This window comes from Elaeis guineensis, chromosome 1 (assembly GCF_000442705.2).
Source record: "Elaeis guineensis isolate ETL-2024a chromosome 1, EG11, whole genome shotgun sequence".
In the NCBI taxonomy this organism is placed as follows: domain Eukaryota; kingdom Viridiplantae; phylum Streptophyta; class Magnoliopsida; order Arecales; family Arecaceae; genus Elaeis; species Elaeis guineensis.
The window spans coordinates 115585781-115719420 of NC_025993.2; the positions used below are offsets into that span (position 1 = coordinate 115585781).

The following is a 133640-nucleotide window of genomic DNA, read 5'->3' on the forward strand; positions in this document are numbered from 1 at the left end:
TAAAGTCTCTTAAGATGATGGTGCAACGATTGAAATTGTCAAGCTTGTTGAATCTTACCGAGAGGTTGGTCCTGTAGATGGTAGCAAGAGAGAGAGAGAGAGAGTCATGTAGATGGTAGCATGAGAGAGAGAGAGGGAGCGTCTGCTTTCGTAGAAATTATTAGATGGACCAAGTCTAGTGGATTTGTCCAAATCCCGCGGCACATGTATGATGAATAATAAGGTGAATTCTCATCCATGTTTTGACCGTTTTAACGTGGGGGGTGTGATAGCCCAGTCAGCCCCAAAAAAAAAAAAAAAAAAAAAAAAAAAAAAATGAAGAAGACTTCTGCAGGGAGCCTTCTTCTCCCGACTGGCTCCTAATCGGAGTCGGAAACTTCATCGGAGAGGAGTCAAACTCCTCTCCTCCCGTTCTATTTAAAGGGGAGACCTTTCTCCCTTCTTCCTACCAAAGAATTCAGACAAAACGGCGGCAATCGTCGGAAAATCCACCGCGGAAGACCGTCCCTGTGCCATCCAATTTCTCGTCGGAAAAGTCTCACCGGCGTCGGAGGTAAGCCTCCTCCCCTTCTTCTCTTCTCCCCTTTCCTTCCCGTGCCGATGTGCACGTTCGTCGGCAACCGGAGTCGCCGAATTTTGTTGCGGAAGAACCTCTGTTTTTGCCCGTTTTTTTTGATTTCCGACGCCGGTGGTCACCGCCGACCATCGATTTTGGCCCTCCTCTCGTCGTCGGGTCGCCCCCTTCTGCCGACGGCCACCCCACGCCGGCTGTGCCGCCGGTCGGAACTCCAACGAAGGGACCTCACGGTCCCCTGTTTCGGCCCAAAGGAACCCACGGGAAAAGAAAAAAAAGGAGGAAAAGAAAAAAGAAAAGGAAAAAAAAAGAAAAAAAAAAGAGAGAAAGAAAAGAAGAAAGAAAAAAAATTAATTAATTAATAAATAATGATATAAATAATAAAATATGAGAAAGAGAGTTTCTCTCTCTTCAGCTTGAACTAGTATTTTCTCTCTCTAGAATTGGACTTTCTCTCTCTATTTTCTCTCTCTAAAATCCTCCCTCTAGATTATTTCTTCCTAAGATTTTTAGAATTTTGAAAAGAATGATGATGAATTTAAATGATCCTCGTGATGGATTTTTGATCTGTGATCGTCAGACGGTACACCGACATCCACTTTGATCAGATCAAGTATTTTTAGATTTTAATTTTTATAATTTTATTGAATTGTCCACATTATAATTTCAGCATGATTTGATCCGATCGATCAGGATTTGTTGAATCATATTGTCTGAAGAATCCAAGATGAGTTTTCTCTCTCTAGAATTTTCTCTCTCTAAAATTTTCTCTCTCTAAAATATTCTCTCTCTTGATTGATTCTCTCTCTAAAAAGGTTAGTGAATAAAGAAATTTTTTTTAATAGTCCTGATCTGATTCTAATGAAGAACCCTGATCCATGGTTGTCAGATAGCGTACTAGCACCCACCTTGATCAGACCACGAATCTTTAGATTTGATCATCCATGATTTTGATCTAGCCATGACTTGATTTGATCATGTTGATTTCACCAATCGAGATATTGGACCAATCATAATGTTGAATTGTGTCATCTGATCAATTCAAATTGTACCTCATGAATTCTCTCTCCTCTAATTTTCTCTCTCCACTTGATTTTATGAAATCGATGAAGAAATCTCGGTCCTATCATTTCGAATCTGATTTGATCTGATAGTCAAACTTTGGATCGTTTAGGTCCTAATTAGATTTTGATTAGATGAAATTAGATGATCGGACCCAATCTAAACCATTGAAATATGGTATTCGTATTCTTTCTAATTATTGAAATTGATTCTGTATAGGATTGTGGATGTTTGATCATGAGATATCGCGATATGATCTACGAACAGAATTTTTGAAAGAAAATTTATAGAATTATATGAATTTATTGGAATACGTTCGAGGTAAGTAATGTTTCACTTTTTCTAGATTTATCGGTAAATTATAATGTATTTTTCTGACATGATTTGTGAAACGATGCATGAATTGGATGAATGGTATTTTGTTATGAAAATATCTTATTTGAAATGTTATGATGAAGCATGATTTGAATATATTGATTTCATGATGCATTATATTGATTGATTTCGATACTACATGATTATATGTTTTATTATCGAAATTAGAATATAAAACATGATTTATGAAGAATTATGATATAAGAAACAATATGAATTGACAACCTGACTATGTAAAGGACCCTGCCAATGGGGGCATATACGTTGGCAATTGATTGTCCTGAGGGTTTATGTCGCCAGCGAGACCAGCGACATGTCGTCAGAGAAACCAGTGACAAACCGCCAGCGAGACAGTGGTTCCAAAGGATATGGCTGTCAGATGATTCGCAGCCTACCGCAAACAGATACGCGGTATTATGACCCTGCCACAAGAAAATATGGTCATAGCTCATGGTTGACGAAAAGAATTGAAGAATGAAAGAAATTGAAATTTGGAAAGAAACTTGAATTTTCAAAAAAGAAATGAATTTGGTATGAATTATGTTGCATAATTGAAATTGATTTCGAATTAATGAACTCTATATGCTTATTTTCTATAAATGATTATTTACTTAAATGCCTGATGAAATCTGTTGAAAAGTGATCATTGCTTATTGGGCTGTCTAGCTCATTACCTTTTATTTTACTATTTTTACAGATGTTGAGGAATTAAGATGATACAAGATATAAATGGAAGAGTGATCAGAAGTAGAATCTCTATACTTTTATTTTCGATTGAAAGTCTTATTGAATTTGATGTAAGGACTATGAATCATTGTTGAATTTATTAAGACATTAAAAAAAAAAAATTTAGATTGTTATGTTTTGGATTTAAATTATTATCTAATTATTCTGCTGTTGTTTTAGGATAGCATGATAAGATACCTTGCATGCTTATGGGAAGAGTTTTCTATGAGTATGCGGTGGTTGCCATGACCCTCGATTCACAATCTCGGGTCGGGGGCGTGACAATTATAGTGGTATCAGAGCATAAGTGGATGAATTATGAAACATAGAATCAGATATAGAATGGGTATACGTGGATGGACACTAAAGACATTATAGTGTAGATTTTTGATGATTGTAGTGGGAGAAATATTTAAAAATTTTGGTTAAACATTGAGATTATGTATGAAAGGATCACAAGAGATTATGACATATAGAATCTGAAATATGATGGATGATCTATTGATCATGATATGATTAGTTAGATTTTGATCGAAATAATCACAAAAGGATTGACATAAAATTTTATTGTGCATTATAATTATTAATTTGATCATTGGTTATTCAAGTAAATCGTAAGTTCAAATTCGATGTGAGAATAATACTATGATATTACTTCTAGTTGAGAAGTTGACTATTATTGGCAAGATAAAGATTTGATGATAAAATATTGTTCCAGGATGGACTAAGAAAATTTTTTTTATGATGCTTGATTGGAATATTTATCGAAAGTGAACTGGATATATGGATTATATATAAAGTGGCATATTAGGATGAATACATATTTGAAGATATTGCAAAGAAGCCTATTTTTTATTGATGAAATTGATTTTGAGATTGTAGGATATTCATCGTATTGGAAGCTTTAATCATCATCCTTAGATCTAGATAATAGATCTTATTATGTCTCTTGGAGACTACATGATGTGTATAAAATTTCAATTTAAAAGATTTCGTATTTAAGTTGATCAAGAGATTTTCTGATATTATTGTTGAGGTTGTTAATAAAAAATTGATATCTTTAGATTAAGATAAAAAGATCTGATTTATATTTATTTCAGATTAAGAGACCCATGTGAATTTGCAATTTAGAAATTTTGGATTTAGAAATTGATATGGAGTTCTTTTACTTTTGTTAACGAGGTCCTTAATTGAATCTATTATTAAATGAAGATTTGATTTTTTTTTAGGCTTGTATGATTGATGTAAAAAGATATTTGATAGATATTGAAGATCCTGATGATAGAAATTTTAGAAAAAAATAAATAATGATTTAAAATTCTTATATATTTTGATTATGTCCAAATTTGGTGGAGCATCGAAGGATTTTTTTCATTAATTTGACTTATAAAGATTTTTGGTTTGAAAATTTATCGAATTGAATTGATATGAGGATTAAGATTTGATTCATATTGATTATAGTAAATCTATATGATGGTTTAAATATGATATTGGACTCAAGGGTTAATCAAAATTATTGTATACCAGTAGAAGTATGAATGAGAATCAGAAGTTAATCTTTGACTTCAATTGAAATTTAAAATTTTAGATCTTTTCTATTGATAAGATAAAGAAATAATTTGATCAAATTTTTTTGGTGAAGCTAAGAAATTTTGATTGTTAGATCAGAGTGCGCAGCGGAAGCATGGTTATCTGGATTACTTTGAGTAAGTCAAGTAATGTTGACCCTTTGAATTAAAGAATTATGAGAGATGATATGGTTTGATACAAGAAATTTATTGATATTAGAAAGAATAATATTTTAAAATTTTGAATTATCTTAGATACCCTAATGTGATTTTTTTAAAAGTAGTGCTTCCACCTACTATGCTACAAAAATATTTAACATCCTAATTCTAGGATGAGTGGACCCTTAATTTTTGATTTTAGATTTAGAATATTTAGAGATAAATTTTTTCTATCCTAGAATTAAATTTTATAATTCTCTATTTATTAGGAAAAATTTGAGATCGTTTATCGAATGATGATTTCGATCTTAGATTATTATACTCAAATATTTATCTCCAGGGTATAATAAAATTTGAAGTTTAGACTCTTTTGATCATTATTATTTCTCTGACTAAATGAAAAAGATTGAGGTAATCTATTGATATGGACGATTGTTCTACAAAAGATGGATTGGAGTTATTTAATTTGATAATGAATCGATTAATTAAGAGTTGTTAATGTTTAGATAAAGAAAATTGATATACTTACTTAGAATAGAGATATTGATTTTGATTATAAGAAAAATATAGTTTTGATTTAGATCAATTTTTGAGTTATTGATTTTTATTATGGAATGACTTAATGATAAAAAATTTGCTTCAAGAATTAGAATATTTAAGAGTTTGAGAGTTTGAGTAAGAAAATTTCGATGACTAGAAATAGTGATATTGATTCAATCAACAATGGTGATATTGATCTTTATGAAATGACTCAATGATGAAGTGTATCAAGAATTAAAATATCAAAAGTTCGAGAATGAGATTGAAATGATAAATCTTCAACCTTTGAAAGTATGAATAAGAAAAAATATTTTTGAATTTTGATTGAGTAGGATGTCATCAAATAATTCATAAAAGTATGTTTTCGTATCTTATGATGGGTTGAAATTAAGAGTGATTAATATTTAAATAAATAAATAAATAAATAAATGAATGATGATGAATGAAGTTCTTATGCAAGAATAGAGACATTGACCTTTTTCTATTCACAAGAGATAGATTTGATTTTAATTTGAGTCGTGAGATATTGAACATAATTTTTATAAGAAATGAGATCATAAATTCGAAATCTTGAAACATTGAAAATCTTTGAGATGTTGATTTTGATAAATAAGAAAATGAATGGTTCCGTTTCTGATAGATATTGATGTACCGACTTTTTTCTTATGAAATGATTTAAGAATGAATTTATATCAAGAATTAGAATATTGAAATATTTATGGATGAGATTCAAGTAAGAATATATGAAGACTCAAGCAAGAAAAATTTCGAGGACGAAATTTCTTTTAGAGGGGAAGAATGTGATAGCCCAGCCAGCCCAAAAAAAAAAAATGAAGAAGACTCCCGCAGGGAGTCTTCTTCTCTCGACCGGCTCCTAATCGGAGTCGGAAACTTCATTGGAGAGGAGTCAAACTCCTCTCCTCCGGTTCTATTTAAAGGGGAGACCCTTCTCCCTTCTCCCTTCTTCCTACCAAAGAATCCCGGGGCAAAACGGCGGCAATCGTCGAAAAATCCACCGCGGAAGACCGTCCCTGTGCCATCCAATTTCTCGTCGGAAAAGCCTCGCCGGCGTCGGAGGTAAGCCTCATCCCCTTCTTCTCTTCTCCCCTTTCCTTCCCGTGCCGATGTGCACGTTCGTCGGCGACCGGAGTCACCAGATTTTGTTGCGAAAGAACCTCTGTTTTTGCCCATTTTTCTTTGATTTCCGACGCCGGTGGTCCCCACCGACCACCGATTTTGGCCCTCCTCTCGTCGTCGGGTCGCCCCCCTCCTGCCGACGGCCACCCTACGCCGGCTGCGCCGCCGGTCAGAACTCCAACGAAGGGACCTCACGGTCCCCTGTTTCGGCCCAAAGGAACCCACGGGAAAAGAAAAAAGGAAGAAGAAGAAGGAAAAGAAAAAAGAAAAGGAAAAGAAAAAGAAAAAAAAAGAGAGAAAGAAAAAAATAAAATAAATAAATTAATAAATAATGATATAAATAATAAAATATGAGAAAGAGAGTTTCTCTCTCTTTCCTCTCTCTCTTCAACTTGAACTAGTATTTTCTCTCTCTAGAATTGGACTTTCTCTCTCTACTTTCTCTCTCTAAAATTCTCTCTCTATATTATTTTTCTCTCCTAAGATTTTTAGAATTTTGAAAAGAATGATGATGAATTTAAATGATCCTCATGATGGATTTTTGATCTGTGATCGTCGGACGGTACACCGACATCCACTTTGATCAGATCAGGTATTTTTAGATTTTAATTTTTATAATTTTATTGAATTGTCTACATTATAATTTCAGCATGATTTGATCTGATCGATCAGGATTTGTTGAATCATATTGTCAGAAGAATCCAAGATGAGTTTTCTCTCTCTAGAATTTTCTCTCTCTAAAATATTCTCTCTCTTGATTGATTCTCTCTCTAAAAAGTTAGTGAATGAAGAAATTTTTTTTAATAGTCCTGATCTGATTCTAATGAAGAACCCTGATCTATGGTTGTCAGACAGCATACTAGCACCCACCTTGATCAGACTACGAATCTTTAGATTTGATCATCCATGATTTTGATCTAGCCATGACTTGATTTGATCATGTTGATTTTACCAATCGAGATATTGGACCAATCATAATGTTGAATTGTGTCACCTGATCAATTCGAATTGTACCTCATGAATTTTCTCTCCTCTGATTTTCTCTCTCCACTTGATTTTATGAAATCGATGAAGAAACCTCAGTCCTATCACTTCGAATCTGATTTGATCTGATAGTCAAATTTTGGATCGTTTAGGTCCTAATTAGATTTTGATTAGATGAAATTAGATGATCGGACCCAATCTAAACCGTTGAAATATGGTATTCGTATTCTTTCTAATTATTGAAATTGATTCTGTATAGGATTGTGGATGTTTGATCATGGGATATCGCGATATGATCTACGAACAAATTTTTGAAAGAAAATTTATAGAATTATGTAGATTTATTGGAATGCGTTCGAGGTAAGTAATGTTTCACTTTTTTTAGATTTATCGGTAAATTATAATGTATTTTTCTGACATGATTTGTGAAACGATGCATGAATTGGATGAATGGTATTTTGTTATGAAAATATTTATTTGAAATGTTATGATGAAGCATGATTTGAACATATTGATTTCTTGATGCATTATATTGATTGATTTCGATACTACATGATTATATATTTTATTATCGAAATTATAATATGAAATATGATTTATGAAGAATTCTGATATAAGAAACAATATAAATTGACAACCTGACTATGTAAAAGACCCTGCCAATGGGGACATATACGTTGGCAATTGATTGTCCTGAGGGTTTATGTCGCTAGCGAGACCAGCGATATGTCGCCAGAGAGACCAACGACAAACCGTCAGCGAGACCAGCGGTTCCAAAGGACATGGCTGCCAGATGATTCGCAGCCTACTGCAAGCAGATACGCGGTATTATGATTCTGCCACAGGAAAAATGTGGTCATAGCTCATGGTTGACGAAAAGAATTGAAGAATGAAAGATATTGAAATTTGGAAAGAAACTTAAATTTTCGAAAAAAAAATGAATTTGACATGAATTATGTTGAATAATTGAAATTGATTTCGAATTGATGAACTCTATACGCTTATTTTCTATAAATGATTATTTACTTAAATGCCTAATAAAATCTGTTGAAAAGTGATCATTGCTTACTGGGCTGTCTAGCTTATTACCTCTTATTTTATTATTTTTACAGATGTTGCGGAATTAAGATGATACAAGATATAAATGAAAGAGTGATCAGAAGCAGAATCTCTATACTTTTATTTTCGATTGGAAGTCTTATTGAATTTGATGTAAGGACTATAAATCATTGTTGAATTTATTAAGATATTAAAGAAAAAAAATTTAGGTCGTTATGTTTTGAATTTAAATTATTATCTAATTATTTCGCTGTTGTTTTAGGATAGCATGATAAGATGCCTTGCATGCTTATGGGAAGAGTTTTCTATGAGTATGCGGTGGTTGCCATGACCCTCGATTCACAATCTCAGGTCGGGGGCATGACAGGGGGTGCGGGTGCTAGTTATCTAAAAATTTCTCCTATTTTAGGGCTTTTATTTGGTCAGACTAGAGCTCCAGCTGGATTAAATTATGATTGTCATCCACATAAATTTGAGGAGGAAGGAGATGGCATAGATATCTATTCTGGTAAGGGAAATGCTTTTGGTGCTGTATATGTGCACTCAAAGTTTTTTAAGCATGTTTTTAGCAATAATCTTTCAGAGTACACCAAGTCACTAGCCCCTCGCGTCATATGGAAAAAAATAGTACATGAGCACAAAATGGGCTGCCTACGGTATTAGGGTTTTAGTTAATATGCCATCTTGGATTCTGCTTCTAACTTAAAAGATCTTAAAGATTATGGTCTCTTGGGGTGAAGTGTTATTGCAAATATCTAAAGCTGTGTATTTGCAAGAAGAGAAGGTACAATAAGTACATAACAAGTCCAAACAAGATTTAATGTACTGATTGCTACGGTATCATATTGGATGTTATATCTTTTTTGGATGTATTATATCGTATTAATACTGAATCGATATGTAATTTTATATTATATAAATATTTAATGTCTCTCATCGTCTTGTATTGTATCGCATATTAATATTGTAATATGATGGTATTGATATGAAATTTAATATCAAAATAGCGGTTTAGGAATCTAAATTTAGAACAATATTGAAAAATTAGTAGGTTTGTGTGTGCTTAAACAAGTGTCTATTTTTATATTTTAATAAAATCGATAAAACATTGATTAGATTTTTTTTTTCTTTTTAAGAAGTGCAATGAATGCTTTGAGAACATGTCTGAAAATTAATTAATTTGTTTGTTTGTTTGTTTTTTTTTTTTTACTTTTTTTGTTTTTGGTTAAGAAGCAAAAGATGCTCTATTATCAGTAAATAAAGTCAGATGACATATACAGACTCACCCACGGATCAGTAAAGTACTTTTGTACAATTAGCTTGCGAAGGACGCATATAAGCATAAACCCCAAAGTATACCCAAAAACTCTTACCCATACAATTCCAGCAGCTCCCAATTGGCTCTCATCTGTATGTTTAAACCGAAACATTAGTGACGGGTAACTGGGAGACCAAATACTAATGAGCCAGTTTCTGACCTCCTGATGAACCCAGCTTCTGTGAGTTCTGATAAACCAAAAACCCCATCTGCAGCGTCTGTTCAACTAGACAATGTTGGCTCAGTTGACAGTATGACAGGTTTACAGTTTCTCCTGTAAGTCCATTGTTGCATAGAGCTTTAAACATTGATTCTTCTACAAACACCTGGTATAATGACCTATTAGCAATTGTATAGATCACTTTACAGATGATACTGAAAGAGCCCCATCTTATTTTGATTTTGCAGCAGTCTTTAGCATCCACAGCATAATACAAGAGTTTAACAAACACAAGAAAATGAAGCCAACAGCCAGCATGTTGACTGCCAGATTCAACACCAGTAGCGCCATGTATATCTCTCTGACTATAGTTGCATTCATTAAGATGTTTTGAATTATCAGTAGCAGAGTTGTGAGTTGAGAATTTCAAATCCCAATTTCTCACCAGATGGGCCTGCATCCACAACAAACCAGCGTTAGTCATAAATAATTTTATTGTTCTGTTCATCTTTTTTTTCTTCATTTTTTCACTTTTTCTTTCTTTTTTTCTCATTTTTTTTTCCTTTTTCTCCTTTTTTTTTTTTCCTTTTCCTTGATTTTTCCTGTATACTCTTTCTGTATTTCCCTTTGCTTTTTTGCTTTGTTCAACTGTCTGTTATATAATGATCATGAAACCCTGTTAGCCCAGCCATGTTTGTGACTGTACGGATATGTAAGCAATACAAGTGTCAGTGAAGAAGATTATAATTTATTTGAATGTTTGAAAGTGAGCTTTGACAATATTTTCTAGTTGCTTTTGGGAAAACAAATAAAAAAATATAAGATGAAGTATTTAGTGAACTTGTGCTTAGAGACGCTCTCTATGCTTGAACACGCTAGTAATCGTTCTTTAGAGCTTATTCTTTTGCAGATAAAAATTTATCTAGAAACTATATTTTTCTAGATAAGTATTTCCAAGACAACATATAGACAGAAAAATAATTTATTCATATTTTTTATATACTGAAAAATGGTTTGAAAATCTGTTACTATATTCTTTTGTATTACTATTTTTCTGGATAAGTTACTATGGCCAATTTATATTTTTATAATATCTTTTATTATATAAATATTATTATATATTATAATAATTATTAATATATTATAATAATATATATAATATATTAATATATATTAATATATTAAAATATATTATATAATTATTATATTATATTTTATTATTATATATTATATCATTATAATATATTATCATATGTTATAATAGTATATTATATTATCATATTATTATAGATAAAATATTAATATATTATATTTTTTATTTTATATATTATTATAATATATTATATATTAAATTATATAATATTATTATATATAATAATATAGTATAATATATTATAAATATTAATATATAATATAATATATTATTATATTACTATATATTATTATATTATTATAATATATTATACTATATTATTATAGTGTTATATAAATATGTAATATAATATATTTTATTATTATATATTATTTCAGTTTATTATAACATATTATATTATATTGTTACATTATTATATTATAATATAAAATATTAATGTATAATTATTTTATTGTTATACATTAATATAATATAATATAATATATTATATTATTATATATAATAATATATAAATATATTATAAATATTAATATATAATATATTATATTATTAAATATTATTATATTATTATAATATATTATATAAGTATTATATTATATTATATTATGGTTAAGGGTATATTAGAAATAAATTAAATGTGTTACTTTTTTGGTTGATGGAAAAATGATTTAGCCATCTCCTAGGTGGGTAAGATTTTTTTTATTTCATAAGTAAATATATTCATGGAAAGTAACTTATCCATCTTGAAAATCATGAGAATATGGTAAGTTGGTCAATAAAAAGTTGATCAATTTTTTTATAATATTTATCCATAAAAGAACAGGCAAAATATAATGACAAGTAGTGGATATGCTTCAAGTCAAGTTGGATAAGCTCCAAATATATATAATTTAAATCCTATTTTAGTGAAAATGCACTCTTACCGGTCTATCTCTTACTTAAGAAAGAGAAACAAAAGGAATATGCTTGCTATAAGTGAAAGCATGCTTATCAAAAATGATTATAGGAAACAACACTTGTGCAACCCTAATGAATACTAATTAAAATATAACATTATATAAATACTTTTAGCAAACTAGATAAATTTAATTTTAGTTTATGTTTGCACATCTATTTGTCATGCTGCATATAAGCTCAAATTTTCATCTACACAGAGGATAATGATTGGAATTAGAATTAAATTTGAATACTAAAAAAGAATAAAAATTGAGATTTACAGGATTTTGACATTCTCATTGTATGGAATGAAAATAAAAAATCTATGACTTGGATGTGAGTCACTTGTTATCATTTTTTTTGTAAAATTCAACTATCTCTGATAATGCATCTGAAAGATTTTGTAACTATGCATTTGACTTTTTTTTCTTGTTTTTCAAAAGTAGAGAGGCCACTACGAATTTTGAACCTGCTAAGACCGATTTTAACTAGTTGGCACACATAAAACAGATGGAATTATAGAAAATCCTCCATCTTTTTATTTTTCGGTTTATTTTTTTTTGATTTTTTTTTAAAAAAAATTTAAAGCAAGCTTTCTGTTTTCCCGCTGAGCCGTGCCGCGGCACCCGACGGACCTCGTCGGTAGCACAGGATCTCATCAAAGAGATCAACCGTCCATCTCTGACCGTTGAACTGGAACCATCAATCAGATGTAGCGAAAAATAACAGTCCAGATTTCATAGACTCCGATCGATACATGCGCGAGTCCAAGATATTGCAGGCCACGACGGTAAAGCTCTCTCTTGCCCATAAACCCTCCGCCTTCCCCTCCGCCGTACCTCACCTCCAATGGCGAAAAGTAACCCTTCTTCGCCGGCGGCAGCGGCGGCGGATTCGTCCTTTCCCGTCTTCGTCGACTCGAGCCTCGACACCCATCTCGCCATGGTCGTCTTCCCCGACGACAGCGTCGCTGATCTCAGGAGTGAGCCCGTCGATGCCTTTCCCTCCCCTTCTTGGAATCTCTTCTCTCGATTTGGATTCGTTTCTTTCGTGCCTCTTTGCATTCCTCGGTTTGGATTCCATTTCCTTGTCGTTCCAAATGCCCCCCCTCCATTTTTATGGAAATCTTGATAGGGTATATATGTTATTTCTCTTGATCCTATTATGCTTATTTTATTTTCAGATATAGAGTTATTTGAAATTTTTGGGTCATATGAGTATCCAAATATCAATTTCTGGTCTAACATTCCTCATGGTATAAGCAATTGCAAATGTAGTTAACTGTACCATTTAATTGCTATGCAGTAATGCCATATGTTTTTTCCCTTTTCCTTCTTTTTAATGGTTTGTGATCTTTTTTCATTTCTATCTTCAATTTTATCTTCTCATAGTTCATGCAGGAGTTTGTACTTGTTCTCTGTTGTTTGTACTCATATTTAAGTATTTGGTATGCTTGTCTTAGAGATTTGTGATTCAGTACAAATCTCATGCTTTTGTGGAGAGGGAAGATAAGGATCGAGCATGCTCTTTGCTTTCCAAATGTTGGAGAAATCACTATCCAGGCAATAAAGGTATGCTTACAAATTCGAGATATTGTGAATTTTTATCTTTGGGGTCCTTGAATGTGCTTATCTTGTTGTTTTCTTTGTAGTTGTTATATGGAATTGCTTTTTGTTACTAAGTTATGGATATTTTCTAATATTGGCAGGTCAAGCGCAGATCATCCTTCTATAATTTGTCGAATTCTATGCTTGTTAGAAGTGCTTTTAATGGGATCAAAGGGGCTTGGTTTCTTCATATTGATGCTGCGCCTGTATCCATGATGAAAAGTCAAGGAGGAATTGCAGAAAATGTTGTACACGAGAATGTTGAGCAATCACAAAAGCATGTTCAGCTTCATGCAGAGCCTAATGCTAGTGCCTCACCGGGCCACTGCAGTAATAAATTGCAAGGTGTTGTGGATGAAAGGCAATCATCGCTTGAAACTTCTTGGGACAGATTAGTGAATCATGGTAACTCATCATTGCCAAATGCTAGCAATTGTCAAATTGAAAACTTGCATGGTTCTTCACATGATCAGATGGGTACAGGTGATACAAATGTTGACCATCAAAGGGTCAGAGCTTAAGAGAGAAAGGGGTGTGTAGACTTGATCAGGTTCCTAATGTAACAGACATGCACAAAGCGGTTGGATTGCACATACAGTCCAAAACTGACCTTGTTGTTGGTCAAGAGGAGGATGGTGGAGAGAAAGGATCTGAGAATCCTGATGTTGGGTCTAGTGTTGGAGATGCTTCTATTTTTGCTACCAAGAAAGAAAAAACCAGAAAAAGGCATAATGTTCCTGTGAACAATTTAATTTTGGATAGAGATTCAGAACATCTCTCTCTCAAGAAAAAAAAGCACAACAAGAAAAATGATATCTCTTTTATGGAGCTATCTCTTGAGAATCCTGCAATAGGAAATAACTTTGAAAGGCCTGCTTATGAGAACGAGACACCCAAGTTGGAAAATGCTCCTCCACAAACTAATTCTCAGAAGAAACATCTGGCTTTTTCAGAGGTATTATCTGGTAAACTACTCCAGGGTGACTCAGTGCCCAAACTCCAGTAGATGATAAAAGGAAAAAGAAAAAGAGGAAAAAGTCATCCAAGTCTCATGATGAAGTTGAACCAGCTGGTCCATCTAACAATGGTGATACTGGCTTATCACACAGCATGGAAGAACCACATACCAAAATTGGACCATATGATAACTCAGTGGATTTAAGTGGTACCGTTATTCCTGTAGGTGAACAAGCTGTCGAAGGTAATGCCAAGGAAGCAGGCATATACAACTATAAAACTCTGACCAAAGAGCCTGATGCTGCAGTCCATACTGAAGAAGCTACCAAGAATGCAGCTGATGAGAACCAGGAGGTTCTTTTGGATCATAACCATACAGAATGGAGTAAAGAACCTAATGTTCTAGATGGTCTGAAAGTTGCTGCATCACTTACCAATCCCTCTGGAGTTGATGAAGTTCCAGCTAACTCACTTCACAGCAGGAAAATGTCCAAGAATGAATTACCGAAAATCATGTCAAGCAAGTTTGATCCTGCTCATTCTTCAGAACATGTGAATAAAGAGAATATTGGTGAAGCATTCGGAGGCAAGTGTAGGGACCTGCATGAAGAATCAGATGCAGCAACCATTCTTAAAGAATCTAGGGATCCTAACAAGCTTGCAAATGTAGATGTTGAAGTTCCTTCTGGCACTGATATTAGAAGCACACATGGTAGGAGGAAAAAGAAGACAAAGAAAACTGAATTTACCAGTCCGCAACGTGAGAAAAATGGGACTGCTCATCCTTCAGGTGATCAAGTCACCAAAGAGAACTGCAAAGAGATATTAGGTGACACCCATAGAGAACTTGATAAAGAATATGAGGGAGCAACTGTTCTTGGAGAGGCTGTTGCTCTTGAAAATTCTGCTGTAGTGGATTCTGTCATTCTTTCTAATATTGATGAGAAAAGATCATGCAGGAAAAGGAAAAAATCAGCCAAATCCAAACTTCAAAATCATGAGTTTGCACAACAAGAACCTGCCCACTCTCTGGGGAAAGGTCCCGTTAAAGAAAGAGCCACAGAAACATTGGAAATCAACCATAAAGATTTGGGTAAAGAATCTAAGCCTACAACCAGTCATGAAGGGCCTGCAGCTCTTGGAAGTCCTTCAAATGTAGATTTTGTCATTCCTTCAAATAACAATGATAAAATCTCACATCACCGCAAGAAAAAATTAGCCAAATCAGAAGTGTTTTCCAATATGTCCAGCAATCATGACCTATCTTCAAGGGATCAGAGTACTCGAGAGAATTTCGAGAAAGCATTTGGAACTACTCACAAAGATTCAGGCAATGGATCTAATGCTACGATGCTTCCTGACGATGGTTCACAGAATATATCTCATGGGAATATATCTAAACTAGATTCAACTTGGTTGTTCAATGATTCATCTGCAAGCATGAAACCTCCCACCTTTCAGCAAAAAACATAACCCAAGAGAACAGAAAGGAATTGCTGGGAAATACTCATGACAATTCTGGTAAAGAAATTGACCAGAATTTGACCCATAAGATCTCTACAGATTCTATTGGAGTAAATGAACATATGGATCTTCCCGGGTATGGTAGTGGCAAGACTAACTTCCATGATTCTTCTCTCCCTAAAGTCGTCGAGCATGAATCTGTTCTTTCTGCAAAAGAGCTTCCACTGAAGGAGACTGAAACTGAGACATTACACAAGGGTAAAAGTAAAAAGAAAAAAAAATCAAACATGCATGCGCAAGATTCCACTGCTGACATGGTAAATCCTTCAAGTTCAAGTGAGCAGCACATGCACAAGAAGAAATACCAAGATGCTGATCCTGGTAATCATTTTCTGACTGATTCAATGGTACAGCTCGCAGACAAGGAAGTTAAAACTAAAAAAGTGCATAATGAAAAAACTGGAGAGAGGTCAAGTAATTCCAATGTGAATTTTGGTGATACCTCTTCTATTTTGATTCCACCACAAAAGTCTTATGATGACAGTGGGCCTGAAAGGAAGCTTCAGGAGTACAAATCTGACACTTCTTGTCAGGTATCCCCGTCGCGGAATGAGCATAGCAAGCATGTGCATCATCCCAAACAAAAATCTTCTTTATCTGATGGTAAGCTTAAATCTCATAACCATCAGGATGGCATTGCCATTTTGCAGTCCTTAGACGATGTCCCCCAGCCTGAGAATTTAACTACCGTCATCATAGGTAGTGCTGTAGGTGCACCTCCTACTCAGAGCGACAGTGCTGATGCAGTGGCTGATCTGGCGGCATCTAGTGACAGCACAGAAGATATACCACACCAAACTAGACGATACAGAGTTGCAGTTAGGAAGGTTCCAAGCAAAAGATTTGGGAAGGCTCTTACCAATTCTAAACAAGAAAAGCCTTTGTTAGCTACTTCTAGTGCAATCTTTGATGATGCTACAAGTGGAAGTTCTGATGATGAGTTTGGGATTAGCAATAGGGAAAATCCTATGAAAGCAGCCTCAGATAATTCATCTATGTCTGCTGACTCGGATGGGGACCTTGAAGAAACAGTGAGCCCAGGTATTGGTGATTCTTAGTTTCTAATCTTTTTGAATTTATTTGATTTAGAAAAAATATTGTTTTATGCAAGGTCTGCAATCTTGGTACTGGTTACCATACCGGTACATTACCGGTTTAGTATTGTATGGTGTGCACCTTGTGCTGAAATAGCCAACGAACCATTTTTCTCAGTACACCTTGGCATGGGTTGGTACACCTTAGGACTCAATGGTATGAGACATGGGGCGATATGAAGCCTATACTGACCCGAGCACAAGTTTCGTAATGGTTCCGACCCTGTATGGTGTGGTATGGGTATGGCAGTCCATGTATGTCAATATGAACTGAATAGATTATTAGCATATATTTGGATCTGTTCATCAGAAATGATTTGCTGTGGGCTGTAATTTTTTCCTTGTGTTAGGCTGTGTTTTGTTTGAAGCAACCTAAAGGAATTGTCAATGTCACCAAGATCAATAATGTCTGAGCTATTTGATGCAAACTATTGTCCTCTTTTTAAACCTTTTATGACCATTAAGGCCATGGCATTTTGCAGAAAAGTGTCATGGAATTTTCTTTCTCATATCCATTCAGCTTTATTGTAGGACTTCCCCTTTTTCTTTTTTCAAGTTTTACTTAGATTGAAGGTGCATCATGGTCTTACCAAAAAAAAAAAAGGCGCATCACATCTTTGATTTGTATGCATAATCAATTTAACCGAACTTTCCAAAGTTACTCCGACTGGACTACTCTTGTGCTTCTTCTGGTATTATATTTCTCATTCTCTCCTTCCAGATATATTTACTTGCTTGGTTTGTTCCCATTTCATGGTAGAATCATCTATGTTGTACTGTGCATTTAATATTCTATTTAGAAAGGACTCTAGTTTATGTGTGGTCGAATCTTTGCTATCAAAATCATCACTAACAGAGTTCTATTTGCAATTATATGGAGTGGAGATTGTGAATCCACTTCATTATTCAAACTAACCAACAGCAAAGCCTTATCTGATTGTTTTCAATTTTATTTTTTTTTCCCCGTTACAAGTTTTTGTCCAGGCATTTTAGCTGTATTCTTCTTCTTCTTTTTTTTTTTTTTAAAAAGTCATCTCAGGAATCTAAACCCTGTTGTTTTTGGGGTTGTCCCTTTATATGCAAATGCTAAACTATCTCAATTATTCTTTGCTGCAGTATTTATTGTTGGTAGGTTATCATGAGCAGCAGATTCATGATCTGTTGCGTACAAAGATTCAGAACATCATGAATCAGCCTTTACTGCTTTCATTGTTCATTTTATATGCTTCTAGAAGTTTATACATGACAAGTTGAAATTGCATGAGGTGAAGCTTGAAAATGAAGATGGAAGGCCACATAAGACATGATGAATGCTAGAAACCTAGCTATGATCTTCCAAGTTCCAACCTCTATGGCATTACCTCCTCTTTCTTTTCCCTCGCTATAGAGGTCAGCCTGATGGGCTTTATCCTCTAGCACCTCTGCATGTCTATCCAGGCATCTCAGGACAAACTTTGTGGGCTATGATCAAAATAATTATCATGCACTGCTCAAGAACGATGTGTTTATGTGTACACATCAAGCAACTGTGCAGTGCAAGAGATATTCTTGGTTTGTTTCTTGATATCTTAGCTTGAACTTTGTTTCACCACACCTGGCTCAAACTATTTCAGGTTACAATGGAATATCAGAGTTTTGACATCACAGTTGAACATGGATTTGTGCGACATCATGCTCGGACAGGAGACATCTACTTCTAACACAAGAACAGCTGCTTGAATCTTCTGACTGTTGGGTATAAACGAAACTTATAAGTAAATGATGCATTTAGTGTAAATTTCCGGCATAGCTGGGTTGGCATAGTAGGCACAATAAAATGTTGGCAAGAACCCAGTCCATTTAACTGTTAGGCCTACATCTATACATTCAGTTTCAACCTAATCCAATGTATCCCCAAATTCGGTGTTAGCGGAACATGTCTGAATGGCCAGATCCAAACCAATCCTTCACTGTGCAGTCTTAAGCAAACCAAGTCCTCTCTGTAACCTGGTTCATATCTAATTAACAATTGTCTGATTGAATTGGTTGATTCAAGTATGAACCCATGTTAATTGCCCAATCTTATCAATTCAGTTGACTTGGCGATGCTTTCTCCATTTTTATATAGTTCAGGTATGAAATATATTTGTAATAAGTTACTTGTTACATTTTGAAACTTAAATAAGTTTCCACCTTGTTTGAACATTTAAGCTGACATGATTGTCCTTCATCCAAGGACTAAATAAACCAGCTCAAGTCATAAATTTATGTGAGTTCATAAGCAATGATATAATGCTTTAAATCTACCTTTCATTAATTCTTAGTCTAAAAGTTTCTACACATGATTTTGTTAATCATGCTTTTCTTGTTTCATTATTATTATTTTTAATTCAGTTTAGATATATACCCAATCAAAATAAATTTTGAAGGCCCTCAGCTCTGATTTTTTGAGTATCCGAAATATTTTGTTTTGATCTTTTGTTGAACCCGATTCTGATTTCACACCAATGGACCATGCTTTGTGGACTTGGTCAAGTGGGTTGCTATTTCCTTAATCTGTAGACATCCTTGGGTACCCACGCATCGCCCACACCCCCCCCCCCAACCCCACCCCACCCCACCCCACCCCAAACTCAAGACACTCAGAAAATTAATCCCACCATACTATCAACATCTTGCAGTATTGCTTTGGCAGCATGAAATGACTGTCTAACTCAAAATTGTTGTGCAATTCAATGAACAACTTGATTTAACAAGAAATTGTAAGGATCTCTCGGTTTAGGCAAGTGGAACATGTTATCATGGATGTTAATTATTAATATTTATTTTGAGAAATCTATGAAGCATTATCAGATACCTAATCCTTTTTTTTGATGAAAAGTGTGATCTAGATGGCCCATGTCTAGAGTATCCTCTTTAGAAATTCTATCTTCACTTGAAGATCACCTTAACTACCTAGTGGTTGCAACTTTGAATTCTTAAATCTGCCTTTTGGTTCACACAATTTTATGACATAGGTTTTAGATGCTAAAATGTCCGATAAACTTTTGACTTGGCAACTTTCAAAATTCAAATAACAGAATATGGGGAGACATATTAATAGATAGATGTGCATGTAGATAAGTATACATATATGTATATAATGCATAATTTGTTGGAAATTTGTTTTGTAATTTCATAAAATTTATGGAATCTTTGCTAAATGTTATTTTCAACTTGAAAACCTCGAGTATTAAGTGCCCAAATCTGATGCATGACCATGATGACATTTTGGTTTGCTGACTTGAATTATGAAGCATCAAGGAGTGCTATCAATTGTCTTGGTGTTTGCATGCACGGACACATCAAGTACACAAATTTTGAATTGGCTGAGTTAGGTTAATTTTGGGGACTATCGTAAATCATTTATTAGTGAACCGACATTATATCTAGGCATTGACCAAACCTGGTCAGGTACTTGGGCATCAAGTCTTAACAAGTTGACTTGTGCTTCGCTTGGCCTTGTCTTAGGATAACTCTTTGCAACCTAGGCTTGGTCTAATACTTAGATCTCCAGATCGGGGTAAACCTAACCTAGCTTGGTAAATGCCTAGTTTACTCAACTCCCTAGGTAGACAATTGGTTGTGATGATGTTACTGTCCAACAATGGTCAGCATGTTTTTTTTTTTTTCTTTTTTTTTTTATGGGGGGGGGTGCGAAGGCGTTGTCATTGAAGGTGAGGATAAGGGTGATGAGGAATTGTCAGAAAAAAGGCAAAGTTGTGGTAATTATTGAGGGTCTTAGTGGTGGCATTGGTGAGAAGGGGTGGGTAGCATAGGGTTATGGTCAAAAATTCAGGTCCTAGCGGGACGTCCCGTGGAACACCGAGACGGGGTATTATTTCATGTGTCAAGATAGAGCTGTCCTGCTAGCATCTCAACGTCCTGATCCCGTTTTGGGACATCTTCTGTCCCAAGTATCGGAATGGGGCGGGACGGCGGCGCATCTCAGTCTATGAGAAAACCAAAATAGCCCCATCCCATGGGATTTAAAACCTTGATTGTGGTAGTGATGAAGGAAAAGACGGGTTGAGGATGGTAGTTGTAGAGTCTGCCTGGTTGGGGATCTGGAGATGGTGACATTTGATGGCAATGAAGTGAGGAGAGAGGAAGGAGATTGGGGTAAAGGATAGAGGGCTTCCAGAGTTGGGAATGGGGTTTAGGCTATATATATATATATATATGTTATACTTTTATAGATTAACTTTTGGGCATAGCTGTAAAATCTGTACTCAAGCTGACATGACAAGTCAGCAATGTATGCCTAGCTTTGCATAATGATCAAGCTGATCCTGTTGAGCTAGGCAGCACCTATACTTATGCTAATAGTGTGTTAGCCAAATTCTTTAATTTGGCATCTAGTTGTTCGTAACATTTACGGACTAATGCAAAGTTTTAAGTCTCAATTCAATGGTTTGAGGGAAACCGTAATAACAGTGTCAGATGCTTGACTACCAAAGTAACAAATAAGTAGGTTTGAAACTTCCATTATGTTTTCAGGATGAAATGGAACACTTAGCTTTCTATGGCATCTTAAGTTGACTGCATTCTACATTTCTTTGGGACCTTATATATCATACTCTGCAATATAATTGTTGAGAATTTGCCTCTAGTCTTCTTTTAATAACATGGAGTTCATGGTTTGATGGCTGGTCTGATATATCTCTTGAAATTGATTCATAAGATAATAATTGATGAGTATTTGAAAGGGAGATTTAGTCATTGGCAACCCTTTAGTGGGTATTGATGGCCTGATTGACTGGTAGTTTCTTTATTATAATGCACATGTTTGTATCATTACTGAGAGATATGACCTATTGTAGTTGTTCTCTGGAATTTGCCACTACCAGATCATGACATTGGCAGCAACCTGTTAGATGATTTGCTACTAGTCTATTTCTTATCTGCTGGTTGTTCATAATGGAGTGAGATCCTAGTGTCATAGACAAGCTAAAGTTTTGTGCAAAATTTGAGTCATAATAGTGCAGATTCATCTTTTTAGTTGCTTACATTTCTCAATGTTTTTCTAGACATGTTTTGTAATCCTAGACTATACTGATTGGATTGGGTTTAATGTGGTTTCTTATGGAGTATTTGCAACTAGCTATTGTTGTTTGCAATATTTAAAAGTGCTGATATCATGCCGCTTCAGTGTTTGGGAACATATACTCTGCTGTCATAATTTGCAAAGTGTATTCTATAGATTTTGCAACTACTCACATGCTCAAAATAATCACAGTATGAGCTAATTTCCACACTTTTATGTTCCTTGCTACTTTTTATAGGAATTAAACTTGCTGCTTATGAGAAAAAAGATGAGGGAACTGATGGTAGGAGTATCTTTCTGTCACAGTAAGTATGGTTCTAAGATTTGATAATAAAATGTTTTTCTATTCTAGTTTGAATAATATTCATGGCTCCAAGCTTTACTGACTTGTTTTATGCTAGAAAATAGACATGCTACCTTAATCACTTGAATGGTCAATTTACTTTATTTATTCTTGATCTTTAGAAAATTTAAAAAGCTTTGCAAGTTGGAGGACATGCAGGCAGATCTAGCTCCTTGTTGTTAATGATAATGGAATGATCAGAGGAGTGTCTCTTAGTGAAGAGATCTGAAAATATGGATTGTTTAAAGTTAGTTGTAATCAGATGTCAATCATCACAAAAGTCAGTTTATCTCGGAGCTTTTGTAGTTTAGTTACAATAAATGGATCTCCTTATCTTTTCAGTTTTGCATTGGAAAGCTTTCCATCTGCTATGTGGTGGTCATTATGAAGGGAGAAAATTAACACACAAGGAAGTCATAATTAGGATAATTTTAGGATAATTCAAGATTTTTAGTCTGTAACTGCCTCTCCTTTCTGTCACTTTTAAGGTATCTTATGCATTGGGATTTATAGATCACAGAAGTTGGGTATATGTGGAATGTCTTGGCCTTTATCATCAGGCTAATCTATACTTAATTTTATCACTCTTGTTTATTTGATGATAGCTTCACTAAGCTTGAGTTTATCATACCTTGATTGTAATAATAATGACCTTTAGTGGAAAATAATAGCCTCATTTTATTCATCTCACTTTATTTGCAATGTTGTTGCAATATACTGATAACATGGATTAATTAGAAGAAGATATTTCAAACATATGAGTATTAGACAGAAATGTGGAAATTGAATAGGTGAAAAGTCATCCCAAGAAAGGTATTCGTTTAACTTAGATATGTCAAACATAATTAGTAATTAATTGTCAACATGCTTTGCATAATAAATTAGGGGTCTGGCTTTGAAAGGGTAACTTTATCATAGAAACATGATAATGTACTCACAACCTTCATTCAATTAACCTAGATGTTCTATTTGGCTCTTTTGACTCTTTGATACAATTCCAAGCCCCATATGCCACAGTTGGTCAGATCAAGCTTTTGCTCTTCGGTATCTTAAATTTCATTAGTGAGTCTCTTAAGCTTCCTTCTCTAATTGGATATCTTATGAACCATATTACTTCACCTCAACAATCTATCTTGGCTATACCCCTCTTTAAGGTTCGTGCACCCTCTTCTTGACTGACCGATAAAAGATTAGTGACCAGTTAAAAGATATTTACCTCACCTTTTTCTTTTTGTGGTGATCATTAGAAAATCTTAACTTTATCCATCATCTATATCTTGTCAATTTTTTCTTCAAATAATGATTTCAAGGTTGTAGAACTGGAAGTAATCAGTTTAGAAGATTTCTTATCCAATATTTGAATTAAATCTTGAGTGTGGAATTTACCCTTGGTATTGTTTCAGTACATTGATATGCAATGTGTTTCTCCTATATACATCAGCAAGTCCTTTCCTATTCTGGAAAATATTTGTACCTCCCATTTGGGAAGGTCCGACATTGTTTGAGAACCATTAGTATTCAGCTGAAGCACACAAAAAGTTATATGGCATCAAGCATGTATATTTTTTTCATATCATTCCCTGCTGTTTTGTTCTATGAAATGTTCCTGTTGATTTTATAGAAGATGATCCAATTTACTAAATATACAAGCCTCCTTAAAAAGCCTTCGCTTGCCATCAAAAAGTTCCTCATTCAAATCCTTTTAGAAAAGTCCTGTCTTTTTCCTAGACCTGGAAGTGACTTTAAGCGAATCTCACTTTTTTATGAAGACTGTTAGGTGCTTATAAAATGCTGCATAGACACAGAAATTAATGTTAGATTTGGACACGCATAGGAGCAATTTAGCAAAAGGGGTACCAAGAGAAACCATGCAAAACAATCAATTAAGATAAATTGACCTTAAATTTGTAGTATACTAGAACAGAAAATATTGGAAGTTAATACTTATTTAAGTTGTTTCACTGTCGGTATAATTTTTAGGACTTTCCCTAGCATTTTGTCATGAGCTATTTTGCCCACTTTAGAATGCTAGTTTTTATGCTTTGATCCATTCGGTTGTTGAATGATTTTGGTTGCCAAATGGGTTTCATGCTATCCCGTCTAAAATAATCATCAATATTGATATGACAAGCCTTCAACTTGAATGTCTCCCTGGAATATAACCACATTAGTTTCTAAGTGATCCACATTAAGAATAAAGACCAATAATTTGTTGATAGACCAAACGAGCTAGGAACCTGGATGGTCTAGTCTCCCTATTGATCTGAAGTCAAAATCAGCCTGAACTAGTTTGAACCATTGGCCCCACCCAGTTTCAGGCTGTTTCATTTGGTTCCGGAGCTGAATCAAACTGGTTTTTTTAATAAGTTATAACCCTCCCTCTCTTATGACTGCTCTCCTCTCTCGCAACTCCTCTCCTCATGATTGCCTTCTCTAGGATTAGGGTTCCATTGCCACCATTATCACTATTGTTGTCACTGATGATGACCACCATCTCTCTTTTTCTCTTCTCTCTCTTGGCATGCTGCCGCCTCTCTCTAGCCACCCTGCTGCTGCTGTGATAGCTCCACCTATCGCCCTACCCATGGCCCCTATTGACAACCGTCACAACCCCACTGATTGCCTTTGATGTCTTCCACTTCAAAATGGAGCTTGTTAGAGGCCGGATGTTGGAAATCTCATCAATCGAAGGCCAGAGGTCTCAAATTGGGGACCAAAGATCGTGGATCAAAGGCTGGATCTTGCAGATTGAGAGCTCAAAATCGTGGATTGGGGGTTAGAGGGTATGCTTGCTCCTTCTTACTCTCTCTCTCTCTCTTCCCCTCTTCCTTTCTTTTTTGGGTGAAGCTTAGAGGTACTGGCATGGTCCCAAATATTGTGTGTCAGTACGGTACACCATGGTATTGACCCCGTTCTTCAATGATACAGTCACTTATGCTCAGTTTAGAATAGTGGAAAGACACAAATATTTCAAGTTCTACAATATTAATAGTATTATTACATTTTTGTTACATTCAATACTGGAGTATTCTGGTTATGCATGGGTGATGATATATTGATGTGGAAAACCACCTCCCATTTTTCCGCTCTCTCCTTCTCTTACCTTTTCTTTTGGCCCTACCTACGTCCAGCACCCTCCCAGCACCCATGCATGTGCACATGCACCCTTTTGTTGTTTGTATACATGCACTTATTGCCTCTGCTCCCTCCCATGCTTAAGATACATCTAAGAGATGCCCACTACATGCTGACTTCAAATCTTCAAGCTGGACACACGTGAGTAGAAAACACTTTCAGAGACAAGTGCACCAAAAAATAAATATATTGATATTTTGATAAAAATGATTCTGTCATCCAAATGTCCGTTGTCCTAATCCTCCAACAATATGCATGTATAACATTTATTGATGGCGGACAGCAAGGGCTGATTTCTGAAGGTGTCTAGGATTTTTAAGAAGCAACTAGAGCAGAGAGAGTATCTAAGGCTCAAACAAATAAAAAATGCAAATTACCTTGAGCGCAGCTGCCTCAATGCACAACCTGTACCTTCTTCTCTCACATATTTGCTGCTTCATCAATGTATCCTGAAATTAAATTCAGTCTATCAAGGTGTTCATCAAGAATACTTGTTTTGTTCATACCAAACAACCTGCAACTTCATCTCTCGTATGTTTGTTGTTTCGTGCAATGTATCCTGAAATGAGATTCAGTCTATCGAGGTGTTCCTCAAGAATACTTATTTTGTTCATACTAAGTCAATTTTGCTCTGCTCCCTAGATCAAAAATCACCACAAATTTTGCTGGCTCGAGCTAATTTCAGCCACAATTTACAACCCAAATGGAACCCATGTCTGCATGCCCCAGGTCATTCATACCCATTACATACTTGTTTTGACTTTTGAGTGATAGAAAGGACAAACCTTTATTGTGCTTGATAGATCAAGCCTCTAGGTAGTTGTATTGTAAGATTAAATCCAGTCTTCGTAACCTTTGTGAAGACTTTCGTAATTAAGGCTTTTTTTTTTTTTTGTGGTAAAACCTATGGTAGATTTTTCTGGACCATTTATTTAATAGCATCGAGAGAGAGAAATGCTCAAAACTTTTGCATTTGTACAATACTTAGAACAGATTGTTGGTAAAAGTTTAAAAATGATTATCCTTAATTGACTATAACATTACTTTGAGGGAAAATGATATAGGCACGAGTGTCCAAATACTTTTGAGGATTATGTTTTTGATGAGAGAGATTCTGTATCTAGGTGGATCGAAGAGAAAATAACTAATAGAGACTAGTAGTTGGATGAGGTGCTACATCATGTTTCAAGGAAATCAGTTGACAGGTTTGGGAGTGATAGGATGCAAGTATCAGGAAAGATTGGAAGTGCTAAGTTGGTACTTGGTAGTACCAAAACTGAGTGGAGTGCAAAGAGATGCAAGAGATTGGTCAAACATGAGAAGGATTAGGAAGACTATTATTTTATCGATGAAAAGTATGCAAGAGATTCAGACACTAGTTCACGCTGGCAATTTTAATGTGCAATCGGCCTTGTTATGAAGGAGACACCACTCAGATCATCAGACCTGCCATTCAGAAAGGGACATTGATGAGGTTTGTGTGAGATGCCTAGTGTGCATGATGCATCATCTAATGATAATTTTGAGTTTCTATCAGTTATAGGTTTTGTCTATGTGCACCAATTTTCATTCTGTGAACCCAATGATATTGGTTGAGACATGTGGATTCATGACATCGTTAAATCAGAACTATTACATCTATCTGCACTGCAGCACTTGCAGAAAGATGGCCTTATAACACTGCTTATGCCAGAACCATACGTATGCAAGAAAAAGCTTTACTTTTAAGACAGCTAGCAACCTTAAGATAGGAAACTAAAGGTTGGCTGAGCCATCTTAATTATAAAAGCTTCTCATTCGAATTTCTTGCTTATCTAGTTGATATAGTAACTTGTTTGCATTATGCTCTGTGTGTGTGTGTGTGTGTGTGAGAGGGAGAGCGAGAGAAAGAGAGAGAGGAGTATGTGGTAGAAATCAAAATTTTTCATGTGCACTGGAAACTTTAGCATGGTATTGTCTTTTAAAATTTTAGTACTGCCTGCTACTATTTAAAATTACAGTGGGAAGCGGGAACTTTTAGTACACCACCTGGGAAAAGATCATTTATGGCAACCAAGGGTGTAAAACTGAATAAAATGTGGTTCTTGTATTTGGCTAGTTATAAACATTACGAGTCTCATCTAGAGTTTGCAGAGGTGAAGAATAGGTGGCTGTTATTTGCTAGCTTGAATGCATGCATATTCTGTAATTTGATTTCACACATCTGAAGGTAACCATGGATATGCTTCCTAATTTTCTACTTGGAAACTGTGCTAGAGGAATTTCTCATATTCAACCATTTGTTTGCAAACTAGTAATTATTTTTTGTTGTTTACCTCGCTACTTTTATTTGACCAGATCAAATGCATCCAAAAAGAATATGCCCTTAGGCACGATCCTGAGAAGTTCAAGCAGCTACAAAAAGGCAAGGTTTTTGGCATCTCAGTCGCAAGCTGAGGACTCTGAAAGCCAGCCATCGGCATAGTCCCTGAAACTCAACCTGACTGTGCTGAACCTTGAAAATGCTTGCAGTTTTGTGAGTGAAACTACTGTGGTCCACCACCTAGGGCACCTGGTTTCTGCTAAAACACTGGTTGTGCAGAGAAGCAGACACCTTTTTTCTGGGGTTTTTTTCCCCCTTGCCGCTTTTGTATTGATTTTTGATGGTCAGCAAATTATGAGGATTAAAGCATCTGGTATTGGTTGAGGTTTTAAATTGATAGTGATTCAATTTTTTTGGAAATATTTATTGGTGAATGAGAACTCAGTAGTATAGAAGGCCATCTGTTGGAAAATTCCTCCTCTCCTAATACATCCCTGAAGAGGCTGTAGGCCATGGTTTTCGGAACCAGTGGGTAAATGTTGGTATTCTAGCCCCAAACCAACACCCTGAACCCCTTCATTTCATACCAAAAACTGGGTTTACACCCTGTTCAGGAAAGTTCTTTGGAAACCTAGCAGTTTTCTTGTTTGAAGATCTTTACATATATGTGATGAGATGGAGTCAGTCAGAAGCTTCGTGTGTTGCAAGGAGTTTTTGAGGGGCTGTTAGAAAACTGAGGTTGATCTCTTATTTAGCTAAACTAGACCTGTGATTTGAGAAAGGGTTGTTGTCTTAACCATTAACTATGGAAAATCTCTTGATCAAATTTGCTGAAAAAAGGCAACTGTTTTAACCGACAAAGAACTTGCTGAGAAAGAACCTCAACATTAATGTAAAGCTCTTTGAAGGGAAAGCAGAGTGGAAAGCAATATCATCCATTCTAGTAGCTTCCGTTTCAGTTAAAAAAAAGAAAAAAAAAAATCTAAAATTGTTGTTTAATAGAAAAATGAAATAATCAAGTTGGTCCTAGTTGAACCAGGGGAACTATTTTGTCTTGGTTCATCAAGTAATCAGGTGGTACTATTTCATTGGCAAGAAAAGTATATCATTTTGAAAATGAAGTGAGAAAGGAGAACGAACATGTCAAAACCCATAGTGAATCCTAACCCAATTACATCTAACTAATCATGACACATCTGATGCATGTGATCGAGGATAGAGAGATTAGACTGGTCCAATCACAAACCAAAAATTTTTGTGAGAGCCTGTGCAGATAATATTTAGTCTTGTATACTAGAAAGGTCCTGAATGTTTATATATAATCAATAAATATCTTTTGATTAGTTTTTTTGAAGGAGATTATAAGTGTTGGAAATGCATATGAATGGACTCGGCCCATCATTTTGTCCTACATTGATTGTACATTGGGGAGTTTTTGGAAAAATCCATAGCAGGATTGAAATATTGAGAGAGAACTATTTTAAGACTAGGACCTTCTACCTCTTACTTGGAAGCGAGCTAAGCTAATGCTCCAGTCACTAAACTTTGCATTATATATAGATAGTCTTTTAAAAACTTTTATCCAATTTTTGTTTGAAATCAAGGGATCGATCAAAATATGCTTAAAAGCCTGGTCTATGACCAGGACGTCAACGAAACATGCCTGGGCAGAGAGAGAGAGAGAGAGAGGAGAGAGAGAGAAGAGAGAGACAATATTTTAACGAATCTGAGATGATCATCCAAACAAAGATGATAAAAGATTAAGGGCAAATTCTTTGTGCATCACGGATGGTGTAGAAAATCTAACGGGAGCACATCATTTTGTTTCATTGGTCCACACGTAGTCATCATTTTTTAACCTGCATTTAATATCCGCAGATCGATTTTTTTTTTAAAAATTTTGTATGACAAAAATATCTTGTTCTTTGATAAAATTATGATATCCTATATCCATTTTATAATATGTATCAGAAAATCATAATTTTTATCCACAGGATGTCATAATATAACACAGGATGTCATAATATCACGGGGTGTCATAATTTTTTTTCAAAGAATAGGAGCATTTTTGTCATTCAAAATTTTTAAATGAAAAAAATAAAGTTGCAGATATTAAATGCACATTGGAAGGTGGTTAGATAAAAATACTACTTCCATATTATGATATCCTGGATCATATTATGACATCATGAATATAATACGCCACAGGATGTCATAATTTTTTGAAAAGATAAAGATATTTTTATTATATAAAATTTTTAAATCAAAAAATCGATCAGCAGGCATTAAATGTGTGTTGAAAAATAGTGACTACGTACATCAATCGGACAAGATGGTGGTACATAAAGAATTTCTCAAAGATTAAGTGGTGTCAGTCCAACCACTTCTCTATTTATGATGCACAAATCTACTGAGTTCAAGTTAAAACCAAGGCTCTCAAAGTGAAGATCTTGGCCATCTAGGTGGTAGGCTGACTAGGATAAACTGATAACTAGATTTCCTTTAGCTGGAATGGAAGCTTCAGAAATACCCAAGAAAACAAAGATATTTTGAACAAGAAGATATCACCCAGCTAACATAATAAACATGAGAATAATGTTAAATTGGAATCATTTTTTAAATATTGAATAAGTATACATTAAAATGTAAAATAATGACCAATATATTGATATAATATCAACTGATATAGATCAGTTTCCATCAGCCGAAGTAATAAGAGCAGTGATATTAGCTGGACCATATCCATGATTCGCCGTCCCGATATTAGATCCTATACTGATACCATTCTATTACAATATCGATATGCGATTCGATATGATATGAAATAATATATCATGGGGCAATATGGTAAACTGTGATTATACCATTAATGCCTTGTATAAATATAACTGTTATATGAGCTGAGATGAAAACAATGGCTAAAACCCAAACCAATGGCTAATATGCAATTAGCCATATTTGGCATAAAAATGTATGTTTTTCATGGACCAAAACCCCGCACTCAAGGACCAACTTGCCAACTTGCATCTCATAGTTTAACCCAGAAACAATTCGCTGCAACGTCTCAGCAGCCGCTACTAATTAAAGTCCTCTTGAGTTGATAAACCTGGATTATTTAGACATGGATCATACATCTAGATGACTTTACCTATGAGTTTGAATGTATGAGATTATTGATTGACTTGTCAAGTCCACAAAAGAAGTAGGTCAACTTAAAACACTTGGAAGACATGAACAAGTATTGGATGACACATTCGGCTAGATTGGAATGATATAAAGCAGCTGGAGGTCCATCCATTTTCTGTGACATTTGACTTTCCTTCACAATTCTATTGTAGTATCTATTCCGAGATATATCTTTATTGCCGAACACATCGGAGACTGGACTGCTTTGTTCTCTGACTTTGTGGCCCACCTCCCTCCCCCATAAAAAAAAAACATTGGGTGACCACATTTCTAAGAATTCTATGGTAGTATGCCAACTTGTTTGAGTCCAATAATTAGTTTGCGATCACATGCGGGATCAAAACTTGATGAATAGAGTTGAATTGACTCAATTGCATGATCAAACCACAAGTATAATGCAAGCTAAATTTGCTTGTATAGTGTTAGTTCATGTCTATTTTGGTGACTGGTACTGTGGGGGGTCAAAATTTGTGTCAGCCATACCTTTATTGAGACTTCCCATAATATGAACTAACCATCAATACTTTTTAATTCACAGTTTCAAGTTAAGCTTCCATGCACAAATGATGAGGTGTCGTTGGTTGTTTAGATGTTATCTTGCAACTAGTGGAACAAAATGGTGAATTCAAAGCAAAGCTTGCTCTCTAAGTATGTTCTAATGACTCCAAAGGGCTGACATATTCCCACAAAATACACAATATACCCTCCTATTATCCAATAATCAGTTCTTCCTTTTTCTGATTCTTTTCTTTTTCTTTATTCTTCATCTTCTGGATAACTTTTATAATTTTATGTGATACCATAGCACCAAATCTGACCTAACTGGAAACTACTTTTATTTTACCCTCTGTTCTACTTTTTCTCCCTCCATTCTTTTCAGAAACTGTAACATGCCCAGCCACTGATTTTTCAATAGTTTTCCTCACATTCAAGATGCACATGACCCAGGTGCTTGAGCTCTTGGTTGACATTTTATATGGTAAAACTTCTTGCATTACAGCACTCTGAGTGCAGCAGAGAGAGATGCTTGAGATGTTACATTAATGCTGACACATGATCAAGGCAGTGTTGCAAAAATACAAGGGCCATAAAGTCTTACATGCACTAGTCAAGATATCATTGACTAGTTTATGGTAAAAAAATTAATGCATGTGGTAAGGATAACAGTGAATCTTAGCAAAAAAAAGATGCGAAATATCCTTAATCAATCATGCAAATAGACCAATGCATATACAAGATAAAAGCTGTGGTCACTGCCTTGTAAATATTATACACATTATATGAATACAAAAGATAGTATCTATATAAATTGAACTATGATATTTGTAAAAGATAACAGTAATACATAGAATATGGCTGTTGGAGTAACAGGATCCACTTTTATGTCTTTAAGCATCCATGTGATGCATATGCTACATCTTCACCACCAAATGTAATTCATACCTTTACTATTGTACTTTGAAGATTAATTGTATTTTTGTTACAAAAGACTAATTGTATTAGATGGAGTTTCTAGGCCTATAAAATATTCATCCTATCCTTATGCATCTCTGGCATTTGCTTTAAGCGCACTCTCTCTCTCTCTGAAATAGCGTGTTCAGCTTTTCTTGCTTGAAAGAAAGCAATGTGAATACCTTGGAGCTAGAATATTACAAGCAAGGATTTAAATAGTGGTACCGAACCCTGTGTCATTTTACCATCAAAACACTACAGTATCAGCATCCTATTGATATTGACTGTATGTACTGAAACCAACATGTTTCCAAAAAATTGAAAAACCATCAATACCAATCAGTACGGTCGGTACCATACTGCCGATATGCATTGGTATGGACCGATATAGACCGATACGACTGTTCCATAAGGATATAGCTGTTTCAGCATCCTGATACCTGTATGGATGCTGATTTCATGCCAGAATGGCATGGTACTGGTTGTACTGTCTCATTTTGGCAGTTTTTAAAACCATGTACACAGTACTGAGCTCAATGAGATGGTAACTTGTTGGCATGTGCATTATAGACATAATTACACAAAGGAAGAGAGACCCCTCATGGAGAAGAGAGACCACTCGACAGGCTGCTTCAGATCCTAAAAACAAACTTCATATCCAAATCAAATGTGCCTAAAAATAATTAGTAATGGAAGATATAAGATGAACAATCAGCAATATATCACTTATTTTTCAAAAATGAGAAAGTCTTTCGAGCTGGAACATGTTGAACTAATCCTAAAAGCCAACAATACCTCAATTTAATAACTATTGGAGAAAATAGTGGACACATTATACAAGTCCTAATTTCAATTAGGTAAATATAATACTTAGTTGGAAATTTTTTGTTTGAAATAATAGTTAAAAAGATGTAGATAATGTTTAATTACATATATTATGATGCTCATGACCAAATCACATGCTTCACAACAAAAACTCATCACAAAGCATGTAGCATATCTACTGTTTTGTTGTTTTTAATCAAAATCATGTATTCCAGCATCCAGAGGTAGGAATAATATTTAAATAGGTGGTCAAACATTGTTTGCAATCCAATTTATGAGATATACACACCAACTGCACAAGGACAATGAGAGTTATAAATCAGAAAATGATTTTATAAAACAAGGTGGACTTATTATACACCAGTCAGAAAATTTGAGTAAAAACAAGCTAATTATGCCCAAAGCAAACAACAGAGCCGGTCAAAAGTTAGAGACTGAGTGGTTCAATTTAAACTCACTGACAGCATATCATAGTGCATAAGGGAATGTTAATCTCAAACTTATGGATTTGTGCCAATGAAATTCTAATGGACATGTGGCAATGCAGTGATATTTGCTACGATTTAATATTTCACCAAGAAAGCATAATAAAGGACCTTGAAGATGAATTCTGCTCGAAGAGATTAATGCATGAAAACTAGGGCAGCCAAAGTACAAAGGATAGCTGGCAGATAGTCTCATGAATGGACTTCATCAATAATGCCATCTACATATTGACTTTCTTGCATCTGTGCAGTGCATATTTCTGTCTTATCAAAAGGTTTGCTTCTCCTAGGTAGATCTGCAAAATGACAGAAATCAGACAAATTCTTCCTTACTTCATGGTTTTCCTCTTCTCAGCAGGTCTAGGACCTAAAGCATTAAGATCTATGCTTGTACCCAGGGCTTGACATGACTCCATAACAGCATCATAAGATTTTGAAGAAAGATGTAGCCCCTCATTACAAGCCCTCAAGTACATCTCATATGCAAGTCTTGGTTTACCGTCTTGTGCAAGAGCTTCAATTAGCATTTCATAAGTAATCTCATTTGGCATTATTTTTTGAACTTTCATGCGGTGAAACCACTCAAAAGCAGCACTACCCATCTTAGTCTTAGCACATCCTGTGATTATTGCATTGTAGGTGACAACATTCGGTTCAATACCTGATGATACCATTTCACGAAGAACGGAATCCACCATCTCAGGACTTCCCTTGCCAATGAAAACTGAAACCAAAATTGTGTATGCATGCAAATTTGGCTTAACACCCACTTTATGCATATGGTCCCACACCCGCAATGCCTCATCATAAAGCTTCCCTTTCTCAAGTGCACTAAGCAGTGCTCCATAAGAGAGTATAGTTGGTTTCTCCCCCTGCTCCACCATCCTCCTAAATATCTGCACGGCAGCAGAAGTCTCCGACGCTTTAGAGCAAGCAACAAGCACTGCATTCCATTCTCTACTTCCTGGTCTTAAGCCCTTGTCCTGCATCTTGTTAAGCAGCCTAACACCCCATCTCCAGATCCCTCTTCTCCTAGCAGCAGTGAGCAAGATGTTGAAATGAGAAATAATCAGCTCATATGACAGATTATTTGGCTTAGGCCCTTTATCCAACAAATCTTCGTAAATTTCAAGAGCCGCCCACCATTTTTTAGCCTTACCCATCAGCCATATGAGGTGATTACATACTGATAAACTAATTTCACTGTCCGTCTCCCTTATTCTTCTGTACAATTCTTTAGCCATGGTATAATGGCTTTCACGAGTACAAACCCATACAAGCCGCTCACATTCTACCTGAGTTGGTTTTACGTTTGCCATATCCATATCACTTAGAAGCTTCAAGACATTGGCAGTTGGGTTCTCTTCCTTCACAAGCCATTGGCGCATCACGAGATAACAGATGCGAATCAAGAACTTTTCGAGCTTAAAAAACTCGGTGTCCCAGTCTACATCCTTATCTTTCCCAATCTCTCCCTTCTCATATTCCTCTCTCAATTTGACAAAGTATCCAAGTGCACCATATGAATCATCCATTTTCTTATAGGCCAATAAGACAGTCGAGTAGGTGACAGGAGATGGAGATAGACCATTATTCTCAATATCCTCTAAAACCTTGAGGGCCTCGTTAGGCCGCCCTTGTTCAAGATAAACTGACATCAAAGTGTTGTAAGTCACGATATTTGGAACAATGCCTTGTGATTTCATATCTTCCATGACCTCATCAACTCTATCAAACTGTTCAGCCTGCTTTACTGCACTCAAGAGGCTATTATAAATGAAGAGGTTCGGGCCAACCGATCCACCAGTATCCTCCCTCTTTCTCTTCAACCATTCAACAAGAGCAAATGCGGAATGCAATTTCTTATCCGATCCCATCCCCCTGATCATAGATGAATAAACAGGGAGAGGCAAAATTTCCAAATTGTTCAACAACAACTCCACATCATCTGCAGTTTTAGCATCATGCAGACTTGCAGCTAATGCTCGGACATCAATCCATTCTTTTTCAACTGACTCAGAACCATTCCTATGAACAGTCTCTTCAAAGTCCACAACCATTTCTTCCTTCCCATCTTTGGCATCAAATATCTCATTATTTCCAATACCTCCCAAAGAGTCCAAGCTAACCTCCTTACTCTCAGGCTTCTCAGATTCTGTTGCTTCTTTGACATGCTCACACCCATCAGGTTCTTGCTCTAATGCCGAAGCCAGAGCAAAGAACTTCCCGCAAGGACTCATCTTTGATTCACAAAAGCTTAGCTTGGGATTGTTAGTAGCGAACCCAGTTCTCGGATGTAGACCAGAACTAGTTAAACCGCACCTACTGATCGAAAGAAAGGACAGGAGGAAGAAGTCACTGCCACTACACAGACCACCACAAACCCCTCTCCTCTTCATCCTCCTCCTAAAAGTATAGTAGGGAAAAGTATCGGAATCCCGATAGGGAGTCCCCAAGGAGGCTCCTTTTGTGTAAAAACTGCCTAAAGATTGCATTTTGGAGGGATTTTTTAGGCACAGAAGTAAAATTCCAGACAAAGGGATTCCATTCAGAAAAATTAGCACTCAAGAGCAGCCTCCTGAGAAAACTTACAAGAGTAAGGAGACTAGAAAGTCTAGTTCTCAACCTATATCGTAAGGAAGAGGAGGTGGAATCTTACCTTTGGTTTGAGAACTGAGAAAAGGATTAGAAGTTTGGTTGGGGTCTGTTAGCTTTAAAGATTGCGGAATAGGGAATTCAGCATTCCCAGACACCCAGTAATGGTCTCCGCAGTGACCTACAAATAATCCAGATTTTTGACATGGCCCAACGCAAGGTTGGGATAAGGCGGGGTGGGATTTGGCCCCCAGCCAATTTGTCACGGCTAAGTATTCTAGGACTTACTTATCCTGCTTTATTCCATAAACTAGCCTATTTTTGCCCGGAATAAGAGGGGCCTAAGGGAGGATAAAATCGACATTTTCAAAAGTTCTTTTCTTTTTTTTTTTTTTTTTTTTTTTTTTTTTTTTTTTTTTTTTTTTTTTTTTGGAGGAAGGAACTGAGCCAAGGAAACAAGAAAGAGAGCTCTGGGTAGGAAACTGGATAGGTTTTACCGATGGTGTTGCACGAGGAGAAGAGAGCTAAAGATTTGCTGAGAAGATGGAGTTGTAATTCTTTGACATCGACAAAAAATTCTTCTATTACTCTCTTTTTCATTAAGCCCATGCAACCAAAGTGACGTGAAGATGCCAAGCTGGAGGGGGTGCTCCATTTCTTCTATTACTCATGGGCTTGAAAAGTTTCTCCCAAGTTATTGGTTTTATTGGACGCTGAATGATCAATTTTGGCATACAAGTGTCCCCAGCTTTCTGATCCTTATGGGTAATAAGATGCTTATCCTAATTGGCTTTGGTTAGTTGCCCTATCCCCTATGCATTCTTTGTGTATGTTGATGAATTTATCTACTTCCCAAGTAATCATTGTTAGATACAATAGGACTGAGTGCTTTAATAGGTTTTGTATTTGGTGGATGATTTTCCCCTATTCCTGCTGCTTTTGTCTGTTTCAATTCTATTTTACTAAAAATAGGAGAAAAAAATCTTCTTCGTTGGCCTCATTCAAAACTTTCAGCTTAATATTCTTATCTTACAGTGCAAGCCCTGCTGACACATATCATGCTGTTTTTCCAATTTGTGATCTCCAGGTGATATATGGTTAGGATCTAAATGTGGGGTGATAAAAGTTTGGCCTTGAGATGCCATTGAAAAATCCCTCTCTCTATCAATGGAAGAAAGACATATGGCTGCTTTATCAGTTGAGAGGGCATATATTGACCTAAGAAGCAGGTCACAGCTGTAGGTGGTGTGTGCAACTTGCCTGCTGTAGATGTGAGATATATATGTTATCTAATAATTCTAGGTCTAAAGTGTGGACTACTGGTAGCTTATCCTTTGTGCTCTGGCATGTCTTTCATGAGTTTTCCTTTGTTTTTTGATTGCTAAAAAATATTGATTCTTTCTATGTTACTATATTACTCTAATAAGTTGCTGCTTTAGTTAAATTGTGTTTTGAATGAGACATGTCTCTATGTTTATGTTATTATTCTTTTTTATGCAAATTCCTATTCCTTTTTTATTTTTAAATTAAATAATTTTTTGAATTACATTTAATTCAAAATATTAAATGATTTGCGTATATCTGGTCCTACGCAATATGCGGGTCTTCGACTAGTTTACTTTACATTTCCCTTCAAATAAATGAAATGAAGCATATCTAATATGCTTTGGCCATTTGAAGATTGAGATATGCCATCATGTCAGCAAGATAGAATATAGAACAAGCAGCTAGCTTGGGTAGTCAGGCTCTATCCAATTCAAGGAAAAGAGCATTTAGGCAGCAGTAATATGGTTTCTAGGATACCTCAAGAGGCACTTCCAAGAGGTCTTTGTGTTATTTGATGACAATCATGGCTCCACAGATGGAGATACAGTGGGAGATATTGATCAAGAAAGTCTACTTTGGATTACTTAGTTATTTTTGTAGGGGGGCTGTTTTATGGTAAACCAAGCTGCGAAAGTGCATACCTTTATTTAAGCTAAGGGTTTGTTTACTTTATGACTTGAATCAAAATCAGAATCGGAATTAGAATGGATTGAAATAGAAATTAGAATGACTATATCCTTTAACATATTTGGTTTGTGATCAGAATCAAAATAAAATTTAAATACTAGAAAATAATAAAGATAGAATTTTTGAGGGATTGGGGCATATATTCCCATTCTCTACTAGAGTCAGAATAAGAATAAAACTCTTTCCAACCAAACGGCTGAAATAGAAGTTACTTATTTCCATTTCCATTCAAGAGTCTAACTCCTCTCAACTAAATATGCCCTAAATTCATTGTTACTACTAGAGTTGATGCAAAAAATATTTTGTCGTATATTATAATAGCCAAAGTGCAAGACTCAAGATTTTATTGTGCAAGATTCAAGATTTCATTGTAGAATATTGATGTGAATCTGGATTCATTATGTACATGAGAAGAAGCCGCTAGAGCTTTAGGAGATGGAACTCCTGCTCTCCGAATAGAGATGGACTCTAAGTCAATCCCTTATGGAGGCGAATGATGCTAAGTGACCTACTTGACCAACATGAATCTAAGCATGAAGAACCCTTATTTTAATGCTTTTAAATGCTTTCATGAAGTCAACAAGGAAAAAGTTTGATCTCTCACACCCTCCCTTGAGCTCTTTGGATAATAGTCATCTTTCACTTCATTTAACACCTCGAAAAAAAAAAATTTGTATGCCTAACTTACAAGTAAATTTGGGTCTTAACTCTCTTTGTGACTCTTTTGAATTTTTTAAGTGTGATTAAATATCTAACTTTACTTCTTTTTCTTTTTTAATAGAAAGGGAGGGTGTTAGCCCACCAATTTTACTAGGAAGAGAATTACAAAAGTCCAGGGGCAGAAAGAAAAAAATAAATAAAAATAATAAAGATATAAAGCACAAAAAGATTATAAGAGCAGGCATCAAAGAGTAAATCAGATTCCATAGTAGGAAAAGCTCTACCTATCTTAGAGTCATCCAAAAATCAAAGACTCATTTGGTTAACAGTAAGTGGAGGAGGAAGAGGTAGTTCCTAAGAAGTGAGAAGGAGCCTCTCATTTGATTAAAATTTTAAGAGGAGAGAGAGTGAAAAAAATTCTTTTCAAAGAAAGTCACTTTTTACATTTCATGAAAAGTGAAAACTCATGAGAGAGAGAGTTTTGACACTTTCTATGGGATGAAAGTGGTGGTATTTTTTTTTCAAAATATTCTTTTAAGATCCATAGCTAATATTTTATAAAATATCAATAGATAGTTAAAATAAAATACCAAATAGTGACATAATATTATATTAATATTATCATAATATTTATATAAATATAATATTAATATTATAATATTTATTATATTTTAATATTATTTTAATATTTATACTAATATAATATTTATATTAGCATATTAATATTTTATTAATATAATATTATATTTATATCTATATTAATAAATTTATTATATTAAAATATTAGTATCATATCAATATAATATTAATATATATTAGTATTATATTAACATAATAAATTATTATGGTCTAATATTATATTATAATATATTAATAATATATTTATATTAATATAAATATAATATTAATATTTATATAAAATTTAGGAGTAAAAATGTATGGTTTTATGTCTACTAAGAGTATAATAGGTATTTTACATAGTTTTCTTAGGAAAATGAGTGCTGAATCAAACATAAGTTACTTTGCAATAAGTTACTTTTCCATGGTCAACCAAACATGCAAAATTCTATTCTCAGAAAATTATCTTCCTGAAAGTAACTTTTCAATTACTTCTTGAAAAGAAAATTCGTCCCACGAATAAAAAGCATGGCCTCTAATGATGGTGAACATATTAAAATCCCCCCTCTAATAATCCCCTCATCTCAATTCCTTAACAATAGAAGTGAAAAAACAGAAAAATCATCAAATAAGTTGCCATTTTCCAGGTGCAACACTGGAGAATCTCCACTTGAAATCAATTCACACAAAACTCGGCATCATGTTGATACTTGGAAGTAAACAGGTGAGCAAGGTTCTCATTCCATTACATCATATACCATGGAATGCAACTCTGTAAAATCTCCACTTGATACCAGCTTTACATATAACTCAAAATCACACTACATTTAGGATCAGACTAGTTATCTTTTGCAGAAGCAGCAGAACCTTTGGGACCTTCTCACGTAGTCAGTTCTAAGGGAAACAAAGGCACAGCCCATGGCCTACACCTCAATAATGGTGTGACAAGGGCTCCCCATGGCTTGGCTTCTTGTCATTGCTTTCAGTTTCATTTCCCTGATGGCAGGGTCCTCTAACAGAAGTACCTTGTCCTTGTCCCTGACTCCTACCATGTGAAGGTGATCCCCATCCTCCCTCTCCTTCCCCCTGAACAAAAGCCTCTGCTCTCTGGGCTCCAATCCTGTCACCATGGATACAACCATCTTCAACTCCGCTGCAAAGCCACATTAACCCATTGATGATCAGATCGATATTGCATAATTACAGTGTAGAATTTGATCAATTGTACCGCTTTTCACACCAAAAGAAAATTTACTACAGTTTTCTAACATATTTAACATGTTTTGATATACAACATATTTAACATTTAAGAAACCTCTATAGTCACAAGTTCGGCATTTATGATCAAGTTGTCTGGGGTCAGAGATTCAGAATTCAGAAAAAGATTTAGATAACTATGAATTCGACATAATACTAAAAACAGAGAATAAAAGATCATTCATGTATTATATATTTATTTATTTGAAAATAGGTGTGCAAGCAATAAGAAAAATAAATAATAGTAAAAACGCCATCACCACCAATAGCAAAGAGCATTTCTTGCATAAGTTGAGAAAATTTATGGTTGATATGTAGAGAATTGAACAATATGAAAGTAGCAGGGTGAAGCATTTGGACAAGGAAAAGAATAAGAATGTTTCAAGATTTTATCACTAACTTGGAGTGCTTCCATCATACTGTGAAAATATTTAATGGCAAGTTTTCTATGTCATGACTGTCATAGCACAACTATATATTGACCACCCTGCTATTATTTAAATTACAAATTTCAGTATTGTTGTTGATGTTAGTACAGTCAGTACATTTATTCTAAATAAGCATGGGTTGATATCTATGTTACTGTTTTTTTTTGCTACTGCAAGCGGTTTTCTCCCATCATAATGGTTAGCAACAGATACTACATACAGCAATAAAATACTTATAAAAATAATAAGCTTTTGAGATTTTTTTTTTCTAAATTAAAAAAGAAATGAGCACCTTATGTCACTTTTATAGCCAAAGCAGCACTGATAACTCCAACTAATATCAGCAAAAGAAGCTTTTGCTTACCAAATGTTGAGGTGGCTCCAATGGAGATGTCATGCCAATGTGATCCAGTGGAGACTCTCACAGTGATCACCCCTTCTCTATCACCCTTTGCTTCCTCTCTCTTCTGAACCAGCATGCCTCCAGGCCGCAGCTCCCACTCAATGTCGCCGCTCCTACCACAGCCTCCAGCGGCAACGCCGCTCCCACCATTACTCAGTTTAGAACTCCTCTTGAAGAGCTTCTTCGATCTCAACTTAATCATGCTTCCTCTCTTTGTCTATCTCTCTTTCTAAATGTGTGCTGATGGTTTGGTGTCTGTGTAGAGTACTTATAGAGAGGTTGGACAAGCTTTGGAAGCGTGCGTCAAGATAAAGATTTCTTTGATAGATAGGAGGTGCTTTATATCTAAAGAGATGCTAGAGAATAGGCTTTGATGAGCTTCTTTTTTTAAGGCCTTGCTAAACTCAAAAGAAATGGGAATCTTATTGGCTGGTGTAAGCTTTGTTGGCTAAAGAGATGGTATATTTTGGAGATGTCCTACTAGAATAGTAATTTGAGTGGAGCTTCTTGTGGCGAGTTTTGAGGATTTGAGAGCAGACAGCACATGGAGGTTGGCAACACGCTTGGCTTGATTGCCGGACCAACATAATGATACTGATGGTCTGTTAGTTCTAATCTGGTAGGGTTTTTTAATAATGAAGGTTGGTGACACACCATGGATGAAAGGTTAAAATGTCTTTCTTAACCACTTCAAAATTGCATTTGCCAATGGATGAAAGACTAGAAAACAAGGTGAAAGGATAAAGTGTATGAAAATCTGATTGGAAACCACCGAAAACTTGGTAAACATATGACTCGAAACTAATCTAACTTAAGGATTCCTTGATTTTTGGTCACTCAATTGACATGAATCTACAATCCAACTAGGAAGCTTAATTAAGCAAAGTTCTCAATTGGATCCCTGATCTAATTTGGCTTAAGTTTTCTTAATTACTCCTTCATGTGGATTGTTTGTATTCATTTAAATGTTTATTTTTACTTAAATGTTTAGTTTATACCTTTCTTTTTTGTAATCTGATCTACTTAAGTTGCTAGAATTACCCCTCGCTAAGGTTTATGTGGATATAACACACACACACACACACAATTATAATTTAATGTTTTGTTCAGTAATCCTTCTTTATTCCTTGTACAAAAAAAAAATGATCTCACAGAATTCATACATAGACATTATTATATTATCTAGAGTTATGAAATTAATTAAAAAAATTTCATAGTATCCCATGTCTTAAGTCTTTTGGATCACTGATATACTTTTATAGTGGGGAATTTGAAGTAAGGAATCTGAGGAAGTCAATTTTTCTGTTATTTTAAAATATTATTAACATGTTCCTTGGTATTATCTCCTAGTCTTGGACATATCTATATGCACATGTCGCTTTCTATAAGAATGACTAGCATTGGATACTCAAAAAGCAGTTTTTTCTTCATAAACATTATTTGACATTGAAATTTACTTGCATGTTTATTAAACATAAACCCACTGTAACTATTTTCTCGCATATTCGATATGTTCCTTTTTTTTCTTCTTTTTCAGAAAAAATCTTAGGCATATGTGAGTGCACTTGCTACTTTGCATGCAAATTGTTATCATTGGATGCTCAAATATCAGGTGTTGTTTTATGCTTATGATAGGGATATATAATTTGAGAACTAACAATATATATGTATATATACATACACACACAGACATATGCATTATTGAATACAGGCTGATTGTGACTATATTTTGGCATGTGTTTCCCATGTCATCTGGCTGTTCTCTTAGATAAATAGACATTATTTACAAATTATACTCTTGGGCATATCTGAGTTCACATGCTACTTTGTGTATGGATGCATGGCTTGGATACTCAAAAATCGTCTTATAGAGATACAGTTTGATGGTTGATATGTGTACATATTATTGGAGATGAACCAATTATGACTATGTCTCTGCAGACAATTCCTTTGAGAGAAGATAGATAAAAGATTGCATCTTAATTAAATTTTAGAAAAATAAGTGAAAATATTTTTCAAGCAAGACGAAGGATGGTAGAAGCCACACCTAATGCTTTAGCATTTGATATATAATAGAGATTGTTGGTTCTGATTAATGATGTACACTTGGCATGCAGCAAGATTATGGTGAGTCCAGTAATATTTCTTACAAGATGGATCTTCTGTGGTAAAAATTATAATGTATGGGTAAGTACATATATTCTCATTTCGAAGATATGCACACTTTAAGCTAATAATTTTCTCCAACATGCATGAGTTATTGGTGAGATTCTACTCCAAGATACTAGTCCATAAAGGTATGCCCACCTTTATAGAATTCATTGATCATTAGAAGCTTACAGCCTTGTAACCAAAAAAAAAAAAAGAAGCTTACAGACTGCAAATTATCCATATTTTCAGTGTCAATTTGATGATATTGGAAATAGATTTAGACTTGAGCCAGATAACAACTTAAGAAGAAGCCTAACTAAATAGCTAAGTCTAGACCAAATCACATAAGAAATGTATATATACACCCAATTTATGTGATTTGTGATCTCATTCACTCGTGCGATATAAATGATCTTCCTGCGAGCTAGGCTTAACTTTTCAAGCTAGACATGAAATTTGGGTCATAACTTTCTTTTGTGTATGGTTCTAGCCACAAATTAATTTGTTGGTTCCAACTATTTTTAGCGAAGTTTCTCTCACAATGGTTCATGGCTTCAGAAAAATGGAGCAAAGAGCAAGTACTCAACCAGAGAGCGTGGATAAACCAAAAGCTCCTTTTGTTTGGTAGGTTGGTGATACCAAATCACCTACCTAACCCATTACCATGGTTCATTAAGATAATGCGTAAATTTTTGTTTGGTGGGTTGGTGATATCAAATCACCTGCTTAATCCATTAGCATGGTTCATTATGGTAATGGGTAAATTTTTGTTTGGTAGGTTGGTGATATCAAATCACCTACTTAACCCATCACTAAGGTTCATTATGGTTTGGGTAAGTGGGCCTATAAGGACAAGGATTCATGTAGGCAATCTTTTTAGAAAATCACTACCAAACACTAGATCTTTCTTGGTAAGAAGAAAAGAGTCAGGTTCCACTACGGTATTCATGAAGCATCGTACTATGTGGTGCATCGCACGATGGATGGCTGCATGCGGCTATGCACAGTGTGCATCGTATGGCCCGCATCCGCATGTGGCCATCATCGTGCAATGGATGGTGCGTGCGGTAATTATACCATGCGATGCACTACAGAGGATCCACGCTCAAGAAAAAAAAAAAAAAAAAAGAGATCTGAGAATGCTCTCTTGTTCCCTATCTCTAACCATAATATCCCTTGCATGCAATAACATTAGGCCTAGGGATGTGGACATGCTTTAAACCACCAGCACGCATGGTGCTGTGTCCCAGTTCTACCACCAAAGCAGCCACTTCCTTCTCAACAGCATATGCCCATCAGTGAAATCCAAAGGCCCTATTATGTGGATTCCACATATAACGAATTCATTAGTATAAGCGAAGCCAAAAATTATAAGAGCCTATTTGGATATTCCTACAAGAACATCTTGTAAGACATCAGGCCTGTTGGCCTGTCCAACCTGCAGTTTTCTGAGGGCTTGCTGAAGTCTTAGCCTAAATCCCAATCCATGGACCCAAGGATCTGCAGGATAAAAAAAGGACCTATTAATGTCTTTAATATAGCTTATATTAAAATAGGCCACCGAATCCACGAATCTAGTAGGAAATCTAGCCTAATCCTGTTGGATTCTGCAAATAGGTTCTGAATAGATGAACAATACAATCCACTTATGTGGAAGATATGCTCAAATGTGTCCTGTAAATGGCAGAAAGGTGCTAGCATACATGAGTGTTAGTAAATGTTATTCTGAACATGAATAAAAGAATCAATCATTGTGTCTATCTACTGATCTATCCTTTTCTCTCCATCCAGCTGGCAGATACTAATGCTTGAATATGAGTGTCATATAATGGACCCTCCTATTATAGAAACAGAACCCACCATGAATCCAACCAAAAAAAAGTGAAAAGCCAAGGCAAAATAAAAAGGCAATATACTGGATAGATGACGAATATTAGGCACTCAAAATTCCCTTCTCATAACAAGCATGAATGCTCCATTGAATCCAGTCTTTTTGTTCCATCCAGGTAATGAAGTAGGAAGAATAAATATATTCTTACTCTGATGTTTAGAGTTGCTTTTAGATTTCAGAACAAACCCTAGCCAACATGTGTTATCTTTGCCTCACCTTCTATCTCGAGGTTTCTCTAGCATGTGTTCCACCGCGTCCAGACATCTAATGGTACCATGGCTACCAGCTGAAGATTCAAACATTTCCCCTGATAAGTTCAGCCCCCATCACTTTAGTGTTGGAACAGGGCTTTAAGAAATCCTGATATAATTTAAAAGGTAAACAAAAGTAATAAAATTTTGTTATAAAAGATTATAAATGACTTAAAAGAAGATAGCAAATCAAAATTGGAAAGAATGGAAGTATGTTGGATACTGTCCAAGACATATTTCTATTTCTCATGTAGAAAATATCTGAAAATACCATCCCAAAATACGACGGCATTCTCTGCCTGTGTGCACCATGATTGAGGAGATCGATGAAAACTTTTTCGGCATCCAAAAAAGAAGATAAATATTGTAGTAGAAAAAAAAATATTGGAGAAAGCTTTGAAAGAAGAAAAGAAGGCCCTTGAATTGCTTAGGTCCAAGAGGATCTTTTTATCACCAACCAATACGATTGTTTATGACCATTGGGATTTTTATTGACCCATCAAGGCTTTTAATAAGACGTCCAATGGTTAGAAAATAAATAGAAGATTAAATGCATATGACCGTTTGGTAATTAAGAGTCCAACGGTCAAAAATTAAAATAATGATAATGAAGAAGTTAATGGCACTATAAATATTTAAACGATAAAATTAAAAAATAGGATTAAAATACTTGGAGGGAGATTTTAGAAAAAAATTGAGTTTTTTTTTTTGGATTTCGTACAACAATCCTCCACAAAATTCAATTTTTTTAAAAAGATTATAAAATAAAATATATAAATTTCAGGGTGCTTATATTATACAATGGGTAAGATGACTTAACTTTATTTGCTGTGAATAATTTTTATTTGAAGGAATTGGAATAACTCAGATCTTAAATTACCTTTCTTTGATCCAAAATTCAATTACCACACATATAGTATAGAATTCTCCATCACGAGTCTGTGCATTAGTGGCCTTACATATGCATCTTAATTTTTTATGAGAGTTACTAGAAATAGCCCATATCTTATATCTGCGGTTATGTACAGATATTCTCATATAAGTGAGTCCTTTCAAGGATGTGTGTAGTGTCACATCTCGAATCTCATTCAGAAATAAACTCTTTCTAACTACTACATAGGAGCATTAGTCACCATAGGGATGGGATGGAGTCTATGACTCCTATATTTGATAAACCACATATGCTCTCTAACCAACCAATCAGCTTGTTAATACCACATTGAATCTCCTTCCAGGAATCTCCTATCATAGAGTTGGATTTCCATTGATGAAAGATCCTTTATAGACTAAGCTCCATTCCCCTCGATGACTGTAGGACCTTGGTCTTATTTAAATATTTTATATGACAGATTGATAAAAAGGGTCTCTCCCTCATAATTTTTAATGAATTTATAATTTTGGAGTTTATGACGTCGATATTATTGTGTGGAGAGCACATTGTGGTCTATTTATTTGAATGCTGGCCCAATGATAGAATTTGCGGATGTTCATACTAATGTGTATAAATATGGACCATGTTGCCACTATGCTTTATAGATGCCTTTTTAATTCTCATATCCTAGATGTATTGTATTCTACTTTTCAGGATAAGTGTATAATTCACAATGACATGTGATGCCTCATGCCAAGTTTAATCAACATTGCAGCTCTTATGCCCTTAATAATTGATTAAAGCTTTGTATAAATCATAATGGAACTCTTTCAAATCCTACGTTCTGCAAATAGTCTTTTTCCAGTAAGAATGTGCAAAAAAATAGTGCAAGCATAATGATTTGTCTTATTATCAAATAAATAGCTTATTGCATGTCATGCACATGATTATTGTCACCCCTATAGAATCTGTAGCGAATTCATATCACCATCTCATGGAGCATATTCTAATTCTCTAAGTATGATAACCACAACAGATGGTTTTTTTCAGAACAAAAAAAAAAATGGGAAACAGGACATCAGGACAAGCAAGTTAGATTGGACATTTATAAATCAATGGCGATGTACATGCCGAAAAATACAGCATGAATGTGATCTTCAAAATGGCCCTTTTATGGATGGTTGGATTAAGTAGGTTATGCTCCAACAATTCATACGTACAAAACAGAGCTTCAGCCTCAAAAGTGTCAAAAAATCATGCCATTAAATGAAACTTATATCATGCGGTGATGATTCTAAAACTTCTTAATATAACAGTTGTATTTGCTACCAAAAAATTCAATAAATAATAGAAACCTATATGTATGGACTGATAGAAGTAAACTCATCAAAAAAGTTCTTTTAAATGATAGAAAATTATGAGTTTCATGAGAAGAGAGTAAAGAACAAAGTCATATTCTAGAGCTTTTGTGTTTAGCAAGAAATAAATCATAGACAAAATATAATGAAACTAGCCATCTCAAAATTTGCAGCTGTTTCCAAAGGTAAATCTTTCTTTATGGGATATATTGACTGAACCGGGAGCAACTCTGAAAAAAGGAATGGGTCTGAAGACCACCCTCTAGCTTTTTATATGATATTTACACGTCACCAAATCCTCATAGCTGGCTGTACTTAAAGGAGTGTTGCATCCTCATAACTGGATGTTGAAGGAGTGCGACTAGGGTGTAGATGAGCTTACTGAATTGTTTTGAGAAAAGAATAGACAGCATTATGACAATCATATAGCAAGGTGATGGATTGCCAATTGTGCTCAATAACACGAACTTATTATTTTCCAATAATCAAAGCGCAGAGATCAAATCAGAAAACCAACTGGTAAGGTTCAGATTTTGTCACATTCAACATAATATCCAAGTCAGATTTATTTATTATATAATAGTGTATATAAACCAGTACCATGTTATATATCATTTTTATTTTATCTCAAGATCTTTTAAAACTTTAAATGGATCTAATGCAACACAGATACCTCAACTGTTGTCTAAAGTTTTAACTTCAAGTTTGCAGGCTATCATTTCAAGCTTATTGACAAAATATCCAGCTGCATGTGCTAACATCACAGAATTACTAAATGCTTTTAACTCACATGAAAAGATAATGTCATTTCAAATAACATTTAAACTATGCTAATATGTGAACTGTACATTCATACTTCCTGATTGATTATGTCATCTACGGTAGGAGTTCTGTTATGTTGTACCTACATATCTCACAAACCATGGAATGCAAAAAATAGGTTCATAATAGCAGCCATATGGTAGCAATAAGTTTGAGATGGATGTGAGTGCAAGAATAGATTGATTTCTTAGACCATCCAAATGGTAAAATACCCCAGAGAGTCTAACTTCTAATATAGTTGGAAAGCAAAATATACTCAAGTGATTTAGCAACATATAAGAAATTAAACAGTCATAGAGGATTTAAATTTGCAAGTGTCAGTCAATCATAAGGATATTGCTTTATGAAGTTTACTAAGATGATTGAATATCTTTTTAGTTAGACTTGAGAACCTATTATTCAAAAGAGAGCAATCTATTATTATGTAAATACTTCAAGCAGGAAAAGCTCATACATATACCTAATCAATGATCAACTAAATATATTAGAGTTCATTGTAGATTAAAGATCAGTACATAGATCTTAGAGTGCATGTACGTATAATCAGATCTTGTGTTCATAGATTTGTTGCTATTGACAATACAAGTATATCCTATATATATATATATATGTATATTAGCTGATCAGAATCACTCTATATCAAAAACCAACCACATAGCACATATGTACACACGCACACACACGCACACACAACTGGAATTAAATTTTGTTCTTTGATTTAATAAATATTTAATTGGTTAAGGTAGAAAGTAATATTTGTCCATGAAAGAAATATGCCTTAGATTGTTGGAACAGGGCTTTAAGAAACCCTAATACAATTTAAAAGATAAACAAAAGTAATAAAACTTTGTTATAAAAAAACTATAAATGATTTGCAAAAGATAGCAAATCAAAATCGAAAAGAATTGGAAGCACATTGGATATCGTCCTAAGATGTATTTCTATTTCTCATGCAAGAAATATTCGAAAATACCATCTCAAGATACGACCAAAATCCTCCGTCTGCAAGCACGACTATGAAGGAGGTTAATGAAGATTTTTTCAGCATCTAGAAAAAAAAGAATAAATATTGCGGTAGAAAAGAGAAGTATTGGAAAAAATTTGAAAGAAGAAGAAGAGAAAGCTCTTGGATGGCTTGCTTAAGTCCTAAAGAAGTCTTTTTATAGCTAATTAATATAACCATTGGGGTCTTTATTGATCCATCAAGGCTTTTAATAAGACATCTAATGGTTAGAAAATAAAAAAAAGAATTAAATGCATGTAACCATTTGATAATTAGGAGCTCAACGATCAGAAATTAAAATAATGATAATAAAAAAATTAATGACATCATGAATATTTAAATAATAAAATTAAAATACAAGATTAAAATATTTAAATGAAGATTTTAAGAAAATTTTGAATTTTTTTTTTAAATTTCTTTCAACACTTAGAACTTCACAATAATGATAATAATTGATTGTGACCAGAAACTGCACGTGTTAGAAGCTACATTGGTCCAAAGTCAAGATTCTCCCATTGAACCTATAATACAAACCAACAAGCCCGGGAGCCTATAAGTGGGAAAAAAATCCTATCAATTATATAATCAAACATCACGATGAGCTTGATACTGCAATATCCCTCAGTTCGTATGGATCATAGATCGGATCTATTCTGATACCATTTCTAACAACCCAATCAAAATTATTAGTCAAAAAAAATATTATTTGAATGTTTCAGTCGTGTATAAATATTCAAAAGGTTGACTAAGCTCAAATCGATCGAATTTGGATTCAAATTCGATCAGATTCTCCATCATCCAATCCGCATGGATCTCCATGCAACAAATCAAAAAGTTGATAGCCATTTTTCCATCCATTTGGATTTGAAAAAAAGTAAAAAAAAAAAAAAAGAGAACGTGTCATTAAATTGGATGGGATAGGGCATGGAAGCCAATGCACACTGGGGGATGGAATCGAGTTTGTATTTGTTCTGAAATATTTCTATTCATCACCATAGAATCTAGTGTGTGTGCGCATATATATATGAAACAAAAACTGAGAGAAAGTATTTAGCAAGTTAAGCTGTCCATGTGAGCATCAACTTATCACTTATGAATACCACGTGGATCAAAAGAAATCTACAAAATATTATTAAATTAAATGAAAAAAAATATTACAGTATTAAATGACTGAATTAAAACCTATGTATGCAAATTGAATGATGTGATTAAAGCATGATATTATTATATTTTTGCAATTAAAATCTATTCATATATGTAACCGAAAATATGGATTGATATTAAGAATTTAGATGGACATTATGTTGCCATATTGATTTATTAGTCCAAGGAATAATTAATTTTAAAAAATAATCAATGGTATGACCTAGAATCCACGTACAATGTGCGGGCTCAAAACTAGTTTAGATTATTGTGAAAAGTTTCTATTTATTTGTTCTAAAAATATTTGTATTTTGTTCTAAAAATATTTATATTTATTTTGAATGGATCTTTATTTATTCCATATGAAGTGTTTGTTTATCTTTCATAGTTTGTATTTATTATAAAAAATAAAAAAAATAACTTAGTATTAATACGGATAAGATTTTATGGGCTAAATAGAAATGCTTCTGAATAAACATAAATTTGGCCTCCAACTCTTGGTATACTTGGGCTTTCGTCCCATCTATATTAATGGCGCATGAGATTTTGTATCATCTACATTAATAATTTATTTTTTAATATTTTTTAAATTCAAATGGATGAAAAATTAATTATTAATTTTTTTATTTTTTTGCATAGAGATCTATGGGGACCAGATGGATCGGATGATAGAAAATTTGATCAGATTTGAAGGTAAATTCGATCAATCTAAGCTGAGTTTATTTTCAAATTCAAAATTCATCAGAAATTAAAGGTGCATTTGGTTACATTTTTTTATTTTTAATTTTTAATTTTTAAAAAATATTTTTTATTTTTTTTAATTTTTGTTATTGATTAAAAGCAAAAAAAATAAAAAATATGTTTGGTAACTACGTTGCTTAAAGTAAAAAGCAATATTTGGGGATGACAGGTGAAGAGCTTGATGAGAGAGAAGGGTTTGAAAAGGGAGGGAGAAGGGTTCGGAGAGGTGAAAAGCTCGACGAGGAAGAAGGATTCAGGCTCTTTACTTTTTGGTTTGGTGTTTTAGACGTGGGGAAATAAAAAAAAAATAAAAAAATAAAAAAATAAATTATGAAAAGCAAAAAAATTTTGCTTTATATATAAAATAATTATTTTGATTTTTTTGATTTTGATTTTTTATTTTTTCATGATGTTACCGAATATTATTTTTTATTTTTTATTTTTTAAAAATTAAAAATAAAAAAAATATATTCTTTCAATGGCTAATCAAACGCACTCTAAATGCAAGCTCACTCAATGCTCTTGACCCTGCGGTACCGTTTCGCCACACATTTCCCTGTGTGGCGCCACCAAAACCACACATCCATGCATCCAATGATCCGACACCCTTTCCGCGGCCCACCAATATCAACCACCAAAACCGAAATATCTCTACAGGGCTTCATTCCCTTCCTCTCCTGTTGAAAGCACCAATTTCTGGTACCGTCATCTTCGTTAGACTAAAAAATTAGTCCCATATCACTAAGCATATCAAATCTCTGGAGAGCTAAATCTAAATGGCATGGGCTTCCACCACCATTTCTCATCACAAGGTGTTGGAGGTTTTCAGTTCTTCTCTTCTTCCTCCCCTGGGATCTTGAGTTCTACTTTCTAAGTTTTTCTTAGAACGGTGTTGGCAGCTGCAGGGTGGATTCCTTCAAAAGGTTGTGTGCCGAAAGAAGGAGAAGGATAGGGATCGGGATAATCACTACCCATACAAAGTTGTCGAGATTACGCCCCCGCCGAGGAGCCTCGGCGTCCGCTGCTTCCCTCTGGTATCCATGTGATTTCTGCTTTGCTTTCCGTCAAAAAATTTCATTTTTTAACTTGTTTAGCAGCTGCAATTTAAGAGATTGGTTGGTTTTGTCTCTGTACCCATGCAACAAATGCTTTTAATTGTATGCATGATAATCTTTTTTCCTGGAAATATATAACCGTATGACTGAATATTGTGCTTGTTCTAGAGGTGCGGTAATGTGGTACCTGGGATTTGATTGAAATTGGGAAGGAATTTGGGGCATGTTTGGTTTGGGGAGTTAAGACATTAGAATGGAAAAGGAAATGGATGACTCCTATTCAGCCGTTTGGTTGGGAAGGGTCCCATTTCCATTCCGATTCCAATGGGGAATGGGAATGTCCCAATCCCCCGAAACCCAATCTTTCTCTCTCACCTAGGACTCAAATTTAATTTTGATTCTGATTCCAATCACGAACCAAACACGTGGGGGATATGGTCATCGATTCTATTCCAGTTGCAAACCAAACATGCCCCGTAGTGGTAGAGGCGAACTTACAAATTTGTAAGGTGATTAGTTTTCTAGACTCTGGAGCTAAAAGAGTGGTCCTGTTCTTGTCTCAAGTCCGAGCTACTTCTGCAAATTCATCCTTGATGATTACAGAGGAGTCGGCCCATCAAAATTGAGATATAAAATATCTTTTTGCTTGAAAGTGAAATGCTTATTAGTGATATCATGTGTTGTCACTCTAATTGAGATATATTTTTTATTTTATTAATAAAATAAAAGCAATGCCAAACAGCCCTCAACTAATTCTATTTTCACTCTAATGTGCACATTTATGTTTGAATCCGGCTGTTAGTTCTTTGATCGAATGCTTAACCCATCCAGTCCACAAGGTTACTTTATGAAATTTTTAGTTGTTCCTAACTTTATAAATTCTTGATTTCCCTTTGATCATTTAAATACTGTTCTGTATTGGTGAGTATAAAAGATTGAACCATTTGGAAACAACTCTAGAGTTCCTGTAAAGTTGGTGACGAATGGATGTGGTGGTAAGAAAAATAACATGATGTGATGTGCAGGTCGATATTTGCAGATTCTGCTAGAATCGGCAGTAACCCAATATGATATATTCTTTTGTGCTTTGTAATAACAACATGTGTCTTAGTTGCAACTACCCATGACATCTGCTTTAGCACTGAGTGCAGTTAGCTACTGAAATTGGATGTTGTGTATAAAGTCCCCCCATCCCTGAAACACATGCATGCACCTGCTAACATGAAAATAGGGCAAAAAAGCTAGGAAGTTTCAGCCACATCTATTCCTGGAGAAACACCTCAAGCTCTTTTGCCTCTCTTAAATAATAGGCATGCAAGATCTTTCCTAGACAAGGTATCCCTAATCCTCCAGCTCCTATTTGTTCCCACCAGCATGGATCATGCACTAATAACAACTGGCCTTGTCAAAAATATAATGTCATAGCAATGTTGCCCAAATGAAATCTTGACTAGAAAGCCTTGTACGGTCCATACAGGTTCGTTGTAGAACAGTCAATAGCAGATAAATTAGAAGTAACATCTACGACCTTTAGCACAATATTTGGTGAATGGAGCACAATCCAAAGCCAAAACTTGGGAGTTTTGTCATGCATCACTTATTAATTGGCCATGTATAGCAGTCTAGTATATTTACAGCGTACACCTCCTATATGGTTGCCAGAGTTGCAGGACAATATGCCTCTGAATTTGTAATTGCAAAGAGATGTATGCCAGAAATGGAAAGCTGCTGATCCTAGTGAAGTGGATAGTTCACAGTGCTCATTCTAAGTCAAAATGGCCATGACAACAAAAGGAAGATTCAAATTAAACCTTTTTAAGAAATAAAGTTTTTGATCGGAATACGCAAGGGTAGGTGGAAAAGGTGAAGAAGGAAACGAGTAGCACATACACCCTAGTGCATGTTCCTTGACGCTGAGGACATCCTCTAAGAGTGGGAGATTTCACTTAAAATTTCGTGTATGATATCCAAATCAACATAATAATATTATGCCAAATAATTACCACTGATATTTTTTCCTCTAGATTTTCAAGCTCACAAGTGTAATAAATAAAATAATAGTTGATGTCTTCAAACTGGCTGTAAACAACTGCAGTGAACTTGACTCAGTTTAGTCAATTGTAGTGTATAATCCTTCGAGCAAAATCAAATTGTAAATTCTCGTATACTGTCTACATTTATTTTTATGTCACCATATGTAATTTACAAGATCACAGCAGCTTGATGCTGATTGCAACATCACCTAAGATGTTGGAAAAGTTCTTAGTCACACTTCTCTTTTTGCGAAACGAAACAATCAATAGTGGCTTCATAAACGCACCTATGATTGTTTAACATTGACTAGGGTGCTGTGGCAACCATTGGCATTATGCTACCATAATATTGTGCCTGCATCATGCTTGTCTCTAGTTTATCATGCTTATTGCCTGTGTTAAGTGCATCCCTTGATTCCCTATTTTAAAGGGAGCTCGTCTGCCTCTACGTATTTGCAGCATCATCCAATTATGCATCATTACCACCATCTACCACTTTTCTTTGTCTATTGTTTAATTTTGAAAACAATAAATGCTTTCTGGTTCTCCTAAAGAATTCTATCATGCATTCTTTTTTATTTTTCCTTGATAATTTCTCTATACTCTTCTTCTTGTTTAATTTGTTTTGCTCTCATGATGCAGAACATACATTGTGGGGAGAGTGTCACCATAGAAGGACAAGCTTACACAGTTTCTGCTGTGACCCACCGGTACCAGCTACGCAAGGGAAAATATGAACCCAGTGAGAAAAGGCTTGATGTGCAGTCAACAGGAAGATACATATTGAATCTGTACCTGGAGAATCTACTAGAAAAATCATGAATAATATCATATCCATGATAAAGTCAGATTTAATAGCAATTCTAATCTTCGACTGCCAATTACTGAATGGTTGTCACTAATGATAATACTTGCATAGTGTATGAGCCCATTATTCTTCGTAGAATTTAAAAATCTTTTAGATGTCCTGCAATTTAAGAATTGAACTGTCTTTAAATATTTAAATCTCACATTTGGATCAATCATAGTTTATGAACCACTATAATCAGTTTGGTTGGCCCCTATTTTATTCCCTTTTATCTCCCCGGCAATGGTAGCCACATGGTACATACAATGGGTTGCTCTCATTAGCTTGTTACCAGGTGCATATTTACTGATTCATGGGTCATATGGATTGAGGATTAAAAAGATATATGTCATTCCAATAATTCAGGTAGTTCATTAGCTAATCTTTTTCAATGCATGATACTAATAATCAATTTTCATAATATATTAGTAACTAGTCTTCACCTATTCAAATTGGTGAAGCCTTTGTTGATCAAATCATTTACCATCGAAAGTTCTAGAGGTCTTAAGCCAAGCTCCAAAACCTAATCCTAGGTTAACAACCTCCTAATTAAGATACATTAGATAGAGAACACTGGCTTGAAAGTTTTGTAAGATTTGATCACTGCTAACCACTAGCTGGCAGCTCTCTAGTCACATAGCCTGCACCTACTGGCCATCCTAAGGATCACATCCTTGGTCACATTGTCATAGCTTTATATGCTTTACTCTCCCCATGATAAGATGCTTTTACTGGAACTGCTTCAGTACTGCTTTTTTGTTGTTCCTCACTATCGAACCATAATAAACTTCAAAGGAAGCCGTATCATCTTTGTTATTGCAATCCACTGAAATCGATGACCGTGTACAAATTCAGATCATTTGCGATGCTGAAGCCTCATAGAAATTGTCAGAAATGCTCTCCCTGTGAAGTCAGATATGCAGCACAACTAATTTTCAAGCCTATCCAGAATTTTTCCTTCATTTTTTTTTTTTAAAGTCTATTCTAAATTATCTACCTCTGCAACATGTGAAGTGGCACACCTACCAGAAGAAAATGATTTGATACCCAGCAAGAAGCTCCTACACTATCACTCTCTTGGCCAAACCATTAACTGGAAATCAACATTGCATAACATGACGAACAGAATTTTATTCCCATTGAAAGCCAACGAATAACATCATTCCAGTCTCCAATTTGTGTCTTGTAGGTAACCAAGTAGCCTCCAGCTTAACATGACCTGTGAAGGGTTCTAATCAAAATCAAGGCAGCACGTTCTAGGAAGTCCCAAAACTAGTGACTCCAAAGAAGTCACGCTTCCCTTAACTCTGCCAGTAAGACCGTATCAATAAAATATCAATCTATTTCTCTAACAAATGAGAAAATACAAGCGACTAGAATATCTAAATGCTCAAAATTAAAGAAATCTTGATGTTTAAAACCCTCCATCAAACAACTATCTAAGCAAACACCGTGCAGCTCCAAGATTGTATCTCTTGATAACAACACCAAAGTTGCTGAAAGGTATATTCTGTTCACTTGCATGGCAGTAATCCGCATCCTGAATTTACCTCATACAAAATTGCCCCTGAAGTGATGGGAATGACGACTATGCTGAACTTGTGCTTACTTTTTTTCTAACAACTCTTTTCCGGCGTGGCTTTGAAGGCGTTGCCTCTTGTTCGCCGCTGCCCTGCTTGATACCAAGAAATCCGAGGCCAGAGATGATGGCATTCTTTGATATGAACCACCTTGAAGATGGATTGTCAGTAACCTCTGAGGGTCTGTTGTATGCTTTCAACAGATTGTCTGACTGCAGCAGTGGATCAGCTTGCACCCCAAGCCAAGCAAGTCTGGATGTCTCCCCAATCTGAACATTCAATATTCTGCACCAAATGTGAAGCAATGAACAACATATTATTCAATTCAGCTACCAACTAGAAACTAATTTCACAGGAAAAAACAAGATCAAACAGCAAAATTTATGCAAAAAGCAGGGGCAAATACTGCATGCCACAGTACTTTTTTCCAAAAATGAAAAACATGCAACTTTCTACCAAAATTGCTTATTTCCTGCATTTGCTTCAGACCTGGACAGGCTTATATTGTGCAACCGATTTCAGCTAATTTGGCAACAATATTCTTCTGACTACGAAATCCAAAGCTTTTAGATCACAAACCAAACATGAAAATAAAGGTGTTGTTTTCACTTTCTGAGACATATCAGGCAATTTGCAAAAGCAGAATGGAAATTTATTTGATGAATATGACAAATAAATGTTCATGTATTATGTAACCACATATGACAACTCTTGTACCATATAATATTCACCTTTAAACAATGCAATAGCGACTCTTCAAATGGGCAAGACCTGAAGTTTCATGAAGCATACATCAAGTCAAATTATTTGAGCATAAAGCGGTGTTTGAATTACCTATTGTATGCATGTTTCGGATAATTAAAATAAAACAATGTGATCAAAATAGGTAAGACAAGGACATGGATATGACAGACTAGGAGGGAATTTGACACATCAGTGGAAATTTCAGAGGTAAAAGCCAACCTATTTAGCAGAGATGGAAAAAGTTTGACTCAAAAAGTTGGCATACACTTGCAGAACATATAGACACCTTTCACAAGACCTTCACCTCTTTTAAACATGTTACGTGCCTCACGTCAAGGAGACACTCTACTTCCCCAGCATGCAGAAAGGCAAGCCTATGGTGATGTTGTCTTTCCAAGATGGAAAACAGAGGACAGCATCTTGGCATTGATTATGATAAAATGATATCTATGCATCTTCAGAGCCAAAGTTATGCAGACTTATCTTTGAGCAGCATGATTCAAAAGTTTGACAAGAACAAAATATTTTGGCTTATTAGGCTGATCTCAAAGAGACATTAATAGATTTCTCGCTTAGAAGCAGGGAATTGAGTACTGGTTTTCAACTAAAAGGTCTCTTGGGAAATATACAAGGACAATCCTCAACCTATCAATCATTGCAACAGTAACGAACCAAGACCAAAGAAGAAAAGAAGGTGATGCAAGGTCTCACTGTAATTATGAAAGACCACCCTTAATGCATTAGCTCAATAAAAGGAAAACATCAAAGCAACAGAAAACAAAAGAAAACGACAGGACAGGAAATCATAGAGAAGTTAAACCAAAAGAAATCGTTAACACTATACAGAAGTTAAACCAACAGGATGGGAACCTGCCTCAGTGCTGTGCTGAAAAAGATCGCCACTCCCAGAACATCAAAGCGGTCAAACATAGCTCGATCAAATCCACATAACAGCTGATATCGTAGGTTTGCATAAAATCCCAAGAAAGCCCCATAACCAAGAGCATTGGTACTGACAGATGGTATGGTCATCGACAACCTACCACACAATGTAATCAGTTGAAGCATTCGCTGAAGGAGAGACTTGGAGCAACTTGCACAAGAATAATATAAAATGAGGCAAAAGTGGGGTAAACTGACCTCCCCTCCTTTTTGGCAGAGAGAGCTTTTGATAAAAATCCTTGAACTGATCCGGCAGTTACACCAACTAGACATAACTCTGAAGCCTTCCAAAGAAAGAAAGATTGAATTCTTTTCTGTAAGTCAAATTCTCTCAGAGGATAGCTCTTCTCAAATATATTATTTGGAAGTTTCTGAATAGTATTTTGCAGGTCAAAACGGAACGTATTCCCATAGGAACGACATGGTGCAAGTGACCAGACAATAAATGCATTGCAAGCTGATACTGTCAGAACATTTACGAGTGCTAAATCCCATTCTTGTTTAATCCTGCACAAATCAAATCCAAAGAACATGGTAAGACAACATAACATAAATATTTTCATCTACATTGTGATGAAATAAACACCTTTCTTTGCGATTCTTCAGCTCCCACCAAACAGCACAACCAATAGTAGCTGCCTGTTCGAGGATTAGTTTATATAAGAAAGAGGGATCTGCAAGCATCCTGCATATCAAGGTAACAATTTGAAGTAGGTTAAACTCAGATAGAAGAGGAAAAGAAGGAACCAATGAGCCTCATCAACTGACATAAAGTTATACTAGATGAATTGCAGAATCATTCTAACCAATTCAGTAGGCAAACAAAAAATAAGGTTTTCTTTAGATGCTAGCAAGATAAAACATGAAAATCAGGTTTCAAAATTTTAAAAAAATAGAAGAAGCAGAGGTATTAGCAGTGCTGAACATATTTCATATTTGATGAATAGTGTGCAACAAGTGCTTAAAAATAAACCTAATTTATTCTACATTATTAACATGTCTCAATCTCAAATGTTATAGGACCAGATCATTTGGACCAGAACTCCTTTGGCACCATCATGCCTTCATGCTCAAGCAAACCAGGAATCATGAACAGATGCATTGCCTACTATTCAAACTGCTATACTGCATCTACACAAAATACACACAACATGCATCAATCTCTATAATGCAAAAAACTTAAAGAGTCCAGCCATATACAAATGGCCTCAAAATCCTTTCCAATTTTTATGTACCATATTTAGGGCTGCTAATGGGTCAGGCTTGGGCCAGCCAATCACAAGTTCAAGGCCGACCTAAATAAATAAAAGCAAGCACGGCTTCGCACATACCCCAACTTTAAAATTTTCTTGAGGCCCAAGCCCAGCCCATATTTAGCGCAAGGCCAAAAAGCTACTCTAAATAAGAATATGTTTATTCACTTTCACCAAACTTGAAAAGAAAATAATGAAAAAAATCATGAGTTACCACATTAAACCCTAACCCAAATCATGGCTTGATCCCATCAAATCCAGCCCTTAATGCTACCATCAATCATTCCTCCACTCATAATGGCTAACCACATCCACTTGGCTTGTTGCCACAACCCACTAAGTTTGCTCCTCCATAGCATTGAAGCCACTCGCCACTCATCGTGTCTTCTCCACCACTAATCATCTCCCACCACCCATCAAGTCATCTCTTCTACACCTCCCTGCTCATCATGTCATCCTTCCATCTCTTCAATGGTGAAGAACATGGTGATAAAAAATGGGAATAAACTACAAAGGTAACGGACATCAGACGACAGTGGTGGTTGAAGGCAACAGTGAAGGCTACGGTAGTGAACAGCATACTATGATGGTGATAGAAGGCAACGACAAAGGACTACAACAACAACTAGTAGGGGATGGGCAATGTCAGGCGTAGAGAAGAGAAGGGAAGGGGATGGAAAGAGATTGTAGAAAAGTTAGGATCAGATGTTACAGGCCCACTGGGATATGAGTTGGGCTTGGACTCTTGTTTTATGCAAAAAAGAAGGGGATTAGAATCAAAGAATAGTATCATACAACAAAAAACAAAGATGTATATGCATAGTAACTACTGTACAGTGTATTATTTAAGGTAATATGGCATAGTCTTACACCCTAACAATGCATTGGAACCAAGAGAATGATATTGAATTGTTTAAATACACAACAATCATAGTAAAATGCATAGGGTTCAGCATCTGTTGCACATTTTGCTATGATATACAGTTAAACAAGGTATGCCGTCTCAGCACTGAGCTCCATACCGATGTCACCCTGTTACTGTGTTGATATGGGCTTGGTTCGGCAACCATGTCAGCATGCCCCTCGTACCGCATGCTGGTACCAAACCGATATGGTACAGTCTGCCCTGTGCAGCTCGGTTCGATATGGTATAGTATACCTTGCAATTAAGTAATTCATTGCTAAAAGTGTAAGAGTATTACCACTTTAACAGGGATTAAGCATTAGTTCCACATTGACTTTATAAACATCATCTCAATTTGTCGTACCAGGAGGCCATCCATGCTACAAACCAACTTGCCCACCTCCCAACATCAAGAAACTAATGAAAGAATGGAAGGGGGAATGAGATTGGTACAAGTTGGCATCCATGATTGGAAAAGCATAACAAGTGATTTTTTGAGCACAAGGTGATTGGATGGTCCCTACTAACATGATTCTTGCTCTTATGATGTGCTTCATTTCTAATCTTTCTAGAATGGATGTTTCTGTGCAAGAAAAATGTAGTTCAATCAGTTTCTTGAGCATCAAGTGATCTTTTTCTTTGATGGTAAATGGCCTATAGTTGTGAAGTACCCTTTTTCCCTTCCAGTTATATTGTTGTTTATCTAAAATCTAAATCCTATTGATAATATGACAACCTTGTTTAGTTTTTTTCTCTTTCTTCTACAGTGTAGATTGCCTATCTTCATGAGCCTACCCGAGAGTGATGGCAGGTGTTTATGCCCCCCTTTTAGTATTCCCATCCCATCTATTTAATTAGAAATCTGCAAAGCATCAGCTGTTTTAAGAAGTTCTTACAGCCTATAAATATTTATGACACCATTCTTGCAACTCTTAACCTTTCCTTGATGTGATCATACATTTTCCTCGTCCACCAAGCAGAGGAAACCATGCTTATATCATTCTACAGCAATCCACCATGATCATGATTAAGGAAATGTTGCCCCATGCATAAATAAACTAATATTTGAAAGGGGAAAACATGCGGAACAATGAATATTTGAAAGGGGAAAACATGCAGAACAACATGTCAATGTTCCGATGGTGTTCTATCAAATTCCAAAACTCAAAGTAGGAACCTAATCTACTGAAATCGAATGAGACATATCATTCAAAAGATGAGAGTTCTCATGAAGCAGCACCAGGGATAGCTATCCACCCATCAAAATCAACACCATACATGATAACCCCAAGAGAGAGTGTCATTTAGATCACAGTTGAAAAAGTGGTCTATTACTGGAGATTTATGTTTAACCTATTTACACAAAACCAAGTGACTTTTATGCTTTATGGAAAAAACACAGCACTTTGTTCATACAATTTTCACCAGAAGTTCCATCTACCAAACCTACCCATCACAGTTGTAAAGACCAAGAATCAAGCTCAATGCATTATATTGTTACTCTCTGCAAATGAAGGCCTACTTTCTTGTTCAAGCATGCAATAAGCAATCCTACCAGAAGGAGCATATACAAAGAGAAACTAGACATGTGTTGATAAATACTCCAAAAGAACAGGTAATACATGCTTTAAGAATTAAGAATTCTTTCTTTCAATCTCCAAATATAGACTAGTTTGTTTAGCTTTTAAAATCATAATAAATAAGGTTTTATTACTTTAATTACACTTCAACACTAACACTCTTATTTTTCCTTTTTCTTTTTCATACTTTATCCTCAAACCACTAGTACTAATTGCAAAACTTCCCATCTTAATCATAAGCAATAAGCTAGATGTTCTATTTTTCTTCCTAAAGATGATCAAAAGCCTGCAGATAATCAAGCATGCAGAAATAAATAAGCATCACCAATGCTTATATATCCGCACTATATATTCAAAGACCTGTCCACCATTAAACAAATCAACCAACAGGTCAGAAAACAAATAAATTAAGTCATGGTCTCAAGCTCTAGGACACACTAGTCATACTCATATGTGCTGGGGCGCACAGAGAAAAAAAAGATAGGGCCGTTTACAAATGTATGAAAATCAACTGCAAGTCTACAAGCCCGGAATATGTGAAAAAATCAATTCTTCTTTGATAGCTACATTTAAATATCTTTCTAAAAGAACTGCAAGCTTCCTACTACTTTACCTTCCAATGAAAGCCCTAGATAGGGATTGTGGAAGAGCACGAGAAATGAACCTAGATGTTGTTGGCCTTGCATTAATTGACAAGAAGCGTACCATTTGTGCAGAGCTCACCAAACCCTATACTCCAGGTAATATTTGGTGAGTAGCCTGGAAAGATACTGTTCTAACTTAGCAAAATAAAGAATAAGGATACCATTTCATAAGCTTGGCGAAGCCCAGCAGGCAAATTTATCATGGTCTTGTACCACTCTTGAAGCACCGCATCCACAAATTTCCTATCAAAGAGCTGCCAAAAGTATAGAAATCATTACTGCACATAGATGTTTCTATCTTTGCTTTTCTTTTTTCTGAACATAGAATAATTCCACCAACCTCTTGAAGGACAAGGCGCCTTCTAAATAATCCACCTTCATCTCCCTCATCATCTTCATCAAAGTCATCAAAGTAATCATCATCATCACCACCATCATCGCCACCATCACCCCCACCATGGAAATTTTTCTTTCCGATATCACCACCACCTCCACCAACTGCTGTCTGCACCAATTTGGGAAAAAAAAATACACAAAAATATTTGTCAGAACATTCAGAGTCATGAGATATTATTGGGGAAAACTGTTAAAGTTCAGCACATAGGGAGGAGGAACTCCCTATTCCACTCATTAGAAGTGGTACAAAAACTGACCAAATACAAAAGGAAGTGACGAAGGAAGTTATGCCTCTATATTTAAGTGATAGAGGCCCAGCTGATGTAAGAGAAAAGGAAAGATGCATAGAATAATATATTTGAAATCCAACAGTGAAAGGCCAATTAAATGGACAAACCTTAAAAATAACCAAATAAGTCCTTGGCAAATGCCAAGACTCTGAGAACACATACAAAAGCAAAACAAGCTATAGCCAAATATCCAACTCTTGTCTACCTTTTTTGGCCCTGTCACATACATCGCGGTGCACTTGACCTACAGACCTTCTGTATTACGTCATAAATGACTGCAAGTAACCAACTGCTCCCTGCACTCTCAGTTTAGTGGAAACAGAATAATTTCCCCTACACAGTGCATGAAAACTAATAATATTGTAGAAGAAGGGAGCGCGCCCCCCCCCACCCCCCACCTACTGTGCACAAACAGACCCATCCGAATATAGACACTGCCTGATGAGCTTTCCATAAATATCCTCCAAGACAAGTAGTTAGAATGCATGCCAATGGAGGTGCCTCGACTTTAATACAAATTAATAGGTCACGAAACCAAGCCAGACATGAAACCAAATTCACCTCCACTTCTACAGCATACAAGTATCCCCCATTTAGTGGGTAACCTCGCCCTCTACAAATAACTCCTCAGTCCCAACCTAGAGCCAAGGATAAAATAAAATAAAATTTCCCTAGCAGATATCCTTCCTCCACCAAGTGTCAGACCCTTGATTTAATAAGCAGCAGGCAACAAAAACACCGGACAGGCAGAAGAGCCTTGATAGCAGATATACTTCCAATGCCTAATCTTGGAATCGATCCTTCCAAAATAAAATAAAACAAAACAAAAACAGCTATACTTGCATCGACTTATTTTATATTCCACATCCCAGCTTCCTTTTCTAGTGATCACAAGGATTAGACACTTCAAATAACCGCACGATGAAATAAAACCACAAACAAGTTGAGAACCCTTCCTGATGCCGTTTCTGATCCCCTAGTGAGAATTTCTTGATCATTAAATGGACAAAGCGTACTATCCAGAGCTCTCGGGCTCATAATTATACTTTTACCTTCTTACAATCCCGTAAGAAACGATAAATCTCCAAAACCCCGCTCAAAAAATTGAAGTAAATAGGCATAAAACGGCTGATCAAGCTAATTAATGCTTCATTAGCTAATCAATAGGCATACAAGATCTTAACTTTCCAGGGTTTCAAGAGCATCATACAAAAAAAAAATTTCAATTCTATACCCATCACTTAGCAATGAATCAAAAGTTATAATGGAAAAAACACAAGTTAAATCAAATTAGAACCGCAAAACCCTTCCCCTCCTACCTCAGGGCTCGACTTCGTACTCTTCTGGGAGAGATCGAGCTTTGACTTCTCCAACGTCACCGCCCCAAACGCCCCATACTCCCCCTTCATCACCGGCTCCATCGCCGCAGACAACAACGAAGACGACGACGAGGAGCAGGAGGGCGGCTCGGAATCCGGTGAGGCGGCGAAGCAGCGCTCAAGGGCGCCCCTGTGGTCGGGTTCAACGGCCCCCGGCATTGCCCCGGGGGCGGAGGCTGCCGCCGCCCTGACGACGAGGCAGGGCTTCCTCCGGCCGGCTAGGGGAACCGGCGGGAGGAAGGGGCGAGGGTGGGGGTGGAGATTAGGGTTTGGAAGCGGAGAGAGGTTCTTGGGGTGAAGGCGAGAGGGGCGGTGGAGAGCCATGAGAGGCTGCGGGGTCGCAGCTTGGAAGACGGCGTGGGAACCCATCTCCTCTCACCCTCCCCCTCTCTCTCTCTCTTGTATCTTGCGGCCAGTCTTCTCGCCCTCGTCCTATCCGGGCGGGGGATCGGCCTGCCTTCTGTGCTACTCTCTTTTGCAATGCGCTCGTCGAAACGCCCCCTAATGGATTATTTGAGGAGTTCGTTGCAGGACCCATCTATTATGACCAATATATGTCGCGTGGCATGTACAGGTTACGAGAAGGGAGTTGCAGCGTAGCAGCAGAGCAGCTTCCGTCGGTCGTTGCTTTTAGCCATCTGCTTTTTTTTTTTTTTTTTCTTCTTTTCTTTTCTTTTTCCTTTGCCTTCTCCTATGTTTAGATTTTAAAAATTTTAAAAATAATTATTAAAAATCATATAATATTATTTTAAAAATATTTTATATATTTTTATTAAAAAATAATAGATAAATATATTATATAATATTTTTATAAAAATAGATGCTCAACCAAATATAAATTATTTTAGAAAATATTTCTTTTGATAATAGTTTCAAATGCTTGACACATCATTGAGGTCGGTATGAATCGAGTCTCTAATCCATTAGAGTCATCGTTATATACAAGTATCTAAAGTTTTTGATTGATATGCTACTATGGACATTGAATTCACTTCTATCTAACATGCTGATACATGGTCTCTTGTTGCATTTTAGTCTAATATAAATATTATAGGATGTAAGTGGGTGTATCAGTTTAAGCAAAATTCTAATTGTTTCATCAATAAGTACAAGGTGCGTCTGTTGCAAAATGCTTTCATCAACAACCAGGATTAGATTCATTGAAATATTCAGTGCTATGGTGAAGAATAGTGTCCTTTTTATCATATTAACTTTAGTCCTCACTTTCAATTGATCTCTTCACTAATTTGATATTGATATCATCTTTCTTCATGGAGATCTTCAAGAAAAGATGTATATGTTGGAAAATATGTGTCCTAAAATCAATCGTTTGATAATTATACTATTTGTAAATTATATATGAATTATTTATTAATAAAAGTTAATTAGTATTTTTTATCATAAAGTGTGCATCTTCTTTTATGAACTCTTGTGTTATAATGAAGTTCTTAGAACTACTTTCAATCAATAAAGAAGGATTTATCGTGTAATTTTTAAACTTGTTTACGATTAAACAATACGCTATTACTAGAACGATAGCAATTATCAAGTATAGGTCATTGTGTGCCATATGCGTTGGTTGTCTTCGTAACCAAAGAGTATAGAGACACTGGCATGCATACAGATAAAATGTAGGAGTAAATTTGTACGGAACATGATCAACTATGGAGTACTCTACTGTCAAGGATAGCTCGTGAAGGATATAGGTATAAGTATTCCTCCGATCTGAGATCACCACGGTGACTTGCAAACAACTCACTGTGCTTTAATGTCGGATTATCTAAATTTCTAATTCAGTGATGAAAGATTTCTGAACACAGTCAAGTACTTGCCAAGTCGGTATGTGAATCAAGATAGGATTGACTGCTCCTAGTTTCAGGAGTTAGTACTACATTGTATTTCAATTCAGCAAAATCTTGATCAGGATAGTCCTTGTGAGGAGTCACAGGATTTATGAAGTTGAAACATTTTATAGATATACTAATTAAGAGTTGACAGTTTAACTTTGAAATCATCCTGAGCATTGAGGGTTAATGGGATGAATTATACGATAACCATATACCAAGAATTTTTGAATATTACTTTACAACCATTCGGCCTATCTGGATATTGGGTACCATTACTAGATGGTCATTTCGATTGGTACAGTTTTTATTTTTATGCTACCGACTTATGTTCGAACCTATGGGGTCATATTCAAAAAAAATTTCTGATTGATCAGATGACTAATCGACGATTGAGAATTGTTAAAGGATATAATCATCGATTTGATTGATGGTAAACCTTAAGCAAAAGTTACGATGGAATAATTTACTAAGGGTTAGTGAATTATAAGAGGATTAATTAGTAATTAGATTACTGATTAACTCAATTTGATGGAGCAATAAGGTTTGGATCAAGTCTGATTGAATTAGATTCAATTAGGTTTGATCCGATTAGGTTATGAGATGACCTAATTGCTAAGGATGTTTGATTTCTGATTTGATTAGGACTTAGGCTTGATTTTTAATTGAATTAGAATTTAATTGAGTTGGTTCAGTGCCTAATTAGATTAGGTTCTATTCTTTAATTGGATCTAACCTAATTTGATTAGGATGAGAATCTAACTGGATCAAGCACAATTCAAATAGATTTGAATTTTGAACCTTACGATATCTTATATCACCACGTCAATTCTCATCACACAAATACCAAATTTGCATGAGAAATATTTCATGCCTAAGCCCTTTCTATCATCCTCTATGGACGAGGATTGGTTGGTTTGGTTTGAATTCAAATGGATTTGAATTTGAACTAAACAACCTAATCTTATCTAGTGGTTTCATGGCCTTATCCTCATCCCCATGCCAATCATTAAAAGCTCTCTATTTTGTATGACAAAATCAGAGAAGGATTACCATGAGAAAGAGTTTCTTAGAGTGGGGCACGAATAAAGAGTCGGGCAGGTCTTTTTGTGCATGTAAAGAGGATAGCTATTTCCTCTTGGGTATAAGATTTTGGGACGAGTACCCTAGGGTTCCATCTAGGGTATTATAGGAAAAAAAAAGGAGAGTCAAGAGTGTTGTTGGGTATAAAATACCCACGGCCGAAGTTCTCAGCGGGATTGACCCTTGCAGGCTCCGTCCCCGACTTCAACCACAGGAAGACTCCGTCCGGACTCCTACGAGAACGGGCTCCGTCCACGACTTTGACCGTAAGGAGGACTCCGTCCAGACTCCGTCCGGACTCCTACGGGAGTCGGGCTCCGTCCACGACTTCGACCGTAAGGAGGACTCCGCCCGGACTCCTACGGGAGCCGGGCTCCGTTACCAACTTCAACCGCTGGTAAGCTCCGCCCGGACTCCTACGGGAGCCGGGCTCCGTCACCGACTTCAACTGCCCGGACTCCTACGGGAGCCGGACTACGCACCTGACTTTAATTGCAGGAAGACTCCGCCCGGATTCCCACGGGAGCTGGGCTCCGTCCACGACTTCAACCGCAAGGAGGACTCCGCCCGAACTCCTACGAGAGCTGGGCTCCGTCACTAACTTCAACCGCTGGTAAGCTCCATCCGGACTCCTACGGGAGCCGGGCTCCGTCACCCACTTCAACCACTGGTAAGCTCCGTCCGGACTCCTACGGGAGTCGGGCTCCGTCGCCAACTTCAACTGCTGGTAAGCTCTGCCCGGACTCCTACGGGAGCCGGACTATGCACCTGACTTTAATTGCAGGAAGACTCCACCCGGATTCTCACGGGAGCCGGGCTCCGTCCACGACTTCAACCGCAAGGAGGACTCCACCCGGACTCCTACAGGAGCCGAACTCCGTCACCAACTTCAACCGCTGGTAAGCTCCGCCCGGACTCCTACGGGAGCCGGGCTCCGTCACCAACTTCAACTGCTGGTAAGCTCCGCCCGGACTCCTACCGGAGCCGGGCTCCGTCGCCAACTTCAACTGCTCGTAAGCTTTGTCCGGACTCCTACAGGAGCCGGACTACGCACCTGACTTTAATTGCAGGAAGACTCCGCCCGGATTCCCACGAGAGCCGGGCTCCGTCCATGACTTCAACCGCAAGGAGGACTCCGCCCGGACTCCTACGGGAGTCGGGCTCCGTCACCAACTTCAACTGCTGGTAAGCTCCGCCCGGACTCCTACGGGAGCCAGGCTCCGTCACCAACTTCAATCGTTGGTAAGCTCCGCCCGGACTCCTACGGGAGCCGGGCTCCGTCGCCAACTTCAACTGCTGGTAAGCTCCGTCCGGACTCCTACGGGAGCCGGACTACGCACCTGACTTTAATTGCAGGAAGACTCCGTCCGGATTTCTACGGGAGTCGGGCTCCGTCCACGACTTCAACCGCAAGGAGGACTCCGTCCGGACTCCTACGGGAGCCGGGCTCCGTCACCAATTTCAACCGCTGGTAAGCTCCGCCCGGACTCCTATGGGAGTCGGGCTCCGTCACCTACTTCAACCGCTGGTAAGCTCCGTCCGGACTCCTACGGCAGCCGGGCTCCGTCGCCAACTTCAACTGCTGGTAAGCTCCGTCCGGACTCCTACGGGAGCCGGACTTCGCACCTGATCTTAATTGCAGGAAGACTCCGCTCGGATTCTTACGGGAGTCGGGCTCCATCCACGACTTCAACCGCAAGGAGGACTCTGCCCAGACTCCTACGGGAGCCGGGCTCCGTCACCAACTTCATCCGTTGGTAAGCTCCGCCCGGACTCCTACGGGAGTCGGGCTCCGTCGTCAACTTCAACTGCTGGTAAGCTCCGTCCGGACTCCTACGGGAGCCGGACTTCGCACCTGACTTTAATTGCAGGAAGATTCCGCCCGGATTCCTACGGGAGCCGGGCTCCATCCACGACTTCAACCGCAAGGAGGACTCCGCCCGGACTCCTACGGAAGCTGGGCTCCGTCACCAACTTCAACCGCTGGTAAGCTCCGTCCGGACTCCTACGGGAGCCGGGCTCCGTCACCGACTTCAACTGCCCGGACTCCTACGGGAGCCCGACTTCGCACCTGACTTTAATTGCAGAAAGACTCCGCCCGGACTCCTACGGGAGCCGGACTCCATCCACGACTTCAACCGCAAGGAGGACTCCGCCCGGACTCCTACGGGAGCCGGGCTCCATCACCAACTTCAACTGTTGGTAAGCTCTGCCCGGACTCCTACGGGAGCCGGGCTCCGCCTCCGACTGTGACTGAAGGAAGACTCCATCCGAACTCCTGCGAAAGCTGGATTCCGAGCTCCTCTTGGACAGATGGCTAACTACCTCTCTCCGCCAGACACTCCAGTCGGACTTCAGCCGGCAGACCTTCGCCCCCTGCCGCACCGCAGTAACAGCCGCGATTCTGCTCCATTCCCTGCGGCAGATTCCATGCGGCTCCATCACTCCATGACCCTGCTCCATTCCCTGCGGCAGATTCCACGTGGCTCCATCACTCCATGACCCTGCTCCACCTCCTGCGACGGGTTCCACGCGGCTCCATCACTCCTTGGCAGGCCGTAATAATGGCCACGGTCCTGCTCCACTTCCTGCGATGGATACCGCGCGATTCTTCTATCCTCTGGCAAGTCGCGACAACGGATGTCGCTCCGCTTCTCGTGGCAGACTCCACGTGGCACGCCCCGGTAATAGCCACGGGTCCACCCCACTACTCTCCGCAATAAATTTTTTCTGACTATGGGCGGCCCACTGCCAGACGGTTACAGGCATCACCATCAGTTTGTTGCCTCCTTCGCCTATAAAAGGGGAACCCCAAATACGTTATTCTATAAGCTCTTATTTTTACCTAGAAACTCTGCTAAAATTTTCGTTCGAGCACTCCATTCTTGTTGAGGCAGAGAACTGACTTGAGCGTCGGAGGATCTTGCCGGAGCAACCCCACCTCCGGTTTAGACTTCTTTTGCAGGTCCTAACGGCGACCGCGACTCCCTCGACTCCAGCTTCTCCGGCGCAAGTGGATTTTTGCACCAACAGGATTGGCACTAGAGAAAGGGGCCTGTGTCTTCTCAGTATCCTTGTTCTTAAAGGAGCGCTCAATGGGACTGCCCCCGGGCATTTCTTCCGACGTCCCCTCCTCCTTTCTCCACTCGATCCTTGCTCGATGCCTCCTCACAAGGCATCCACGCGATGATCCACGACCTCTGCGGTCAGATCTCAGGCTCCGGCATCACCTCCTGTTTCCCAACCTCCTCCTCCTCCTCCGGCGACGGCGGTCGGTGCGGAGTAGTTTGATCTGCTAGCGCAGCAGATCAGAGGCCTCTCTGAAGCTGTGCAGGCTATGCAGCAGCAGCAGCAGCCGCAGGCATCAGCACGCCTGGAAAGGGTGTCGTCGGAACACCAGAATCCGACGACGGGGCGGGCCACTTGGGCCAGCCGTCCCGTCTTTCCTGGAAAAACGAACCCGAGGGTGGAGAGCCCTCAATCGGATCACGACTCCACCCTTGGAAGATCCCTGCCCCCATTCTGTCAGAGGACCCTCGAGACTCGAAGTCGAGAGGATTTTCTAGACTGGAGACTCCAAGAGATGAACCGGCGGATTGAAGAACTCTGCCATGCTCCCTCCGCTTATGGTGAAGATATTTGCACTGACCCTCCCTTTTCTCAAATGATCATGCAGGAACCGATCCCGCCAAACTTCAAGCTCCCCCAATTCGAAAGCTACGATGGGACTTTGGACCTGGTTGATCATCTGGAAGCCTTCCGGATGATGATGCTGCTTCATGGCGCTCCCGACGCCATTCTATGCCGAGCCTTCCCATCCACCTTGAAGGGAGCGGCGAGAAACTGGTACTCGGCTCTGAAGCCGGGTACCATCTTTTTCTTCGATCAGATGAGCCACCAATTCGTGGCCCATTTTGTCAGCAGCCGGCGCCCCCGAAAGGGTTTGGAGTCCCTCATCAATATCAAGCAGAGGGAAGGAGAATCCATTCGGGCCTACATCAACCGTTTCAACATCGCGGTGCTGGAGGTCCGAAACTTGGACCAATCAGTCGCAATGGCCGCTCTGAAGGGCGGCCTTCAGAAGAATGACCTTTTGTTCTCCCTGGAGAAGAAGTACCCCAGGGATTTTGCTGATTTGTTGGCTCGAGCTGAAGGGTACGCCCGAGCGGAAGAAGCCTTCAAAATGAAGGATGAGGAGACCGCAAGAGAGCGATAGACGGGAGACTCGAGTAAGCCCGCAGTCGAAAAAAGGGCGAGGGAAGCTCGGCCACGTTCTCGATCCCCTCTTGGGCACAAACGTGCCCACACTCCGCCCTGGGTACGCAGGCAGAGGAGTCCGGATTGCGGAGTTCGGCGGGGCTCTCCACCGGGAAGGTTCCGCAACTACGCCCCCTTAATGCCTCGAAGACCCAGGTACTGATGGAGGTCAGGGAGCAGCTCCCTAGGCCAGAGAGGATGCGCACACACCCCGAGAAGCACAACCCCAACAAGTTCTATCTCTGCCACCGCGACCACGGCCACGACACGGAGGAATGCATCCAGCTTCGAGACGAGATCAGGGAGCTCATCCGGCGAGGTCGACTCGACAGGTTCATCCGACGCCGGTCCGAGGGTAGAGAAGATCGGCCAAGGGCCCTGCCGCAACCTGAGCCGCCAAGGAGGGAGGAGCAGCCCGGAGATCGGCCTCCAATCGGGACTATCGACTCCATCGTCGGAGGGCCTCAAGGAGGAACAGACCTCCCACAACCATGGAACCCGAGAAACCTGTAAATGTATCGCTTACGATTTCGCCTTGAATCTAAATTTCTTTCGACTTGGCATGCTCCCCCCGTTTGGCATGGATTTGTCACGACTGGGTATAACTCCTTCAAACAATTAAAACAAAGTTATGTTAGGAACGGGAGGAGAACCTCATCCTAACATAACTAAAATGAAAGTCCGATTATCTTGAGATCAGATTGGGGGAGAGGCCTTGCAGCGCCCTGATGTGCCCCCACAGCCATGTCAGGAATAGGAGGAGAACCTCGTCCTGACATGAGCAAGGTCAAAGGCCCGATTCTTTTAGACCGGATGGGGGGAGAGGCCTTACAACGCCTTAATGTGCCCCCACAGCCATGTCAGGAACAGGAGGAGGACTCGTCCTGACATGAGCAAAGTCAAAAATCCGATTCCTTTAAACCGGATGGGGGGAGAGGCCTTACAACACCCTAACGTGCCCCCACAGCCATGTCAGGAACAGGAGGAGAACCTCATCCTGACATGAGCAAAGTCGAAGGCCCGATTCTTTTAGACCGGATGGGGGGAGAGGCCTTACAACGCCCTAACGTGCCCCCACAGCCATGTCAGGAACAGGAGGAGAACCTCGTCCTGACATGAGCAAAGTCGAAGGCCCGGTTCTTTTAGACCGGATGGGGGAGAGACCCTTGCAATGGCCTTCATGTGCCCCCGCGGCCCCGTTGGGAACAGGAGGAGAACCTCGCCCTGACAGTGATGAAGCTCGACCGCCCGACAAGATCGGATAAAGGGGAAAGGCCCCTCAGCGGCACCTTCACACTCCTACGCAACCCTGCAAAAGGCGAGGGGGGGCCCTCACTCTGAGAAGAGGAGAGAAATTAAAGAGGAAGAGCGACGAGCAACGTCGGAAACAGATGAAGGACAAACCATGCCAAAGACCTAAGGAACCTCGTCCCAACAAAGACGGAAAGTTCCTACCAAACACCCCCGACCTCTAAGAAGGCTCTCGACACAGGTCAAGAAGACAGCGACGTCTCCAAAGCAATGCGGAGTTCGGACCACCAAGCTCGAGCCTGCGGCCGTGAACGACGAGGAAAGCAAACCAGCGCATTGACGACTGGGTACCCCCCAACGACGTCAACATCGGACAAGTCGAACGACAGGAGAAGTTCGGCGGATGACAATTTAATACAATATGCGGGTGAGGTAACACAAAATTCTCTTTTCATTTTATTTGCGAAATATACACCACAAAGCCCAGAAGGCCAAAGGAAGAAAAGCAAAACAACAAAAGGAAAAATGTATACATGAAAAGACAGAAGGACAAAAAGAGCCCTAGGGAAGCTCTGCTCCTTCCGACCTAGGATTATCTGCTCCACCCCTCATCCAGGACTGCCTTAGATTCTCAATTTCTTCTTCCAGTTCTCTCCTTTTCAGCAGCGCGTCCTAGAGCGCCCGACGAAGTCGCTGGCTCTCGGACTCTGCCTCTCGATGCCTCTTTCTCAGGACCTCAGAATCCGCCTCCGCATCCGTGACGGCCTGCTGCTCGCATGCCAGCTGGATCTTCAATTGCTGCAGCTCAGTCGTCCTTTCTCCAAGGGCGACAGAAGGCCCTTCGACGGTTCCTCTCAGGGACTGGAGTTCACTGGAATCCCGGGCAGAAGTCAGCTGAGCCCTGTCAGCCAGCTGCCTCTGAAGACGGGCGACTTCGTCGGTCGCCACCCTGAGTCTCCCTTTATATTCCTCTACCTGCCTGCGCCAACCGGCCCGATGCACATCGTAGCTCACCTCAGCGTCCTGAAGCTGCTGCTGAAGGTCGGAGACCTTCTTCGACCACTCCCGGTCGCCGTCGGCCCGGGCCAAGAGCCGGGACGAACTTCCTCCCAGCTGGCCGATCTTCTCCATCGCAGCCGACAGTTCCACCCTGAGAGCGCTAATCTTGGCAGCTTGAGCCCAAATTCGACCGCTGGCGCTCTTCTTGCATTCCTCAAGCTCCTTCGTGAAGTCCGCCTTCCTCCGGCTATACTCCATGATCCCCTTCACGTAGAGATTCCGAAAGTGGATGGCCTCCGCGGTAGCTTCAGAATGACCCTCCCTCAATCTGCGAAGCTCGCCTTCCATCTTCTTTGACTTTTTTGTCAAGTGAAGGACTTCCTTCTTCAGCCGCTGGATCATCGACTTCAACAGAATCCCCAGGGGTAGGGGAAGTGCTTCTGCAGGACACTGCCATCGGAAGGCAAAAGCGTCAAGACACGACTCGTCACAGAAAGAAAATCAGAGGGAAGAAAGGGAGGAGGGAGAAGCCACCCACGACAAGAAATCCAACTTTATTGATTGGATGATTCTTGAAGACAAAAAGGAAAAGAAAAATTACGGTAAAATAAAAATACAAAGTCGGAGGTCTCGGACCTCAGGGGAAGGGGTTGGAGAACTCGGCGTCCCTGGAAGGGGGGCTGCGGCAGCAGTGGCAGCGGGCGAGGGATCGGCCTCGTCTTCAGACTCCTCACCCAGGAAGCTGAGGTCGAGCTCCGAAAATTTTCTGGCCACCTTCTCCTGACAGAGCTCGAACCCCTTGATGAACGCCTCCTGGCCGAATTGGACATTCAGGTCCCTCATCTCCGCGGAGGTCTTGAATTCCTCTACCGCAAGGATCCTGGCCTCCGAGATCAGGATTGGAATCTGCTCAGCCAAGTTGGTGACCTCGGCCTCCACCTTTCTCACCGTCTCCTCCAAGGTCTGCTTCTCCTCCTCCCGGGCTTGTTTCTCTCTTTCCAGGGCCTCTTGGAGGGCGACTACTTCGGCTGCCTTTTCTTTAAGGCGAGCGACCTAGGCCCGGTAGTGCTCCTCCACCTGGACGGCGTCCCTCCTCGCTCGGTTCGTCGCCTCGATATTGGCAAGGAGCTGGTGCCTAATCTGCAAGGGCGACAAGGGGATCAGAACAAGGGCCGAATAGTCGGTTAAAAGAAGATTTATTTACCTCGAGGAAGGACCCTAGGGAGTCCCAGACCCCTGCTCAGGATCGGCGCGGTCGATCCTCTCGATGACTTCGGGCAGGATGCAGCCGTCGATCAACCGCCTGATCAAGTCCCTGTCGTTAAAGAGATTCTCCGACTCCTCTTCGGAATAGAGGGACTCGTCCGTGGTGGCTCGGCGGCTACTCACCCTGCGGGCCACCGACTTCCTTCTCTTCTCCCTCTCCACTACGAGCGCCTCCATGGGGCGGACCCCCGAAACGGGAGCCCCAATCGGTGGACTCCTAAAAGAAGCCCGAGGGGCCGTAGGTTCGGCGTCCGAGGGAATGTCGATCGCTGGAGCCGCTTGGGCGGGCGCGGCCAAGCTCGACTCCTCCGCCCTGGCCCTCTTTGTCGATTCGGAGGCCGCGACACCCTTTCTTTTGTAGGCCTTGAGGCCCCTAGTCAGTATCCGTGCTGCTTCGGCGTCCATACCTTAAAAAAAAAAAAAAAAGAGAGAGAAAGGAGAAGGACAGGAGAAAAAGAAGAGAAAGGAAAAGATGAAGTACTCGCAGGATCCTGGGGGCTCAGGCCAATGTTGAACAAAAATTGCTCCCTCAGAAGGTTGGGAAGGGAAGGGGCGGAATAGGCGAGAAGCTTCCGGGCAGCCTGGAGGTCATCCTCCCCCAGGCTGGGGGCCCGGCGGACAGAATCCTTCAGAGAGCCCCAAGGGGGCAGGCCCAGCCTCAGGGTCGGGCAGTGGATGAAGAGGTATTTTTCCTTCCAGTTGTGGATTGAAGAGGGGGCACCTTTCAGCAACCCCTTCTTGCCGAATTGAGGGGAGAAATACCACCAGTCCTTCACCGAAGGATGATGCTTGAAGGTATAGAAGTGCCTAAACAGAGAGAGGGACAGTTGGACCTCGACTACATGGCAAAGGGAGAGAAATCTTATAAAAAATCTAAAAGAATTCGGAGCAACAGAAGCCAAAGAGATGTCTAAGAAGCGAAAGAGGGCGACAATAAAGGACGAAAGCGGAAGCCAGAGTCCGGCACGGAATGCCTCCTGATACAGGCAAAAACGACCGGATGGGAGAGTGCTAGCCCGGTCGAGGGGCCAGGTAACTCCAGGTCGTACTCCGGAGGAACTCCATACTGAACCCTTATCAGAAGGAGTTCATCTGGAGTCAGGGAGCATAGAATGACGCCCAGTGCAAAAATCGGGCGAAGCCCAACCCCAGATGCGGGTTCATCTACAGAACGAGGGACCTGGGGGGTTGAGGCGGAAGAACTCTCGGAACCGCTGGGAGCGAAAGAGCCGGAAGACATTTCGAATAACTTCGAATGAAGAGTCTAAAGATCCCGAAGAAGACGGACAGTACCACATCAACCGGACAGATACTATGATTTCTTGGTCCGGGATGGTGATCCTGTCGAACTTGATGAAAACGATGAGGATCCGATCACCTACATGGATGCAATGCAGAGACCTGACTCTGAGAAATGGCTAGAGGCCATGAAATCCGAAATGGAGTCCATGAAGGTCAACGATGTGTGGACATTGGTTGACCCACCCGAAGGAGTAAAACCCATAGGGTGTAAGTGGGTCTTCAAAAGGAAGAGGGGCGCAGACGGAAAGGTGGAGACCTATAAAGCCCGTCTGGTTGCCAAGGGATATCGTCAACGTTATGGTATAGACTATGACGAGACGTTTTCTCCTGTGGCAATGCTCAAATCCATTCAGATTATGCTTGCGATAGCTGCCCATCTGGACTATGAAATCTGGCAGATGGATATGAAGACAGCTTTCCTAAATGGAGAGCTGAACGAAGAGGTGTATATGATACAACCTGAAGGGTTCACATCCACAGATGAGTCTAAGGTGTGCAAGCTACAGAGGTCCATTTATGGACTTAAGCAGGCATCTCGGAGTTGGAACATACGTTTTGATAGGACGATCAAAACGTATGGCTTCGTTAAGAACGGAGAAGAGCCCTGCATTTATAAGTGGGCTAATGGTCCAGTAGTAGTATTTCTTGTATTGTATGTGGATAACATTCTCTTAATCGGGAATGATGTCCCTGCATTACAGGGAATAAAGATTTGGCTATCGTCACAGTTCTCCATGAAGGATCTGGGAGAAGCTTCCTACATCCTAGGGATGAGGATCTATAGGGATAGATCCAAAAAGTTGCTTGGCTTATCCCAGTCCACGTACATTGATACTATGCTGAAAAAGTTCAGCATGAAAAATTTCAAGAAAGGCTATCTACCGATAGGCCATGGAATTTCTCTCTCGAAGAGGGATTGTCCGACAACACCTCAAGAGAGAGAGCGTATGGGCAGGATTCCATATGCTTCGGCAGTGGGATCTATCATGTACGCCATGACATGTACATGACCAGATGTGGCATACTCACTAGGGGTAGTGAGTAGATACCAATCTGATCCAGAAGAGAATCACTAGAAGGTTGTTAAAACCATCCTGAAGTATTTAAGAAATACTAAGGACCAGTGGCTTATATATGGTGAATCAGACTTGAGACTTATAGGGTTTACAGACTCTAGTTTCCAGTCTGATCGCGATGATAGCAAGAGTGTGTCAGGATTTATTTTTACCCTTAATGGTGGGGCTGTCTGCTGGAAGAGTTCCAAGCAGCACACTGTGGCTGATTCAGTATGCGAGGCAGAGTATATTGCCGTATCAGATGCTGCCAAAGAAGCGGTGTGGCTGAAAAAATTTATCACCGAGCTCGGAGTAGCACCCTCCTTTGTTGGTCCAGTTCTGCTCTACTGCGACAGCTCTGGAGCCATTGCTCAGGCGAAGGAACCAAAGGCACACCAGCGGACGAAGCATATTCTGCACCGCTACCATCTCATCCGGGAGATCGTGGATCGAGATGACGTCGACCTTCAGAAGATCGACGGGAAGGAGAACCTGGCCAACCCATTCACTAAAGCCATTGCGGTGAAGGAGTTCAACGACTACAAGTCGAAGATGGGTACTAGATACTGCACCGATAGGCTTTAGGCCAAGTGGGAGATTGTTGGGAATAGTGTCCCAAAGCCAATCGTCAGTCTGTTGACGGTTGTGCTCCTTTTTGTATTAGTACATGAATTATAAATAAATAAAAGTTATTTTGATATTTTTTCATCACAAATGTTTCATCTTCTAATGAACTCCTGTGTTGTGGTGAAGTCCTTAGGACTATTTAGACTCGACAAAGGAGGATTTGTCGCTTAGTCCTTAAACATGTTCGCGACCAAATGATACGTTGTTACCAAGGACGACAACGTTTATCGAGCATAGGTCATTATGTGCCATATGGGTTGGTTGTCCTCATAACCAAAGAGTGTGGAGACACTGGTATGGCATACAGGTGAGATGTAATGGTACATCTGCACTGAACGTGACCAACTCCGGAGCTATTTCTGCTGTCAAGATTTGCTCCGATGGGATATGGGTATAAATGTCCCTCCGATCTGAGACCGCCACGGTGACTTGCAAGCAACTCACTGCACTTAGGCACTGGACTACCTGAATTTCTAATTCAGTGACGGAAGGTTGCTGGGTGTAGTCAAGTACTTGACTTGTCGGTGCGTGTGTCAAGATGGGATTGACCACTCTAGTTTAGGAGCTGTGTACAGTCGTGTTTTAATTTAGCAAAACCTTGGCCAGGGTAGTCCTAGTGAGGAGTCACAGGACTAATTGAGTTGAGCACGATTCGGATGATATCATCAGGGTTGACAGTTTAATCCTGAGTCGTCCTAAACACAGGGATCAAAAGGGATGAATTATACGGTAACCGTATTCACGTAGGTTCTGAATGTTGCGATTGCAATTATTCGACCTATCCGGTCATCGGGTACCATTGCTAGATGGTCACTTTGATTAGTACAGAAATTGGTTCCTGTGCTACCGGCTTAGGTTCGAACCTACGGGGTCACACACATTAGAGGTTCCTTTCTGATCTGATGGCTGATTATGAGTCTTATCTATCTGGGACTCTATGATTGAGAATTAGGATTCTCTAATCATGAGTTCCACACATTTTGGGTACCGGGGTCAAAATTTTGAATTTCAAATTTTGAATTTGAAATTTGAACTCTTTGATCTGGGTTTCATATCGATGGTCTCTGATGCCTGATTGCCCATCGGATTTGGATTCAATATTTATGAGAGGTTTAATTAGTGATTTAATCACTAATTAACTCAATTTGATTGAGTAATTATTTTTGGATCAAGTCCAATTGAATTGGATTCAGTTTGGATTGACCCGATTAGGTTAAATGTTGACCTAATCGCTAAGGTGGTTTAGTCCATGATTTGATCAAGGGTTAAGTTTAGTTAATTTCTGATTTGATTAGGATTTTATTGAGCCTAATTAAGCCTAATTATGTTGGGTTTAATCTGGTCTAATTGTGCTTGACCTATTTTAAACTAGGTTGGCTCAATTTGAATCAAACCACCTTGTTTTAAATTCCCTGCGACACCCAACTTCCTTGCACCCATTTGAATTCACGAGAAGAAACTTCTCGTGAAATTTTTCTCATGCAAAACCCTTCCCCACACCTCATTTGTGCACCATATGGATGGATAAAATAATTAGTTAGCCATTCAAATTCAAAGCATGTTTGAATTTGAATGGATAACTTATCACTTGCCCTTTCATCCTTATCCATTTTGTGCGCCACATTACTTACACGAGAAAAGTTTCTCGTGAAATATTTTTTATGCACAAAGAGCCACACCCCTTCTCTTCTCACGCCCAAAAGGATAGGGAAAGTTGGTTTTCGTTTGAATTCAAATTTGATTTGAATTCAAATGTGTAACCTCTTGTCTTTATCCTCTCACGCGGATAAGACACGTTCGATGTTGTTTTAAAAAGAGGAGAAAGGTGGGACGTGCATAAAAATTTTAGGAGAGAAATTCATGAGGAAGGCTTCTGCGTAAGGTGAAGGTCCAAAACCTTCCGAGAGAAAAAGAAAGAAAAGAGAGAAAATTGGGTGCAGAGTTTTTGGTGTGTACCCTAGGGTTTCTACCTAGGGTTCGGGAAGTGAGATTGGTGTGCCACGAGTGTCGTGAGTCCACCAAATTTTAGAGAGAGATCCATCAGCCTCTCAAGCAACTGTGCAGATGATCCAGAGCATCCAAGAAGTCGGCACACATCGATCGAAGAAGTTCGATCAACATCTGCCATCAAAAGAGTGAAATCACGAACTAGCATTCGTGAGGAGCTGATCAGACGGGAGCTTCGTGTGGACGATCCGTAGAGGCCAGACATTTGTGTGGCGACGACGTGATGATCAGAGCCCTCCCGACGGTGATCAGATTGCGGTGATCGACTACCCACAAAAGGTGATGTGTTCTGAACACAGCACTGTAAAATGTTTACTGATTCAAATTTGAATTTCAAATTTAAATGCATGCTGTTGTATAATATTTAGATCCTAGTGTAGGGTTAATTAGTATTAATTAATGAGATTAATTAATAATTTCACTGTAAAATAGTAATTTTGAAAAAAATTTAAAATTACCATTTTGCCCCTGCACTAAATTTTCGCTACAAATGGTATCAGAGCATGGTTCTAGAATATGATATACATATGCATGCGTAGATTAAGGTGTAATCTATAAGTTTAAATTTAAAATTCAAAATTTAAAATTTAAAATTCAAAAAGATTTGAAATTTGAAATTTGAAATTTGTTAGAAGTTTCAAATTTGAAATTCAAAATTTGAAATTTGAAATTTGGTTGAAATCTCAAATTTGAAATTTAAAATTTAAAATTTAAAATTTAAAATTCAAAATTTAAAATTTAAAATTTGGTTGAAATCTCAAATTTGAAATTTGAAATTTGAAATTTAAAATTCAAAATTCAAAATTTAAAATTCAAAGATTGAAAATTCGAAATTTAAAATTTGGTTGAAATCTCAAATTTGAAATTTAAAATTTAAAATTTGAAATTTGAAATTTAAAATTCAAAATTTAAATTTTGAAATTAGTATATTTAGATATACTTGATCCAAGTAGCAAGTAATCTAATTGGATTGGTTGCCATGGCCGTCCGGTCATAGGAGAAAAGTAGGGTTTAAAGGTCCTCTCTTTCCATTCGATGGGGTCTCCTATGGCGGTAGGGGTGCCGATGCAATTATATCCCATGCCGATGAAGCAGCGAAAGGACTTAATTAAGAAATTTATCATGAATGTGTTAGATTAGATCTAAAAAAAAATTATGATTTATTTTGAGTTATTTTCTGTTATGAAATGAGCAATAGAATTGCTGTTTATGAAATGTGCTGACCCGTTTGTGAAATGAGTTAACACATTTGGTGAACAGAAAATAAAATCTTTCAAATTTGAAAATTATTTTCAAAATACCAAACCCTGACCCATCAGCCCAAGTACTTAATTAAAAGAATTAAGTATTGTCTAGTAGGTCTAGAATTGTGAATTAAGACCTAAGACAATTGCATAAACTTGTGGGTCAATGGGTTAGATGAATTAGGTCCATAATTGGGTTAGACCTAAGTTTAGTTTAAAAAATAGACTAAATGGAGTAATTGGTCAAATCTAATCAAAAGTTGAATTAGATTAGGTCAAGGATACTCTAGACTCAACTTCAATAGTTGTAGTTGAATGGTTCCATGTCTTTAACTAGACCAAGATGGACTTAATTCATGGCTACGCGGTGGAGCCCTATTTACTAAGTTGATCAAAATTAAAACTAATGAACCGATTGGTGTCTAAGGTAAGTTCGGCAGTTTTGACCAGTGGTTCTTAAGCGGGAGCTACTCGCATTGATTCGATCATTGACGAGTTAATGGCAAATCCCCACCACTGATCTCACTTACCTGGCCAATCTGGTAAGTTAGATTTTGATTAGATCACTTGATGATTAGAGCTCACCCATGTCATTAGGTAAATCAGTGTGACTGATTTAGGTGCTCCTAATGCCAGCTTTAATTAAATCCTTTTTTAATCTGACTTGATGAAGTCAGTGGGAGGATTGAAATTGGCTGGATGATTTCTTCTCTACTATTCTTTAATAAAATTCTCAAAATTATTAGGTCCCTAAAATGATTAAGTTATAATGATAACTAAGTCATAGCCTCCCATTAAGTGAGTGATAATGAGTCCATTAGTTCAATGATCATTGGAGGCCCAAAGGCCTGGTGCTCATTGGCTAATGAAATTATTATTCATAATATGATAATTTGATTGAGTCTTTCTGATGGTGGTTAGGTTGGCCGGCCAAAGTCGGGCCTGATCATTTATTGGTCCGATTCACTAAATTAAGTCATGTTAATGGTTGGACCTAACCAGATCTTTTCAGTGGAGGCCAAAGTCTACTGATTAGGTTCTGGGGCAAAATCAATTACTAGAAGTTGTTTAGAGAAACAACTGGTTAAGAACCTATCCATAGATGCACATGGGTTGACCAACCAAAGTTGGGCTCGTGTGTAGTCTGTGTGGATTCTAGTACCCATTAAGGAATTAAAGTAATTCCTCGAATTGGAGGATGAGGCTACCAGTTCGTAAAAATATTGGAAAAACTTTAGACTAAAATCCAAGTCTTTAGTATTAATTTATGTACTAATAGAGGTCTCATTTTCCTTTAAGCAGCTATGGCCACTACCCTGTTGCTCCGGTCATTATTAGATAATGACAAGCTCATGGGACCCAATTTCGATAGCTGGTATCGAAAATTGAAAATCGTCCTTGAGCATGAGCGGATCCTTTATGTAGTAACGGATCCAGCACCTGAGGAGCCAGCTCCGAACGCTAGTAAGGCGATCCGAGATACTTACTTGAAGTGGCTCAATGACCGCACCACCGTTCGATGTATTATGCTGGCAGCAATGAATGACGAGTTCAGCCGAAGGTTTGAGAACGCCCAGCCACAGGAGATGCTTCAAATATTGAACGACTCCTTTGGCACGCCTGACGACGTTGAAAGGCACAAAACTAGTTGTGCCATTTTCAATGCTCGAATGAGGGATGGGGCCTCAGTCACTGATCATGTACTGTACATGATCGAGATGATTGAGCGCCTAAGCAAATTGGGCTTTCCTCTGCACGAGCAGCTCGATAAGGATGCGATCCTTAATTCCTTGCCCAAGTCCTTCCTCCCATTCCTTACTCATTTTCGAATGACAAAGCCTGCAGTAAACTACCATGGATTGTTGGGGTTGCTGCAGAACTTTGAGAAGGATCACCAACTCCATAAGGAGTCGGTGAATGTAGTGGGAGGGTCTTCTTCTCGTCGTCAACCCTTTGGGAAGGGGAAGAAGAACAAGAAGAAGAAAAATAAGAAGGTGCAATCTCATGCTGGGACAGTAGCACGGGGTCAGACCAAGAAGCGCAAGCACGACCAGAGCCAGGCGGAGTGCTTCTTTTGCAAGAAGCACAGGCATTGGAAGAGGAACTGTCCTCAATACATTGCCTCCCTGGATCCGAACAGACCAAAGAAGAAGCAAGGTAATTATATGATAACTTCTTGCAACTTTTCGATTTGTGATACTACTGCCTGGGTATTGGATACTGGAAGCCCTTATCATATTTGTAATTCGATGCAGGGTCTGCAAGTCAGTAGGAGATTTGATGAAGGCGAGAGGTTCCTGAATGTTGGAGATGGAAGCAAAGTTTCAGTTCTAGCTTTAGGAATCATGAGTCTTGTAATCAATTCTCGTAATGTAATTCTGAGTGAATGTCACTATTGTCCAAGTTTTTTATTAAATATTATTTCTGTAGGCCTTTTGGCCATGTACGGTTATGATTTTTTAATAAAAGAAAATATTTGCAATATCATTTTGAATGGTGTTACAATATTTGTTGGATAATTAAATAATGGAATTTACTTACTATCACAGCCTGTTAATGTGGTTCAAAATTTCGGTAAATGCTCTAGAATAGATAATGTGTCAGAAGTCTACCTTTGGCACTGTAGGCTAGGTCATATCAATAAGAACAGGATAAACAGGTTGGCTCAAGAAGAAATTCTTGAAGTTAGTAATTGTGAATCACTTCCAACCTGTGAGTCCTGTCTTCTTGGGAAGATGACCAAGTCACCTTTTACTGGAAAAGGTGAGCGAGCCATTGAACTCTTAGGTCTGGTACATTCTGATGTATGTGGACCCATGAGCTCAAGTGCAAGAGGTGGATTTTTCTACTTCATAACCTTCACAGATGACCTATCTAGGTATGGGTATATCTATTTAATGAAGCATAAGTCGGAATCATTTGAAATGTTCAAACTATTTCGAAATGAGGTAGAAAAATAAACTGGGAAGTGTATTAAAACTCTTCGATCTGATCGAGGAGGTGAATACCTTTCCAATGAGTTTCTGACGTATCTAGGGGAGAATGGGATTCTCTCTCAGTGGACTCCTCCTGTAACACCACAGCATAATGGTGTGTCTGAAAGGAAGAATCGGATTCTGTTAGACATGGTTCGATCCATGATGGGGTTTGCTGGTCTGCCGATCTCCCTCTGGGGATATGCGCTCGAATCGGCTTGTTACCTTCTAAATAGAGTTCCGAGTAAGTCTGTAGCCAAAACGCCATATGAGATATGGATAGGACGTAAGCCAGTACTCTCGCACCTTAGGGTTTGGGGGTGTTCGACTTATGTTAAACGTTTAATTACAAACAAGCTTGGACCTAGGTCTGACAAGTGTAATTTTATAGGGTACCCAAAAGAGACCAAAGGGTATTATTTCTACCTTGCTGATGAGCAAAAGGTGTTTGTCAGCCTTAAGGCAATCTTTTTAGAAAAGGAGTTCCTTAGTGAAGGAACTGTTGCCTCTAAAGTCGAACTTGACGAAGTTCGACAGGTGAAAAAACTGACACATGTTACTGAACCTGAACCGGATTTGATTAGATCAGATCCGGAGCCCATTGATTATGCACCCTTAAGGCAGTCTGGTAGAGTACCACATCAACCGGACAGATACTATGGTTTCTTGGTCCGGGATGGTGATCCTGTCGAACTTGATGAAAACGATGAGGATCCGATCACCTACATGGATGCAATGCAGAGATCTGACTCTGAGAAATGGCTAGAGGCCATGAAATTCGAAATGGAGTCCATGAAGGTCAACGATGTGTGGACATTGGTTGACCCATCCGAAGGAGTAAAACCCATAGGGTGTAAGTGGGTCTTCAAAAGGAAGAGGGGCGCAGACGGAAAGGTGGAGACCTATAAAGCCCGTCTGGTTGCCAAGGGATATCGTCAACGTTATGGTATAGACTATGACGAGATGTTTTCTCCTGTGGCAATGCTCAAATCCATTCGGATTATGCTTGCGATAGCTGCCCATCTGGACTATGAAATCTGGCAGATGGATGTGAAGACAGCTTTCCTAAATGGAGAGCTGGACGAAGAGGTGTATATGATACAACCTGAAGGGTTCACATCCACAGATGAGTCTAAGGTGTGCAAGCTACAGAGGTCCATTTATGGACTTAAGCAGGCATCTCGGAGTTGGAACATACATTTTGATAGGACGATCAAAACGTATGGCTTCGTTAAGAACGGAGAAGAGCTCTGCATTTATAAGTGGGCTAATGGTCTAGTAGTAGTATTTTTTGTATTGTATGTGGATGACATTCTCTTAATCGAGAATGATGTCCCTGCATTACAGGGAATAAAGATTTGGCTATCGTCACAGTTCTCCATGAAGGATCTGGGAGAAGCTTCCTACATCCTAGGGATGAGGATCTATAGGGATAGATCCAAAAAGTTGCTTGGCTTATCCCTGTCCACGTACATTGATACTATGCTGAAAAGGTTCAGCATGAAAAATTTCAAGAAAGGCTATCTACTGATAGGCCATGGAATTTCTCTCTCGAAGAGGGATTGTCCGACAACACCTCAAGAGAGAGAGCGTATGGGTAGGATTTCATATGCTTCGACAGTGGGATCTATCATGTACGCCATGACATGTACATGACCAGATGTGGCATACTCACTAGGGGTAGTGAGTAGATACCAATCTGATCCAGGAGAGAATCACTGGAAGGTTGTTAAAACCATCCTGAAGTATTTAAGAAATACTAAGGACCAGTGACTTATATATGGTGAATCGGACTTGAGACTTATAGGGTTTACAGACTCTAGTTTCCAGTCTGATCGCGATGATAGCAAGAGTGTGTCAGGATTTATTTTTACCCTTAATGGTGGGGCTGTCTGCTGGAAGAGTTCCAAGCAGCACACTGTGGCTGATTCAGTATGCGAGGCGGAGTATATTGCTGCATCAGATGCTGCCAAAGAAGCGGTGTGGCTGAGGAAATTCATCACCGAGCTCGGAGTAGCACCCTCCTTTGTTGGTCCAGTTCTGCTCTACTGCGACAGCTCTGGAGCCATTGCTCAGGCGAAGGAACCAAAGGCACACTAGCGGACGAAGCATATTCTGCACCGCTACCATCTCATCCGGGAGATCGTGGATCGAGGTGACGTCGACCTTCAGAAGATCGACGGGAAGGAGAACCTGGCTGACCCATTCACTAAAGCCATTGCGGTGAAGGAGTTTAACGACTACAAGTCGAAGATGGGTATTAGATACTGCACCGATAGGCTTTAGGCCAAGTGGGAGATTGTTGGGAATAGTGTCCCAAAGCCAATCGTCAGCCTGTTGACGGTTGTGCTCCTTTTTGTATTAGTACATGAATTATAAATAAATAAAAGTTATTTTGATATTTTTTCATCACAAATGTTTCATCTTCTAATGAACTCCTGTATTGTGGTGAAGTCCTTAGGACTATTTAGACTCGACAAAGGAGGATTTGTCGCTTAGTCCTTAAACATGTTCGCGACCAAATGATACGTTGTTATCAAGGATGACAACGTTTATCGAGCATAGGTCGTTGTGTGCCATATGGGTTGGTTGTCTTCATAACCAAAGAGTGTGGAGACACTGGTATGGCATACAGGTGAGATGTAATGGTACATCTACACTGAACGTGACCAACTCCGAAGCTATTTCTGCTGTCAAGATTTGCTCCGATGGGATATGGGTGTAAATGTCTCTCCGACCTGAGACCGCCACGGTGACTAGCAAGCAACTCACTGCACTTAGGCACTGGACTACCTGAATTTCTAATTCAGTGACGGAAGGTTGCTGGGTGTAGTCAAGTACTTGACTTGTCGGTGTGTGTGTCAAGATGGGATTGACCACTCCAGTTTAGGAGCTGTGTACAGTCGTGTTTCAATTTAGCAAAACCTTGGCCAGGGTAGTCCTAGTGAGGAGTCACAGGACTAATTGAGTTGAGCACGATTCGGATGATATCATCAGGGTTGACAGTTTAACCCTGAGTCGTCCTAAACACAGGGATCAAAAGGGATGAATTATACGGTAACCATATTCACGTAGGTTCTGAATGTAGCGATTGCGATTATTCGACCTATTCGATCGTCGGGTACCATTGCTAGATGGTCACTTCGATTAGTATAGAAATTGGTTCCTGTGCTACCGGCTTAGGTTCGAACCTACGGGGTCACACACATTAGAGGTTCCTTTCTGATCTGATGGCTGATTATGAGTCTTATCTATCTGAGACTCTATGATTGAGAATTTGGATTCTCTAATCATGAGTTTCACACATTTTGGGTACCGGGGTCAAAATTTTGAATTTCAAATTTTGAATTTGAAATTTGAACTCTTTGATCAGGGTTTCATATCGATGGTCTCTGATGCCTGATTGCCCATCGAATTTGGACTCAATATTTATGAGAAGTTTAATTAGTGATTTAATCACTAATTAACTCAATTTAATTGAGTAATTATTTTTGGATCAAGTCCAATTGAATTGGATTCAGTTTGGATTGACCCGATTAGGTTAAATGTTGACCTAATCGCTAAGGTGGTTTTGTCCCTGATTTGATCAGAGGTTAGGTTTAGTTAATTTTTGATTTTATTAGGATTTTATTGAGCCTAATTAAGCCTAATTATGTTGGGTTTAATCTGGTCTAATTGTGCTTGACATATTTTAAACTAGGTTGGCTCAATTTGAATCAAACCACCTTGTTTTAAATTCCCTGCGACACCCAACTTCCTTGCACCCATTTGAATTCACGAGAAGAAACTTCTCGTGAAATTTTTCTCACGCAAAACCCTTCCCCACGCCCTCATTTGTGCGCCATATGGATGGATAAAATAATTAGTTAGCCATTCAAATTCAAAGCATGTTTGAATTTGAATGGATAACTTATCACTTGCCCTTTCATCCTTATCCATTTTGTGCGCCATATTACTTACACGAGAAAAGGTTTCTCATGAAATATTTTCCATGCACAAAGATCCACGCCCCTTCTCTTCTCACGTCCAAAAGGATAGGGATAAGTTGGTTTTCGTTTGAATTCAAATTTGATTTGAATTCAAATGTGTAACCTCTTGTCTTTATCCTCTCACGCGGATAAGACACGTTCGACGTTGTTTTAAAAAGAGGAGAAAGGTGGGACGTGCGTAGAAATTTTAAGAGAGAAACTTTGAGGCGTGAGGAAGACTTCTGCGTAAGGTGAAGGTCCAAAACCTTCCGAGAGAAAAAGAAAGAAAAGAGAGAAAATTGGGCGCAGGGTTTTTGGTGTGTACCCTAGGGTTTCTACCTAGGGTTCGGGAAGTGAGATTGGTGTGCCACGAGTGTCGTGAGTCCACCAAATTTTAGGGAGAGATCCATCAGCCTCTCAAGCAACTGTGCAGATGATCCGAAGCATCCAAAAAGTCGGCACACATCGATCGAAGGAGTTCGATCAACATCTGCCATCAAAAGGGTGAAATCACGAACTAGCATTCGTGAGGAGCTGATCAGACGGGAGCTTCGTGTGGACGATCCGCAGAGGTCAGACATTTGTGTGGCTGTGACGTGATGATCAGAGCCCCCCCGACGGTGATCAGATTACGGTGATCGACTACCCGCAAAAGGTGATGTGTTCTGAACACAGCACTGTAAAATGTTTACTGATTCAAATTTGAATTTTAAATTTAAATGCATGCTGTTGTATCATATTTAGATCCTAGTGTAGGGTTAATTAGTATTAATTAATAAGATTAATTAATAATTTTGCTATAAAATAGTAATTTTGAAAAAGTTTTAAAATTACCATTTTGCCCCTGCACTAAATTTTCGCTTCACCTGCTCCATTCCCTGCGGTAGATTCCACACGGCTCCATCACTCCACGACCCTGCTCCACCTCCTGTGATGGGTTCCACGTGGCTCCATCACTCCTTGGCTGGCCATAATAATGGCCACGGTCCTGCTCCACTTCTTGCGATGGATACCGCACGATTCTTCTATCCTCTGGCAAGTCGCGACAACGGACGCCACTCCGCTTCTCGTGGCAGACTCCACGTGTCACGCCCCAGTAATAGCCACGGGTCTACCCCACTACTCTCTGCAACAAACTTTTTCTGACTATGGGCGGCCCACTGCCAGACGGTTACAGGCGTTACCATCAGTTTGTTGCCCCCTTCGCCTATAAAAGGGGAACCCCAGATACGTTATTCTATAAGCTTTTATTTTTACCTAGAAACTCTGCTAAAATTTCTGTTCGAGCACTCCATTCTTGTTGAAGCAGAGAACTGACTTGAGCGTCGGAGGGTCTTGCCGGAGCAACCCCACCTCCGGTTTAGACTTCTTTTGTAGGTCCCGGCGGCGATCGCGACTCCCTCGACTCCAGCTTCTCCGGCACAAGTGGATTTTTGCACCAACAAGTGTCTTTTCTTCTTCTTCTTCTATCACTTTATCTTCTCCTAAGAGTCCTTCTAATTCCTGAAAGAGTCTGAGAGAATCGAAGGAGTGAGATCGACTGTCAAAAAGGTCTACGCGCGAGCTATTTTAAGCACTCCTGAAGAGACCGATCAGCATCAAATCTTCGAGTGGACTTTTCGTAGAAGCTGGACATCCTATGCGACTGTGAGCAACTAAGAAGATCCCTTAGATCCACATTCTCAATTACGGTGATCAGCTATCTGTGCTCAGATATTGAGTTCGAAACTCAAGTAGTTGTAGATATGATCTACTACGTATTTTGTTTACATCCATACTTGCTGTCTTTTATTTTTAGATTTAATATATATGCTGTATGTCATGTCATAAATCCTAGCATAGGAGGTTTTAAGATTTGATCTTATGTTTGCATTGTAGATTAAAATATTTAATCTGATTTACTTCCATTAAAAATTTTAAAAAATGCATGTATAAAACTCCTACAGTTTCCTTCAATATATGACACAACCAACTAATTATGTTGATATAAAGCGGCTCACATATATTTGCCGGATGCACAAGTCTATCTATGGTCTTAGATAGGCCCCTAGAGTGCGATATGAGAAAATTGTTTTAAAACTTTTTAAGTTAGGTTTCTTTACATTCCCATGTGATCCATTGCTCTTCATTTGTCATGAGGGCTCCCACTCTATTTTTCTCCTCTATGTTGATGATATTATCATCCCTAATAATAGTCCCTCCCATATCTCCATGCTCATCATTAAATTAAGCTTACATTTCAAAATGAAAGATCTTGGGCAGTTAGCTTATTTTTTTAGTGTTAAGGTCCGTCACCTTCCTCATAGCCTTCATCTATCTCAAAATAAATATGTTCTTGATCTCCTTTAATAGATTGATATGCTTGGATGTAAAACTATTAACTTTCCAACTGCTTCAGCTAAGTTAGGCCACACCATCAGTCCCTATTATTTGATTCAATTCGCTGTCATAATATTGTCATTGTTTTGCAATATCTCACCCTCACTAAGTCAGATCTTTCCTTTGTAGTAAACCAAGTTGCCTAATATATGCAGTTTCCAACTGAAGACCATTGGTTGCCGTCAAATGCATTTTGCGTTACCTAAAAGCAGCTCTTACTCATAGGTTGTTTCTATAACATTGTCCAATTAAACTTGAAACTTATAATGATACTGATCGAGTTGATTGTCCCATTGATCATCACTCGAGAAGTGGGTATTGTGTTTGTTTTAGATTTAATCCAGCCTCTTGGTATGCTAAGAAGCAACTTACTATCATCTGATTATCTATGGAGACCGAATATAGAAGCTTGGCCCACATTGCTGCACAAATCATAGGGATTTGTCATCTCTTTAGTGACCTTTGCCTTTTACTCTGGATCGCTCTTATCATTTGGTGTGATCATATTTCTTTCATCTCCATCACATTCAATCCAATTTTTGATGCTCGCACTAAGCATATTGTGTTAGACTATCATTTTGTCTTTGAAAAAGTTGCCCACAAAAAACTAAATGTCCAATTCATATTTACTATTGATGAAGTGGCTAACATCTTCACTAAAGACCTACATCTTAGCATCATCTACATTATTTGCAAGTCAAGCTCATTCAGGCTCACCCATTTAGCTTGAGGGTGCTTGCTAGTAAACTTAACTTATATCAACCTCAATCAAAGCTATGCCAATATAATTATAATTTGTGGTACATTTAAAATTTAAGTTTTGAATTTCAAACAATAGTCGTTAATAGCATGTTTGATTCATGCAATCATAAGATGTGTCCACATAATTATCATTTTCAATGTATTTTAAATTTAAATTTAAATTTCAAATATTATCTATTCATAGCAGTTTTGATTCATCTAATTACAAGATACACTAACATAATTATCATTTCTGTTGTAATTTAAATTTAAATTTAAATTATAAATTTTGTAATTTAAATCCAAATCAATTAGATCAATTTTTGCATTTGTATTCTTATATAATCATGAATCTATAAATACAATACAATGATGACAAAATGCGACCACTAATCTCATTCTCCAAAAATAATCTTCTCTTCTTTCTACTTTCGAATAGTTAACCAAATATGCAAATATCACTTTATAGATATCATGTACTAAGCATTAGCTTCTTGAGAAAAATATTATACTGAGGCAAATTTCTTCCTACAAATCAAACGAGTTCTCAAGGATTTTCACTCAATTACATAACAACTTCCGTAATATTGTGGTGATTATTATAATAGTTATATAATGGATGCTATTTGTCCATGGCATTGAAAATCCAAAAATAATGACCATCACAATGGTTATTTTAACATAGGTGGAGCACATTCTTCTAAAAGAAAATGAGGAAAGAATTTGAAATGTAAGAAGAACACTATTTTGTATACAAAAGTAATAAAAATATTATTATTATTATTTCAATTCTATAATGACTATTATATAAGAATAAATAGTTGATGAAGCTTAGCCCTAATTGCAACCTTGCTTAGTTTTGTTGCTGTAGGCTGATGCTCCAAACCAAAATTCTTTTTCCTCCTGGGGTTTTAGATCTCTATGTTCTTTTGTCTCCTTTCCGATTCCTCCGTACCTCTTCTTTCTATGAATTCTTATTATTTGCAATCAAAAATAGAATCCTTATTGCGGTCTTAAGACGTGACTGGTTGGTTGGTCTACTTCACAAGATTTTACAAGCAAAGAAATGGACTAATGTTAAGAAGCTTCATGATGCCCATATGCTTCATGATGCCTCTATTCAAAAGTAGCCAAAATATAAAGGATCACATACCATTGCTGATCTAATTCACAGGCCAGCATATATGGATAAGTGATTGTAGTTCAATAATACGGCAAGTGAGTTCTCTCTCTTTTTCAGATTAGTGGCATTTAATCCAACTCATTTCCAAATTCAGGGGATTTTGTGATGACCAAGTGGGACTACTCAATCTATTGGTACCCAAGTTTCAGCTCAAGTGGTTGGGGCCAGGATGAAGGCCTTCGATCCATTCCCAAATTGACCCTATAAAAGATTCAAACCAGATAATGAACTTTTATCGGCAAGCCCATGCGTAATTTTAATTGGATTGAGTTCAAATTGGTAAGAAAATAAAGTTTGAAGAGGGGTTTGGGACTTGGGAGCCATAGTGTAGAAATATAGTTGAGTTTCAGATTGCATTAGGTAGCAATCTCATATAATGATTAGTTTAGATTCGCAAGACTCATATAAAAGTTTGGGTTGTATTCAGGCTATCTTGGGTTATCAAAGGTGTTAACCTAAACCTAACTAAACCTGAAGTTAGCTTAAGATTTAGTTATGTTAGCTCTTGCCCAAGGGAGAATGAAAAAGAAGGAATTCACCATCTAAAATGTCTTTCTATTGGATCGGATCCAAACCCATTTAGTCATTCACTCGCTCTTCTATGATGCGGCCTCTATCAGGTTAAGACTAAGTCCACAAATGGATTGGGTCTCATCTGGGTCGGATCCAAACCCAAACTCTATGAAACTCAATTATACAAGCCACATGGAATTGTGGATAATGGGTTGGATCCACACTCTACAATCCTCAAGAAATTTGAGTCAAGAACATCCAACACTCTCTATATTATTTTCTCAGTGCTTAATCTGGATTTGATCTAGACCAATCCGACCCTCTATATATATATATATTAGTGGATCTTGAAGGTAAACCTATCAAGCCAACCTGATCCAACCAAACTCGCTAGCGGAGTAGATCGGATCGGATCCACTTACTAGACCCGAAATCCACTGAAAATATAAATTGATTAAATAAATTCCTGACCCAGTCCAGCTCGGTTTATCCTAGTTTGTACAGTAACTGCGACGGGAGGCGGTGGCTGGCGCACGCACTCTCCTCCACTCTGTTCCAAGGCCAGCGACCGCCATAGAAAAAAAATACGGTCGTAGAAGCTCGAGCGAGAGGGGGATCGAAGCGCGTAGGAGAAGGGATGAGGGTGGGCGTGGTAACGGCGAGCAGATGCGCCTTCGCCTCCGCGCTGCCAAACTTCCGCATCAAACCCGGGATCAGATGCTCTTCCTCTCTCTCTCCTTCCACCTCCATCGCCACTGCTCCAACCACCACCACCTCTGGTACCAACTTCCTATCCTGTTATTATTCCAGTATCGGAGTATTGGAGTCTCTTCCTCTCTTTACATCACATTTTAATTCGTATGTACGACTGCATATGTTTTTAATTTAATTGAGTTCCTCTTGTTCTTGAAATCAGTTTTATATGCTTAAATTTTGGCTGATTGGTTTGGGTTATGTTTAAGTTTATTTGATTAATAATTGGTTTTGATATTTTGAATTATGAAAAAAAGAAAAAGAAAAAAGTCCTGCTTTTGAATCTAAAATAGTTAACTTTTAGATTTCAGCATCAATAAGATTTTTTTTTTTTTTTTTTGTTCGTCATGTTGTACGTACGCTCGTTATTCACTCTTAGAAGGTGAGATGTTCATCACTTGAGCTGTATTGCAACTGGATTCTTTTGCAAGGATAGCATGGTATACAAAAGAAATCAAATTGGAGTCAATTTGGAACTATGTTGATGTTAGCAATGTCTCTGAAGTGACTCTTCTTTGTTACTGGCATATCTGCCATTTTGTATGTAGTAAAGCCAATGACTGATAATTGTAGAGGAGATTCATGTTTGCCTTTACATACCAACGAATATACATGCTAGACTAGATTGCTGCTTGCAATGCTAAATAAATACTATCACTCCTTAAAATGTGGAGTGTCATTGTCATTGGATAAAGTTGTTCTTTCCAGTGACTATCAAATTTATTGCTGGGAAGCTAGAGAGGTAACTCATGTATGTTAGACTGCACCTCTCCTTTATCTCTATTTTTCTAAAATGATTTCCTTAAAAGAATGTCAATATGCATCTTCTTTTGGATTTTTTTTTTCTGGATTCCTGGTGACTGATTCTCCAGAAATTGAGTGAGAGGGCGCCGACGTTCTTTTTTGGGAGATTGAAGAGACTAGTGAGGAAGACTGAATGCATGCAACTGATATTTACAATATACCGTTATTCCTTATTAATATGATTTCAACAAAAAAGTTGGTCTCGCATTGTAAATTTTTGTTTAATTCCTGAGTTAGGAAAATGGAGGACTGACATTAAGACATCAACGTTTAATAACAGAAGTTTGAAGAATAAGCCTTTCTTTAGAAATACCAAACTATTGAAATAAAAAAAATGATTACTGCTTTTGTTTGGCCATAGAATTATGTTCCATTCTTTACCAACTTGCTTATTATGCATGGTGGACTTTGTTCTCGTCTCCCTACATGATGCTTATTCATCTGTCACAGTGTTGCCCAAGATGTTTTTGCTTGAGCTAAGCTTGGTGCATCTGTACGGTAGTCATATCTTTCAAACTTCATTATCTCCTTTAATGTATACAAATGCTATCATTTCATTTTCGAGTGAGATTCTCATGATATTATTCCCTTCTAGTTGGTGTGGGAGTTTGTTCAGCCTGTGGACAAAAGCCATGTTGCAAATTCTTTCTACCTATAATAGAATTTGTTTCTAACAGTTTGTGGCATGTAATGCAGATTATATTTCTTTCATTAAAGATGTTGCTGCAGCAAGACCTCCTGAGCATCTTCCTTACTTGTTGAACATCCTCCAAACACGAGGTAGACTTTTCTTATACCATGAATTAACCCATTTGTGTTTCATTTGAAGATAAGGTAATCTGGACTAACTTGCTTGTTCAACGCCCTACTAACATGAGGTAGATTTTTCTTATATCATGAACTAACTCATTCCTGTTTCATTTGAAGATAAAGATAATATGGAATGCATTGAATATAGTTTTACTAGCTATTAGAGTGTTAACTAATATTCTTTCAAGATCACATGGTGTCTGTGTGATAAACGTTAAGTTTAATGGACAGGTCTTGTCTTGCATGTATGGGTTAAAGAACAAGAGAACATGTTTGTTTTTCATGGATTTCATATTCTTAAAAATTGGCATGCATGAACTTGATATGTGATTGTAGCCTGAACTGTTTATCTTTGTTAACTAGGCCCTTGAACCAAAAGCTTAAGTTGATAGGCAATAGTTTAATAATATATATCAGGGTCAAAACCCCTCCTTCACATGGGCCCTGGATGCATGCTCGTGATGGAATAAACAAGTCAAGACAATAATTGAAATGAGTCCCAGTAGCAAATCTGGTGAATTAAATAAATAACTGATCACTATTTGAATTCATGATCTCCAACAACCTGAATCGAAAAGCTTAAGTTGATGGGAAGTGGGTCAGTGGGTCAACAAGACATATTAGGCTTAACAATTTTGTACCAAGACAAGCTGCTATCTAGATTGATAAATGATAACCTTGTCTTTAAGCAATATGTCTGCTGATTCATTCTCTTCATCTAGCATTGCATGTGAATATTTAGGGGTTAGAGACCTGGATGTCATGGAGCTTTCATTACAAGATTGACAAATGCTATGCAACAATATGATGGTACATACTGCCTTCACCCAAAAGAGAGAGGGAGAGATCACTATATCTCACTCCATGATATCTTACCCCTAATCCATGACCTGCAACCTTCAATCTACAATCTCTGACCGCCAATATATGGCTTCTGGCCTCCGAGCAATGAGATTTGCAACCTCTGACCTCTAATGAGTTTTGTTTGGAGTGGAAGATGTCAAGGATGATTGACTGGCATGACTGTGGGGGATCAACAAGGGAAATCAAAGAAGCTATTGGGACTAGAATGTGGTGGCTAGAAAGTCAAAGACGACTGCACGGTGAGAATGAGGATGAAAAGAGAGATAATGGTTGTCATCGTCGTTGGCTATGGTGGTGGTGGCAACAATAGAGGAGATATCTCTGGCAAGGGGAACCATGAGGATTGGAGTTGCTAGAGAGGAGATATTGGTGAAAGGGGGAGTGGTTGCCACTGAGATGGTCCATAATTGTTGCGATCTATGAACCAATGGCGTGAGGGTTAGGAGAGGGGCTGGGTAAGGGCTAGGAGAGATAGAGCAAAGGCAAGGGAGATGCATTAGGGTGTTGAGGGGAGAGGGATTGAAGGGTTGAGAGGGGGGCCTGATCTCTACTTTTATAAAAGGGTTCGGTTCGGCCGAGCGTATCGAGTTAGAACTACCTGAAAATAGGCAAAACCGATTAGTTCAGTCCGATTTGGACTAGTTCGAACAAGTTCGTCTACTACCCTAAAATGAATGCCTGAACTGCTCTGGTTCCTAAGTGGTTCGGTCTGATGCACCTGGAACATACTAGTCCAATATAGTTCTACATACCCTGATTAGGACTCTTGTAATATGATGATGTAGGAGTCAAATAGTTTTCTACTTATTTAACAACGTTTTTAGGCTTCAAGTGTTGAATAAGAACTTGGAATTGCTTGACTCTATGATTGGTTGCTAGACTTGTATTGAATAATGTATGCATCAAATTGATTTGTTTTTCTCGTTTCATCATAGACACATGTATACTATTTAGGTAATAGTTGTGATGCATTGTCTCCCTCAAAAGCTCTTTTTATCCAGTTTTCATCTTCTTACCATTGGATCAGCCACTTAGATGACCCACGGTGGCAGACCATAAGCTCAGGACTCATATTGGTGCATGGCAATGCTTCCAGGAATAATTCAAGTAAAAACTGCTTTTATTTGCCTGAATTCTAGCAAACCTCCAATTTTAGATGAAATATACATAAGATTGTAGCTTGGGCAGGTTTAATTAGGTTCAGGTTCAATCAATATCCAAATTGACATATGACCACCTGAACCCAACTTGATTATGGACTCAAGTAATGTGTTTCAGTTCTAACAGAATTTGGATAGCATCTGGTTAGGTAATGTATGTGAGTTGTATCATAGTAGGATTCTGAATATAATCATGCTATGTTATTCATCTTGGCATTAAACTGTCATGTGTTAGGACCTCTATTTTAGAAAAATAGATCCATATAGGCTGCATTGGGTCGGAAGTCCCACATTTGAATTTCAAGTTGGATCAGGTTGCTCGATCATTTTGATATGATACCAACTCGACCGAACATGAAATCATATGATATGCACCTGTAAAAACCTCAGAAATGATCTCAGTATTGGACCTTGGACATATATTAGTGCCAAATCGAATCTCTTTAGAAAGAGGATCTTTTTTCTCATGGTAGCCTGCTCCAATCCCCTTACGAAACTTTCGTTGTTGGGGTAGGCATACACTTTACATGTTTCTAGTGATTCACATGGCATCATCAAATGATACAACTCTTGGATAAGAATCTACAACACACTAGAATGCCCTTGTTGACAATCCTCTACTCCGACAGCATCTAGGGTTCCTTGAACAATGTGATATCTCACATCATGTGAATATATATGTAGGGGAAGAAACGCTTCAGCTCCTTCTGTATATTTTGAAGTCAGCTTGTTTTGAAAGAGGTATTGCAGCATCTTGACTCCAGAAAGATGATCAAAATGTTATGATTTTAAATTTTTAATACTTGATGGGCATTCCAGCAGATATCAAATACTTTTTATGTGTAAATGAGAACATGAAGACTGTTCTTGGTGAAGTCTTAGAAGTCTTCATGATTAATGGGCTTTTTAGGTATCTATTCTTGAAAAAAATCATGATAACTTTTTAATTATTATGGTTGAGCTTATGAATTTGACTTGAAGGAAAAATTTATAAATGTGCGTGGGTGAAGTTATGTTCTCTAGTTGGTTTTGTCTATAAAGTGGACCAGCATTTTTTTTTACTTTTTGGGGAAAGGACTAGGATTTTTTTTGAGTTCATTCTTAATAATGCTTACAGTGAAGAATTTGGAATTTGTTCTTGCAGTCACTCTCCTCTCTCTCTCTCTCTCTATATATATATATATATATATATATATATATATATCCTTAGGCATTAGCCACTCTAAAATTTTAATTTGCTCAGGGTTTGCTTACTTTTATGACTGACCACTGAAGTTTGAATGACAGTAGTGAAAAAGCTGGTAGAAAATGATGTTATGTTAGCAGGAATAGGGGTGCACCAAATCCTTTCTCTGTATAGGCTTTAGTCTTCTATTGGCATGAAGAATTGGAAATGGTTTGGTGGCCATGATATTTACATAGTTTTTTAAAAAAAAAAATCTTCAGATTGTTTGGCTACTTTTGGTGTATTCAACTTTTGATTTTCTGTCAAGGCTACTGTTTTGTTCTTTTGTCTATTTCCATTTATTGAATAGAGTTTGTGTTTTACCAAAGATAATTCTGTTACTTCTTATTATGGAGCATCAAATATTGTTCAAACTTGTATGAAGTTGTAACATTTATCTAGAAATGGGTTTGTTCGAACATGAATTGGCCTTACAACAGAAAGTACCATCTGCTTTTAACCATGTTATTTTTCATCAGTTGTCAGAATTTTGATCTAATCAATTGAAATCTTCAGTTTCAAAATATGTTTTCTTCTTTAATATCATAGCAATGTGTTTAGATAGCAATGCCTGTTGATGGCTGTTCAATAATATGAAGTAGTTGGTGTGGATTTTAGCTATTAGCTTGACAAGAAATCATTAACACATCCTATGATGACAATGTTCTGAAGGCAATACGTTCTAGTGGTTTTGTATTGTAGAATGGAATATTTTGTTCTTAAAAATTAAAATCATTTTTCACAGGTGAAACAATTGTTTCTCCTGGAGCCAAGGAAGGATTGATTCCCCTTGTTATTCCACTGTCAGAAAGCTCATCAGGTTCAAACACAAATCTTATTTTTATGATTGCCAAATGTTCTTGATATTTGATTTCATCTTTAGACATTGATTTGTTGTGTTACACATTTTTTTTATTTGGGCATGGTAACAGGTACTTTGACATCATTACTAAGATGGCCAACATCTCCACCAGGGTAAGTACACGTCTTTTTTCCCCCTCAGTAGTTCTTTTTCTTGTTTGTCATTTCTTTTTAAACTTAGGTCCTCCAACATTATAATGCTCATGCTCTTCTTGATGCTGTAGGATGGAGATGCCCGTTGTGGAAGTTCATAAGCATGGGGTCTGGCTTTTGGCAAATAATGTAAGATCTGCAATCCAAGAGAGTGCTTTGTCCAGTTTCTATTGGCATCTTTGCAAGATTTCCTATTCAACCATGGACTTATTGAACTTATTCTGTGAGGGAAGATGAACATTTGTTGCAAATCAGAAAACAACAGTCGAGCCATTATATTGATTGATTGCTAAACATTTTGTGAAGATGAGTTCAGTTCTGCATTGACAGGCAGTCAGTCTTAGCTCATGCAACTAGGTCTCCTAGTCTTAGAAATAGTTTAAACAACACTTAATATGGGTGCATTCATCTCTAAGCTACAACTAACTGGACAAAGTGACAGAACCCCAGATGACATGGTGTGTTGTTTTTATTTTTTTGGTGCATAACACTGTTCCTGCAGAATCAGTTATGGAAGACCAGACACATGACTTCAAGCAGATTATAAAGGTCACCATGCATCCAGGTGCATTGGTTTCAGCATGTTCAAAGCTAATGCCATTTGCATAGACCAATCATCAATTCAGAATTGGTCATTTGCTCTGGAGTTCTGTTGAGTTGACAAAGGACAAACATTTGAGATGTGATAAGCCATTATGAGTTATTATATTAAATTTAATTAATTTGCATGCTTTACTGTAAACATTTATTTTATGATATTGCATGATTTTTAACTGTCAAATTAATGACGTTTCTTAGAGAGAAGATTTCTGCTAGGTAATTTGTCTTTTAGGTAATATGGAAAGTTCCTCTGTTAGACAAAATCATCATGTTTACGGATATGGCAAACTTCGAAAAGGTTGATGTCCAATATGAGAGCAGGTCATATAGACATTCCAATACTTCGATCTTTCATAAAGAGGACTCCATATGCCCACTTGCTATTTAAGAAAGTACCAACTGCATTAACACCAATCACACTTTAAATGATAAAATTTCATCATCAGAATTTACAACAATATCTAATGTCATGATAATCTATAGGAGTTTGTTAAGTAAAAACCTGGATTTTCATTTGTACAACTACCTACATAAATGAATTTAATACTCTTTCTCAAGAGTAACCTATGACCAACCTGTTTTCTGAATGTATACATTTTTGTAAGGTCCCCATCTTCTTTGTCTCAATGTTGCAGGTAGATCAATTTATTCATAGAATCCTTGTTGAGGAAGATGCCAGCAACCATCAAGGAAGTAATGACAGGTTATGGGATGCTTCATCTGATGCTGGAAGAAAGCTTTATAAGAAGCGTGATCTGGTGGAGTCTGGAATTGCTGATGTTGATACCTATCTACTGAAGAAGGTATATAGCAAAATCACTGCTTAAGTGATTGAACATCCTCTCATATTTTTGTTTTTGTTTCAGGTTGGACTGTTTCCAGATCTTATAGAGCGGAAAGCATCATGCCATTTGGAGAAAGGGGACCAGGTAAGACCTTAAATTTTGTGCTTTATTGATAAGGCTCCCTTATTACCTGTTGAATTAGTTTCCTCATGGTCATCATTTTTCCTTGTAAAGGTTTCTGCCTTGGTTACTGGAGAGTTCTATACAAGGAATCATTTTCCAGGATTTGGACGACCTTTTATATTCCATGCAGAGCTTTTGCTGAAGTTCGTAAAGATTCTTGCTACATAATTGACAAAGATGTGTTCAATGTTAAATTTGTGTAAACGCTTCCACAGCAATATATACATAACTGTTTGTCACCCGATGTATCTTGTCAGGGTTGGGCGTAAGCTTGAAGCCAAAGATGCAGCCCGGGGTGCACTAAAGTCACCATGGTGGACACTGGGCTGTACATACCAAGTATGACTGCTCTAATTGTGTTAAGAAATCAGTTTATAGTTCTTCATGCTAGAGTTGATTATAGTTGTTGCATGCTTCTCCTGCTTAGGAAGCTGCTGAGATTGCAGAATGGGAGGATGAACAAATCGAGTATATAAAGGAGAAAGTGACTGAAGAGGGAAAGCAGGAAGATCTGAAGAAAGGAAAAGCACCAGAGCAGGTTTTTTATTTGCTACGTGTCTTCTATTTATCATATACAAGAAATATTATGTGATGAAACATTCCTGCAATATGATTGTGGACCTAAGGTTTCTCCAAATGCAGGTGGCTCTTGATGAAGCTGCATTTTTGTTAGATTTAGCCTCAGTTGATGGCACCTGGGATGAGGCTGTGGATCAAGTTGCTGAATGTTATAGGGTGGCCGGACTAAATGATATTGCAAGGTTTATCCTGTACAAAGAGTAAATTTTGGATGACCTGTATATAGGTATGCTAACCTTGCAGTACTCTGTTATTGGGCATTTCATGAAACCTCACCATTTTGTTATTTTTCCAGTGGCATCTACTCCAGATACTACTAATTCTCAAGTTCCAATAATGTGATCCTTCTTTTTCATTATCAGATAATTCACCTTTCATCTTCCTTCATGTTTACTATAGAATTGGTAGGCACAAGATACTTTGCACCATTGACATGCACATTTTTGAAGCCATATATTAGCCAGGTTTATATTAATCAGGGAAATCTGTGCTAGTCAACTGATGCGTTTTTATGGATATGGTATTGGTGAGAAATTAGAATATACAATCATGACATGTTTCAAGCTGATAAAATATTAATTTAATCAACAGGGTTTGATAGAGAGGGTGAGCAGGTGTTTTAAATTTGGCGTACTGAAAAGTTAGCTTTCTTAGGAGCCTCTAAAGTTCTGTTGAACAGATTTTGAATTTTTGCTCTGTTGGTGACCCTGGCTTGCTGTATATTGGATCTAAATTTAATAGTGCACTGGCTTCTCATTGGGCTTACCTTGAGGAGTACCTTGCTTGTAATTATACTTAACCTGATTGTTGTTGTAGTCTCATCCTCATCTTATATGATGAACAATTCATTGTAGATAGCAACTTATTTTGTGAACTTAAGAATCCTTACAACCTTTAGAATTGGTCTTGCATGGAGTATCTTTTCAAGTAAGATGTTTTGAGCCATCTCACTCCTATAGTTATAAACCTTGGACAACAAATTGGTGTAAGTAGACTTGGATGATCACTAAAAGATTCTAGTGCAAATCACTTTCATGTTAGAACAACCATGTGATAGAACATTCAGATACACAACTCATGGTGTCTGGTATCCATTCTTCATATTTTTATGATTTTGACTCTAGCTAATTAATCTAACTACCATGTTCCTCTATTAAATGCCAAATCTTAGTTTGCTTTAATCTTAGACATGGATGGCTATCCTAACAGCTTCTATACTTGATATACCTAACATGTAGCATGTAGATATGCATATAATTATTTAGAAAATTTTATATTTCTTATCAGTCAATACTTTGAGTTTGGCCACAATCCTACTTCTATTTCACATTCGATCAATTATATTGACAATATATGTTAAAAATTTGTCCTTTAATAACCTACATCATTAAGAATGCATGAGAAGGGAAAACTTTTGAGGAACTTCAATTATAATTGGGTTGGCAGAAGAAGAATGGATCCTGTAATGTAAGGGTCAAAATGCATGGTATGTGATATAAATCATTTGACACTCCATTTAAGAGTGGCTAAGAAGAGTAACCCTATCTATCACATGTAGGCACCAGCGAACAACTTGCAATCATGCTTCTGTTGACAAAAACTAATATAAAGCTTGGGTGCAAATGTGCATGACATGCCATATAAATCTATACTTACATAGTTTATCATGATTTATGCATGAGTATTATTTAATTTCAAGTTTTTGCTGAGCTAGTCAAGTTTGCATTGAGTTTCTAGTTCAAGATTTAAATGGATTCAAACCCAAATCAGTAATAAGTTAAATCCATAATCAATATGCAGGACCATATCTGGAAATTTCTAATTCCAGAATGGTGATTTTATTCTATTCTAGGATTTAGAAATTTTAATTGATCATTTGTTCAATATTCTAATAATGAAGAAGCATAAGTTGAGAAGGAGAGAAAAGAATGAATTTGGAAACTGGAACCAGAAATTTCCAAATCCACTTTTTAGGACATTTATTAAATTTAATTGCACAACCAAACACCTGATATTTTAATCATAACTTATAATTTTTTTTATAAGAAAAAGAATCATGAAGTATCATAATTTTATGGTATGCCTAAGCACAACTTAAACTTGCCTTGATGATTCTGTCAAATTTCAATTTTTTGGTGGAAACCCAGTTATCTTCTTGCAATGTGCAAGTTACTGGTTATCAAATACCGTTTTCAGTCCTAGCATGAAAGGACCAACACTTAAAACCATATGTGAAGATCCACTAATCAAATGAAGCTGGCCAACAAAAAGGATGAGAACAAACTTCTGACCTTCAGAAATGTGCTTATTTTGTCCTCCTGAGATTAGAACATGTGCAAGTGGAAGTAACTTTCCTGCTCTACATTTTTACAGTCACTTGGATGATAAACAAAAACCCAACTATGCTAATTGCTTGCAGAGTCTAGTGTCTGATGTGGAATTTGAGCAATTTCATAATGACTTTCAAGGAGTAGCTGTCCTCTTCAATGGAACAAATGTGTTTTGAGATTTTTTTTTTTAATTATTATTTTAAAGTAATGGTGAGGCAACTAAGTCTCTGGAACATCTTATCTTTAAATGAAGCCATCATGTACCCAAAATGATCAAATAAAGCAAATGCTAATTGTGCTTATGATTTTGAATTCTTCAATTGCAGGTGACTGAGAGATCCATTAGAGAGCACAAGAACAAGTTGGCAAAGCATCAAGTGCAAGCAATCAAACATGACACGATTCTTAAATTGTGTGAATGACTATTTATCAGCCGTCAAATGAAGCTAACTGCAGTGCTCCAAGTGGAGGACCAAAAGATTTACAGCTAACCTTATCCATTTGATCACTATTGGAATTGATTTCCATTATGTTTCTTGGAGATGGTTGAATAAAATGTCCTTTTTTATGCATGGGAAGTGATAAAGAATATACGTATGAATCAGATATTAAAACATTAAATATTCATTCTAATTGAACTGAAAGCTAATTTCTGATGATTCAGTAAGTTGCTCTTCTTGAAATATCATTTCTTGTTTCCATTCAAAGATGAGGAAATATGCAAATGAAAATTATGTCAAATCACACAAATGCAATATCGTATATTATGTGTGAATCAATAATACATAACAACATGGATTTCAGTATAGATATTTGATTGCTTTTTGATCAACCATTCAATTCATCTTTCTGACCATGAAAATAGACTATTTAGCATATTTCATTCCATTAACCTACCAAAGCCACAGATTCTGTATTCGATGGAATTAAACTGCAATTATGAGGGGGAGAGGGTTTAGCATATAAAAAGGAGGGGAAGGGAGGAAGTATGGATTGGATCATTTAGAAAGAGAAGAAGGGTCTCTATCTTTATCTGCTTCTCTTAATAAATTGAAGATGGTGACAGGAAGTTACAGATTAATGGAGAACCTAGAAAAGCACTAGAAGTTGCATATCCTTCATCTGAGAAACAAGTTAATTTTGTCTAAAAAGTCTAGCAAAAGGATTTGCAATGGATGACTGCAATCAAATTCTTTATGTAATTCTAATAATGCTTTCTACAACTTCGAAAGTAATGGCTCTAAAGTAGCCAAGTTGGGTAATCCAACTTTTGCAAAGGAGAGGGAATTCAAAGATCAGTCTGACAAGCAAAAGACCAAAGAAAACTCTAGCATCATGTGCTTGAGTTTGCCTCAAAGTGGGTGCTGATTAGGACTTGCATGACAATGTTGTTACAGGGACTGATGTGGCAAGTGTTGTATTAGAAAATGATTTAAATTATTGTGCATTTCTTATTATCCCTTTGGACTTAAACAACCCACTGACTCTTGGATGGCTTCAATGGAAAGGCAGAAGATTTTGCAAGTTAATGCTAAATTGCGCCATTGTTTAGTCAAATTATATTCCAATCTGCTTAGCAATTACTAGCTATAGGAAGGGTGCTAGAAACCTGGCAAGTCCTTTTAGACTCTTAAATGAAGGGGAGAACTCCATCCAATTCTCTTGCTACATATTGATTTCATTAAATAGTATTTATCTTTTCAGACCAGCAATCTCATTGGAAGGTGCTATGTACTACCAAAGTAAAGAGGTAATATGTAGGATTATCAAGGTCGACTAAATTGATTGCGGATTAATGCGGATTCCTGAATTTGGTCTTTCAAGGTTTCCAATGGTTCCTACATTAATTTTAGAGTTTGAACATATTGATAAGATGACCTATAGATGTACAACATCGTGTATGATGTACTCTATGTGGCTCCTTCGTCATTTACTAATGTCCTTTGAACATAATAGAACTTCATTACTGCTAGATATTACTCAACTTGTTATTTTGATAAGAAGAATATAGTCTAAAATATGTCGAACTAAATTTACTAGAGAGGAGTATATTTAGTTTTTAACATGCTATGCTATAAAGAGTTTTGAGTTAATTATAGGAATATCCTTTTAATTTTAGTTCAATTTTATTTATATCTTCTCGATTTTAAAAAGTATCTAATTAGTCTTTCAAGTTTTTCAGATGTTCCAATGATTTTACCATTCACTTATCAATAAATAGTGTTTGCTTTTTATTTCAATAGACGAAAATATCCTTTACTCATATTGGAGGTAGAGAGACTTACTATGGAGGAGAGGGTGGGATCATAGAGGTTGGCATGGAGAGGGAGGATGACGTCAAAGCCTCATAGACAGGATTGGAAGAGAAAGAAGAAGAGGAGAAGAAGGGGTTAGGAGGAAAGAAAGGGGGAAGGAGAGAGAGCATTCATGGGGTGGACTTAGAGAAGGTGGAAGATAAAGAGGAGAAGTAAGTAAGGAGGAAGGAGAGGAGGAAGAAAGAGAAGCTGCCAACAAAGAAGGATGAAGGTGGAGGGAGCCACCATAGAGGAGAAGAGGTCATGAGTGGGTTTGGAGGAAGAAGAGGAGGAGAAGTGGATGAAGAGAAGGAGAAAGGGGAAGGAGGGGTCGACATGGGTGAGCTTGGAGGAGGGGGAGGTCGAGGGAAAAAGTTGGTAAGGAGGAAGAGGAGCAAAAAAAGAGGTCGTCAGTGAGAAAGGAGTGGAGATAGCGGGAGCCACTGTGAAGAGAGACATGGGCAACTTGGAGAAGGAGGAGGAAAAATGAGAGAAGATGGGGAAACAGGATTCACCGGCAAAGTAGGTGGAGGTAGAGGGAGAGGGCTTACAAGCGGACTTGGAGAAAGAGGATGAAGAAAGTAGGTGAAGAGAAAGAGAAGGGAGAAAGAGAGATCGTGGGTGAGCTTGGAGAAGAAGAAGGATGAGGAAAAAAATGGATGAGGAGGAAGGAGATAAGAGGAAGGAGAGATCATCGGTGAGGAAAGGCAGAGGTGGTGGGAGCCATCGTGGAGAGGGACATGGGTAGGCTTGGAGGAGGAGAAGAAGTAAGAGAAGAGAAAGGAGAGGAGGGAGGAGGAGGGTTTACCGTCAAGGTGGAGGGAGCTACTATGGAGGAAGAGAATTCACTAACGGACTTGGAGGAAGAGAAGTAGGTAAGGAGAAAGGAGAGAAGGAAGATGTTGAAATTTATCTGATTAAGTATCATTTGGATGTGGCCCACACTAACATGTATCAGGATTTATTTTGGTTAGTTTTAATTCATCTATACTCTGACTAAAGATAAGCCTCAAATAAATTGAGGATATACTTGATGGTTATCGTGATAAAGTTAACCTCTATATAGTCATCATGGATAACATCCATCTTCCAGTCTTTGCGACTGATTTAGATACTACCTTTGATGGGTGAGGTACGTTATAAAAAGACATCCCTTTCGGACTTGGTTTCCAACTCATTCGAGAGTTTGTAAGATTTTTTTTATTGAAAATTCTTGGAGTTGGGATTGAAAAACTAAGGTGCTGCTTGATGACAATGAGAGCACATCTGGCTTGGTTCTCTTTTGATTGTAGGTCGCAGATGATTATAAATTGCAAACTGTAGTTGCAGGCTAATTTGACAGGCTAATAGAAAGGATTTTCGAAGGCATCGATGGCTTCATCTTCTTGTAAGTTCTATTGTCCCATAAAGTTCTTATATTGTAGTTTCAGAGCCATATAGATTTTTAGCTTGAAATTTAAAGCCTTCATACCCATATAAAGTTGTCAGTTGCTTGTTATTAGAGTCATCACGATCAAAATTTACTCTTGGATTCCGTAAAGGATTTATGCTTATTTATTTATTTATTTTAAAAATTTAAAAATTATTTTTTAGACTTGGCTCAGTGTTTAAATAGATGAATAAATAAATATAGAAGGAAGAGAGGAAGAACAATAGTTCTCCCGTAGTCGTCCTCCCTTCCTCTGTTGAAGGTGACTGGGACCATCCTCTGACCTGCATCCGATGGCCACCCAGGGCATGCCGATAGCGATCTCCCCCACTGGCAACCACCTCATCCTTAATTATAAATTAAAAAAAATAAAAAAAGGGGAAAGAAGAGGGGAAGGACCCATCGGATCTTGGTAAACCGACGGTCCTCTCTCTTGATCATCGAAAATAGAAAGGTCAGAGACTTGGGAGATGACGGCGGTCCATCGATCTGGGCTTTTTTGATGGCCGTCGATTGGATATTTTTGGGGAAGCCATGATATTTTCAAACCCCCTTCACTGATCTTAAATCAACTGGCTTTACTGCTGGCATACTCATCGAGAAATCGACGGATGGCTTTGGGATGGGGTGGCGGGCCACCAATTTGGTTTTTGGTGGCCACCAACAAAGATTAGGTAAGGACAAGCACCAGCTTGCCCCCTCCACCGATTTCCCATCAAGATCGACCAATCACCAGCAATAGATGGTCGAGGGAGATTCCAGGGAGAAGGCCACTTGTGGTTGTGGTCGGTCGATGACCCGTTGGCAATGATTAAGAGATGGTATCGCCAGCCATGCAGGGGGTTTTGGGTTTGTTTTCGATTGACAAAAGAAAGGAGGAAGAAGGATGGAAATGGATTTCGGGTTTCAGGTTTCGATCCACAAACTTGGATGCAGATGCATCAGGCCTAGATCTATTAAATTTTCAATTGACTGAACCAGACCAAATTAAGTCAATTTAATCTGATTCAGGAAATTTTTGTAGTTAAGCTCTTGAGAAAGAACTTACTATACGAAGTCCTTATAAAATTGCATTTCAATCCCTATAATAAAGTTTATTACATAAAGTCCCTTGAATTATTATTTAGTCTCCATAATAAACTTTATTATATAAAGATTCTCTGATAATTATGATAAGATCCTCGATATTTGATTATATTGCAGAAAGATCCATAAATTTGCACATTATATATTTTTATGTGCTATTTAATTTATTTATGTGCAAATAAATTATTGAAGACCTATTATCATGTTCTTTATAATGTATTCATGCCATGTTTAACATGTAAAGCTTATTGACACTGTATATAAAGAATTGAAGATTTTTGGTTTGATTATTTGGTGCGATCACCAAAGTGATCACGAACTTTTAAAATTAAAAATATTTTATAATATTTAATTTGAAATAATCTAATTTATTCAATAAAGTTTTAATAGTATCATAATTGCATCTTGTCATGTTGTGCATATAAAGTTTATTGACACTATAAAAAATTGAAGATTTTTGATGAAGGATCGGGTTGCATACCAGATCGATTAAACTCAGATGCAGTGGATTTTAAAAAAATAAAAATCTATCCGGCATCTGATTATAGATCTAAATCCAATTAATAAGCAAGAAATTAGCATATAGAGTAGGTTGTGACAATCTCATATCACTTTGCGCGAGTAGATGAACATTACAATCCGAATATCATGGATCCGAAGGAGGTTCGCTATTGAGCTACGCACGTGTCTGGCCTCTACAGGTATCCATCAGGATCAACTTTAGATCGTCCTTCTTATGAGCCTTTCTGGATCCTAGATTAACTCTTGATTTGCTTTCCTCGATTTCAACCCTTAAGACTTCTTTGGCACAAGAGAAACTTGCTAACAACCTTAGGCAAGTGGAGATGGAGACGTTTAACTCTTTGGATGTTGGACAGAGTGGAGAGAGTGAAGAGATGTGGACACAAGGAGAGGCTATGAAAATCTAATTTTTATCACTTGACAAACTCTAAAAGGCTGCCTTTTTATAGACCCTTGATTTGAATTCAAAATTCAAACCAATCAGAATAAAATAGCTAGTTGTTATCTCCTAACAACTCATTCCATTTAATCTGATTTTCTTTCCAAAAAAGTAGATCTATATGGTATGTGATCCCTCTCAAATAGATAAGTAAAGTGGATGCCAATACTTGGCAGTCACTTGTCCTCGTCTAAGCAAGAGTGAGAGGGGGTGTGTGCCCCCTCTCCCTTCTCCTCATGCTGAAACTAGAGAGGGGCGTGTGCCTCTCTCATTTCTCCATATGGATTTTAGTGGTGAGCGCACCTGGAACATGTTAAGGCGTGTGCCCTTTTGATCTTATCCAGAGGTGACATGCGCCCCTCCCATAAAATATGCGCCAAGTTAAGGAAGAAAAAGAGGAAATGAACCAACTAATTCGCTTGACCCAATTCTATTGAGGCACCCAAAGCAGTGCACCTCTTGACCCAAATAAATTAGGTTAGGAATAAGGCAATTGACTTGGTATAAACCTTATCCAATAAAGAATCAAGTCCAAAGAAGAAATTTAGGTTTAACTATGTGCTAGCATGGTGTGCCTAAACCCAATAGGATTTTATCAAATCCTAATCCAATTGTGACTTCACAAGTGTAATTGGATTAATCCAAGATTAAATTTTTTATTGTGTGATTCCATATATTCTATTTTATCTGATAGTGAGATATATCATGATCTCCATTATAGTATCATTGAAACTCCTTTCAATAGGTTGAAATAATTCCAACTCACATCTATCAATGATCATCGATCCTATATAATCCTAGTGAGCTCTCACAATCTATCAGTGATATCTAACAATATGTAGTGGCAAGCCAGAAGAGATGAATCTCAAGGTATAGTCATCATGTAATTCGATTCTTCTATCATGAGTCCTGACAGGACAGAGGTTAAAAATAACTCATTAAACCTTATCCCTATCATATATTAGAATCAATTGAATCGAGTTCGATGTGAAATCTTATAAAAATACCTTTCCATCATTCACACTACCATGGCTATGGACTTTAGGACTCAATCTCATGATCTACATAGGACTACTCCTCTTCCACTGAGGTTGATAGATCCCATCTTGGTGCGATCCAATTCTTACAATGAACATACTGCAGCCAACATACATCTCAAGCTCCATATGGCTAGGAGATTGAGTTATTATTGAGAAAAATATCTCAAGATTCGATGCATAATAAATTTAGAATGAGGTCCAGAATGACGAATGGAGTCCAACAAGCTCAAGAACAATCCAAACAGAGTCTAGATGGAGAAATTACGTATGATAGAAGGCCAGCATGGAGGCTGGTACGGCCCATGGGCCGTCGGAGGGGGCTTATGGGTGGTGTAGGCCAGCGGTGGAGTAGACATGCGGCCTAGCATGTGGGCGCACATGGGCTGCCTAGCGGACACACGAGCATGCGCACGTAGCCCACTCACGAGCGCAGCCTAGACTGCGCGACATATTGTGGTCCACGAGCTAGATAGTCCATACAGGAGCACGTGGACCAACAGGCATTTCCCACCTAATTTTATACGGTCCATCATGGATCGATGCTGGTTTCCCATTTGTTTCTTATTGTTTATGGGTTTTCTCATGGATTGATGCATGATCAGATGAGCTGCAGGGGTTTGTGGTCAAGATCCAACGGTCCAGGTGCTGTTTGGGTGCTATCTGGAGTCCAAAGATGGGTAGGACATGCTTTGTACTCAGTTTGAAGCCTTTAAGAAAGCCTGTGGGCAACCGAGGCCTGGAGCGGTGGTGTGGCCTGTTCGGCAGAACCTTGAGACGCAGCAAAGAGACTTTGGCAGTGGTAGCAGGTAGCAAACCTGGAGAGGTGCCTACACAGAGCAGAAGCAAGGGCTTCTGGTAGATTGTCAGGTAGCGGACAATAGTCATTTCAGAGGTTCAGGAAATCTCCTAGAGAGAAAGAACTTTTGTGAGGGAGAGCTTCTTGTTGAGAGAGAGGGATTGGTGTACGAGAGTTGAGGGTGTGATCTTCTCTTGTAAAATTTTTTCTTTTCTCATATTGGAGCTTGTATGCCCCATGGAGGTGAGTCTTTTGGCTGATCCACGTATTTAATTATGTTTCTTATTTAGTTTCTTCTTTCTTTTTGCTATAATGCGTGGTATCGAATTTTGCACAGCAAGTTGTATCAGAGCTAGGCAGTACGAGGATGCAGGTTGCGGTGATGGTGATTAAGATTGAAGATGAAGAAGATAGGTTCAATCAAGGTGGAGATCAACAAATTTGATGGAAAGAGCAATTTCTCTTTGTGACAAGCGAGGGTAAAGGACGTGCTCATCCAACAAGGATTGATCGATACTTTCTTGTGTAAAGAGAAGCCGACTACCATGGAGGTGCAAGATCGGAAGTAGTTCCAAATGTAGACGGTGAGTATGATCCACTTGTACTTAGCAGATGATGTGGTGATCTATGTGTTTGATGAGACTTCTCTGATAGTGATATGATCAGAGCTTGAAGAGTTGTATATGATGAAGTCTCTCACCAACACTCTTTTTCTCTAGAGGCAGTTCTACCAACTGCGGATGGATGAGGGATAAAACATATAGGAGCATCTCAGTCACTTCCAAAAGATCTTCACCGATCTCTTCAGCATTGGCGAGAAAGTTGAAGAGAAGATCAGAGCATTGGTCTTGCTAGCATCACTTCTCCCTTTGTATGAGTTTTTGGTGATTGCTTTTCTAATGGAGAAGAGCACCATCAAGATGGACGAGGTCACTATGATGATTCTCCAGAACGAGATTCTTAGGAAGGAGAACCCAATTTCGAGCTTAGGCGGCAGCAGCTCAGCTTTCATGGTTTCTGAAGGAACAGGTGGCGGCAGATGGAGCGATAGAAATTGTGACGAGGGCGGTCCAAGTCCAAGATGAGAGACTTGAGTAAGATCAGATATTATCGATGTGACGAGTTGAGGCATCTAGCTAGAGTTGCTCAAATGAAGAGATCAGATGTGGGCTATTGCAGCGATAGCTAGTAGCGAGTCAGAGGATGATTTCCTGGTGATATCTGTCAGATATCTATTTCTTCACAGCAGTAAATTTTAGATTCTACATGCACCTATTATGTATGTTATAGAGAGATACTGTTTGACTCCCTTAAGAGTAGTGAGGATACGGTTCATCTGTCAAATAGATCGAGCTGTACAATCAGAGATCAAAACGGTCAGTTAGAGGATACATGATGGTACAGTGAAGAGATTGGAGGAGGTTCGATACATACCTGATTTTAGATAGAATCTTATCTCACTGAGCATACTGCATACGACTGGCTATACGTAGAGAGCTGATGGAGAAATCTTGAAGATTTTGCATGGTGATAGGATGATATTGGAGGAAAAGAAGAGGACAAAAAAATATTATTATCTGACGAGGAGTCCAGTGCGAGATGAAGCTTTAGGAGCCAAGGAAAGTCCAGAGTGAGGTGGAGCTCCAGGTAGAAGTGGATCGGGCATGAGATGTGAGACTCGAAAAGATGAGAGATGATATCGCAAGATGAGATTCTTATTGTCATAGAAGACTATTCTGAGCAAGTCTCAGATTAGAAGGAGCACAGTCTAAGACAGAGATGGGATCGAGCAGTCTGGTTCAACTCTCATATTTGTTCATCCATGATCAGTAGGCATTTGTCCTAGGGCATGGGGTGAGAATATCCAAAAACTCTCAGAGTTAGGAGAAGATCGAATATCGAGTTGAGGTGAAGATTGTTGAGAAAAATATCTCAAAATTTGATCCATCATAAGTCCAGAACGAGGTCCAGGATGACAAACGGAGTCTAACAAGTATAAGAACAGTCCAAATAGAGTCTAGACGGAGAAATTATGAGCGATAGAAGGCCAGCATAGAGGCTGGTACAGCTTATGGGCCATCAGAGGGGGCCCACGGGCGGTGTAGGCCAACAGTGGAGTGGGCCAGGCCCGATAATGGAGCAGATACGCAGCCCAGCATGCGGGCATGCACGGGCCAGCCTAGCGGACGCTCGAGCGCGCAACCCACATGCGAGCGCAGCCCAGACCACGTGGCTTACCGCGGTCCACAGGTGAGGCGGTCCATGTGGGAGTGCGTGGACCAGCAAGGCATTTCCTGCCTGATTTCTCACGGTTCATCATGGATCGATGTTGGTTTTCCACTAGTTTCTCATGGTTTATGGGTGTTCTCATGAACTGATGCACGATTGGATGAGCTGCAGGGGTTTGCGATCAAGATCCAACGGTCCAAGTGCTATTTGGGTGCTATCTGGAGTCCAAAGATGGATAGGACATGATTTGTACTCGATTTGAGGCCTTTAAGAAGGCTTGTGGGCAACCAAAGCTTGGAGCGGTGGTGTGGCATGTTCGGCAAAAACCTGAGATGCAGCAGAGGGTGTTCAGTAGCGATAGCAGGCAGCAGACCCTGAAGAGGTGCCTACAGAGAGCAGAAGCAAGTCTTTTAGTAGATTGTCAAGTAGCAGACAATGATTATTCTGGGGATTCAGGGGATCTCCTAGAGAGAGAGAGCTATTTTGAGGAAGAACTTCTTGTTGAGAGAGAGGGATTGGTGTACGAGGGTTAAAGGTATGATCTCCTATTGTAAAATTTTTTCTTTTCTTATAGTGAAGCTTACATGTCTCATGGAGACGAGTCTTTTAACTGATCTACATATTTGATTATATTTTTTATTTTATTTTTTTTCTTCCTGCTGTAACGTATGGTACTGAATTTTGCACAACAGTTATGGTATAGTCAAACTACAGCACCCTCAAGATGAACTATCGATGCACCTCAGATTAGAGAACTAAACACACTACTGCAGCTATGAGTATGTCACTGATGAGAAGGTAGATATCCTTATAACTACTCGAGATTGATCACATTCAGTACCTTTGTTCATAACAAATACTTATATTTTTGCTCCAGTGTCTCCACACCGTAGATTCAAGACTCATTTATCCTAAGAAAGCGATCATGCATCAATATTTTTGGATCAATCACCATCTCCGTGATGATCTTATGATTGAAAGTATTTTATGAGTTAACTAATAATAATATATATTTTAAATTTCAACTCTTGAGAATATATATTATCATACCCATTAACTCAATGGATGATTCACAGACACAATAAATATAGATGTGAATAGATAAAAATTAAAATTTTATTAATATATAAAAATTTAGTTATAAAATTATGTCTCTAGAATGTGTATATGTGTCAGCCAATCTGGCTTCTAGGGCATACATCTAATATTTGATTTGATTATTTGAGCACGATCACCAAAGTAACCATGAATTCTTAAAATCAAAATTTTTTATAAAATATAATTTTGGATAAATATAATTGATCCAATAAAATTTTAATAGTGTCACAATTGCATCTAAACTACTGAAATGTTGATCAGCTCCTAAAGGAGCATCTTCATATTTGATGTTTAGATAGGTGAAATGATAGGATTATATGTTGGATCGAGTAATATTTTCATACCTAAAGATATAGTGTTTACTTATACCCAATATGCATGTCTTATTAGGTTCATTAGTGATATGATATATCATTAAACGGGTATAGCCCCTAGTATGATACGGCACTCGCCCAAAGGAGAGACATAATAATGCACCTGGCTGTCTACCAAAGTTAAATATTAAAAAATTTATTTACTTTGGATAAAGTTCTATAAGTCTCATTATTTGATGATAATATGAGTATGTATTATTTACAGCATTTATTTCTATAATTATTAATAGTAGCATAATAAAAAAAAAAATTTCTTAATGGATTGAATTTTTTAGAATAGAAAGAGAGATTAATGCTCATATTAGGGCATGCTAACCTTGATCTAATGTTCCGAGTGGATGAATCTTCACTACTTATGGATGAAAGTATAAAGGAGTTTTTGAGACATGTGAGTGTTTCAATTGCCTCAATTTGCTCTACAAAAAATATAACGTAGTACATTAGAAAATTTATTCCTCCATATCATAAGGCATGCATTTTCTTAGATATTATGAAGTAGAAATTGATAAGCTCTGACAAGATAAAGAATAGCATCCATGAGTATAGTATGGAGATGAGGAAAATTGCAGCATAGTTATCTAATATTAAAATTTTTATATCAGATACTTTCTAATCCACTTTATTCTTACTTTTTTTCTATCAAAGATAATCTCTTTAAAGTCTCTTATAATTTACACAATAAGGATTGGACAGTTAATGAATTATCGACCACTTGTGTGCAAATGAAGAAAAGATTGATAGAGAAAAAGATAGAAGCATAAACTTTGATTCACATCAAGTTAGTGAAAAAGTAGATAAAGATAAAGGTATATCCAACACAAAAGAAAAGAAAGCATTAGTTGTGGTATTAGAAAAAATCATTAATAAAGTTATCAAATGCTTTTTTTTACAAAAGAAAAGGACACCTAAGTAAAACTACGTTAAGTATGAAAAATGAGTGCAAAAGAAAAATACCCTTTACTTATGTATGTGTTTGGGATTCAATTTTGTAAAGATTTTTAATTCCATCTGGTATATCGACTCTAGTGCATTTGTGCACATTGCCAACAACTTTTAGGACTTCTTATTAAGAAGGTATTTGACTGAAAATAAACGATCCATTCTTATTGAAAATCAAGTACATTTACTTATTAAGACCATTAGATGCTATAAGATCATCTTTGATTTTGGAATTGTTTTCATATTTTTTTGAAAACTAATATGTATTATGACATTGGTATTGGAGGTTGGGGATACCTTCAAAAGAAAAGATCAAAAGGATAGTAAAGGATAGGATCTTAGGATCATCGAACTTCACTAATTTTGTGACATGTATTGACTGGATAAAGACAAAGCAGTCATAGACATTTAAGAAAGGGTGCGTGGATTAGTAGAGGAATTTTGAAAATCATTCACATGATTGCATGTAAATCTTTTCTCATATTTAACAAGTATTTTGTCACACTCTTTTATGACTATTGATAATATGTATATATACTTTCTGTATGATAGGGCTGATATTTTGACGCCTTTACAGAATTTAAAAAAAAGATAGAGATATAATCAAAAAAAGTAATTAAAGTAGTCTAATCAAAAAGAGGTGGCAAGTACTATGGTAGATATATAGAGATGGAATAAAGGTCGGGATTATTAGCAAATTCTAGAGAAACTGGTATTGTATTTTAGTACATAATATCAAAACACATCAGAACAAAATGATATAGCTGAAAGAAGGAATTAAATACTTAAAGAAATAGTTCGGATTATGTTAAGTTATTTTACTCTACCTAATTACTTATGAGGTGAGGCTATAAAGACAGCTATGCATATATTTTATATAAAGTCCCTACTAAGATCGTTCAAAAAACTCCTTATGAGTTATGAACTAGTGAAAAATCTAGTTTGAGATATATGTGTATATGAAATTATCCAGCTGAAGTCAAGATTTACAATCCACAAGAAAAAACTTTTGATCTAAAGAACGGTCAGTGATTTTTTATTGGTTATTCGGAGAGATCAAAAGAGTATAAATTCTATTGTCCATCTTGTACACCATAGATAGTAGAAAATAAAACTAAATTTTTAGAGGATGGTATGGTTAGTAGGAGTGAAGAACCTCGAGATATTGTCTTTGAAGAAAGATAGGACTTAAATTTTGGACCTAAATAGCAGACAAAAGTGATGATTCCTATAGTTATTCCTCGAAATAATATTCAGTAGGAACCATTACTTTATCAAGTTTCACTCCATAAGATTTTTATTATCAAAGAAGCAACTGTCTAGCCACCGCCACAAGTGGATCAAGAGATAATTCTCTGGAGATCTATTAGAATAAGAAAATATGTTATACCTCCAGATTATGCGGTGTATCTGACTAATATAAGAAAAAAGATATGACTTTGAGATGTTCTTACAATCCATGAAAGATGAGGACTCCTTATAATGGTTAGATTTCATAAAAGAAAGCAGTAAGCTCTATGCATAACAACTATGTTTGGAAATAAGTTGACCTACTTGAATGGTGCGATCAATAGATTGCAAATGAATCTATATGACTCAAAAGAATACCAATGGGAAGGTCAAATGGTATAAAACCAGACTTATAGTAAAAGAATTCATACAAAAGAAAGATATTGATTTAAAAGACCTATTTTAGGATTGTCATAGCCTCAGTAGCTTATTTTTGACTTAGAGCTATATCAGGTGGATGTAAGAACGGTCTTCCTCAATGATGATCTAGAGAAAGAGATTTACATCCGAGGATTTTATGGTCATTAGATAAGAGCACATGATTTGTAGATTAAAAAAATTTGATCATGGATTTAAACAGATTCCACACAGTGATATCTCAAATTTAATGAGATAATCTCTTTCTTTGAATTTAAAAAAATACTATTAGTGTATATACCTGAAGGTTAGTAGAAGTAAGTTCATCATTTTGATATTATATAGATGATATTCTGTTTGTTAATAGTATTTTTAGTCTACTTAACAAAATCAAATAGTTTCTATCCCTAAATTTTGAGATGAAAGATATGGGTAAAATCGTTTATGTTATTAACATTAAGATTTACACAGATAGATCCTTGGAGTTATTTGGACTATCTTTGAAAACTTACATCTTTATAGTACTAAATTTAGGATAAAAAATTATTCTTTTGGATGTACTCATATAGTAAAGGGTGATAAATTTAATAAAGCTCTATATTCAAGAATTAAGATAATAAAAAAATAAAGTTCATAACTTATGCATCTATTGTTGGGAATTTAATAAATGCCCATATTTGTATGCGTCTAGACATTATTTTTGATGTATTAATATTTGGAGATTATCAACATGATGCAGTAATAAAGTATTGAAAAACTACAAAGAAAGTCATGTATTACCTATATAGTATAAAAGTTCACATGCTCACATACAGTTGGTCTAATCATCATAAAGTAAAAGACTATTAGATTCAAACTTTGCTAGATGCACTAATAGTAAGAAGTTTACCACCGATATATCTTCCTACTTATAGGAGGTGCTATATCATAGATGTGTGTAAAATAAGATCTTGTTCATTATATCCACTATGAAAGCAGAGTACGTAGTCTATATGAGACTTTCTCACAAACTATATAGTTGTTAAAATTTATCACAGGATTTAGAGTTGTTGACTCTGTTAGTAGATCGATAAAGATATATTGTGATAATAATTTTAAAGTAAGATTCTCCTATAATACAAAAAGTGCAAGCACCAGTAAATATATTGGTGTTAAATACTTATCTCTTTGAGAGAGAATAAAGAATATAGTGTCTATAGAACATATTATACAGAGCTGATAATTGTAGATCGACTGATTAAAGGACTCATTCTCGAGATTTTGAGGGATCATGTGGATCATATGGATATAACTTATTTTATGATATATATTGGATACTATGTATAAAGTCATCACATTGTATTTTATAATAATTTTAATTTATTTTATTTTATGCTGATCAGCTATTTACCATGTGATATAAAGATGATCAAAGAATAGGCATAAATTTTCATCTATTCATAAAGTAAAATTTCATATAAAGAATTGATTATGAGATATCATTAGCGTTGTGATGCATAGAATATCATATGTTGATTGATAACGCATTTACCATCATGATTCGCACTGATGATTATTTTGTAATCAAGTATGTCGTATATATCCTATAGAGTAATTAAGCTTTAAATGTAGATCTACGTCAGTTTTTCAATTTTCAAATCCAAAAAAATTTTTATTAATTTTTTTTAAAATATTTTAAATAATTAAAATGAAGATGCTTATATTAGGTTGAGCGAAGTGAGAGAATGTTAGAATTTATTTGATTAAATCCCATTCGGATGTGGCCACACTAACATGCATTAGGATTTGTTTTGGTTAGTTTTAATTCATCTAGACCCTGACTAAAGATAAGCCTCCAATAAATTGAGGATATACTTGATGGTTATCATGATAAAGTTAACCCTACACAACCATCATGGATAACATCCATCTTTCAGTCTCTACGACTGATTCAAATACTATCTTTGACGGGTGAGGCACATTATAAAAGAACATTTCCTACACACTTGATCCCCAACTCACCCAAGAGCTTGTGAGGTCCTCCCATTGAAAATTTTTAGAGTTGGTATTGGGAAACCAAGGTGTCGCTCGATGACAACGAGAGCACATTTGGCTTGGTTCTCTTCTAGTTGCAGGTCGCAGGTGATTACAGATTGCTAACTATGGTTACAACTAATTCGATAGGCTGATGAAAAAGATTTCAATGGTATCCATGACTTCATCTTCTTGTAAGTTCTATTGCCCCATAAAATTCTTAGAGGGGAATAAAAGATCACTAGCAAAAAATGGGCGGAGGTAGAGAGACTTGTCGTGGAGGAAAAAAACTTATGAATGAGCTTGGAGGAGGAGGACAATGAGGACAAGGAGATTAGGAGTAAGAGGAGGATGGGGAAGGAGGAAGGAGAGATGTCAATGCTAGAGGTAGAGAAGGGGCATAATCGAAGAGGAAGGAGATGGGGATAAGGATAATTTGATCATTTTATAAAATAATAATATTATATGATGATCATGTGATAGCATTCCATTAACAGAGATAAACAGTAAGAGCATCTTGGAACATCTCGAAAACTTGAAGGACTAATTTGATACTTTTTAAAATTGAAGAAATATAAGTAAAATTGAGCTAAAATTATGAGAATATTCCTATAATTTATCCATGGATTTTTCATCCTGTATATACCTTTCAGAATATTTAAGTGTACATACATGCATATATGCAAATATATATATACATAATACATACATGCATGCATGCATGCATACTTACATACATACATATATACATACATACATACATACATACATACATACATACATACATATATATATATATGTATATATATATATGTATATATATATATATATATGTATATATATATATATATGTATATATATATATATACATATATAAATTTATAATTTACACATACTCTTGTTTTTTGATGGAGATGCAAACAATTAAGTATCATTAGCCACCTCAATAGTAACTACATTAATTTGATCATGTTTAAACCTATCCTAATTACAAAATAACATAAATGCCTTTTGAAATAATAGATTTAGTTATTGGAGATCAATTAAGGCTCCAGGGTACTAATGTGATTTCATTGAAAAAGAGATAAGTTTGACATTGTTCAAAATAGCTAGTTAACAATAAGGAATTTATGTAAACTAATGATATTTCAAAAGGTATTTGTGTAAATTACAAATTTATAGGAATGCACATATAAATCCAAAGTTTTGAGGAGTATATATGCAAAAAGATCTACTAAAAATGATAACACATCTAATTGATAAAATTGGAGAAAGACTAATGATATCCATGGATTGCATTGACCTTATCACATTTATAACTATACTTTAAACAATATGCATAAATTACAATTAGATATAAAACTTGAACTACTAACAATCGTCACGCACCTTGCTAGTAAATCTTTTTAGTGGTTGTCTATCCACACATCCAACATATTTTGGGGATTAATAGTATTTGGAGGTACTTTTCTATCATGCAGCATATAGCTCATCACTTATGAGCATCTTTGTGATAGAAAAAAAGACAATTCTAGCAACAGCAAAAAAATAGTCTACTTTCACGAGTCCACAGTTAGGATGGCTAATTTAGTATAACTTCAATATTTTTTCCTACATAGAATTATATTCATGAACAAATCATTTTCTATGATTCTTACTAAGTTACCGAGCATAATATAAATTGAAAAAAAATAACTAAATTGCATCTCAAATTCTTCTTTTGGAAAAAAAAAATCATAGTTATACTCATGTGTTTTACAAGAGTGTATGCATGTCTATCTGCGCGTATAAACACAATATGTACAAAGAAGAAGAATAAAAAAAAATTGCATATGGAGAGATAAATAAATATATAAATTGAAATAATATAAAATAAAAAATACAGGCATAAATAGAATACAAAAAATGAGAAAATAATCGATGGATGAATGTGATCCTATACATATTTTGATTTTTGTTTTTGGGTTTATCCCTTGTTTGCTCTTTTTTTCATGTATGGGGTTGGACATATAATATTCGCTAGGAAGACTCTAGGGAGCATCTTGCTCCTAATTCAGTCACGTGCACAGCGTATACCCAGCACCGATTCACATTGCTATGCTTGTGCTTGCTCACTCACGTGCATCACACAATACAATTTTAGTATATCCGGAATAACTAATCTGGAGCTAGCTGTAACACAACAAAAATCAAACTCCAACTATTTTCAGATGTTCCGCAGCCCTAAATCAAATCATAACATTTTTTTTTAAATAATCTATTAATTAAATTGCACCAAGCTTTCCTCTAAAGGGTAACCCAATCGGCCCAGGCCATCCAGCCCATTATCAAATTCCTAATGCCTCTTGAGTCTCCCCAATTAGGTCATGCCACAAAATCGATTCGAATCGTTAATTTCAATTTAATATGGATTGGATTTTTTCATATTTGATTTGATTTCGATTTAAATATTGAAAAATCCGATTTACACACACACATATACATAGAAAATGTATCAAGTGAGAGGCGTGTCTTAATGTAAAAAGTGAAAGAATATAATAATAACCCTTGAATCCATATCAATGGTTCAAATGAGAATACGGTTGTTCAAACTATCCAAATACCCTTAGAGTTTATCCATTCCTTCTTTTTTTTAGTTTTTTTAATACGTACGTGTGAGCACACGCAGCATTCATCGGAACCATTGATGTGGATCCAAGGGTTATTATTATGTCCTCTTACCTCTCACATTAAACCACTCCTTCACTTGATATGCTCCCTATATATATATATAGTCAGATTAGAATCAGATTGATCGGATTTGGATTTAGATCTGATGAAACTAAAATTCTATAATAGAGGTCCGACATCAACGATTTAAATTATTAGATATTATCTACTACTTTAAAACTGCTTGCACACAAAAAATTATATGATTTGAAGACCTCTAGTTTATACATCAAGTAGTCAAAAATTAGACAGCTTATATAAAATTAAATTAAATATATTTTTTTGATTACTTGATGTATAGAATAGAAAATTTTAAATTATATAATTTTTAGTTTACAAGTAGTTTTGAGGTAGTAGATCATGTTCAATGGATTTGGGTCATCAATGTAGGATTTGTATTGTTCAGTTTTTATCTGATCGGATCTAAATCTAAATTTGTTCGACCTTGTCCAAATCTTCCTCTATATATATATATATATATATATATATATATATATATATATATATATATATTATAAGTCGTTCTATTTTTTCAACAGTTCCATCCTATTTAGAGCTGTCAATTTGGGTTGGGCTTGTCGGGTTAGCCAGTCCCGCCATGTAAATGGGACGAGTTGGGTGATATTTTAGCAACCCGTTTAAAAATGGATCAAATGACCCGCCCCATTTGGGTTGGCGGGTCGGGACGGGTTGACCAATCTCTTTATATATATATATATATATATATATATACATACATATATATATATATACATATATATATATATATACATACATATATATATATATACATACATATATATATATATACATACATATATATATATATATACATATATATATATATATATATATATTTCAAAAGAGGTTTTAATGTTATTGAAGAGATAATTGACGAAGAAGAAGAAGATGAAGAATTGAATGATAAGGACCACAATAATAATATGGAGGATAATTTTTTGAAACTTTGATTTGCCTTTAAATTAATTTGAAAATTGAAACTTAAAGTCTTTTAAGTTTGGGTTGTATTAAGTAGTTAGTCTAAGTTTGACAATTTTATTTTATGGTTCTAAGAATTGAGAAATGAGATTTTGATAGGTTGATTTGAACTCAAATTGAATATGAAATTCAGTTTATATTACTATTTATAGATTTTTTTTTTGAATTTTGACGGATTGATCATTTAACGTGCGGCCCATGACGAGTCAGTTCGGATTGAAATTTTTCTAATTCGTCAGTTAAACGGACCAGCCGCTCCAACTCGTTTAGAGGTAGGTCGGCGGGGTTGGGTCGGGGCAGATCAAAACAGATCGTCCCATCTTGACAGCTTTAATCCTTTTTAACTCATTGAACCCATTTCATAAATTGCTCATAATATGATTAGAACTTAAAATAGATTACAACCCATTTAACTTACTTCATGTGCCATTTGTTTGGCATAAATTTAATAGCTCATAGTTCGATAAACTAAATTGGATCAATTTTCTTTTTGAACCCGTTTGAATCAATCTTTTCATACGGTTCATTGGATTCCAATTTTAGTTTTAAGTTTTGTTGGGGAATACCCACCGAGGGACCGACCGACCGATTGATGGCCGGAGGGACCGACCGACCGACCGACCGACCGACCGACGGCCGGAGGGACCGACCGACCGACTGGCCGACCGACCAACAGGCGGAGGGACCGACCGACCGACTAACGGCCGGAGGCACCGACCGCCCGACTGACGGACGCCATCGTCGGCCGATTAACGGCCCACTACCGACTGAGGATGTGTCGGTCGGGCGTACCTTCCCGACCGTCTGAACCCGGAGGTCTGATGGCCGACTCACGTAAGCCTCGCCGACCAACGGAGGGGCCCGATGCCACTCAGCTGGCCACCGACCTAGGGTCGGTTGGCTCCTCCGATCGCCGTACAGCCGCCAGACCTTGTCAGTCCTGACAGCAACATGCGGCACGGACATCTAGGGGCATTGTCCCGCCGAGGGCATTGTCAACCCTGGTGATTTGACAGCCCCACGGCGACGTGACACTTTCACGGCGACTCTGACAATCTACAGTGAGTTGACAATTCCTCACTTGTCCGCGCCATTAATGACGGCGCCATACCGTGCTCCACTATATAAATCGGGGAAGGCAACAGTGCAAGGGACCGGCTCCCCCCACTTCTCGACTTCAAAACCACAGGCTCGCTTCTCTTTCTCCCTCTCTCGATTGAGCTCTCTGCCTTCATTTCACTGTTGCCCAGTCACCTCTCTGACTTGACCGTCGGAGGGTCCCCGCCGGAGCCGCCTCCGGTCAGTGTGGACTTCTCATTTTTGCAGGCGCACGTTCCCCGGTGATCCGACGACGAGGCGATTGGCCGCAACAGATTGGCGTGCCAGGTAGGGGGGAGCACGATGACGAAGACAAGAGCCCAACGATCGAGGGTCACCGGGTCAGCGAGGCGTTCTTCCCGTCGGGAAGAGGCCTCCCCGACACCATCGGCGGCGGAGCCCAGCTCTCCACAACCCGCGGTGACCACGGAGGTGCAGATCGAGGTCATCGTACGGCAGATGACCGTACTGACGAACGCAGTCAAAAGCCTCCAGCAACAACCGGTGGCCTGTCCGATGCCCTCCAGGAGCAGCCGCCGACGACCGCGCCGATCTCCATCACCGATCTCAGCAGCGCTCCCACGGAGAAGAGGAGGGACGGCCATGGCGCGATGACAGACGGTCTCCGCAGCCTTCTCCTTCCCTGCTGGAACGGGCAAGGAAGGAGAAGCGACCGCGCACGCCGTCGCCCTCCCTCTCGGAATCTTCCAGAGACTCCACTCCTGGGGTCTCCCAGCACCGACGAGCGGACGACTACGAGCGTCGGTTCGAGGAAATCGACCGTCGGCTCGCGCAGTTGCAGATGGACGGTCAGAAGTCTTCGAGACTTTCAGACCGCCCAACCTCTTTCCCGACTAGTCCTCGACGAATTGATTCTCAGTCGGTTCAAGATGCCGCACGTGGAGCCATACGACGGCTCCACCGACCCGATCGACCACCTCGAGAGCTATAAAGCTCTCATGACGATCCAAGGGGCAACCGACGCTCTTTTTTGCATCGGCTTCTCCGCCACACTCCGCAAGGCTGCCAGGGCCTGGTACTCCGATCTCCGATCGGGAAGTATCCACTCCTTCGGGAAGCTCGAGCCTCGTTCGTGGCCCACTTCAGCACCAGCCGGAAGCCGCCGCGAACGTCGGACAGCCTTTTCTCCCTCAAATAGGGAAAAAATGAGACGCTCCGACACTTCGTGGCGCGATTCAACACGGCCACGCTTGAGGTCCGGGACCTCAACGAAGACATGGCTATCTCAGCCATGAAGCGGGGGCTGAGGGCATCCCGATTCACCTACTTTCTGGACAAGACCCTCCCCCGGACGTACGTCGAGCTACTGGAGCGCGCTTACAAGTATATGCGCGCGGATGAAGGGGCATCCGACCGATGCTTGGCCGAACTCAGAGGCCCGAAGGAGAAGCGGAGGAAAGGTCGGGAACCCGCCGAACCCAGCAGGCCCCCGACCGATAGTCGGGTCTCACCACCCCGACGAATCCAAAAGTCACCCCGGCAACAGACTCTGAGGCAACAGACTCCGAGGCCGGCACGCCCCAGGTATGATTCCTACACTCCTCTCTTCGCTCCTCGTGCACAGATTCTGATGGAGATTGAGGGGGAACAATACCTGCGACGGCCTCCGCCTCTGAAGGCAAAGGGCCTCGACCGTCGGAAGTACTGTCGATTTCACCGAGGCCACGGCCACAACACCGAGCAGTGCATCCAGCTGAAGGATGAGATCGAAGCTCTCATCCGCCGGGAGTATCTCGGCAAATTTCGGAAGGATCCGCTGACCCAACCCGTTGCCGATCGACGACCCCAGCCGACTGAAGAAGTGGCGACTAATCAGCCGACGGCCAGAGTCATCAACATGATCTCCAAGCGGCTGGGCCCGAAGACGTCTGCGGGAGGGGAGCCGACGAAAAAGCCGCGCCCGGACGACGTGATCACTTTTACGGAGGAAGACGTTCGGGGCATCCAAACTCTCCATGACGATGCTGTTGTTGTGTCGGCAACAATAGCAAATTATGATGTAAAAAGAATTTTTGTTGATAATGGAAGTTTGACAAATATTTTATTTTACTCGACCTTCTCCCGGATGCAACTGTCAACCGACCGACTTAAGAGGGTCTCCATGCCCTTGATCGACTTTTTCGGAGATGCCGTCACGACAGAGGGAGAAATTACCCTGCCCGTGACGGCCGGCACCGAACCACGGCAAAGCACGGTTCACTTAACTTTCGCGGTCGTCCAAGTTCCTTCGGCCTACAACGCCATCCTTGGACGACCCGGACTGAACGCCCTCAAAGCGATCGTCTCGACGTACCATCTCCTCGTTCGGTTCCCGACCAAAAATGGAATCGGAGAGATGCGCGGGGATCAACAGCTCGCCCGACGGTGCTTCCAGATCTCCGCTTAAAGCGACGAGTCGAAGGGCTCCTTGACAATCGACAAGCTGGACCAACGGGAGGAGGAAGAGCGAGGTTCGCCGGCCGAGCAGCTCGTGGCGATCTCGATAGTGGAAAATCCGGATCGGAAAGTTTGGGTCGGGTCTCAACTGCCCGACCCCGAACGACGATGACTGACGGAGCTGCTGAAGGCCAATGCCGACATATTTGCTTGGTCGGCAGCAGATATGTCGGGCATCCCCCCAGAAATAATAACCCACCGACTCAACATCGACCCGACGATGAGGCCGGTGAGGCAGAAGAAAAGGTCTTTCGCTCCAGAGAGGCAGAGGGCCATCGACGAAGAAGTGGACAAGCTACTCGAAGCGGGCTTCATCCGAGAATCCATGTATCCCGATTGGCTCGCCAATGTTGTCATGGTCAAAAAAGCCAACGGGGAGTGGAGGATCTGCATCGACTATGCCGACCTCAACCGAGCCTGTCCGAAAGACAGCTTCCCACTTCCCAAGATCGACCAGCTGGTGGATGCGACGTCCGAATTTCGACTGCTCAGCTTCATGGACGCCTTCGTCGGATACAACCAGATCCGGATGGCGCCTGAAGACGAGGAGCATACCGCCTTCGTGACTCCCAAGGGCCTCTACTGTTACCGGGTGATGCCCTTCGGATTGAAGAACGCCGGCGCCACCTACCAGCGACTTGTCAATAAGGTCTTTAAAGACCAGATCGGGCGCAACATGGAGGTGTACGTGGACGACATGCTGGTGAAGAGCGCGCAGATTTCGGATCATGTTCGGGATCTCGAGGAAACCTTCCGCACCCTTCGACGACACCGAATGAAGCTCAACCCGACCAAGTGCGCTTTTGGGGTGACCTCAGGAAAGTTTCTCGGATTCCTCATTTCTCAAAGAGGGATTGAGGCCAACCCTGAGAAAATAAAGGCAATCCTCGACATGCGTCATCCAAACACCAAGAAGGTGGTCCAATAGCTGAACGAGAAAATCGTCGCTCTTAGCCGATTCATTTCTCGGTCAGCTAAAAGGTGCCTCCCATTTTTCAAAACTTTGCGCCACGCAAATGGTTTTTCTTGGTCGGATGAGTGCCAACGGGCCTTTGAAGACCTGAAGAAGTACTTGTCTTCCCCGTCGCTGCTCGTAAAGCCGCAGGTCGGGGAGACCTTGTATCTCTACTTGGCCACATCTTCTGAGGCGATCAGTTCGGTGCTCGTCTGAGAAAACGAGAACCGAACCCATCAGCCTATCTACTACATCAGCAAGGTGCTCCACGACGCCGAGGCCAGATATTCGGAGATGAAAAAGATGATTTTCACCCTGACCGTCTCCGCGCAACGACTCCGTCCATACTTCCAGGCTCATGCCATAGTGGTGCTCACCAACCAGCCCCTGAGGGCGATATTGCACCGACCGGACACATCTGGACGACTGACAAAGTGGGCGATGAAGCTCAGCGAGTTCGACATTCAGTACCGACCGCGGCCTGCCCTGAAGGCTCAGGTCTTGGCCGACTTCATCGCCCAGTGCCCGACGACCGACCAAGGGTCGGGAGCTGAAGACCCAGGACGAGACGCGGTCTCCAAGCCAGACCCGGTCTCCACCTGGGTACTGCACATCGACGGGGCTTCAAACACTCAAGGGAGCGGGGCCGGGCTCCTGCTCACGAATTCGGATGGGGTGGTCACCGAGTACGCCCTCCGATTCAACTTCAAGGCCTCCAACAACCAAGCCGAATACGAAGCACTCCTCGCTGGCTTGAGGATGGCGAGGGAACTGGGCGTCGACAGCCTCCGGGCATTCTCCGACTCTCAGCTGATTGTGGGGCAGGTCAAGGGCGAATTCGAGGCACGAGATCCGACCATGGTCAAATACCTTCAGAAAGTGAAGGACCTCGTAGCACGCCTCAGGTATTTTGAAATTTTCCACATCCCTAGGTCGGAGAACGCCCGTGCCGACGCACTCTCCAGACTGGCGACTTCAGCCTTCGACTCTTTGGATCGAACGTTCTTGGAGAACCTCGAGCAGCCAAGCGTCGATCGGGTCGACGAGGTGCTACAACTAGCGCCCGAATCAAGTTGGATGGACCCGATCGTTCGGTATCTGACCGATGGGATCGGCCCCGAAGATCCCGCGGAGGCCAAGCGACTCCGATGGTCGGCCTCCCAATACGTAACCCTAGATGACCGACTCTATAAGAGGTTGTTCTCCCTCCCCTTGCTTAGGTGCTTGGGACCGACCGACGCCGACTACGTTCTCCGAGAGGTTCACGAAGGAATTTGCGGGAATCACTTGGGGGGCAAGTCCCTGGCCTACAAAGTCCTGCGACAGGGCTACTACTGGCCTACTATGAAGAAGGACGCAGTCGAGTTGGTCCGGAGGTGCGAGCCTTGTCAGAAGTACGCCAACATTCAGCACCAACCGGCCAGCCAAATTGCTCCTATTGTCGCTCCATGGCCCTTCGCCCAGTGGGGGGTCGACATTCTCGGTCCTTTTCCTCCAGCGTCGGGTCAGAGAAAATTCATAGTCGTTGCCATCGACTACTTCACCAAATGAGTGGAGGCCGAGCCCCTGGCGCAGATTACCGAGCGAAAGATGGAGGACTTTATCCAGAAATCCATCATCTTCAGGTTCGGATTGCCGCACACCATCATCACCGACAACGGACGGTAATTCGACAACCAGGACTTCAGAGACTTCTGCGCCAGGTTCCACATCAAGCACCGACTGACTTCAGTCGGGCACCCACAGTCCAACGGCGAAGTCGAGGTGACCAACCGGATATTGCTCCACGGACTCAAGACCCGACTAAACGAAGCCAAAGGCCTCTGGGTTGACGAGCTAGGCTCCGTTCTGTGGGCTTACCGAACGACCCCCTGCATTCCGACCGGGGAGTCGCCTTTCAGCTTAGCCTACAGGACGGAGGCGATGATCCCGCTCGAGATTGGATTGCCGTCTTCAAGAGTCGAGCGGTATCGAGAGCCGGACAACTCCGAGAGTCGGAGGGCCGACCTAGACCTCCTCTCCGAACTGCGAGACGAGGCTCAAATTCGCATGGCTTCGTACCGACAGAAGGTCGCTCGGTATTACAACGCCAAGGTCCGACCGAAGCTTTTCAGGGCTGGTGACTTAGTTCTGAGGAAGGCAGAGGTCTCGAAGCCTCTGGACCAAGGAAAGTTGGCTCCAAACTGGGAAGGGCCCTACAAGGTAGCAGACACTTATGGTCCGAGGGCCTACCGACTGGAGACCCTTGAAGGGAAATCCATTCTCCGAACTTGGAACGCCGACAACTTGAAGTTGTATTACCAATGAACTTTGTAATTGTTCAGTCGAAATACAAACTCGGTTTGAAATCTCGGAGTTTTAACTCTTCGACTAACGAATGGAGCTCACCAAGCCCAACCCCCGACATGCCGACTTGGACTTGGTATCCGCCTGAAACCGACGACATTATCGTCGGTAACGCATCGGACTCTCACAAGGACCGATGCATCCATGAGGACGGAAGTCGACACTCCTTCGACGATCGACGATACATCGGACCCTTACAAGGACCGGTGCACCCATGTGAATGGGAGTTGACACTCCTTCGATGGCCGACGATGAATCGGACCCTTACCAGGACCGATGTATCCATGTCAACGGGAGTTGCACTCCTTCGACCTTCGACGACACATCGGATCCTTACAAGGATCGGTGCATCTGTACTAACGGGAGTTGACACTCCTTCTACGGTCGAACTTTCGGGCCATACCATCGGCTGACATGCCGGTCAAGCCCCGACCAAAGAAAGGCAAATGCCTACGCGACCGACGTCGCGACTCCCGACTGAGCTACGGTCGGTCGAGGGATATTCGGCTTACCACCGTCTATCGCACAATACGACCTCAGTCGTATTCATGATTCACCGACCAGGCTACGGTCGGTCGGAAGATATCCGGCTTATCACCGCATATCGTGAGGCGCAGTACGGATACCCGACACAAGGGTATCGGGATCCGACTTATCGATGCTCCCTCGACCGAATGCGTCGGAAGATATTTGACTGAACGCGTCAGAGGGGACCCGACTACCGAACCTTTATCACGGTCGGTCGGCTCCCGACTCAACGGACGCGCCCGACTGACGACCTTGACTACCAGAGGCCGATCCAAAGTCGGGACCTACTCTACCTTCGTGGCGGCATGAATTGCCGAACATCCTAACCGACCTATGGGGGTTAGCGACTTACATAAGTTAGCGACTTACGAAGACATTCAGCAACACACATGAAAGAAACAGACGAAGGATAAAGTGAAAGAAGCTTTCATTCAAAGTTCAAAGAAAGCTTACAAAGTCGGGTCGAAGCCCGATTACAAGTATTCCAAAAAGGAAAAAGACAAAAGAAACAAAAGTCGGCAAGGTCCGGTCACCCTTCTGAGTCGATCTCCTTGACCGACGGAAGATCGGGGATGACCGGTGTGTCGACCACGATCGACGCTGGGTCGACGGCCGAAGCAGGACCTTCGGTCGACGGCAGGCTGGCAGTCGGCGCCACTCGCTCTGGGACGGCTTCCTCCGCCACGACGACGCCTCCCGATGGCTGGTCGGCCATCTCCTCGGTGGCTTGCTCCTCGGCCCCCGGTGGACGATGCTGCTGAGGTCCAGCTCTGGGTACAAGGCCTGGACCGCATCCCGACCGTCCTCGTACCCCACCCAGTACGAGGCGAAGTCCGACTCGAGCATCTCCTCCCGGTACTGGTCGGAGGCCCGGAAGTCCTCCACCGCCCGACTGGCCGACTCCCTCGCCGACCTTGCCTCTTCTTCCACCCGGCCGAGCGAGTCCTTCGCCGACTCCGCCTCCGCCCTCGCTATGTCGGCGTCGGCCTGGGCGACTGACAAGTCCTCCTCAGCTTTGGCAAGCTTCTCCAAGCTGACCCGAAGCTGCTCGCGCTCGCCTTGGAGTTCGGCGGCAACGCCATCCCGCTCGTGCCGCAGACGACGCACGGCCCGGCCCTTGTGTCTGGCCTCCTTCTTGGCCGACCTTAGCTCGGACCCGAGCCGGGAGACTTCGTCTACCAACTTAGCCTCCCGATCGGCCGACTGCTTTAGGTGGTCGACCAACATCGTTCGGTCGGCTTCGGCCGCCGCCGACCTCTCCTT

General features: G+C 38.8%; 6 protein-coding genes across 8 annotated transcripts; 3 read left to right on the top strand and 3 right to left on the bottom strand.

Annotated features, from left to right (window-relative positions):
- The first annotated feature begins 12485 nt into the window (after positions 1–12485).
- LOC105038735 (uncharacterized) lies at positions 12486–28238 on the top strand. The gene is given in 8 exon segments (XM_073260677.1): positions 12486–12733; positions 13255–13322; positions 13460–13853; positions 13856–14344; positions 14347–15747; positions 15750–16880; positions 22237–22303; positions 27814–28238. Coding segments are annotated over 8 exon segments (3810 nt in total). The 5' UTR covers positions 12486–12600; the 3' UTR covers positions 27941–28238.
- Positions 28239–33783: 5545 nt separating this feature from the next.
- On the bottom strand, positions 33784–36569 carry LOC105038736 (protein LOW PHOTOSYNTHETIC EFFICIENCY 1, chloroplastic). Its single transcript, XM_010914606.3, is given in 3 exon segments — positions 33784–34058; positions 34061–36304; positions 36386–36569. Coding segments are annotated over 2 exon segments (2301 nt in total). The 5' UTR covers positions 36222–36304; positions 36386–36569; the 3' UTR covers positions 33784–33918.
- Positions 36570–40292: 3723 nt separating this feature from the next.
- Positions 40293–42278, bottom strand: LOC105038737 (BAG family molecular chaperone regulator 3). The gene is made up of 2 exons (XM_010914607.3): positions 41662–42278; positions 40293–40765 (listed from the first exon to the last, which is right to left on the bottom strand). The coding sequence occupies exons 1-2, from the start codon at positions 41900–41902 to the stop codon at positions 40536–40538; spliced, it is 471 nt and encodes a 156-aa protein (XP_010912909.1). The 5' UTR covers positions 41903–42278; the 3' UTR covers positions 40293–40535.
- Positions 42279–52580: 10302 nt separating this feature from the next.
- Positions 52581–55900, top strand: LOC105038738 (uncharacterized). Of its 3 annotated transcripts, none has more exons than XM_010914608.3 (3): positions 52581–52743; positions 52817–52965; positions 55662–55900. In XM_010914608.3, the coding sequence occupies exons 1-3, from the start codon at positions 52713–52715 to the stop codon at positions 55839–55841; spliced, it is 360 nt and encodes a 119-aa protein (XP_010912910.1). In that variant the 5' UTR covers positions 52581–52712; the 3' UTR covers positions 55842–55900. The 3 variants fall into 3 exon arrangements, with proteins under 3 accessions (XP_010912910.1, XP_010912912.1, XP_010912911.1); XM_010914610.3 differs by having other exon boundaries at positions 52837–52965; XM_010914609.3 differs by having other exon boundaries at positions 52584–52743; positions 52831–52965.
- A 1076-nt stretch (positions 55901–56976) lies between these two features.
- LOC105038739 (protein RETICULATA-RELATED 6, chloroplastic) lies at positions 56977–66051 on the bottom strand. The gene is made up of 8 exons (XM_010914611.3): positions 65519–66051; positions 63854–64018; positions 63675–63767; positions 63483–63598; positions 59719–59817; positions 59331–59639; positions 59065–59229; positions 56977–57731 (listed from the first exon to the last, which is right to left on the bottom strand). Exons 1-8 carry the CDS (start codon positions 65945–65947, stop codon positions 57455–57457), a joined length of 1653 nt encoding a protein of 550 aa, XP_010912913.1. The 5' UTR covers positions 65948–66051; the 3' UTR covers positions 56977–57454.
- A 28719-nt stretch (positions 66052–94770) lies between these two features.
- LOC105038740 (protein IN CHLOROPLAST ATPASE BIOGENESIS, chloroplastic) lies at positions 94771–105920 on the top strand. Its single transcript, XM_010914612.3, has 12 exons — positions 94771–95051; positions 96526–96609; positions 100634–100708; positions 100821–100863; positions 100974–101031; positions 102138–102305; positions 102369–102431; positions 102522–102613; positions 102728–102809; positions 102898–103008; positions 103113–103275; positions 105706–105920. The coding sequence occupies exons 1-11, from the start codon at positions 94910–94912 to the stop codon at positions 103251–103253; spliced, it is 1059 nt and encodes a 352-aa protein (XP_010912914.1). The 5' UTR covers positions 94771–94909; the 3' UTR covers positions 103254–103275; positions 105706–105920.
- Positions 105921–133640: the final 27720 nt, after the last annotated feature.

What these genes read in the sequence shown, in the direction of transcription:
- LOC105038737 (XM_010914607.3), bottom strand. Translation starts at nt 41,902, where the DNA reads ATGATTAAGTTGAGATCGAAGAAGCTCTTCAAGAGGAGTTCTAAACTG. An exon ending in TGGAGCCACCTCAACATTTG is followed by an intron (nt 40,766 to 41,661) that starts GTAAGCAAAAGC and finishes GTGGCTTTGCAG; the next exon opens with CGGAGTTGAAGATGGTTGTA.
- LOC105038738 (XM_010914608.3), top strand. Translation starts at nt 52,713, where the DNA reads ATGGGCTTCCACCACCATTTCTCATCACAAG. An exon ending in CCACCATTTCTCATCACAAG is followed by an intron (nt 52,744 to 52,816) that starts GTGTTGGAGGTT and finishes AGTTTTTCTTAG; the next exon opens with AACGGTGTTGGCAGCTGCAG. An exon ending in GCGTCCGCTGCTTCCCTCTG is followed by an intron (nt 52,966 to 55,661) that starts GTATCCATGTGA and finishes CTCATGATGCAG; the next exon opens with AACATACATTGTGGGGAGAG.
- LOC105038739 (XM_010914611.3), bottom strand. Translation starts at nt 65,947, where the DNA reads ATGGGTTCCCACGCCGTCTTCCAAGCTGCGACCCCGCAGCCTCTCATG. An exon ending in TCTAGGGCTTTCATTGGAAG is followed by an intron (nt 59,818 to 63,482) that starts GTAAAGTAGTAG and finishes CTTGATATGCAG; the next exon opens with GATGCTTGCAGATCCCTCTT. An exon ending in TCTGCCAAAAAGGAGGGGAG is followed by an intron (nt 59,230 to 59,330) that starts GTCAGTTTACCC and finishes ATTGTGTGGTAG; the next exon opens with GTTGTCGATGACCATACCAT.
- LOC105038740 (XM_010914612.3), top strand. Translation starts at nt 94,910, where the DNA reads ATGAGGGTGGGCGTGGTAACGGCGAGCAGATGCGCCTTCGCCTCCGCG. An exon ending in ACTGTCAGAAAGCTCATCAG is followed by an intron (nt 100,709 to 100,820) that starts GTTCAAACACAA and finishes GCATGGTAACAG; the next exon opens with GTACTTTGACATCATTACTA. An exon ending in ATACCTATCTACTGAAGAAG is followed by an intron (nt 102,306 to 102,368) that starts GTATATAGCAAA and finishes TTTTTGTTTCAG; the next exon opens with GTTGGACTGTTTCCAGATCT.